The sequence below is a fragment of the Oncorhynchus kisutch genome, unplaced genomic scaffold (assembly GCF_002021735.2).
Source record: "Oncorhynchus kisutch isolate 150728-3 unplaced genomic scaffold, Okis_V2 Okis02a-Okis13b_hom, whole genome shotgun sequence".
Lineage (NCBI taxonomy): Eukaryota > Metazoa > Chordata > Actinopteri > Salmoniformes > Salmonidae > Oncorhynchus > Oncorhynchus kisutch.
The window spans coordinates 198,996-343,174 of record NW_022261979.1 but is presented as its reverse complement, the minus strand read 5'-3'; the positions used below and the strand labels follow the sequence as shown (position 1 = coordinate 343,174).

General features: G+C 44.4%; 5 protein-coding genes, 1 long non-coding RNA gene and 1 other non-coding gene across 11 annotated transcripts; 3 read left to right on the top strand and 4 right to left on the bottom strand.

The window, feature by feature from the left end:
• Positions 1–9,459: 9,459 nt before the first annotated feature.
• LOC109877527 (cytoplasmic dynein 1 light intermediate chain 1-like) lies at positions 9,460–22,280 on the bottom strand. Of its 3 annotated transcripts, XM_031812125.1 has the most exons (14): positions 22,142–22,280; positions 21,893–21,966; positions 16,970–17,086; positions 16,559–16,789; positions 16,176–16,345; positions 15,830–15,923; positions 15,448–15,583; positions 15,212–15,323; positions 14,678–14,737; positions 14,432–14,476; positions 14,142–14,232; positions 12,210–12,317; positions 12,068–12,107; positions 9,460–10,367 (listed from the first exon to the last, which is right to left on the bottom strand). In XM_031812125.1, the coding sequence occupies exons 1-14, from the start codon at positions 22,228–22,230 to the stop codon at positions 10,349–10,351; spliced, it is 1,386 nt and encodes a 461-aa protein (XP_031667985.1). In that variant the 5' UTR covers positions 22,231–22,280; the 3' UTR covers positions 9,460–10,348. The 3 variants fall into 3 exon arrangements, with proteins under 3 accessions (XP_031667985.1, XP_031667983.1, XP_031667984.1); XM_031812123.1 differs by lacking the exon at positions 12,068–12,107 and having other exon boundaries at positions 22,142–22,279; XM_031812124.1 differs by lacking the exons at positions 12,068–12,107; positions 21,893–21,966; positions 22,142–22,280 and adding exons at positions 20,020–20,213; positions 20,364–20,495 and having other exon boundaries at positions 9,658–10,367.
• Positions 22,281–23,555: 1,275 nt separating this feature from the next.
• On the bottom strand, positions 23,556–28,550 carry LOC109877468 (H-2 class II histocompatibility antigen, E-S beta chain-like). 2 transcript variants are annotated; one of them, XM_020469720.2, is made up of 7 exons: positions 28,432–28,550; positions 28,057–28,193; positions 24,842–25,114; positions 24,434–24,715; positions 24,213–24,326; positions 24,026–24,120; positions 23,556–23,923 (listed from the first exon to the last, which is right to left on the bottom strand). In XM_020469720.2, exons 2-6 carry the CDS (start codon positions 28,118–28,120, stop codon positions 24,065–24,067), a joined length of 789 nt encoding a protein of 262 aa, XP_020325309.2. In that variant the 5' UTR covers positions 28,121–28,193; positions 28,432–28,550; the 3' UTR covers positions 23,556–23,923; positions 24,026–24,064. The 2 variants fall into 2 exon arrangements, with proteins under 2 accessions (XP_020325309.2, XP_031667866.1); XM_031812006.1 differs by having other exon boundaries at positions 23,556–24,120.
• An 82-nt stretch (positions 28,551–28,632) lies between these two features.
• Positions 28,633–31,943, bottom strand: LOC116359279 (H-2 class II histocompatibility antigen, A-Q alpha chain). Its single transcript, XM_031812007.1, has 5 exons — positions 31,834–31,943; positions 30,949–31,119; positions 30,472–30,735; positions 30,061–30,342; positions 28,633–29,872 (listed from the first exon to the last, which is right to left on the bottom strand). The coding sequence occupies exons 2-5, from the start codon at positions 31,004–31,006 to the stop codon at positions 29,748–29,750; spliced, it is 729 nt and encodes a 242-aa protein (XP_031667867.1). The 5' UTR covers positions 31,007–31,119; positions 31,834–31,943; the 3' UTR covers positions 28,633–29,747.
• On the top strand, positions 31,277–33,096 carry LOC116359280 (uncharacterized). The gene is made up of 2 exons (XR_004206648.1): positions 31,277–31,765; positions 31,852–33,096. It is a non-coding gene; the product is annotated as an uncharacterized LOC116359280 (long non-coding RNA).
• Positions 33,097–33,568: 472 nt separating this feature from the next.
• Positions 33,569–33,641, top strand: trnat-ugu (transfer RNA threonine (anticodon UGU)). Its single transcript has one exon. It is a non-coding gene; the product is annotated as a tRNA-Thr (tRNA).
• Positions 33,642–33,835: 194 nt separating this feature from the next.
• On the bottom strand, positions 33,836–37,034 carry ino80c (INO80 complex subunit C). The gene is made up of 5 exons (XM_020469651.2): positions 36,650–37,034; positions 35,261–35,377; positions 35,040–35,151; positions 34,759–34,826; positions 33,836–34,625 (listed from the first exon to the last, which is right to left on the bottom strand). Exons 1-5 carry the CDS (start codon positions 36,866–36,868, stop codon positions 34,494–34,496), a joined length of 648 nt encoding a protein of 215 aa, XP_020325240.1. The 5' UTR covers positions 36,869–37,034; the 3' UTR covers positions 33,836–34,493.
• Positions 37,035–55,336: 18,302 nt separating this feature from the next.
• Positions 55,337–126,873, top strand: galnt1 (UDP-N-acetyl-alpha-D-galactosamine:polypeptide N-acetylgalactosaminyltransferase 1). 2 transcript variants are annotated; one of them, XM_031812197.1, is made up of 14 exons: positions 55,338–56,009; positions 81,667–81,778; positions 99,166–99,305; positions 99,407–99,575; positions 105,507–105,673; positions 106,417–106,544; positions 106,696–106,775; positions 112,370–112,540; positions 117,074–117,191; positions 117,933–118,113; positions 122,501–122,640; positions 122,732–122,830; positions 123,815–123,949; positions 126,114–126,873. In XM_031812197.1, exons 3-14 carry the CDS (start codon positions 99,167–99,169, stop codon positions 126,258–126,260), a joined length of 1,674 nt encoding a protein of 557 aa, XP_031668057.1. In that variant the 5' UTR covers positions 55,338–56,009; positions 81,667–81,778; position 99,166; the 3' UTR covers positions 126,261–126,873. The 2 variants fall into 2 exon arrangements, with proteins under 2 accessions (XP_031668058.1, XP_031668057.1); XM_031812198.1 differs by lacking the exon at positions 81,667–81,778 and having other exon boundaries at positions 55,337–56,009; positions 126,114–126,260.
• Positions 126,874–144,179: the final 17,306 nt, after the last annotated feature.

Here is a 144,179-nt window from a genome sequence, read left to right as displayed (position 1 = left end):
TACCATTAATCACAATGGTTAACCTATGCAAATTAATAGCAAAATATTTCAAGCTTATTAATAGGATTACATTTAGCCTAATTGGGCACACATATGGCGTGGGGAAAAGTCAAAGCAAGGAAAACACAACCAGATTCTAATCTAATCAACTATATTTAAATGATAGGAGCGCACCCTTGTGTCACACAGCCTGAACTATCCACAGTTTCCCTGTAACTATAAATCCATAGCACTTGCCGTACAATAAAATATATACAAATTCATACCTCTTTATGAACTCTTGAACAATCCAAACATGACAATTTAATTCACACAGTTACATTAATTTAGTTGATTCACCTTTTCATCTGTCTTCACACCTCTCCTGGCGTCAGTGACCCCAGGACTTCCATGGGAACGCCAGCCAGTCAGGAGTATTATCACCATCTCATCTTTCCACTGCAGTAGTCATTTATGGAAAACAAATCAAAAATGAAAGGGCCTGTCATGCCAAATAGTGTTCCCCTGCAAAAAAAGGTTATTGGGTTTCAAGGACTTCACTGCCAAAACATTGCAGAGAATACTGGCTGAAGATGCTTTACTTTCTCAGGCCCCAGAGCCTGCAGGGATGGGTGTTGGCAGTTGAATCTGACTAAAGGATTATGTTGGGTTTTGTTTTTGTTTACTTTGTTAAGTATTTGGGCTGATATACAGCCAGGGCAGTGGATGGCAGCATGTGCCTGTGACATTTGTTTGCAAACCGCCATAGTATCAAAGAAGAAGACTCCGTATGTAGTTTGACAAATGTTTTCTTTACCATATATAACAAAATATTGTTAAATAGGAGAAAAAAAATGAAGCTGCTTTTGGATTGAAATTGCTAGCTACTGTAACGTTACTTATTTACTTACATCAGCTTCCCTAGTCTGCTAGCCAGAGAGTTTTGTTTAGCTAACGTTAACTAGCTAGCTAACTGTTTTTGTATCTTTCTGTTTGTATGTAGCTTGCACTTTAATGGCATCCCTCAAGGAGATGTTATTTTATCTTTCCAACCAGGTGAAGTACTATGAAGGCACCACTGATCTCGACAAGAGGCGCAACATTCGAAGGGGGCAGAAATTCACTATTCAGGGTAACGTAAAGCGGTTAACTTCTATTACATAACTGGAAGGATTTAGCTATGATCAACCATTTTTCAACAACCATTTTTCAACAACCATTTTCCATCTAGAAGTTGCTAGTTATATATTTAGTTAAATGTCTGTCATATTGAGGTATCTAGCTACAAGTTAACCCTGATCAATCAAATGGATAGGTCTTACCAATTATGGTCATTCCAACTGCCCTTAACTAGGTGTCTTTGCTAGACAGACACACAGACAGAGATGGGGGAGAGGGATAAAGAAAGCATGAAAGTGAGAGTGAAAGAGAGAGGTGGGAAGAGAGTGAAAGACAGAGAGAGATGGGAGAGAGAGAGAAACAAAGAAAGACAGTTGTGCAAAATTACTTGGACTTGAGTATTTCAACAACTCTTGTATTCAAACTTGTTAGGCAATCACATGTACCTATGTGGGAAGGGTGGCCAGCCACACAGGAGGAGGATTTTCACTGAGGAGAAGGAGGCCATGCTGACCGAGATGCATGGTGGCCATTTCAGTTTGAAGCGTATGATTGCCAAAATCAACATCCGCTTCTTTTTTTCTGAATTTTTACCCAATTTCGTGGTATCCAATTGTTTAGTAGGTTACGACAGAGCCTGGGTGTGAACCCAGAGTCTCTGGTGGCACAGCTGGAGCTGCAATACAGCGCCCTTAACCACCCGGGAGGCAACATACGCTTCTTTTGGCATGGGATTGTCAAGGATGTGGCCAGCAGGGCAAGTAAAATAACCTTTTGTTTATCGATCACATTCTATTATATCTGAAATAATTATAATTTCAATGAATGTCATACCAGAGACAACACAATGTTTCAATTTGTCACCTCGTGCTTAAAGGTCTAGCTTGACAGAAGTTTGAGAGGGTGAAGACTAGCGTAAGAGTTGAAGGCCATCAGTTGTTTTACCATGGCACATGATCGGTAAGTGTCACAGTATAAATTTTGCCCTGATAAGTTGTTTTGTAATGGTTGCTTTATTTGACTATAGCAGAGTTCAATATTATAGATGGTGTGTCATACCCTTACAAATATGAAAATCTGCATACTGAACGACAGATATGGGTAAGAATGAAGTAATCTTCTCTCTACGACTTTCTATGTTTAAGGTGGACCTCATTGGACCCTTGATGAAATCCAGGAATGGCAACAGCTGGTGTCTGACGGCGACCGATTATTTTACCAAATGGGGGGAGGCAATACCCATTAAGGTCTGTAAAGGAAGAGAATGTGCTTAACTCTAAATTCCCTTCTGTAACCCATTTAAAAAGGGTGCTTGGAACCAAACATTTAGTTTATTTTGTATGATACCCATCAAGGACAAGACTGGCGAGGCCACCTCCAAGGTGATGATGGACATCTTCAACACCTACGGTTCTCCTGAGGTCATCTTGATTGACCAAGGTCGTGAACTCTGAAACAAGGTACTATTAGTATTTGTTTTTCCATGGTACATAATCAGACATCTCAATATCTTCCATTGTCAGTAGATATCCCTTTCCTAGCCCCTCCTCTAGGTTTTTATGAACAGACCAACCACACCCTCAAGACTGCCATGGGCAAGTCCCTTGACGGGTTCCAGGAATGGTGGGAGGACAACCTGAAAGTCATTCTCTTTGCAATTCGAGCCCTACTTTTAACCATAAGACATCTCCACAGAAACGTATAGCCTAACGATTGCATGGTGACAGTGATTGTGTCTGTTAAACCGGTAAACAGGAAACTCAGGGGGAAAAAACTAGTTCATGTCATGATATCAGGGATTTTCAGGTCAGAGAAAGATGCCAGAGTTTCTGAATTGGAATTCCGAGTTGGATGGCCATTCAAAACAATTTTTCCCAGTCTGAGCTTGCTTTTTTCCGAGTTCCCAGTTGTCTTGAACACACTGAAGATTGCAGAGTTCTGAGTTTTTTTGAATGGCCACTAGAGAACTAGGCTACCTCTTATTTCTGAATAGGGCTACCTCCAACAAAGAAGCACTTGTGTCTGTATTGATGTGAGAAATAGGCATATCTTCACAGTCATGGTGGCTGGCTGCGATATCAACTAGCCTAATCATTTTTGTATTGAGGTGATATTCAATTGACAAATTTCAATTGAAATTGATTAGATTACTCTGGCAATGAAACATATTTAGATGTAAGGCGTTCATGGTGAGATCTTTAATAATAAAGTAAACAGACACTTAAACTAACACGACGCGTAACACATGTAGACTTTTAAGGCGCTCATGGTAAGATCGTTCATAATAAACTTACAAGCAAACTGACACATGACGTATCAGTGCCACATTAATACATCTGTTTACATGACATATACGTGCCATGTGACATGAACGTGAAGTGAACACGTCAGCAGTTTGACTTCTTAGAAAAAAAACTGTCTCCATTGACAGTCCATGTTAATTCATGGTGGTATTTTATGGCGCTAGGAAGACATTAAGTGACTTCGTGAAAGGTATCAGCAGCTTCACAAGGCTTAATTCTGGCACTTATCACCCCCCATAGTAGAGTAGTCGAGCCTAGATGTGACGCAACAATATTGTGAAACAAGTCAAAGGCTTCTTCTTCTTCTATGCTTTAATGGCATTCGCAACAATTAGATGTGCATTCCGCCACCTACTGTGAAGGAGGATAATAAGGATCCCAAAAAGGAAAACATTTGGGTAAAAATAAATAAAATATTATACAAACTATCAAAAAAGAAATTAACTAAACAAATCAACATGCTTTTCTGTAAAAAACTCATTCTAATCAGGTCCCAACACAAAGCCTCCGGTGAGGGCAGGACATTTCCTAGCGACAAAAGTCCTTGTAGTGCTTCTGCTGTGAAGTCTTGGAGCCCCAAAAACTTATCGGCGATCCGCTGGCAGCCCTGATCCTTGACACCTCGACCTCCTTCACCCTAACAGCGCACTCAAGTAAGTCCGGAGTATGATCCCCACCACAGTTGCAACATTTTCCATTCACAGATTCTTCAATATCATACTTCTTCCATCTGCAAAAATGTAACCCGTGTCCATGTGACCGATGTGAAATGGCTAGCTAGTTAGCGGTGGTGCGCACTAATAGCGTTTCGATCGGTGACATCACTCGCTCTGAGACCTTGAAGTAGTGATTCCCCGAGGCTTTTGTGGAGCGATGGGTAACGATGCTTCGTGAGTGACTGTGGTTGATGTGTGCAGTGGGTCCCTGGTTCGAGCCCAGGTTGGTGTGAGGAGAGGGACGGAAGCTATACTGTTACACCCATATCCTTTACAATTTCCACACTGTAATGGTTTGGACACAAATGTTCTCACCACATACCTCACATATCCAAGCTTCACATATTCAGGTAGAGTCTCCTCAAACAACAATAATATCCACAGGCTTTTCTCCTTCCTTCCATTTACCATACGGGTCAGGCGACGTGCACAGGCCACTCCTGGGATTTTCTGACTAAGGTACTCATTATCTACATCCAACGAGACTCCAGCTATAACTCCTTTGGCAGGTGCCCTGCTCCGAAGATCAATACATCTAGGCAGATCCAGTGCAAGATTCTTCTGTTCTTCATCAACACAATTAACCAAAACAAGGCCGATTCTAGTCACCTTTATTGAAACCACCTTTCCCACTGCTTTCTTCACAGTACTCGATATTAACAAATGGATTTCCAAAATTAATCTCCTTGTCCAAAAAAAGGCAGTCTAATAAGAAATGCCTTATTGGACCGGTCCTTGTCTTCTACTACAACTTTTGCTTGTTTTGTTCCATTCTTTGATGTCACTATTTTACATTCATTATTACACACTTTACTTGCCATACTTTTGGATTCAAGCACAGTCGCCATTTCCTCCTCCTGTCCTACACCAGATTCACAGGCTCATTCCCCTTCCGTATCAAGGCTCCCCTTGCATCCCTTGAACAGAAATAAAGCATTCAAGATACAACTCTTCTTCATCTTTTGGATTTTATATGGCGGTTGGCAACCAACGTTAAGGTGCATTACTGCCACCAACTGGACTGGAGTGTGGACCAGAGACAGTGAAGGTCTAAATCCTACCCAATAATCTCTTCTCCCTAAGGAAACGAAATACATCATTAAATAATACATCCCCTGAAGATTTCCCCAGCAGTTCACTTAATACTGGCTCTTCAGCCCCATTACTCCTAAAATCTAATAACAATCACTCCCTTTCTCTCACATATTTCTGGCACTGAAATAGAACATGTTCCACTGTCTCCATCTCTTCTTGACAATGATCATCTCCTACTCTCTCTCAACTCTCGCAGGACCTGTGCCCTAGGACCATGCCTCAGGACTACCTGGCCTGATGACTCCTTGCTGTCCCCAGTTCACCTGGTCATGCTGCTGCTCTGGTTTCGGCTGTTCTGCCTGCGGCTGTGGAGCCATGGACTGTTCACCGGACGTGCTGCCTTGTCCTGGACCTGCTGTTTTAGACTCTCTCTCTACTGCACCTGCTGTCTCTAACTCTGAATGATCGGCTATAAAAAGCCGAGGTGCTGACCTGTTGCACCCTCTACAACTACTGTGATTATTATCTGACCCTGCTGGTCATCTATGAACGTTTGAACATCTTGGCCATGTTCTGTTATAATCTCCACCCGGCACAGCCAGAATAGGACTGGCCACCCCTCATAGCCTGGTTCCTCTCTAGGTTTATTCCTAGGTTCTGGTATTTCTACAGAGTTTTTCCTAACCACTATGCTTCTACATCTGCATTGCTTGCTGTTTGGGGTTTTAGGCTGGATTTCTGTACAGCACTTTGTGGCATCGGCTGATGTAAAAAAGGGCTTTATAAATACATTTGATTGATTAACCCCTTGGCTTTACCGACTGACAATTTTATCTCAACATTAGGATGTTTAAGAGCCTGCTTGTTTATAACATCCACCACCTCATTCCCCTCTATCTCAAGTGAGCTGGTACCCAGAGGAAGATCACAAATACGCCGTCTCTTTCACCCTATACAAGCACTGCAAAAACTCACCCGTGCTGCACAGGAGTCAGAGCAGATTACAACACCTCCACCCACTCTGCAGCCAATAGTATGGCCAACAACTCTATTGTGTAAACAGATAAATGATCCGTTGCTCTTTTCGTCACAGCCACCTTAAACTCAGGAACACTTAAAAGCTGCTCCTGTCCTTCCTGGTTTAGGGTCCTTAGATCCATCTGTGAATATATTCAAGAAAGCATAGTATTGTGTTCTTAAATGTTCCCTTACAACTGAATCTACTCCTTCCTCAACATCTCTTACCTTCTCAAGCAACGCTAGACCTATCACTGGCTGAGGGAGAAACCAAGGTGGGATAGCAGGAAGAACCACAGAGGGGCTAAACTCCCTCCCAAACAACCCCATCTCTCTCGCCATATAATTGCCTATCCACCCAAAGTTGTATTCATATTTCTATTCATGTTCCCAGCACTCTAGGAGCACCATTTTTGTAGGATGTGTAACCGTATGTCCTTGTAGATTTACCCAATATGTCATGGCTAACTGTTGTTTTCTTAACTTTAACAGCATCTCTCCTAAATCTACCTGCATCGCTGCCACCAGGAGGTCCTAAGGGCTCCACAACATATTCTTAGGGCTTGAGCCTGGATAACATCCAGCTTTTTTAAAGATGTCTGAGCTGCTGATCCATATGCTATACTTCCACTGATGAAATTAACAGCGCTATATATATCATTCAACACCATTCTATCTGTTACTCCATTCCTGACAAGCAACGCATCACACTCAATATTCATAGCTTTCTGTCAGGGGGGGGGGGGTCATAGCTTTCTGACAGAATTCCCCACCTTCACTTGTACTGATCGCCCCAAAAAGAAAATCCTTTATCCAGTTAAAAACCCTTCCTCCAACCCCCATGTTATCCAGCCTGATAAGTAGGCCTTCCCTCCACATCATAAACCTTCTCTACATCGAAGAAAACGACTACCACCACATCCTTATTTCCCTGTGCCTTCTATATGACTGACTCTAGGCACAGTGCAGGGTCCATCGTTCCCCTGCCTTTCCTGAACCCACTTTGATCTGGTGACATTAGTCCTCAACAGAACGTATGTCAGCCTTTCTATAGTTTACATACGTGAGATGTCAACACTATCTGCCTATAACTTAAAGGACTAGTAGGGTCTTTCCCTGGTCTCCGTATTGACACCACTACCACCTGCTTCCAACTTCCAGGCAGTTTCCCTTCCTGCCCACCTTATTGTAAAGGCCCAATACTTTCCCCATTGCAGTGTCACTGAGATGAGCCATCATGATGTAACACATCTCATCCTTCCCAGGAGATGTTACCCCAGCTTTAGCTAATGCACTCATCTCAGCCAACGTAAAAGGGCCATTCAATGTATCCCCCACCATCTCTCTCTGATCCAGGACCCCCGGATGTTCTCCTCTGACCCGCTCTCTCCCACCCTACCCCTCTTCTGTCAGATTATTTGAGTTGTGCACCTTCACAAATGCCTGGGCTCGCATCTCCCCCTTTTCAGCACAGGGAGATCCCAATCTCTTCTGACCCCACTCATTCTCTTAATCATCCCCCATACCTCTCCCACAGGAGTGGTCCTGCCTTTGTTTCCACAGAACTGGCGCCAATACGCCCTCTTAGCTGTCCTAATGATCCTCCTTACTACTTCTTGTTTCTACTGTATCAGGTGCTGGTAATTACGGGTCCTTTTCAACATTCTGAAAGCCCTGTTCCTACTCTTCACTGCTGCTCAACACTCCCCCAGGGGACTGTGTTACTCTCCCCCCCCCCCCCCCCCCTGTACCCATAGGAATCACCTCCAGAACTGTTTCTCCCCCTGTACCCATAGGAATCACCTGCAGAACTCTCCCCCCCCCCCCCCTGTACCCATAGGAATCACCTGCGGAACTCTTCCCCCCCTGTACCCATAGGAATCACCTGCGGAACTCTTCCCCCCCTGTACCCATAGGAATCACCTGCGGAACTCTTCCCCCCCTGTACCCATAGGAATCACCTGCGGAACTCTTCCCCCCCTGTACCCATAGGAATCACCTGCAGAACTCTTTCTCCCCCATGTACCCATAGGAATCACCTGCCTTGCGACCCCTACTATTGCACCTCTTACTCTACATCATTGCCGGTTTCCATATCTGAACTGAGATCAACCTGAGAGAGCTCCTGTTCACTCAACTCCTGAAACTGATCCCACTCCGCTTTCCCAAATATCCATCTCCTCAATCCATTTCCTACTGATCCTACAGTCAACAGGATAGTGATCACTACCCCCTGTAGATTCCTCCAAAGCCTCCCAACTACATCTGCCTGCCATTCAACTTGAGAATGAAGTAAGATTCAATCCCAGTTACTGGGTCAATCCTGGTTCCCCGGCCATCATTAAAACTCACAAGGCCTTTCTCATCCAGTAGTTCCTCCAACACTTGTCTGTCTCTTATCAGTCTGTAACCCTCCCCAGAGCGTACTATGAGCATTAAAATCCCCCCATCACATTACCTGTCTCCTATCTTTACCTTCTACATTTCCAAGGGCCAGCAACTCTTACACGTCAACTTTTACAAGCCTATTACCATATTCCCCCCTCCCTCCCAACCACAACATACTCCTGTCCCACACACCTATATGGGATCCCCTGCATTATAAAAGGTATCACCCCCCCCCCTCCCCCACACACATAGTAACTCATACCCAATCCTAACTGTTCCTGGCAATACCAATAGTAGCACCGACAAGCTATCCACCTTGCTCCCATCTCATGTCATCTGGAGGTGCTTTGCCTCAATAAGAGAGCCGACCTTCAAGTGGTCCTTTATTTCTGGCATGTTAACACTTTCTGGTACTCCTGTAATGTAATAACTCCTGTAATAACTCTCCACCCACTGCCATCCAGTTTGATCCAGCAGGCTACTATCAACCACACTTTACATACCTGCTTGAGTTTGAGCACATTCTCATACTGTTTAACATTGAAACACACCAAACTTCCATCACAAAGAACTTTAGCAGACACAACCTCTCCTACTTCCTCACTCAATCCTAACCGCCCGACCTTCCTATCCATCTCTGCTCCAATCACAGCCCAGTGTTGCTCAACCACCTCCACTGGATTTCTCCCCTTTTCGTCAAGATCTTCTCCCTATTTGAAACTGAACGACGATGATTTTCTTAAGCACCCCGTTCCATGACCTCGTCTCCTTTTCGTATTTCAGACTTCCCGGCCAGTACCAGGATACAACTCAATAATAGTGGTGTAAGTTACACAATACCATTGGCTATTGCACCATGCAAGAGGTACCGTAGACCTAAAGAAACATGACGGAGACAAAAGCAGAGTCCTGATTAGTAATACAGCTTTATTGAATAATGGCAGATTTAACAGTTGAATAGTTCATGAGAACTTGACTACTTTAAGATTGTGATAGATGATTCCCCTATGCCAATAAAACACTCCAGAGGTCTGCCTATTCCCTAATCCAAACCAAGCAAATGAACACACAAGTAAAAAAATAATAATAAATAATTTCCCTGGTTTTAGAGCATCATCCTTGACTCTGGATTCTTGAGTTCTAACAGAACCCTTGATTATGACCATTATAAGCACTAGAACACCAACTATTTCCATCATTCTGCCTGATTGTACAGCAGTCTTCATCCATCAGCGTTCCAGTGCATTATGACGTCACATAACAATGGAACTGGTGTCTACCAAAGACCCATCTCCACAAATGGCAAACATCAATCTCCTCCACTTTGAAAACATCCTCGCAGACAGCCACAGTGCTCAGAGTGATATCAAGGATGTGCACTTGTCACAGTGGCTTCAAGACCACCTGCAAGATATCCAGTTCCTCTCATTTTAATGTTGCTGTCAAATAAAGCAACAACGAGTCAGACGTACTCCATTTCCCTCCAATATCCTGTGAGCTTATCTTCTATATAATACATTGATGGTTTTCAGTAAGTCCATGTTGTTTTGCTTTGGTGGTGGTTCAACGGATTGGCATGCAAGGCTCAGTCTCACGGCAACCGCTCCAAGACCGCTCTGTTCTGTTTCCAGTCCAGCTTCTGATCCATCTGACAGTCGAGGGTCTAAAGAGCGAGAGGACCCAGCGAGTGTGTGTGGGTGTGTGGTGGTGGGGAGGGTTAGGGGGGTTCAGGAATCCTCCATGTCGGCTGGGGGTGAGGATGAGGTCGGGGAGGACGCCTCTGGCTCACCGTCAAGTCCCACCTTTGATGCTGGAAGAGTTTGCAAAATAGGTGTAGGTGTTAAAAATACACTTTCACCCAATTACTAGTATCGGGACAAAGATCAGTCTGCAGTTGTACTCTCTGTGGCAGCATTTGAAAATGACAAATAAAACACACATTTGAAACAAACTGATACATTAAATTCTGAAAACAAAGAAATTAGTTGTAACCAACTACTAAGGCCGTGAAGACCCAGAGACATACAAAGACCCAGAGACATACAAAGACCCAGAGACATACAAAGACCCAGAGACATACAAAGACCCAGAGACATACAAAGACCCAGAGACATACAAAGACCCAGAGACATACAAAGACCCAGAGACATACAAAAGACCCAGAGACATACAAAAGACCCAGATACAGGTCTACAACCAGTAGATATGGAGGATATGGAGGACATGTGCTCTGTGCTGTCTGTTAGTGGCAGACCTGCCTGACGTCTGGGGAGCCGATGGAGCACCCAGCCACTCATTTGGGCCAGGCAGGCTCTGTGTGCGCAGACATTCAAATAAGGCAACACAAGGGCAGGGAAACAGGTCGTTCGGTCTAATTGACCAAGTACAACATAAAATAAGGGTTTGTTCAATGGTAATATGGCAACAGAGTGAGCACGCTCCGTGAATATGAACACATGCAGGAGAGTTACATGATACACCGACCTTAGCAGGGCCAGCATCCACTAACACACACACACGGGGCTCTAAAATACAATCCGTATTGACAACTCCGTTATGATCAATTGATCTACCCTCCACATCATTAGACAAGTATAGATTACGTCATGATTATTAAAAGAAGGCTGAAAACCAGCAAAAACAAAAAAAGGTTCATTTAGGACAGAAGTATTAACTACTGTGACCAACAGATGTATATCTGTATCCCAGTTATGTGAAATCCATAGATTAGGGCATAATGCATTTATTTCAATTGACTGATTTCCTTTTGTGAACTGTAACTTTGTAAAACTTTTAAATTGTTGCGTGTTGTATTTATACATTTCTGTTCTGTGTAAGATTGGTACATCCATCCATCTCTGAACCTGTGTTGATATGTAGCCATTTGTAATGGGAATATTTCAGATGAATAAACTTCATATTACCACAATACTTATTTATAAGTTCTCCCTTTATGTAAAACACATGATTTAGAGTGTTTTATTTAGGACACTCATTGTTTATGGGTTGCTGGTCACTAGACTTGATACTGAATGTTATGGATGTGCTCATATCTGTTGATAGTGATTGATGCCAGACTGGAGGTACGAGGACACTGATTGTTATTGTATTCTGTAGCACTAGCAGATGATGCGGTGACTTCCTACAAGCCTCTCGGCAGCAGGTGTTCACAGAACACTGGTGTTGTGAGATTAGAACATAGGGCCTGCTTAGAGAAGGCCAGTTGGAAATGTTCCATTCTGAAGATTGTCTCCCTGTTGCAACTTGTATTAAACAGGATTGATTTGATCAATGACTGCTCACCTTCTGGTTCTCATGGAAATTCTCTATTACACCAACAACTCTTAAAGAATATAACTTGTAAATGCCTTATGAGCTTAGTTACTGAGGTTTAGAACCGCTGGTAAAGACAATGGAAGGAGTGCGAGTCAGTCTAATAAAGGAGAGATCAGGGGGACAGAACACACACGTACACAGTGCACCTAAACAACCACACAGTGACAGACTTACAGTGAGATGACAGAATGGATGTTTTCTATTTCAAGTCTTTCTGTGGAAGTTTGGGGAAGAATACCTGTCACTGTGCTCCCTAGAACTTTACTAGAAGGTGTATGACAAAAGAGTTACACATCTTCCATGTGTGGAGCAGTACCTGACTTCCGGACTGTTCTGGGCGTGTTGGCCCCGCCCCCTTCCCCGGTCTTCTTGCTCAACAGACTGTTGAAGAAGTTAGCCAGCACGCCCTCGCTGGTCTGCCCGCCTAATGGCACAGCGAAAACAAAGAGACAAAACATCAGTTACTCAGCGAACTTGCACACACAAGGTTGGCAGGTATTGTTTAGAAAAAAGAACAGTTAGGCTAGCGGTATTATTCCCTACGTACAAAATATACAGTGCATTCAGATTTCCACGTTTTGTTATGTTACAGCCTTATTCTGAATAGACTTGAATAAAAGAAATCCTCAATCTACACACAACACCCTATAATAAAAAGTGAAAACTGGTTTAACATTTTTAGAAAATGCAATCAACATTAAAGAAACAGACATGCCTTATTTCCATAGGTATTCAGACCCTTTGCTATGAGACTCCAAATTGAGCTCAGGTGCATATTGTTTTCATTGATCATCCTTGAGATGTTTCTACAACTTGATTGGAGTCCACCTGTGGTAAATTTAATTGATGATTGGACATGATTTGGAAAGGCAGACACCCGTCTATATAAAGGTCCCACAGTTGATAATGCACGTCAGAGAAAAAAAACAAGCCATGAGGTCAAAGGAATTGTCCGTAGAGCTCCGAGACAGGATTGTGTCGAGGCACAGATCTGGGGAAGGGTACCAAAACATTTCTGCAGCATTGAAGGTCTCCAGGAACACAGTGGCCTCCTCCATTCTTAAATGGAAGAAGTTTGGAACCACCAAGACTTCCTAGAGCTGGTCGCCAGGCCAAACTGAGCATTCGCGGGAGAAGGGCCTTGTTCAGGGAGGTGACCAAGAACCTGATGGTGACTGACAGAGCTCCAGAGTTCCTCTGTGGAGATAGGAGAACCTTCCAGAAGAACAACCATCTCTGCAGCACTCCACCAAGCAGGCCTTTATGGTCAAGTGGCCAGACAGAAGCCACTCCTCAGTAAAAGGCACATGACGGCCCGCTTGGAGTTTGGCCAAAGGCACCTAAAGGACTCTCAGACTGTGAGGAACAAGATTCTCTGGCCCGATTAAACTAAGATTGAATTCTTTGGCCTGAATACCAAGCATCACATCTGGAGGAATCCTGGTACCATAAAAACAGTGAAGCATGGAGGTGGCAGTATCATGCTGTGGGGTTATTTTTCAGCAGCAGGGACGGAGAGACTAGTCAGGATCGAGGGAAAGATGAACAGAGCAAAGTACAGAGAAATCATTGATGAAAACCTGCTCCAGAGTGCTCAGAACCTCAGACTGGGGCAAAGGTTCACCTTCCAACAGGACAACAACCCTAAGCACACAGCCAAGACAAATGCAGGAGTGGCTTTGGGACAAGTCTCTGGTTCCACTCAAGGACACTCTATATGTCCTTGCGTGCCCCAGCCAGAGCCCGGACATGAACCCTATCGAACATCTCTGAAGATACCTAAAAATAGCTGTGCAGCAACACTCCCCATCCAACCTGACAGAACTTGAGAGGATCTGCAGAGAAGAATGGGAGAAACTCCCCAAATACAGGTGTGCCAAGCTTGTAGTGTCATACCCAAGAAGACTCGAGGCTGTAATCGCTGCCAAATGTACTTCAACAAAGTACTGAGTAAAGGGTCTGAATACTTATGCAAATGTCATCGTTCCATTTTATTTATATACATGGGCAAAAACTTCTACAAACATCTTTTTGTTTGTCATTATGGGGTATTGTGTGTAGATGAATTAGGATTTACATTTTTTTTTAAATCCATTTTAGAATTAGGCTGCAATGTAACAAAATGTGTAAAAAGTCAAGGGTCTGAATACTTTCCAAATGCACAGTAGGTGCAAACTTAATACTGGTGCCAAAGTTAATCTTTGTCATTTTAGTAGAATGAGTTATCGGGGATGTATGGTCTCAGTACCTGGTTGCATGGGCATCACATTGGCCACGTTTGCTGTTGCTGAGCGATTTGACACCCGTGGAGAGCCAGTGGGTGCTCTGTTTGTGGTGTCCTGAGATGAAAAGGAGGAGGAATGAAGGAGGGATGATACAGGAACAGTAGAGAGGAGAAGAAGAGGATGAGAAGGAAGGGGAGAGAAAGAGAAGAGACAGGAAAGGAAGAAGGAGTAGAGGATCATTAATTGCATATATCAGAAGATTTACATGAACTCTTTAGGTCCTTTACAGTAGCATGTTTTCCCAGACACTTACCACTGGTCTACCTGCTGCCGCTGGGGGCTGCTTAGACAACAGGGTCTGTTAATAGACAACACAGAGCATGTAGTGTGAGAGTCCAGATAGTCGTATTAAGGGCTTCAGACTCTAACCTAATTCATATGGCAACTGGCAGAATTAAACTTATCACAGCTGATGTCAGATTAGCATTATGCAATATTACCAAAGTAATGTTTTGGGTCATATCAGCTGTACATATATACACTGTACATTCTCCCTTACCTGAAGCTTGAGGAGAAACACTTGGTCATCCTCCGCACCTAGTTCCTTTTCATGTACAAACTGCACAAAAAACAAACATCATAAACAAATACATACCTATATACCTTTTCTCCACAAAATGACATGCAAGTCATCCTAATGTGTTAGTTTAGTGTACATCCGATTAAGTACATATTTGCCTGGCCTTGGCACTGTAATCTGAGTACAGGCAGGCTCATCCTGGTAATCTGATGTTATTTGAGATTAATGGGCCCCTCACCCCAGGGCCCATTAAAGTCCAGAGGAGAGGACTGAAGAGAGCAAACACCCAGAATCCCCCAGTCCACCCAGGCACAGCACCAACCCTGCATGCCGGTAGTAATCTCTGACCCTGATCAGGGCTAAGGATTTTGGATTCAGGTCACAATTTTAATCAACACCAAGATACTACCCCTAGAGTGTAGGTCAGTTAAAAGGTCTGTTAAATTACACTTGTTTCTAATACTTCATGTCTGTGCCAAAAATAAGAAGGAGAAGATCTGGGAGTGACATTACCTTTCTAACAGGAGGCTGGATGATAACCTCCTCAAACTTGTCTTCCCTTTTCAACGACTGAAAGTTTTCATATAAAATGGCAACCTTTTTTTCATTATCCCATCCTGATGGGCTGGAAGACAATGAACCACAAAAGCATCAAAAATATATATTAAAAAAACAACTAATGTCATTGTTAACAGCACATGAGAAAAAGGCTAAATGTTTCATTAGTGAGAACACTGAGTCACACTTACATGAATACTGAGTCTTTGTCCACCACCTGGGCCAGCATGTCAAAGGGAAACCCGTATAATCTATGGACCAGGTATTTATACAAAAGGTCTAGGTTTTTGTTTTCCTTCATTGACGTGTATAGCAGCGCTGCGCCATCTGAGAGACCACTACTTGTCAAGGATAGTATTATTGCTAGAATGGCCAACAATATCTTAAAGACCCCTCTTCTACCTAGCTCAGAAAAAACATGCTCACTTCACACAAGAAAGAACAACCTGAAACTGGTGCCTGCACATGGTTGGTACATCTAAGAAAATATGAACATCCATTAGTTTGAAAGAATAACGCCAGAGGAATGCCAACTCTTAGGGCAGAAAAGCAGTCGGTGAGGCAGAAGGATACACTGCAAGCAGAAGTGTCGGATGTGAGACTGGAGGAAGTCAAAGTGTTCTTCCCGGTAGTCATGCTCCTTCTCTAGACTGAGAAACGTGTCACACTGCAAAGGAGGGAAGTGAAGAGAGGGAGAGAGAATACTGAGAGAGAGAGAGGGTAAGCCACACAAGACAAGAATGAAAAAGACATTTAAAGTGAAGATGAGAAATAGTGTAAAACAAAATGACAGATTTTCCGTCCTTTATACACATGAATAAAGAAACCATACCACTGCCACGGAAAGTATCCTTTGATAAGTGGAGTTAACAAGGCAAGTTAATTTCTTTCCCGAATGCCAGAGCTTTGCCCACCTTACCTTTGTACACACCACCATAACAGGCACACCCAGGTTGTGTGTGAGTGTGTTCTCTCCCAAGGGGAGCACCACACACTCCTCCTCAGCCTCCCCAGCCACGGGGTTCCTCCTCTTGGGAGAGGCGCTGTGGTCGCCCCCTGGCTCTGTGTACTCCTGGAACTGTCGGACCACTATCGGTAGGGGAGAGGGTGGAAGAGATTCCGTTTTACAGCTATTGCTATTTTACCCTTTTTAATTCAAACTCCGAACAATTCATCTCAATTAACTTAATAGTTTACATCTCACGGCTACTTAAAGTTTTAAAGAAATACTGTTGAAGTAGCTATTTCAAGTCTTTAATGTTATAAAGTAAGAACGTCTCTCTCTCCGATTCATAGACGTACATCTCTGTTCCATGTCCCTCAGTGTCTCTGGGTTGACTCGGAGCTTGTCGATGTGTTCTCGTAGCACACTGGCCCACTTCTGCAGAGAGTCCAGCACCGTCCACGGCCTGGACATGTCCACTACCAGCAGGGCCATAGTGTCGGCCATGTTCTCCCCACACACAGCAAACTTCTGGAGGCCTTTGTGGTACAGGTCACCATCCAGAATCCATGCGTTACACATAGCATGATCTGCATAGACACACACACAGTTTGGGGTCAAATCACACCGAAAGGAGAAATTGTACAAGGCTATCCTATTGATCGCTACTGACCCATCATACACTGACGCCCAAGCTATATTATGAACTAAAACAAATCATCAAACTTGATCACCTTTGTTTTCTCCTTATGTCCAAAAGACACACTTACCATCGATGTCATCGTCGTGAACGTTAAAGTACAGGTACTCCAGTCCTCTGCCTTTCATGTATTCTTCAACTCCCTGCAGTTTGGCTATGAGAGTGGTCTTCCCTGCCCCCGTCTCACCTGTAGCATGCATGAAACACATACGTGCAGGTAAACTGCATGCTAAGCAAAATCATTCAACTCCGTTATAGCCTACTTTAAGCTACATTAGGCCTTTAGGTCAGCTGCCTGCTGTGGCCAGTGCTCTAGGCCTATAAAAGTATATCATTTTGCATCAATGCAGCTATAGCTCACAAAATCAGTTAGGCCTATATGCAGGGCCGATACAATACCTTCAGAAAATACTCACACCCCTTCACCTTTTTCAAAATGTTGTTGTGTTACAAAGTGGGATTCAAATTGATGTAATTGACCTTTTTTGTAAACGATCTGCACAAAATATTCTGTAATGTCAAAGTGGAAGAAAAATTAACATTTGTTAAATAAAATATATATAAATAAATGAAACTGTTGATTAGATGTATTGACTCAGGGGGTTGAAAACATGTTAGAATCACCTTTGGCAGCGATTACAGCAGTGAGCGATTTCAGTTTAAGAATTATTCCCACCTGGATTGCACAACATTTGCACATAACTATATTTTAAGTTCTTCAAGTTCTGTCAAGTTGATTGTTGATCATTGGTAGACAGCCATTTTCAAGTCTCGCTATAGATTTTTTTAAGTCAAAACTTTAACTAGGCCACTCAGGAACATTCAATGTCATCTTGGTAAGCAACTCCAGTGTATATTTGGCCTTGTGTATATTTGGCCTTGTGTTTTAGGTTATTGTCCTGCTGAAAGGTGACCATCTCTCAGTGTCTACTGGAAAGCAGACTGAACCAGGTTTTCCTCCAGGATTTTGCCACTGCTTAGCTCTATTACATTTATCTTTACCATAAAGAAAACTCCCTAGTCCTTGCCAATGACAAGCATACTCATAACATGATGCAGCCACCCCTATGCTTGAAAATTTTAAGAGCGGTACTCAGTGTTGTGTTGGATTTGCCCCAAACAGTGCATTATTGCAAACAGAATGCATGTTTTGGAATATTGTTATTCTGTACAGGCTCCCTTTTTTCACTCTGTCAATTAGGTTAGAATTATGGAGTAACTTCAATGTTGTTGATTGTGGATGCCATTAAACTCAAACTGTTTTAAAGTCAACATTGGCCTCATGGTGAAATCTCTTACCGGTTTCCTTCTAATGATGTGCAGTTTTCAAAAATAACTAATTGTTTGCACAACTCTTTTTACTGACTCGAGAATCATGATTTGTTTTCTGAGTGACTCGTTCATTTAAAAAGGCATAAATTGGCTCCTAGTTGTTCGTTTGACCTTCTGGTGCTGGCCGCAATTATTCAGTCCTACAGCAGGATTAAGAGCCAATTCATGCTTGATCCAAAATGTGGTTGGAGGTGCCCGTATGGAATGGTTTGACGCAATTGCGGACCTTCTGACGGCACGTACCGCATCGCTGTGCGCCTCCCAAATTTTTCCAACAATTGTTTACAGACAGATTATTTCACTGTATCACAATTCCAGTGGGTAAGAAGTTTACATACACTAAGTTGACTGTGCCTTTAAACAGCTTGGAAAATTCCCAAAAATTATGTCATGGCTTTAGAAGCTTCTCATAGGCTAATTGACATTATATGAGTCAATTGGAGGTGTACCTGTGGATGTGTTTTAAGGCCTACCTTCAAAATCTGTGCCTCTTTGCTTGACATCATGGGAAAATCTAAAGAAATCAGCCAAGACCTCAGGAAAAGAATTGTAGACCTCCACAAGTCTGGTTCATCCTTGGGAGCAATTTCCAAATGCCTGAAGGTACCACGTTCATCTGTACAAACAATAGTACTCAAGTATAAACACCATGGGACCACGCAGCCATCATACGTTCTCCTAGAGTTGAGCGTACTTTGGTGCGAAAAGTGCAAATCAATCCCAGAACAACAGCAAAGGACCTTGTGAAGATGGAGAAAACAGGTACAAAAGTATCTATATCCACAGTAAAACGACTCCTATATTGACATAACCTGAAAGGCCGCTCAGCAAGGAAGAAGCCACTGCTCCAAAACCGCCATAAAAAAAAGCCAGACTACGGTTTGCAACTGCACATGGGGACAAAGATTTGACTTTTTGGAGAAATGTCCTCTGGTCTGATGAAACAAAAATAGAACTGTTTGGCCATAATGACCATAGTTATGTTTGGAGGAAAAAGGGGGAGGCTTGCAAGCCAAAGAACACCATCCCAACCGTGAAGCACGAGGGTGGCAGCATCAGGTTGTGGGGGTGCTTTGCTGCAGGAGGGACAGGTGCACTTCACCAAATAGATGACTTCATGAGGAAGGAAAATGATGTTGCTTCAATATATCCACATCTCAAGACATCAGAAGTTAAAGTTGGTCGCAATGGGTCTTCCAAATGGACAATGACCCCAAGCATACTTCCAAAGTTGTGGCAAATTGGCTTAAGGACAACAAAGTCAAAGTATTGGAGTGGCCATCACAAAGCCCTGACCTCAATCCCATAAAAAATATGTGGGCAGAACTGAAAAAATGTGTGCGAGCAAGGAGGCCTAAAAAACCTGACTTAGTTACACCAGCTCTGTCAGGAGGAATGGGCCAAAATTCACCCAACTTATTGTGGGAAGCTTGTGAAAGGCTACCCAAAATGTTTGACCCAAGTTAAACAATTTAATAGGAAATGCTACCAAATACTAAATGAGTATGTAAACTTCTGACCCACTGGGAATGTGATAAAAGCTGAAATAAATAAATCATTCTCTCTACTATTATTCTGACATTTCACATTCTTAAAATAAAGTGGTAATCCTAACTGACCTAAAACAGGGAATTTTTACTTGGATTAAAATGTCAGGAATTGTGAAAAACTGAGTTTAAATGTCTTTGACTAAGGTGTATGTAAACTTCCGACTTCAACTGTAGCTCCGCATTGACATGATTGTTTGACAATAGGCGAGGGTGGGCGGTCCTGTAAACACAAACTCACTTCCTTGACAACTTCCTTCACAACAGGTCTGTGCTGCTCGGCGAAGCTCAAGAAGTATGAATGCCCTGACTTCTGCAGAGGCTGTGTCACCATAAATGCTGCAAGGCCAATGCAGACGTCGGAATGACCAAGCAGCGCCTTTCATACACGCTCCTACGGCTCAGCAGCTCCAGAGACGTGCCTCCAACCCCCAACTGTTTGTCATATTTGCACAGGAAAATAAATCATGAGTATAGAGAAGACAGACATATCTAGAACTGATAATTGGTCGTATGGTGCAAGAATGATTGCATTGAATTGATTTAATGTTAAGATGGACACAGCTTAGTAGAACCAAACCATACACAGCCTCTGCTCAGCAAACTCGAACTTGAGAACGAATCGTTTAGTCGGCTGCAGTTCGTGAACGACTGAACTCTCACGGCAGTCAAGCAATGCATCCCGCCAAGAGTCGTTCACAATCTAGTCCGGTAGCAGCCACAGCTAGATGGACCTTGTTTCAAATGTATCAAGAAATAATGTAATTTGTATGCCTAGCAATTAACAAAATGTACATTGTTTAAAAGCACACATTTACAAGTCTCAGTCACAAATGAAAGCTCCAATAAGCCCCCTACTGTGAATGACAGTCTTCAGTTTGTCGTAGAGCTGTTGTTAAGGATGTGAGTTTGTGTATACACAGGACTTATCGCCCTCACCTACCACCAACCAATCACGTAAATGCAGAGCCATCCACATAATTACAAAATTTGAGCGGAGCACGGCGATGTGGTACAGAGCTCAATTTGGCCTCTGCGTGCCTCCGGAATTTCCATATTTGATTCACACGATCCATTGGGCGCCTCCAACCATATTTGGGATAAAGCATAAATTGGCTCTTACTGACTCAAATGAACAAAAAGATTAATTCTTTTGACTGAACGGGTCAAAGATCTGAGTCAGTGAAAAGAGACGACTTCACCATCACTGAGTTAGGAAGGACGCCTGTATCTTTGTAGTGACTGGGTGTATTGATACATCATCCAGTAATGAATAACTTCACCATGTTTCAATGGGATATTCAATGTCTGCTTTCAGGATTGGAAAACCTTTGTGTTTCTGTATTTGAATCGGTGTTTGAAATTCACTGCTCAACTGAGGGATAATTGTAGGTGTGGGTTACAGAGATTCAAAAATCATGTTAAACACTTTGAGTGACTCCATGCAACTTATTATGTGACTTGTTAAGCAAATTTTTACACCAAAACTTATTGACTCAAGACATTTCAGCTTTCATTTTTGGTACATTTCAAAAAACATACTTCCACTGTTACATTATGGGGTACTGTGTGTAGGCCAGTGACCAACAAATTTAAATTTAATCAATTTTAAATTCAGACTGTAACAACAAAATGTGGAAAAAGTCAAGGGGTGTGAATACTTTCTGAAGGCCTGTTTACCACTAGTCGACCAGATAAGAAATATATGTCATCTCATTTGCTTGTTGAGGGATTTATTTTACAGATAAAACTAGCGGGTGTTGAATATAATCACTCTTTCAATGTGATCGGATCAGATCCGATCTGACCTGCAGAAATTGCCATTTTTAGTCGTCTATGAAACACTGTCCATATTTTGTTGGACAATTATAAGCGGTGCTGTTATAAATGCATTCAACAATAGCCTGCCATAATTCGGTTAATAATCAATTGGTTCTCAAACCTCGCAACAATGGTCCAATACTGTCTGTTATTGACATTGTAATGGAATACAGAACGCGTGGTGAGAGGCACTCCTTGTCTAGCATCCCGCACACTCTGAAGTAGCGGAGGGAGCAGGTGGTCCATCCCGTGCCAATATTACACAACGCAAGCAGAAAATTAAATAGGCTTACCCATAATAAGAACATTTTTCCCAGACGGCAATTTTGACCGTGAACGCGTCGATACCTCACTCAAAATAGAGGACCTGCAAGAGAGACAATGACATCAGACAAATACCAAGCACCCGTATCCCTGCTATTCAGATGCGCTACTCCCTAGAACCAGATTTTTCAAACCCTAAAACCATTCAAAGTGGCTCTGACAGGCGAGCCAGGCCTTTCTTAAGCCATATTATTGTATAGTTCAGGACCAATATTCACCATAAATTCTGGCCATCCTCGTCGCTGGTTTGATTTTCTACAGAATTTAGTGTATTTGCAGTTGACGTAATTCTCACTGTCGAAGCCATCTTCTATCAGCCTTGAATGGATTAAGTGCCCGGATGTTTGAATTGGCATAATAAAGGGCGCGTTCCAGATGCCCTTATTTATAAGTGCTGCGGTCACGGCAAGTTCAAATTTGAAACAAGGAAGCCACGCAGAATCACTGATCTAAAAATAATCAACTTGCAGCAGATCTGTGCAGCACCATGCACAGAGTGAAGGAGACATTTTAAACACGGGTATGTACAAAATGATAAATGATTAAATTATGCAGTTATACAATCTGTGTCTGCTCGGGAATGGAAAAAGTTGAATTGATATATATTTTTGAAATTGATGTTTTACTTTCAAGTTGTCTTCCAACTTGTATGTCATCTTTTTTTGCAGTCATGCTTTGTAGATGAGCGTCACAACGTCTGGGCTGTAGAAAGGCTCAGGAACCACATGAATAAGATACAGCAATCTTATTGAGCAAACTGTGACTGCAAAAAAAGATGACCTGGAACGCAAACCAATCCTCTGGCACGGAGTGTCTGCTGGTGCTATACTTCTGTGTCCTAGCCTCCTTTCCTGTGACCTAGCCTAACCTCTTTTCCTATGTCCTAGCCTAGCCTCCTTTCCTGTGTCTTAGCCTCCTTTCCTTGATTTGCACTGATCTGAAAGCAAAGGATGAGTGAAAACAATATGGAGGATGTTTACTTTCAAATGGCTTTCATTATTTTATTTTATTTTATTAAATTTTTTGCATAAGTGTCCATGAAGGAAGGGAAGGCATGAGAGGAAGTAATTTGACTTATAGCCTTATAGCTTTTCACTAATATAGACATTTATAAACTGGGTAGTTTGGCTTCTGGATGCTGATTGGCTGAAAGATGTGGAATATCAGACGGTATGGTTGCTTTCCACTGCTTAGATGTTGCATGAATCAACCAATGGTTGCATGCCACGTCATCGACTGTCGACTGTGTCCATCGACTTGTCATCGACTGACAGATTGCTATAACATATGTGGTTAGCTGAAAGGTAAAATACCTATCTAGGTGTTGTAAGATCTGGCAGCGTCTAAGCAGTGGGACGTGACCTGAACTATGGGTATGATGCAACATTTCTTGTTTACAGTCATATTTATGTTGGTAACTTGTTTATAATAACAATAAGGCACCTTGGAGGTTTGTAGTATATGGCCAATATGCCACTGCTAAGGGCGGTATCTAGGTACTCAGCGTTGTGTCGTACTAAAGAACAGCCCGTTGGCATGGTATATTGGCCGTATACCACACCTCCTTGGACCTTATTGGTTAAATATAGCCTACCCCTTGCGAATCTATCAACAAATACCCAAACAAATGAAAACTGCAAAATAAAACTATTTTAATTAAAGACAAAGCCAAGTTAACAATAACATCAGTTGCCAATAGAAACAAGAATTAGAATCAAAACCTAAGGATGAACAATTCCATAAACCAATCGTGTTTGTCGCATCTGAAAATTCCTTACAAAATCATATCCTAGATCTTATGTCTCAGACGCACAGGATGTGGACATAGATTTGATCAAGTTGGCCACTCGGTGGTAAACTCTTGATTTGAATGCCGGGATTCTGATCCCCATAGAAGGGCCTTGGGAGTTTCTGGCTGCAACCTCTCCTCTCCTCCAATGCAAAAGGCCTGGGAGACTGAGAAGACAGTGTGCTTGGAATGATTAAGTGGTAGTCTGGGTACCAGTCTTTTTAGCTGACATTCCACTACTTGACCTCCTTGGCATATGTCACGGAAAAGGCAACAAGCTAAAAAGACTGGTACCCAGACTAATTAAGTGGGTTCAGATCACAACCTTCAGAAGGCAGACTGGTGTGAACCACTAGATGGTGCCATAACTTTCTGGCAGCGCCATGGTCGGCACCAACACTCGTCCTTCTGAAAGAGAACAAAAAAGATAAAGTTGCATTTCAAATTTGGACTTGAAATTATTTGGTTGGTTTGACATAGAATAGCCTGTGTCTCCTCACCAGTAGATTTCTTCCTGTAGTAGATCAGTCCAGCTGCTATAAAGACCACCCCCAGCAGCAGCCCACAGGCCCCAATCACCATCTTATTCTTCTCAGGACCAGGCATGGAGGGGTCTGTAATCACACAGACAATTAAGACATACATCTTATAATAAATAGACTGATAAACCCTCCCTCCCAAGCACTCGTATCTCATTCAGACACTCCACACACACACTTACCCCAGTCATACAGTTTGGGCTCAGTGAGGCTGAAGTGCTCCACCATACAGGCAATTCTCTCTCCAGGTGTGGGTGTGTACTCCAGGTGCGAGTGGATCTGGTAGGTCCAATCCCCATTGACCAGCTCCTCTGTGGAAGTCACATTTGAGGTCACTTCCTGTCCGTCCCTCAGCCACGTCACTCTGATGGGTTTGGGGTAGAAGTCGTAGGCGCTGCACACGAGCATGGCCAGGTGTCTGGTACTGAACGGCTCCACTGACCTCAGCCTGATGTAGGGCTCAACTGGAGAGGGAAGAACATACTAGGTTCTTCAGGGCTCGCCTCATGCTCTTTTCATGATGTTCATCTATCTCATCTAGTATGTATTCCTCCTTATCACTACCATTGAGTATGTACTCATTCACTCACCTGCCTTATCTAGTAAGTACCCAAACACCACAGGAACGTTGCTGCTGCAGTATTTCTTCATTTCTTCTCTCCTCGCGGCCAGAAAAGCAGGGCCTTTGCAGGCCGTTTCAGTGAAGTTCTTCATCCATTGTGTGTAGACCGTACATTTCTCTGTTGTGCTGTTGTATTGTCCCAGTAACTTCTTGTTGCCGTAGACCTGCAGCAGAAACTCAATATCACGGGGCTCCTCGGAGCTGAACCGACACCTCATCTCAAAGTGTCCAAAATAGCCATCTGTCAAATAAACAGTCACAAACAAGATGATATCTGGAGGTCTCGTTTCTCTTCTTTCATAATATCATCAGATCAACAAACCAGAGAAAACAAATACATAAAGAGTGAAATCCACAGAATGTATCTTTGTCTATAGAAATATTAGATGGAATAATTCTTTTTCAAAATACAAACATGTTTAGTGCACGATTTCATCCGTGTACGATTACAAGAACGCAGAGGATGACACACTTTGGCCACTATATACTTAAATCAAGGGTGAAATTGTAGTTTGTAATGTTTTTGGACATTTTAAAATGCATTTCCTGCGATTGTACACAGCTTGACATCACTTATTATGCCTCTCTTGAGGGTTATTTTGAGGGGTATTTTGAAAACACAGTATAAGTGGAAAGTTTAAGGCCCCTCCCCCCAAAATAAAAAAATATATATAATTTTTAGGGAAAACAAACTTTGGGGGGGGGGGAACAGCTAAGAGAAAAATTTGCAACTTTATACTGCTATTCTACACATTTTGTCATGAATCAGAGACAATTTTGAAGTTTGTAAGGTGATTTCTTGCAATTCTACACATTTTGGGCAGAGAAAAAAAAATGCTTTTTTATAGCTCATCTCATGCTATTCTTCAGATTTTTCCCCTTCAGTTTTAAAGCAGGTTTCCTGCTACTCTACACATTTTGACATGAGGCTGAGAGAAAATATTGCCATTTTAAAGTAACTGTCCAGTGAAAATCTCCCTTTAAAAGTGAATATTCTGTTAACTCATTCTGTTGTTGGGGTACACCCACACAATTCTGTTGTTGGGGTACACCCACACCATTCTGTTGTTGGGGTACACCCACACCATTCTGTTGTTGGGGTACACCCACACCATTCTGTTGATGGGGTACACCCACACCATTCTGTTGATGGGGTACACCCACACCATTCTGTTGATGGGGTACACCCACACCATTTTGTTGTTGGGGTACACCCACACCATTCTGTTGATGGGGTACACCCACACCATTCTGTTGATGGGGTACACCCACACCATTCTGTTGATGGGGTACACCCACACCATTCTGTTGATGGGGTACACCCACACCATTCTGTTGATGGGGTACACCCACACCATTCTGTTGATGGGGTACACCCACACCATTCTGTTGATGGGGTACACCCACACCATTCTGTTGTTGGGGTACACCCACACCATTATGTTGTTGGGGTACACCCACACCATTCTGTTGTTGGGGTACACCCACACCATTCTGTTGATGGGGTACACCCACACCATTCTGTTGATGGGGTACACCCACACCATTCTGTTGTTGGGGTACACCCACACCATTCTGTTGTTGGGGTACACCCACACCATTCTGTTGATGGGGTACACCCACACCATTCTGTTGATGGGGTACACCCACACCATTCTGTTGATGGGGTACACCCACACCATTCTGTTGATGGGGTACACCCACACCATTCTGTTGATGGGGTACACCCACACCATTCTGTTGATGGGGTACACCCACACCATTCTGTTGATGGGGTACACCCACACCATTATGTTGATGGGGTACACCCACACCATTCTGTTGATGGGGTACACCCACACCATTCTGTTGATGGGGTACACCCACACCATTCTGTTGATGGGGTACACCCACACCATTCTGTTGATGGGGTACACCCACACCATTCTGTTGTTGGGGTACACCCACACCATTCTGTTGTTAGGGTACACCCACACCATTCTGTTGATGGGGTACACCCACACCATTCTGTTGATGGGGTACACCCACACCATTTCAAAACTGTATGGAAAACTATTTCACACTTATTGTAATTAATTATATATCATATTTCATAGAAATCTGGAAACACTGGACAGTTACTTTAAAAGTACAATTTTAAAATACTAAAATGGATGAATAAGATATTTGGCTACATTTGGCCATTTCTTACCAATCTCTACAGCTTCCATCCAAAACCAAATCCTGTGAAATTATATCAATACATACTGGAGTTATTCCTAAAGAAAAGAATGTACTTTTCACTCCGTACATTTTCCCTGACACCCAAAATATTCGTTACATTTTGAATGCTTAGCAGGACAGGAACATGGTCCAATTCACACACTTGTCAAGAGAACACATGGTCATCTACTGCCTCTGATCTGGCAGACTCACCAAACACAAATGCGTCATTTGTAAATGATGTCTAAGTGTTGGAGTGCGCCCCTGGATATCTGTCAATTTTAAAAACAAGAAAATGGTGCCGTCTGCTTTGCATAATATAAGGAATTTGAAATTGATATTGATATTGATATTGATATTTAAGCATATTTTAGAAATTATATTTACTTTGATACTTAAGTATATTTAGAACCAAATACTTTTAGACGTTTACTGAAGTAGTATTTTACTAGGTGACTTCCACTTTTACTTGAGTAACTTTCTATTAAAAAGGTATCTATATTTTTACTCATGTATCACAAGTGGGTGATTATTCCACCACTAGACTTCAATCCCTTCAGTCTCTCTGTACAGAGACCACAAACAACAGCATTAATGTTGACTATCTCACCACTAGACTTCAATCCCTTCAGTCTCTCTGTACAGAGACCACAAACAACAGCATTAATGTTGACTATCTCACCACTAGACTTCAATCCCTTCAGTCTCTCTGTACAGAGACCACAAACAACAGCATTAATGTTGACTATCTCACCACTAGACTTCAATCCCTTCAGTCTCTCTGTACAACGACCACAAACAACAGCATTAATGTTGACTATCTCACCACTACAAGTGTCTATAATGGCAGTCATTTTACAAAGCTCAAGACGATAACTAAGACTTTGGACTGACTTTGTGTATCTTGATCAATTCAAAGTCATTCTGTGGTTCCTGTCAAACCTGATCACATCTATAGGACAGGAGCAGAATTTTACTCACCTACTCCAGACAGAGAGGAGACGAGAAGCAATAGGTGGATGGACGAGAGATTCAGCACAGACATGTTTACTTCTCAGAACGAGAACAGAGTTAGATTCGTCCTTCTGTGTCTCTATGTGGTTAATGTTGGCCTGTGTCTATAACGGAATGGAACAGAATTAGGAATCAGATTGGATGGACCAATGTCAGTCCAGTAGTGAAACAGCTCTAAAGTCTTTCAGGAAGTCATTTGTTATAATATTGCTATGCTCTCTCTCTCACTAAGCATATCACAAAGCACTGCAATTCATGACTGATGTGTAATTACATTACCAGCTAAAATATTGCAATCAGATTACAAATTATTTTGAAAAACTAGATTACTTCTCAAATTACTTTTAAATTCAGAATCGATGTCTGTGAAAAAATACATTGACACTTTGTTTTCTCAATTTCATTCAATTCAGCTTTGAAAAATTGTGCAAGTTGAAGTTTGTCCGTCTGAGCGAGTCTGACCACAAGTCAGAGACCACTATGACACAGCAAATGTGTTGGATGGATCCTTTGTCTTTTTCTAACGCCTCTTTATTAAAGGGAAAGTAATGCAAAAGTAACTGAACGTAATCTGTTAGTTTGGGTAATTCAAAAGTTACGCTACGGATTACAATGACACTTAACTAGTAATGGATTACATTTAGAAAGTAACCTACCCGACCCTGTTTATGATTATTGATTTGACACCAGACAAAGTCCCATACGAATTATTGCATACAATAAAACTCTTATTCCTGTCACTGTGTGTAAATATTAACCAACCTACTACTTTACAGTCTTGTTTGAGTTTCTATGGTATTGGTCCCACAATAGCTCAGACATGCTCTCCCATTCTCACACAGTTTCAGTACATTGTATAAAAATTCATGCTTCCTCCTGTTTACCACACAACTGATAGTTAGTAGTAAATGGTGAAATGACATTAAAGTTTGTGATCATGTAAGTATTGATGACGGAGGGGGGAATTACCCATTTGCAGTGTACAATGTAAAAGACGGGAACAATTAATGAATGTGATCCATTCATGTGTCTATTATTGTTAAACGTCTCAGGATGGGTGCATATTTATGATACCTTTGATTGTTTTCCCAAAAAATATTTAAGATTTTATTGACAGACAAAAAATTAAACCGTTACAGAGTAGTTAATAATATTATTTGCACTGGCGCACCACACACTCCCTGCACCCCCCTCTCTCCAAAAGAAAAGGTGGGTACACCCTGGAGGTCAGCCCCCCCCCCCCCCCCCAGATAACATATGAACATGTCATAAGCCATGGCAAAAATGTTTAAAATGACAGGAAATTAGCTGCTAAACTTCAACCTTTTCTCTCAGCCTCAGAGCAAAATGTATAGAATAGCAGGAAATGTGCTTAGAAAATGCACATTTCTCTCTGTCCCATGGCAATATGTGTAGAATTGCAGGAAATTAGCTTTAAAACAGCAACATTCTCTCTCAGCCTCATGGCAAATTAGCATGAGATTAGTTATAAAACTGCCTATTTTTCTTTGCCCAGTGGCAAAATGTGTAAAATTGTACGACGTTAGCGGTTTCCCCCCTCAACAAAAAATATGAAACTGCGGTACGCCACTAATTCTGTCACATTGTTTACCTACAACTGCAAAAGAGGATTTTTTAGATTTCATATATGTCACAATTCAGTTAAACTGTTGTCCTTTGACGTACAGGAATGTTCCGGTAGCCACTCCCAACAGTCCCAGAGTCAGGCCCACTCCACAGAATACAGCAGGACCAGCACTGGACCCACTCACCTCATGTATCTCTGGGGGACAAGAGGAGAGCAGTGCCATCAAAACATTGAAGAAATACATATTTCAATTATTATATATTACAGTGGCAATAGTTTATGAGGAAACATTAGCCTGAGTTTCAGATTTTCTTATATCTGATAGGCTTCCAAAGACTCAAGATAATTTAATAAATACCCTATTTAGAGAAACAGTTTCTCACCCCAGAACCTGGTTTTGGGGTCCTCCAAGGCTGTGTGCTCTACAGTGCAGGCATAGACATCCCCCTCCTGTGGAGTGAAACTCAGGCTGGAAAACTGGTGGAACGTTCCATCTTTATTAGGATAGTACCGACTGAGAGACGCTCCCTCAGTCACCTCTAGGCCATTCTTGGTCCAGTTGACTTTGACAGGCGGGGGGTAGAAATGATTGGCAAAGCAGATAAGGGTGTTCTCCAACCCCAGCACCTCCTCAGCCCTGGGGTAGATGGTGCTCTCAGGGGCATCTGGGGGGGGGGGGGGGGGGGGGGGGGAAATACAACCACTAGCTTTAAAATCAATCTCTCACTGTAATACAGAAATGTCACTTTTCATCTTCGGTTTAATTATTGTCATAAAGTTGATTTGCTCTTTACCTTTTACCTCAGGTGGAAACTTTTCTTCTAATATCCAAAGAGCCAAGGCATCCTGACACAATCGTCTGCCTTTAACGGCATTCTTGTAGAAGTTATGAACAGTGGAGCTTGGGAATGGCCCCAGGAACTCAGGCAATGTCCAAACTTCCTGTCCACTCTGGAAGTCAGCATATACCACTTCCTCCCCATCCACCTGAAGCTCTGCCTCCGCCTCCACCTTTGTCTTCTCAAGACAGCCCTGCACATAGACGGTCTCATGAGGAACTGGAAACCCAAACAGATAACATACAAGTTCAGTTGAGTGATAAATACACCAAATCATTAACATCAGCTTCAATCTTTACAAAGTGATTGAACCAAATACTGGTTCAAAGTCTATTTTAAACCGTTATCACTCTTCATATACCCAGTACCTTGAATAAATTAATATAATCCTGGCCCTAATTCAATTGGCATTCAAATCAATAGAATACTTACTTTCTGCCGAAGTGCAGACGACCGCAGTAAGAACGACAATAGCCACAGAGAGGTTCATCTCTCAGTTCGTGAGCGTGTGGGAGAACTCTGCCGAGAACAAGGCACTGACAACTCCAGTGCTGGTCCTTCCTCTCGTTTACAGATACTACTGCTGAACATGCATTACCTAGACTAGAACCAATCAGAACATTTATTTCACTCTCACTCTGTATCCAGGAGGAAACAGTTTACAGACCAGATGCCTCATTTATAAAAATGGGCGGGGGATTCACGTCAAAAGGTGGCGTACGGACAAAACACAGAAAGTGCTTACATACAAACATATTCTGATTTTTAACAGTGCGTATGCACGTCCCACGCCGGTTTTCCGTTAGAAATCACAATCAACTCGAAATTTGGCGCAAGTGAGTGAGCGTCTTGTCCCACCCTTTTAACGGCCATAGTTGCCTATAAATAGTCAGTGAAACGCCACTAATTGATATTCCTCCATAATGACTGCATGACTACAAATCCCGACAGAAAGGCAATAAAAAGAAACATTTCACCCAGTGTGAAATGGACGTTCTTGTAGGGGAGGATGAAGAAAGAAAATATATGCTTTGGTGGACATAGTGGGGCTTTACATGTGGCGGACGCTGTGAATGCTGCTGGCTCAGAAATGAAAAGGTGGTCCGACAAAAGGTGCATCGCCTTAGTGTTCTGCCCCCGCGGAGAAAAGGACACCGGAGCTCAACCCCCTTGCCGGTAATATAGGGGAATCCCTCCTGAGTAGTGACGAAGGGGGACATGGACATGCAAGACGCACCGGATGATCCAGGTACGTAAATGGTATTCACACGTTTGAAAAGAATAAAGCAGATGCATTCAAGTTGTTTAAACATTTACACATTCTATTGTTTTTAGTCTGCGTGTTCCAGCGGGTTCGGTGGCGCTGCGGAGCGGGAACTGAGTTCCAGTGGGGTCGGTGGCGGAGCAGGAGCTGAATGCCCCCAGCCCCGGCGTCTCCACTGCACCTCCAGCGGCCGTGTCCTCACAGATGCAGTCCTGTAAACGCAAAGAGACACCATCAACGCTATTAACGAGGTTGCCAAGGAGTTTAAGTGCAGCCACGGCTTTGTTTCTGCTGGTGCTTCTCTGTAAAGATGGGCCCACTACAACACAGATCCAAGAGAACCAGCTCATAAGCCACTCCTTATCATTGGCCAGTAGATCTTGCTGGTCTCTGATAAGTCGCTCTCGCCAAGTCTTCCAACAGTGCCACCGCAGCCATTGTGCGTCATTACGCATTGTAATTGCATGCGTTTTAATACCCATCCATTTGATTGTCAAAGCTACCCAATTGCGTAACACCTTCAGGTGTGGTAATTACCCTGATTGTAACTGACAGTTCTGCGCAACGAACATGTGATAACAATATGAAACTGTGCACTCGTATCTGCCCGACTGAGGCATCGTAAACAGCTTCAGTTTAAACAGAATTTGGACTGTTCACATTAGTATTTATGAGAATACATTTCATAACATGCATATATTGTTTAATAATTACAGATCCGATTAAACTGGACAACATGAGGGGTTCTTTGCAAAAACATATCTCCGTTTGTATTTATCCTAAATTGTGTCTTTCATGTGTGTGAACTCCGGGTAACTCATACCATGAGGTAATATTTCGATTTTATTTCACACATTGGTATTAATTTCAAAGCGTTTCTTGAGTTTCCATCCTTCTGCCATCGGAGTCGTAGTTTCTCATTCCTCGAGTTCGTGTGTGTGTACATGTGGGTCAAAGTGTCCATGGAGGACCGCACATTCTCCCGTCAAGTTTTTTTTATTTTATTTTTTTATAAATTAAAGTGACGAACTATATTTAAGCAATAAGGCACAAAGGGGTGTAGCATATGGCCAATATACCACGGCAAGAGCTGTTCTTATGCGCAGAGATATTGGCCATATCACAACCACCAAGGTGACTTATTGCTATTATAAACTGGTTACCAACATAACTTGAGCAGTAAAAATACATGTTATCATACCAGTGGTATATAGTCTGATATACCACGGCTGTCAGCCAATCAGCATTCAGGACTTGAACCAGTTTATAATCTTGTTTTAAACACTTTATACCACCAGGAGGCACTGTCACATCACCTACTGTATTTCTCTATTTTAGAAGGCAGGATAAATCCAGTCTTCTATTAGCTTTTTGATAAACCCTTTGAAATCTTGTTTGTTTTTCCTGGCCCAGTCAAGAATTTCATAATCAAAGCTGTCTGAATGGTCAAACACAGTTCACGGTTCAAACTAGACTGAACGATAACAAAGACACAAGCAGAGATCCAGCATAATCTTGTGTCTCTCTGGGTAGCTCGGTGTAATCTTTCTGCCCAACTGTCATTGATAAGCCTAAACCTTGTCTTGGGTTTTAGTATATCTCAATGTGGTACTCACTTGATATAATTTACAATGGCGGTTCGGAAGGCTTTGTGGGATCATACCGGCAGCTATTGTTACTTGTATTTATATAAGGAGTCTGACATATTACTGAGGTGTGGCATCTGCATTGTAGCCAGTAGGGGTGTGGTAATTAAATAGCATATTCTCTGCATTGCTATACAAGTAAGGCTCCATAGCTCAGTGGTTAGAGCACTGGTCTTGTAAACCAGGGGTCGCGAGTTCAATTCTCGCTGGGGCCTGACATATTTTGGCCCAGCTGATTTGTGACCCTGAGACAGGTAGCACCTGTTGTCACACAGCAGCAGCCATTGTACTGTTGCTCTCTACAGTTAACCAGCAACTCAAACTAACCCAGCCCTGGAAAACACATTAGGAAGTCTCTTCTCTACTTCATCTCCCAGTTTTGCTCCCAAGCAAAAAGATAACAGCGTCCGAAAGAGAAAGTCATCTTTTAAAGCTGTCAAATCTCATTACAGCAGGTGATTACAGAATGTGGCACAACTAGTTCGTTCAGTAAGGATGATAAGTATTTTGTTTTATAAATACATTAAAAAACAGGTAACAATATGTTGAGTGTTATCTTACAGAGGGCAGATAAAACAAGTAGCAACACTATCATCATACAGCAACATAACAAACACATGATTTCAGACAGATCAAGGAGCAATCAACATAGGAAGGTCAAGTTATTCACTCTATTGTTTTTCCTGTAGACAGCCAACTCAGATGTGTAGACAGTAGCTAACTCAAAAGGTCTGTGTAGACAGTAGCCAACTCAAAAGGTCTGTAGACAGTAGCTAGCTCAAAATATCTATGTAGACAGTAGCTAGCTCAAAATGTCTGTGTAGACATCCCCATCATGACATCAGCCAGATTGGGAGTGATAGTCTCTCGACACTAGAGGCGCTTCCCTTGTTGTCGAAAGGGGGCCAAAGTTATCCATTGGATCCCTCTCTCTGTAACAGTCCCTGTTGGTCCCTCTCCCTGAGAGTCTCAGACACCTCCTAGACATTGTTCCCCATAATGGTCAATGTCCCTCCCAGGCCATGACAGACACACGCTGAACTCCCATCTCCCAGCAGGCCTTGAGGTCAGGGTACAATGCAGGTGGCCTTGCGGAGCGCCAGGTAACCGGTGACAGCGTCAGTGGGGAGCAGGCGCAGGAAGGAGAACTCCTCAGATGACGTGAACCTCAGCTTGGTCTGGGGGTCAGTGTAGTTCGCCTGACACATGGACACATAGCATAATGCAGAGTGAGTGTGTGTGTGTGTAGTTCACCTGACACATACAAAATGACAACAGCTCACAGAGAGTCCATAAACATGTGTGAAGACTGTGTGTGTGTCAGTTACTCACGGGGAGTCCAGAGATGTCTGAGTATTTCTTGGCTGGCTTCAGGGAGGGAGGGGCATCGATGCTGTAGTCTGAACACAGCAGGCTCAAAGGTCAAATTCAGGCAATCAGAGAAGGCTCAGAAAGAATCAGGTCATGTGTAATACTGCACAGAGAAGTAGCTTATAGTTACACAGCCGTCTGTTAAAATCCCCAAAATGGCTCTTCATTTTCACTGTAAACATCTTTCAAAGCAGAAACATTGACCCAAAACATCTTTCATACACAAAGTCAGACACACTCACAATTGGGGTCATTGATCTTCCAGGGTAGAGTCCGTTCCACTGCCAGAATCTGTTTCAGGTTTTTCCAGGTCCGGTTCTTTTTTCCTGCTGCAGCTCCCCCTATCCCTGAATGCTGTAAAAAGAGGGGAGAGAGGAGTGAGGCGAAGACAAGTGAGGGAAAGACAGAAAATGCTCTATCAAGCAGTTATCATTTCACAAGTGTTCCCCCCCAGTCTGCTCACCACAAATATTGGGTCTTTGAAGGGCAGGGGTTTGGCTGCTGGTTCCGTTGTGGCTGGACCTACAGCGTCAGACACGCCCACTGCCTTCCCCTCAGACACCGCCTCCACTGCAGTCACCTACAGGGTCAGTTTAGCAGAATGCAACATTGTGGAATGTTAGGTAGAAATATGCCAGTGTAACGGATGTGAAATGGCTAGCTAGTTAGCGGTGGTGCACGCTAATAGCGTTTCAATCGGTGACGTCACTTGCTCTGAGACCTTGAAGTAGTGTTTCCCCTTGCTCTGCAAGGGCCGCGGCTTTTGTGGAGGGATGGGTAACGATGCTTCGTGGGTGTCAGTTGTTGATGTGTGCAGAGGGTCCCTGGTTTGAACCCGGGTATGGGCGAGGGACTAAAGTTATACTGTTACACTATGTTTTTACAACATGCCTCTCTGACATGTAAAATAAGTGATAATGTAGGCTCTATTCATGGCATTTTTATCTGCAACGTTGTTTGGCAACTGAACTTGGCCCAGGGGACAGCTCAGCTGTTACATAACTAGCTAGATCAACCAGTTTGGACAAAGTGCAGCCAGCATTACAACCATTATGTAATCTCCCTACTTTTCAAGTTTTTGAGTGATCTTTGGTGTTTAGAAAAACAAAAAAGAGATTAGAGTTTTTGACTGCAGAACGTAGATCATAGTTTTCACTGGGACTGATCTGGAGATGATGAATAAGAGGTTAAAAAGTGGTGAAGTGAGGCTTTAACCGGGCACCCTAGTCATGGACTGTTCTCTCTACTACTTCAAGCCTAGGTCCAAAAGGCTTCTTAACAGCTTCTACCCCCCCAATCCATAAGACTCCTGAACAGCTAATCAAAGGGCTACCTAGACCCCTCTTTTACACTGCTGATACTCTGTTTATTACCTATACATAGTCACTTTAACTCTACCTACATGTACATATTACCTCAACTAACCGGTGCCCCCCGCACATTGACTCTGTACCGGTACCCCCCGCACATTGACTCTGTACCGGTACCCCCTGTATATTGTTACTTGATATTTATGTATTATATTGATATTGTTATTTTACTGCTGCGGTTTAATTATTTGTTACTTAGATTTTTTTAAATGTTTTACTTAACTTCTTAAAGCATTGTTGGTTAAGGGCTTGTAAGTAATCATTTCACTGTAAGGTCTACCTACACCTGTTGTATTCGGCGCATGCGACAAATACAATTGGATTTAACTGTATTTTTTGTAATGGGAGGAGGACCCCTTACCACGACCAACAAAATTATTGTTACTGTATCATCGAAATCAGATCAACATTTTAATTGGTCTGTCTATTCCTCTGCGTATGTAGTAACTAGCTAGCTAACTAACTAGCTTCGGGGAAACTACCTGTGCTTGTGTCGGGTTTGCGATGGGCTGAAATTTCTTCTTCTTGCTGTTGTTCCCACTGGCCAGTACAGCAGGAGAGATGGCGGTGTTAGCAGGTCTCTTCTTACCGCGGAGCCCGGCCAGGCTAGAAGCCAACACCAACGTCTGTGTTTTACCAGCTGGCGAAGCCGTTACCCTGACCGCCCCTTCTACACCCGGGCTATGGTTCGGAGAAGCCATTTCTCTGTAAATGATTTACGCAAAAAAAAAACGGTTAAAATGTTCATAAACACATGTTCTATTGTCATTGAAAATATTTCGCGTAATCGTAATCACTTCCGGGTCAAAACTAGTTCTAACGGCCTTCTTCTTTAAGGTTTTATGGCAGACTACAACCTACTAGTGTTTTTTGCCGCCACCTACTGTTTGGCTTTTTGTCAGCTTACTATTCTGCATTATTAATTCATTGCGCTGTGAAGAATTTCCCTACCAACTAACCCAACAACCTCACCACCACCACCACAGGACCCAATTCCCCCCAGCCAGCTTGTCTCTGTCTTATATTATTGTGTGGCCTACGCAGCATTCATTATATCCAACAAAAACAGCTCCATATCTACACTATAGGTAAATAACTTAGCAATATTTCATTAAGTTTTGCCAGCAAGATTGATCTATTAGAATATTCAGGAAGATAGTCAAGCAAGACTGATAGAGGGATAGGTGAACATACATTATGCCAGGGCAGGTAGGCTACAGGTAGAGATGCAGGCAGAGGATGACGATGTAGGTCTACAGCAAGAGGTTTAAAAAGTTCGCCCAACTAGGTAATCAATAATGATCAATCATTTCCATTATCATTCTGTCACTGCATGACAATGCACATTTGTTACAGCCAACAATCATTTGTTATTGTCTTTGAAGCCAAAAACAAGACATGCATTTGTGGGAAATGCTCTAAATAGCAAGTTGTTCAGTTATTTTCATACCAATAGGCTTACGTGTAACCAAAATTGCACTAGCCTACTGGGTGAATATATGAAAATAACAATTAGGCATACAGCTATCACAACAGATATTTTTAAATAGCAACAAAACAGCTTTTGGTTTCGAATGGTCACCATCAACGGGGGCTCCCCACCTCCCAATTAATTTAACCTCTGGCTACCAGATTAGAACAAGGTTTACAAGGCCATGTTCAAATGCCAACGTCAAATCCAAAGCAATTGGCGCACTGCCTAATCAGCTGACAGGCAAAGAAAATGGCACTGTCTTTCTGCTTTCTAAAAGTGACAGAACATGGCACTGTCTCTGCACTCTGCTTTCTAAAAGTGAAAGAAAATGGCACTGTCTCTGCACTCTGCTTTCTAAAAGTGACAGAACATGGCACTGTCTCTGCACTCTGCTTTCTAAAAGTGACAGAACATGGCACTGTCTCTGCACTCTGATTTCTAAAAGTGACAGAAAACATGCACAGGCTGGGAGCTGCTCTATCTTTGTATTTATTAATAGTTATTTCATTGTGATTTTTCAGGGGGTGCTGCAGCACCCTCAGCACCCATACTTCCCGCGGCTATGCTCTGACTACTCTGATCCTGGCAACTTTAACCTGCCTCTCTCACCTGACATTTCCAATCGCCAGCACCATGGGTCCCCCAAAGTTTACACGCACCACTTTTTTCACCGTTTCCACACATTCCTTTGTGTCATGTGAGAAGTGTGCAGGAGGACATCTAGGAATCTCCCACCTACACACTGCTGCAACATGAGCTTAACATCTGAAATAAACTTAGTGGGTTCTGCACAAATGGTCTCACAGGATAACTGACACATCCTAACTTAACTTCATCAGGTAAAGACTCTGCATCAAAACTCAGCAGGACAGACAGTCATCTGTGTTTCACCATGCTCTCCACCGGCTATGAGTCACACCAAGCGGCGGGCGTCATACACCGGGAATCTTCCATTTCAGTTGCTCCTTCTAAACACAATGCTACCCCAGTTATCACTCCTTTCAACGGCTTCAACCTTTGGGATATGGAGGTGTCATAATACCCATAAAACCTAGCGGTCAAACACGGAAATGGTTCCAATTGTTATGTTTCACTATATTGGATCACTCCAATATATTTGTATCCGGTATCACTCTGCGGAGGAGGGATACATCCGAGGGGAGGTTTTACAGATTTACTCCAGTGTACACCTGTGTCATGGCTGGGGTCCGTACCTATATATAGACCCCATTGCCTCGGCACACGTTCTCTACATCATTTTTGAGGCGCACCAGCACCGTAGAGGATTGGAGTGATCCATATAGCTCACATAACCGTGGTTACATACGTAACTTTCGTTATGTTTCACTACATTGGATTACTCCAATACATTGGTATACCCGTACCAGATTAGTCGGTGCTAGAGGGACCTGGCCAGCCAGCAACGAACTCCCAGTGCGGGACCGAGACGCATGGGCCGTCAGTGTGGAAGGGGGGTCCCGACACAGTCCCCGGAAGGGGAGGCGACGCCCAGGACCGTTGAACCAGCCGCAGAGGGAGGTGCCACATTTACCCGATAGTACCTAGAAAAGGTGCAAGAGGAAGCCCAGCTGGCCGCAGCACCGATCTCATCGAGGGGCACTCCTCTCAGTAGAGCCCAGGACGCAGTCACACCTCGTGTTGAATGTGCCATTACAGATCCCAGCACTGGCATGCAAGACAGATTTTAGAAACACTTAAAGTAAGGGCTGTATTTATATTTGGCTCTATTTAGGCTACGATTCAAAAATGCTAATTAGAGTCAAAGTAGACATCATATAAGACTACAAATCCCTGCAAGCTTTTGGGAAATTGGGAACTCTGAAATCTCTGACTTCAGACTTCGTTCAAGACAACTGGGAAGTTGGGGGAAAAAACAATCTCAGACTGGGAAAAATAGTTTGGAATGGTCCAAATTAGAATTCCAAGTCGGAAACTCAGGCATCTTTCTAGCGCTCCGACTTTCCAGCCTGAAGATCACTGACGTCATGATTTGACCTTTGAGTTCCCAGTTATCTTAAAGCACCAACTATCCCCCCAAAAAAGAACCCACCACTCCATCACACTACTTTCACACTAAACGGTCCTACATCAGGCCTGGGAGGATGGAACCCCTTCTTTCAAGACTCCCTGTAGATCTTCTGCACTAAAATCTATCACACCCAAATATTTATCCCTGCTGCAACTACCACATCTATCTTCTGTGATTTCTGCACCATCAGCATAGAGCGGTTGATCACAATGGCTAGAAATGCTAGAAATCCAACCTTACTAAAACTCATCCTCTCTGGATCTCTCTTCAGGCCGACTCACTGGGGGGCTCCCAGTCAAATCACTCACCCTTGGGCTCTTCCCCCCCAACTCAAACTCTGGTAATCTCAACCCTTCGCTCTCTCACAGGGCTCTTTGGATCACCTGCTGCATGGGAACATAGTCCCTTGCAAAAGTATTCATCCCTCTTGGCGTTTTTCCTATTTTGATGAATTACAACCTGTCATTTAAATTTATTTGAATTTGGATTTCATGTAATGGGCATACACAAAATAGTCCAAATGGGTGAAGTGAAATTAAACTAGTTAAAAAAAGAAAAAACAGAAAAGTGGTGCGTGCATATCTATTCACCCCCTTTACTATGAAGTCCCTAAATAAGATCTGGTGCAACCAATTACCCTCAGAAGTCACATAATTAGTTAAATACACGATCTGTCACATTATCGCAGTATATATACACCTGTTCTGAAAGGCCCCAGAGTCTGCAACATCTCTAAGTAAGGGTAACCACCAAGCAAGCAGTACCATGAAGACCAAGGAGCTCTCCAAACAGGTCAGGGACAAAGTTGTGGAGAAGTACAGATCAGGGTTGGGTTATAAAAAAATATCTGAAACTTTGAACATTCCACTGAGCACCATTAAATCCATTATTAAAAAATGGAAAGAATAAGGCACCACAACAAACCTGCCAAGAGCGGGTCGCCCACCAAAACTCATGGACCAGGCAAGGAGGGCATGAATCAGAGAGGCAACAAAGAGACCAAAGATAACCCTGAAGGAGCAGCAAAGCTCCACAGCGGAGATTGGAGTATCTGTTCATAGGACCACTTTAAAGCCATACACCCCTACAGAGCCGGGCTTTACGGAGGAGTGGCCAGAAAATAAGGTATTGCTTAAAGAAGAAAATAAGCAAACACGTTTGGTAATCGCCAAAAGGCATGTGGGAGACTCCCCAAACATATGGAAGAAGGTACTCTGGTCAGATGAGACTAAAATGGATATTTTTGGCCATCAAGGAAAACGCTATGTCTGGCTCAAACCCAACACCTCTCATCACCCCGAGAAGACTATCCCCACAGTGAAGCATGGTGTTGGCAGCATCATGCTGTGGGGATGTTTTTCATTGGCAGGGACTGGGAAACTGGTCAGAATTGAAGGAATGATGGATGGCGCTAAATATAGGGAAATTGTTGAGGGAAACCTGTTTCAGTCTTCCAGAGATTTGAGACTGGGATGGTGGTTCACCTTCCAGCAGGACAATGACCCTAAGCATTCTGCTGAAGCAACACTCGAGTGGTTTAAGGGGAAACATTTAAATGTATTGGAATGGCCTAGTCAAAGCCCAGACGTCAATCCAATTGAGAATCTGTGGTATGGCTTAAAGATTTCTGTACACCAGCGGAACCCATCCAACTTGAAGGAGCTGGAGCAGTTTTGCCTTGAAGAATGGGAAAAATTCCCAGTGGCTATATGTGCCAAGCTTATAGATACATACCCTAAGAGACTTGCAGCTGTAATTGCTGCAATAGGTGGCTCTACAAATTATTGACTTTTGGGGGGGTGAATAGTTATGCACACTCAAGTTTTCTGTTTTGTTTGTCTTATTTCTTATTTGTTTCACAATAAAAATATATTTTGCATCTTCAAAGTGGTTTGCATGTTGTGTAAATCAAATGATACAACCCCCCCCCCCTCAATTTTTATTCCCAGTTGTAAGGCAACAAAATAGGAAAAATGCCAAGGGGGTGAATACTTTCGCATGCCACTGAAGGACCTCACAGAATAACAACTATAACCTAACCTGATCAGGCAGAAACTCTGTCAAAGCTCAACAAGACAGACTGGGTATTCTCAGTCAGTATTCTCTCGCCATTGCCACCGGGTTTACGTTTCACCAAACACCAGGAATATTATTTTTCATTTGATCCAACTTTACACTCAACGCTACCCTACTGATCACTCCTTTGAGCAGCGCCCTGCTCCGACGAGGCCTCGACACGCGCAGCGCCAGCTGCCTGTGGGCGGAGGATGCACAAAAAATCTAAACAATTCCACTTCTCGAAACTTTCACAATGTAACCGCTCCCAATTTGTCCTTTACCCAGCCTGAAACAACGTACGGGTCGGGGAAAAAGCAGGAATCCAGTTTTTAAATTCCTATCGGTCCAAAATCCTCTCTGATAGGTCTCCCATAGCAAACACTGGAGGTGTGTACCACAGCTGTCGCTGCAGGTACTTCACCCCGGTCTGGATCAACTTCAGAGCGCTCACTACTGTCAACAGACTCAAGGTTCTCAAGAGAGCAAGTAGATTTATAGGTCATTTTACTTGGTTTGTATTCAGGAGACAAAAGTAGGCACTCAGGAGAGGAAGGTTTGTACTCCGGAGACATTGGCTGGTATTTTGAGCAGAACATCCCAAATAACACATATACACTTGATTGCTATAACTAATTTCAAACAGCTTATTGAGAAATGATCATGCAGATATACTAATGAGGAAAACAACATATCTCAATGGGCAAAAGTGCTACTATTAAATAACATTGTGTAATAGGACATTTATCAGAATTGAACTATTTAATTTATTTCGGTCTTTCAAAAGTTTCTTCAAGTGCAGTCGCAAAAACCATCAAGCGCTATGATGAAACTGGCTCTTGTGAGGACCGCCACAGGAAAGTAAAACCCAGAGTTACCTCTGCTGCAGAGGATAAGTTCATTAGAGTTACCAGCCTCAGAAATTGTAGGCCAAATAAATGCTTCACAGAGTTCAAGTAACAGACACATCTCAACATCAACTGTTCAGAGGAGACTGCGTGAATAAGGCCTTCAGCCACCGTGAAGCATGGAGGAGGAGGTGTGATGGTGTGGGGGTGCTTTGCTGGTTACACTGTCTGTGATTTATTTAGAATTCTAGGCATACAACAGCATTCTGCAACGATACGCCATCCCATCTGGTTTGGGCTTAGTGGGACTATCATTTGTTTTTCAACAGGACAATGACCCAACACACCTCCAGGCTGGGTAAGGGCTATTTGACCAAGAAGGAGAGTGATGGAGTGCTGCATCAGATGACCTGGCCTCCACAGTCACCCACCCTCAACCCAATTTAGATGGTTTGGGATGAGTTGGACCGCAGAGTGAAGGTAAAGCTGCCAACAAGTGCTCAGCATATGTGGGAACTCCTTCAAGACTGATGGAAAAGCATTCCAGGTGAAGCTGGTTGAAAGAATGCCAAGAGTGTGCAAAGCTGCCGTCAAGGCAAAGGGTGGCTACTTTGAAGAATCTCCAATATAAAATATATTTAGATACGTTTAACACTTTTTTGGTTAATACATGATTCCATATGTGTTATTTCAACAGATGAATCATGAAAAGACCAGTGTTGAATATTGTGTTTTATCAATGTGAGTGGCAGAGGTGGAGTCTGGCAAATTAGGTGACAGGTGGAGAGGCAATCAGCACACTATGCTAGCAGCTGTCTAAGAGTAAACAGCTCTGGTGGGAAATTAGATTCATTATTCCACCTGACAGAGGGAGTGTGTGTCTGAAGGCAAACTATGTTGACGTGTTTGGTTATTTTTAATTACAGTATATAGAGAGGGGGGGAGCTATAACTCCTCAAATGCACTCCTCCAATAAAGCCCTAGTCTCTTTTTCACACACACATATACACTCCTCGGTTGAAGTTTAACACTATATCTGTGTGGTTTTGCATTACAAAGATGAACTGTGTTAGTCCATGTCTAGTCAGGTGTATGCTGTGCTGGTGATGTTCCATAGAACCCTCAGTGTTCTCTGGGAGTGTCCTCCCACATCACCTGCCTCATGCAAAAACCATCAGCTCCTGCAGAGGGGAGTAGGAATCACATTTGGGCTAAGCAGTGGCTACCTGCATCCCATGAGTCAAAAACCTTGGTCCAGTCCACTTTTCAGGGCATATACAGTACAGGTGTAATTTGAAATGTCTGCTAAGAAGTTTTTGATGGATATTCACAGAAAACCACAATGTTATTCTGTTTGTTCCATTCTTGTTCCTTTAACGACAGTTTATTAGAGAAAATGCCATTCCTTTGCCACTTGTCAACCAGTTATTGCTATGCAAAAGACTGCCGGTCTCACAGTAATTGACTGTTAATTCATTTAAACACATTTAGTATCTCCTGATCTCCCCACATACAAGCTGCTGATGCCTGCTTTTGGAACATCTACATTTTAAAAAGTATAATAAATCAATTGAATATACAACGTCACAATAAATCCATTCTTTATTTTAGGCAGGTCTAAAGAAACAGAATGACAGAATATGAGTTGACCTATCTGGCAATGTGTCACGACTTCCACCACTGTTCGGGCGGGCTCGGCGGTCGTCGTCACCGGCCTACTAGCTGCCACCGATTCCCTTTTCCCTTTCTGTTGGATATGTCTCGGTCAGCCTGACCTTGGGTTATCACCCCGAGAGTAATGGGCAGGTGGAGAGAGTGAACCAGGATGTGGGTTGGTTTCTGCGGTTGTATTGCCAGGACGGTCCAGGAGAATGGGCGAGGTACGTCCCATGGGCGGAGGTGGCTCAGAACTTCCCACCACAAAAGGACCAAGCAGCGTGGTAAGGGGGGACTCATGGACTTGGGAGGAAATCCTGGACGATAAAGGACCCTGGAGGCAGGCTGGGGAATATCACCGCCCCAAGGAGGAGCTGGAGGCAGGCTGGAGAATATCACCGCCCCAAGGAGGAGCTGGAGGCAGGCTGGAGAATATCACCGCCCCAAGGAGGAGCTGGAGGCAGGCTGGAGAATATCACCGCCCCAAGGAGGAGCTGGAGGCAGGCTGGGGAATATCACCACCCCGAGGAGGAGCTGGAGGCAGGCTGGGGAATATCACCGTCCCAAGGAGGAGCTGGAGGCAGGCTGGGGAATATCACCGTCCCAAGGAGGAGCTGGAGGCAGGCTGGGGAATATCACCGTCCCAAGGAGGAGCTGGAGGCAGGCTGGGGAATATCACCGTCCCAAGGAGGAGCTGGAGGCAGGCTGGGGAATATCACCGCCCCAAGGAGGAGCTGGAGGCAGGCTGGGGAATATCACCGTCCCAAGGAGGAGCTGGAGGCAGGCTGGGGAATATCACTGTCCCAAGGAGGAGCTGGAGGCAGGCTGGGGAATATCACCATCCCAAGGAGGAGCTGGAGGCAGGCTGGGGAATATCACCGTCCCAAGGAGGAGCTGGAGGCAGCAAAGGCGGAACAGCATCGTTACGAGGGAACACGGATAGCAAGGAAGCCCGAGAGGCAGCCCCAATATTTTTTTTGGGGGGGGGGAGCGTCGTACTGGTCAGGCACGTTGTTATGCGGTGGAGCGCACGGTGTCTCCAGTGCACGTTCACAGCCCGGTGCGCTACATCCCAGCTCCCCGCATCTGCCGGGCTAGGATGAGCATCCAGCCATGACGGATGGTGCCGGCTCAGCGCGCCTGTTTCCAGTGCGTCTCTTCGGCCCAGGATATCCTGCCCCGGCTCTGCGCACTGTGTCTCCGGTACATCTGCACAGCCCAGTGCGTCCTGTGCCAAGATAACCACCACAAAAGGAATACGTACGCGCACCGTGGTCCACTTCCTTTGACGGCCGTGACACTATGCGCCATGCCATAGGCTGTAGGCTTGTTCATTTAGCAGACAAGACATGCTTATAAGTCCCATGCCATTATTTTATATTATATGATTTTAAAGTAAGGACATTATAAATGAACTTAGCTGAATACAATATACATAATTTTTTTCCCATTCAGAGCTAAAGTGCGCCTATGAAGTTGCTATGTTGACTATAAAATGTATCATTTGAAACAGGTACTATATGCTAGTTATTTGGCAACTTTAGTTGTGAATGATACAAACCCTAGAATGTCTTACCAATCAAAAGGTGGTGCTTTGTTCCTTGCATCAGGCAGCACTAGCTTCTCTCCAGCTCTCATCAAGTGATAATTATTTCACCCATCAGACTATTTTTCATTTAATTTTGTCTTGACTAATATGTAAAATGAGTTTAGATTTAGAATGTCCCATTATGAAATGGGCAGAAACAGGGGCAAGAGGGAAATACATATCATCCGTATGCACTCGAATAGCAAATGGAGGCTACAGGTTCATTCCATGTTGGGTCGGCTACACAGGTTATTTTTCCACGCAACAGGTGATATTGCACACAAACTCTGTATGTCATGGGCTCTCCAACCCTGTTCCTGTAGCTACCCAGTGCTTAATTTGTGAAACCAAGTGAAATCTGTTCTGGAACATGTTTTCCCAACTAAACATATTTCATGAAACTGTTGACAGCCCCTCTCTGTGTACTGGAGAAAGGAATGAAGGAGAGAGGGGAGTAGATGGAAATGCGTTGGTTCAGATATTGTGTAGCTAAAGGTAATGTGTCAGCCTATTGATTATATAAAACATGTTTAAATAATGCCCTTTTACTAGGCTATTCAAAATCAAATAGAAATTCACTATAATGTAGTCTAACTCTGAATTTGTTTAATATAGACTAGACAAATGATGTACCATAGATATCTTAAATCCGTTTTTTTCTGCCTTCTGTAATATGTGGCTAGGCTATGTACTGTATAACTGTCACGCCCTGGTCTAAGTATTTTGTGTTTTTCTTCATGTATTGGGTCAGGCCAGGGTGTGGCATGGAGTTTTTGTATTGTGGTGTGTTTTGTCTTGGGGTTTTGGTGTGTATGTATTTGGGATTGTAGCTAGTGGGGTTATCTAGCAAGGTCTATGGCTGTCTGGAGTGGTTCTCAATCAGAGGCAGGTGCTTATCGTTGTCTCCGATTGGGAACCATATTTAGGCAGCCATATTCTTTGAGTTTGTCGTGGGTGATTGTCCTTAGTGTCTTTGTTCCTGTCGCATTGTTAGTTGACACAAGTATAGGCTGTTTCGGTTTTCATTATGTTTATTGTTTTGTAGTGTTTTGTGTTTATTCATGTTACGTTTGTTTGATTAAACATGTATCGAAATCTACACCCTGCAGTTTGGTCCGACTCTCCTTCACCACACCTAGAAAGCCGTAACAATAACAGCACAATAATTTCTTAAATTCAGGTTTTATTTTATATATTCAAATGGGTGTTTTGAATGAATCATCACCTTAGAAAGCACTGTTCATTCCGTTGTGTTTGGCTTTGAAACAACATCCACAACGATCATGTTTTACACTCAGTTTCAACCTGTTGTTGAACTTCTTTCTTCAAATTGAGTTTGAAAAGCACATAGTGTTTTGATGTGATTTTCCATTGCATTTGCATTGATGTCAGAGTGGTTGGAGGGACGGTAGAGCCCTGAGTACCAGGCCATTAGCGACCTGATGATCGTTAGTGAGTTGGGTACTACTAACACATGTCCAGAGTGCATAAGAGGAGATTACACACACACACACACACACACACACACACACACACACACACACACACACACACACACACACACACACACACACACACACACACACACACACACACACACACACACACACACACACACACTAAAAAGCAAATGGTCCTATTAGTAACTCAGGGAGACTAAGGCCTGTCTCCATTCTACCCTGGTATAGAGTTTCTATCCACCTCGGTGTGATGATATATGTCTTAGTGTTCATGACCATCTGAAAACATGCAGTGAGGTTATTATCTAATCTTCTTTGCCACTGCCCTCAGGCAGCAGAGGAGTTCCTCAGGCAATACTAAAGTCAATAATCCCCTTTCCACTGTACCTAACAGGTACCTGGGGTTAATGTGCCAACACGGTAAAGAACTGAGTCAGGGCTGTGGTTACTACTGTGTAATGACGGTGTTACTAAGGACTGTGGTACTGTACATGCTTACGCTCTGGTAGTTCAAACAGACTTATGCCTTTCACAAACATCTGTTACAGAGACATGCCTGCAGGAGAGCCATCAGCTCACAGCAGCTCCCCCAGAGAAACACCTGTCAGCATCCAGACATCAACACAGGATGAATCTAATATAATAATACATAATATATATATAATATATACATGCCATTTATATAGGCCATATGTGCAGTAGGGTTAATGTGTGTGAATATGTGTGCACAACAGTGTTGCCTGTTGTATATCTGTGAAGGAAGGAATCTGTTGAGACAGGGGAAGCCTCTGACATCTCATCCATACTACATCCCCAGCAGGATGCTGCTACATGCTACACATAAATAAGGCATTTCTGGAGACTCTGGTGCAAACAGGCATGAATGTTTTATGAACAAGGTTAAACTGTGAGCTGTAACTGTGGGGCACTGGACCCCCCAACTTCCCTGTCTTTAACGGACACATCAACTGTCAGATAACTGACTTCAAGAGACGTTTACATCAGAGCCATCTTGTTTATATTCAAACATCAGCTGCCCTCCACCTGGAGATCTACAATACATGTTCCTGGGTGCTACAGAGGGCTCTGTACTCCACCTGGAGATCTACAATACATGTTCCTGGGTGCTACAGAAGGCTCTGTACTCCACCTGGAGATCTACAATACATGTTCCTGGGTGCTACAGAGGGCTCTGTAATCGTAGTATTGATTAGATGCTCTTGCTTTCTAGTGGTCTAAATGAGTAAGGAGGCCTTGTTTTCATTAAAAGATATCTGCGTGTCAATCTTCAATATTCATCAATCAATACAGGACTTGCAGGCAATTATGAGATGCAGGTTGGGATTCTATTGTGCCAAATAGAATACCTCACAAAATGTTACTAGGAGCCTTTCTATCCAGCTATTTCTCAATGAACACAATCTCAGTGTCACTCGAGTGTGAGAGAGGAGGGCCATGGCATGCATGCAGCCGCATCATATCATATCATATCATATCGCATCATATCTCCAATCCAAAATTAAATCTACAATCGGCTTCCTATTTCATAACAAAGCATCCTTCACACATGCCGCCAAACTTACCCTCGTAAAACTGACTATTCTGCCAATCCTTGACTTCGGCGATGTCATTTACAAATTAGCCCCCAACACTCTACTCAGCAAACTGGATGTAGTCTTTCACAGTGCCATCGGTTTTATCACCAAAGCCCCATATACTAACCACCACTGCAACCTGTATGCTCTCGTTGGCTGACCCTCACTACATATCCATCGCCAAACCCACTGGCTCCAGGTCATCTATAAGTCTTTGCTAGGTAAAGCCCGGCATATCTCAGCTCACTGGTCACCATAGCAACACCCATTGCTCCAGCAGGTAATTGCACTGGTCATCCCCAAAGCCAACACTTACTTTGGCTGCCTTTCCACCCAGTTCTCTGCTGCCAATGACTGGAACAAATTGCAAATATCTCTCAAGCTGGAGTCTTATATCTCCCTCTCTAACTTTAAGCATCAGCTGTCAGAGCTTACCGATCACTGTACCTGTACTCAGCCAATCTGTAAATAGCACACCCAACTACCTCATCCTCCTATTGTTACTTATCCTCTTGCTCTTTTGCACCCCAGTATCTCTACTTGCACATCATCATCTGCACATCAGTCCAGTATTAATGCTAAATTGTAATTATTTTCCTTACTCTTCTACATTTGCACACACTGTACATGTTTCTATTTTTCTTTTCTTTTGCGTTATTGACTGTACGTTTGTTTATGTGTAACTCTGTGTTGTTGTTTTTGTTGCACTGCTTTTCTTTATCTTGACCAAGTCGCAGTTGTAAATGAGATCTTGTTCTCAACTGGCCTTCCTGGTTAAATAAAGGTGAAATAAAAAAAATTTATAAAAAAAATGATTTTGTTCTTGAAGGTTGTGATTTAAAAGCGGATTCATGTCACAGAGTTGATACAGTCTTCTGCTTCACTGACTCTCTAGATATGAGCCAAAGATCAGACCCAGAGCCTGCAGCACCACCCCATCGATCTGTGTCAGGAGGCCTTCGACTGGCGCCGGATATGAGTGAATGATGTGTACGGTGATATGGCTGGCTCAAATGTGTGTATGTTTGAGCTAATGGGTTGGGGTCAAATCCATTTCAATTCCAGTCAATTCAGAATGTAAACCAGGTTCCAATTCCACATTATGCTCATTAAAAGGCATTGAAGATCAATGGAATTTCAGGGTACTTACTGAATTGACACCGAACCTGGTGTGCTGTCTGCGTGTGTTTAACGGAGGTGTCTCGCAAGGTGTGTGTGTGAGAGAGATATAAAGATTGATCACATCTGATGTGTGTGCTTGTGTGTGTGTTTGCCCCCAGGGAAGAGAGACCAGACCATCAGCTCATATTTCACACTCAGCTTTGGTGTCATTCCATATCAGTGGACACTGAGGGGGAGAGACAGCTGGCCTAGGAGAAGAATGGCTAACAGAATGTGAGGTCTACCCTATTGAACCTTTATGCACCTATAAGTTGCTCTGGATCAGAGTGATGAGAGTGCTAAATGACTGGATTATAAGTGTGTGGCCAATAAGCAATGAGGCCAATAAGCACTATGAGACCAATAAGCACTATGAGACCAATAAGCACTATGAGACCAATAAGCACTATGAGGCCAATAAGCACTATGAGGCCAATAAGCACTATGAGGCCAATAAGCACTATGAGACCAATAAGCACTATGAGACCAATAAGCCTGTGAGGAAAACCAGTTAGAAGACTGTAAATTGCTGTGGATTATAGTGTCTGGATTATAATAAGAAATAAGGTTGTGTGAGGAGACTGTCTGTACTATTATATGCACAACTGTCTGTACTAAACCCTTGAGTTGTCAGTGTTCATAATCAATCCAATCCAACCACACTAGTGGTCTCACTATGAACCTAAAATAGTAGAAGAGCATCATTTTTCAAGTCTCACAAAATTACACCACAATCATTTTATGTTGTATTAGTGAGAGATAGCTCCCCTCCAGGCGTTTATGGTGTGCAGAGGGAGTAAGTTAGAGCTATGTTAAAGGAAGAGAATTTACATTCGTTCTGCCTGGACTCCATTCAGTTACACCAGAGAAGGCCTGTTATGAGAAAGGGGATTTGTGTCTGTGCAAGAGTACTCAGGCTACAACATATACAGTGCCTTAGGAAAGTGTTCAGACCCCTTGACTTTATCCACATTTTGTTACGTTACAGCCTTATTCTAAAATTGATAAAATTGTATTTTTTCCTTATCAATCTACACACAATACCCCACAATGCTAAAGCAAAAATAGGTTTATAGACATTTTTTGCAAATGTATTACAAATATAAAACGGAAATATCACATTTACGTAAGTACTCAGACCCTATACTCAAAACTTGGATGGGGAGTGTTGCTGCACAGCTATGTTAAGGTCTCTCCAGAGATGTTCGATCGGGTTCAAGTCCAGGCTCTGGCTGGGCCACTCAAGGACATTCAGAGATTTGTCCCAAAGCCACTCCTGCGTTGTCTTGGCTGTGTGCTTAGGGTTGTTGTCCTGTTGGAAGGTGAACCATCGGCCCAGTCTGAGGTCCTGAGCGCTCTGGAGCAGGTTTTCATCAAGGATCTCTCTGTACTTTGCTCCGTTCATCTTTGCCTTGATCCTGACTAGTCTCCCAGTCCTTTCTGCTGAAAAACATCCCCATAGCATGATGCTGCCACCACCATGCTTCACCTTATGGATGGTGCCAGGTTTCCTCCAGACGTGACACTTGGCAATCAGGCCAAAGAGTTCCATCTTGGTTTCATCAGACCAGAGATTCATGTTTCTCATGGTTTGAGTCTTTAGGTGCCTTTTTGCAAACTCCAAGCGGGTTTTCATGTGATTTTTAATGAGGAGTGGCTTCCGTCTAGCCACTCTACCATAAATGCCTGGTTGTCCTACTGGAAGTTTCTCCCATCACCACAGAGGAACTCGGGAGCTCTGTCAGAGGGACCATCGGGTTCTTGGTCACCTCCCTGAGCGGCCCCGACATGCACTGTCAACTGTGGGACCTTATATAGGTGAGTGTGTGCCTTTCCAAATCATGTCCAATCAATTGAATATACCACAGGTGGACTACAACCTACAAAGTTGTAGAAACATCTCAAGGACGATCAATGGAAAGCTCAATTTTGAGTCTCATAACAAAGGGTCTGAATACTTATGTAAATAAGGTATTTCTGTTGTAAAAAATTATACATTTGCAAAAATGTCTCATTACCTGTTTTCACTTTATCATTGTGGGGTATTGTGTGTAGATTGATGGGTAAAAATATTAATTTAATCCATTTTAGAATAAGGCTGTAAAGTAATACAATTTGGAAAAAGTCAAGGGTTGAATACTTTCCGATTGCACTGTATATAATGTGATATTTTTCTATACAGCACAGAATACCTACCAATCATTATAGCCCATACTGCCTATTTAAATGGATGAGATTAATTGCCATAGAATATGAGTTTGGGGAGGGGGAAATAGGTCGGCCTATAGCTTGCATGGAATAAGAAACGAGTGGTCGGAAATTGGCTTGGCTTTTACAGCACAGTAACGTCACTGTTATGGACTTTGCATTTCCTCTATACAACATTCTATCAATAAGATGTCAGTGTGGATTGTTTACTACCTGCTTCATCAGTTCATCTGGGATGGTTTAAGTGTGTTCCCAGACAGCACTGTATCTTTCCTCATAATTTACTATGCCAATAAGAGAGGAGGTGCCAGGGAACGCTCAAGCATTACCTCCACCAGACAGTGAGAGAGCGAGAGAGTCAGAGAGAGAGAGAGGGAGAGGGACAGAGAGAGAGTCAGAGAGAGAGAGGGAGAGGGACAGAGAGAGAGTCAGAGAGAGAGAGAGGGAGAGTCAGAGAGAGAGTCAGAGAGGGAGAGGGACAGAGAGAGAGAGAGAGAAGGAGAGAGTCAGAGAGAGAGAGGGAGAGGGACAGAGAGAGAGAGAGAGAGGGATAAAGAGAGACAGACAGCGAGAGAGAGAGAGCGAGCGAGAGACAGAGAGAGAGCGAGAGAGGGAGAGAGAGAGAGAGAGAGAGAGAGAGAGAGGGAGAGAGACAGAGAGAGAGAGGGAGAAAGAGAGACAGACAGACAGACAGAGAGCGAGACAGAGAGAGAGAGACAGAGAGAGAGCGAGAGAGGGAGAGAGAGAGAGAGAGAGAGATCGAGCGAGAGACAGAGAGAGAGAGCGGGAGACAGAGAGAGAGAGCGAGAGACAGAGAGAGAGAGAGGGAGAGAGACAGAGAGAGAGGGAGAAAGAGAGACAGAGAGACAGAGAGAGAGAGCGAGACAGAGAGAGAGCGAGAGAGGGAGAGAGAGAGAGAGAGAGAGAGAGAGAGAGAGAGACAGAGAGAGAGAGCGGGAGACAGAGAGAGAGAGCGAGAGACAGAGAGAGAGAGAGGGAGAGAGACAGAGAGAGAGAGGGAGAAAGAGAGACAGAGAGACAGACAGACAGACAGAGAGAGGGAGAGAGAGAGACAGAGAGAGAGAGAAAGCAATCAGAATCAATGACTTCATTTTCTCCAGTTAATAAGAAGCGCGACCCATTCACAGTCGTGGTGAATGGAACTTGCTGATAGTCAGGCCCAGAGTATAATTTAATGAGGGAAACATCTTTAATATCTGACACTGTTGGCCTACCGTGTCTTCGAAAAGTATTCAGACCCCTTGACATTTTCCGCTTTTTGTTACGTTACAGCCTTATTCTAAAATGGATTAAATAAATACAAATTCTCAGATATCTACACAAAATACCCCATAATGACAAAGCGAAAACAGTTCCTTAAATACCTTATTTACATACTGTAAGTATTCAGACCCTTTGCTGTGAGACTCAAAATTGAGCTCAGGTGCATGCTGTTTCCATTGAACATCCTTGAGATGTTTCTACAACTTAGGTTGTAGTCCACCTGTGGTAAATTCAATTGATTGGACATGATTTCTTAAGGCACACACCCGTCTATATAAGGTCCCACAGTTGACAGTGCATGTCACAGCAAAAACAAAGCTATGAGGTCGAAGTAATTGTCCGTAGAGCTCAGAGACAGGATTGTGTCGAGGCACAGATCTGGAGAAGGGTACCAAAACATTTCTGCAGCATTGAAGTTCCCCTAGAACACAGTGGTCTCCATCATTCTTAAAAGGAAGAAGTTTGGAACCACCAAGACACTTCCTTGACTTGGAGTTTGCAAAAAGGCACCTAAAGACTCAAACCATGAGAAACAATATTCTCTGGTCTGATGAAACCAAGATGGAACTCTTTGGCCTGATTGCCAAGTGTCACGTCTGGAGGAAACCTGGCACCATCCATAAGGTGAAATATGGTGGTGGCAGCATCATGCTGTGGGGATGTTTTTCAACGGCAGGGACTGGGAGACTAGTCAGGATCGAGGGAAAAATTTAAAAAAGCAAAGTACAGAGAGATCCTTGAGAGCGCCCAGGACCTCAGACCGGGGCGAAGGTTCACCTTCCAACAACCCTAAGCACACAGTCAAGACGACGCAGGAGTGGCTTCGGAACAAGTCTCTGAATGTCCTTGAGTGGCCCTGTCAGAGTCCAGAGTTGAACCGGACCAAACATCTCTGGAGACCTGAAAATAGCTGTGAAGCAATGCTCCTAGTCCAATCGGACAGAGCTTGAAAGGATCTGCAGAGAAGAATGGGAGAAACTTCCCAAATACAGGTGTGCCATGCTTGTAGTGTCATACCCAAGAAGACTCGAGGCTGTAATCGCTGCCAAAGGTGCTTCAACAAAGTACTGAGTCAAGGGTTTGAATACTTATGTAAATGTGATATTTAAGTTTTTTATTTTTAACAAAATTTGCAAAAATGTCTAAAAAACCTGTTTTTGCTTTGTCATTATGGGTTATTGTGTGAAGATTGATGAGGAACAAAGCGATAAATAAATACATTTTAGAATAAGGATTACCTTAAGAAAAAGTCAATGGGTCCGAATACTTCCTGAATGAGCTGTACATTGTGTCCAACAGGTGTTATTAAAATGTAATTCACATGCTATTCTTATTTACACCCAATAGGAAAACACCCATAGGAAAACCTATGAAACACAACACAGCATTGAGAATTAAAGCAATTTTCTTAGACTGGATAGAATGGGCCTATAGCCAGTAAATGAACCAACTACAACTAGGCCCCTGCCATGCAGGACTCTAGTGGAAATAGGAGATTGAACAATCTCCATAAATGGGTCGTGTAGATGGCGCTACAGGACTTGAATTAGACTATTCTTGAGAGAGGGGCAGGGCATTATTACATTGAGTTTGATGAATAGCAACAAAATAGGCCAATTTGTTCATCTGACCCAAGTAGGCTATTACAGCTAAAAAGTCGCATATGCTTTTCTTAATAAGTCATCCTTATTAAATGTGTAAACCATTTCAAAGCCACCAGTATATTACGAATGACGTTACTGCAGTGTTGTAATTTTCTTCCGGGTTGGGCTGGAGAGGGAGGATGCTTTCATATCGGGATCACAGTCATTGGGTGCGATGCTGCCTCTGGGTGCTCTGCAACCGACAGCCGCCCGACCGACTGCCGCAGGGGCTTTCTGAACCCGAGCCGAGTGCTGCCTACACACACAAGCTACCAGCTCTCATACTCGGCAAAAATGCTCTGCTATCACGTACTGACCTAACAGTATAATACGATGTTTTCAATGGACGCCGTTTCGCACGACATTTTTTAAGTCGCAGTTTTCGAACATGGAAATGACCTCTTCTTCTCGGATTATTTTTGGGGTACAACTGATCTCTTCATCACACATCGACTGGAGCAGAGTCAGACACTCCATTTGCTAGCGCATGCGAACATCTCGTCTTTGGCAGTTAGCTTGGTAACGTTAGTCGACGTGTCTAGCTTCCTGGATGTTTAGTGTCCATAATACTGGATTTAGTTTTCAGTTGCCCTTGGCATCGAGCTAGTTTTAGATTGGGTATGGTTTTAAACACCATTATCTAGCTAAAGCTGGCTAGCTGCGTGTTATAACAAGCAAGGGAGATTTTGTTCGTCAAAGCACATCTGACTGGTTCGAGATCAGCAGGGGGTTCGTTGGAATACGGAATGCGACTCGCTAAATAATCAAGCCTCGGCTACACAGGAGAAACCACATACATTTCTCCGTTTTCATTCAAAAGGTACGTATTTAAATGTTAGCAAATAATACCCGACATGTATTGCTGGAAAAGTGGTGTTGAATTGTGTTGTTTATGCTAAACCAGTCGGTAATTGAGCTAGCTAATCCATAACCAGCTAGCTGGCAAGCAAGCACTGCCGTTGTCGATGATTGACAGCGTCTGGCCAGGTAACGGTAACTAACGGTCACATGGTCCGCTGGGGGAAGGCTGGAGATGTTGTGTTGGACATCTGTAGACCACGACAGGAAATATATGCCTGTACATGAAAAGCTGCTGTGTAATTTCAATATTCATGCTGTCATCAATTATTCTACTGAAATATGTATTTTACTGTAGCAAGTAAAACATCTAGTCTTTGCTTAAACTGTCCCCAAAATGTTTATTTTCTGTGAGCATTTGGATGGAATGGTCTAACTACTCACAAATGCCCTTGTTATGATGATATATTGCTCTCAATAATAACTTATCACAAAATAGCATTGACCTGAAAGTAAGCCAAGGTTTAGGCCTAGTCACTAGCACTTCATGTAGCCTATTGTTAGTTGCTCCCCGTGTCTGTATTAATGTCAGTAGGCCTACTTAAATAGCCTTGTAATGGAGTGGTTTGGGTAGCTATCACACAAATGCAATAAGTAACAGCCCCTATTCCAACCAACTCTAGTATAATGCAATCATCAAAAGTACTAGTGTAACAAATGAACATCTTTACAATAGTAATTACAGCGTTACAACACATGTATAAGAGCAACTAAATATGACTATGACTTATTACCACCAGCTGTGAACTCTGAGTCAGTTGGAGTCGGTCCAGAACGAGGCCTATAGCCATGCATGCCTCTCCCAGCTCCAGCTCGTGCTCTACAATAGGCCTGAAGTTGATTACATTTCACGTAACCTAATCCGGATGGGACCTTTTATAGAGGCGCGTTAATGTATGTGGATTCCGGGCCAGAGCAGGTCTATGTGTGTGTGTGTTTCTGTGTGTGAAAGAGAGTGTTTGTCTTTGTATGCGAGCAGAGCGAGCCAGTGAGCGTGCACTCACAGTGCTGTAATTATACATCTGATAGATAAGGAAATGGATTCACAATCAATCCTGTAACTCTCTGGCTGCAGATGAAGATGTAGGGGAATGAAATGAGTCTGTCATGTTTCTCCAGGGGCAGGAAGAGATGGGCATCCATTATTTATACTCTGTGCCTGTGGATGAGGCCCAGGCTCTGTGGCTCTGGCTTGCACAATAGGAGAACATGTGCAGAACAGAGCAGCGCTGGAGGGAAACTATCTGGCCTTATCTGTTAGCATGGGCCCCCCGCTACCCAGAGCACAATGTGGCCAGAGGGCATGGATGGCTGTGTACACTGAAACACAACACTGTGTTATTGCTTACAGCAGCAGAGAGCTGAGCTTGGAGTGACGACTGCAGCTGAACCGCACACACACACACACACACACACACACACACACCCTTTCTCAAACCATGTGTGACTTCAGGCATTTGATGTTCAAAGCCCCTCTAAGTCCTCGGTCTGGCGATGTTGTGCCATGTTTTGAATCCCCCCTCAGTGAGACTGAAAGTTATTGTGTCATGTTTACTACCCTTCTACAGTGGAAATGCTGTGGGTTAGCCAATAGCCAAGCCCTGTTTTTAGGCATTACTGTCCAGCATTCACAGGAAATGAATCATGTTCCTCAATTCAAGGCCGTGGCGTCTGCATGATGTGTTTCCTGTCCTGCTGCGTGTTCAGGTCCAGACCACAGCAGATGTGCTCCCCTATTTGGTGTGTGTGTGTGTTTCTGAGTCTGTCTGTGTGTTTCTCTAAGAGAGTGGATTTAGTGAGTGTGTGTAGTTTGGAGTTGCTCTGGTGGAACAATAGCTCTATTCTGCGCTGTCTCTCTGGAGGAAGGCAGCGTTGGTTCACCCTGAGCTGTGCCAGTGAGGCAGGCTCAAACTCAAACTGGGTGACTGGGGTTGGGTAGGATTGGGTTTCCCCAGCCACCTGGAGCTCCCAGCACAAGAATGCCATTGTTCCCTCTGGTCCGTGGCCGGAACACAGAACCCTGCAGACTGGGGATGAGGAGTCACCCTGTATCACCTGATATCTAAACCCTGTATCATTATAACTGACCCACAGAGACCTATATCACTGCAGCCTGTAGATTTGAGTCATTTAGCATACGCTCTTATCCGGAGAGACTTAGAGGAGCAATTAGGGTTAATTGCCTTGCTCAAGGGCATCTCGGCAGATGTTTTACCTAGTCGGCTCGAGGATTCGAACCAGCGACTTTTCAGTTAATGTCCCGATGCTCTTAACCGCTAGGTTACCTACCAGAATCCCATATTAATAACTCAGACTGACCTTCATCACTGGCCCATGTAGCCTAGGCCTAGTTTAACTCCCTGTGTCGAAGGCTGGGACAGGGGAACAACACTAGGAGTGGGATTAAGTTGGATATTGATGCTGATCCAAGGTCGTGTTGTCTTTTCACATAATGGGTAAAGTTAGGATTTGGGGAAGGCAAGCTGATCCTAGATCTGTGCCTAAGAACAACTTCTGTCCAGAACGGGATGAATTGGATGGTTATCTATTTTATAGTTAGAAGGAAGGAAGAAGGATGTACTGTTGTATTTCCTGTTGATCCCCAGTATTGATCGATGCAACTGACACGACAATGAGATTATCTCAGATGATCGCACCACAACGCTACTGATGTTAGCTAATAAGATGATGTCATAATAACAACAACAGCATCACTCAGACACACATAGGGGGCTATACCTCTGATGGCTAAAAGGCAAGCTGCTGCCAGAGAGAATTCTCTCTCTCCCTCTCTCTCTCTCTCTCTCTCTCTCTCTCTTCATTGTTTTTTAAACATGTCGCGAGCTGCAATTTATTTTCTAGCTTTCAAATAGGCATGTAGTTCTCCACTCCTCTGCAACTCTTCCCCAGGTCCTTAGTGCACTACTTTCTCTTGTACACTATGTTTTCTGTCAACCTGGTCATACAATGGTTCATAAACAACCAAAATACATTTTATATTTTCCAAAATTGTTTTCTCAGTTGTATTTTTCCTGGTTTTAGATTGTTGTGGCTTTTGACTCTCAAAATTACCATTGTTCATAGAGAAACAATGAAATGTGATCTTCTGTTAAATCACATCCCAAAACTTTTTTTTAGGTCTGGAAGAAAACGAACACATTTTTATTTTAGAGTGTAATTCCCCTTTAATTGGCATCTATCAAGTGAGGAATGTGCTGAGGAATGTGCTGTCTAATGTGCCAGTCTAGCCATGGTTCTGTAAGCTACTGCTGCTGCTCTTTTCATGGTTTGAAGTTTGAAAATAACAAATAATAGATAGAAATGATATACTTACTCATGATATACTTCTGCCAGGTAAGCCTACTTTGCACGTAACATTATATCGGCCGGGAGTCCGCACCTTTGAGGGGGGGTACTGTCACGCCCTGACCTTAGAGAGATTTTTATTTCTCTATTTGGTGAGGTCAGGGTGTGATGTGAGGTGGGCAGTCTATGTTATGTATTTCTTTGTGTTTGGCAGAGAGTGGTTCCCAATCAGAGGCAGCTGTCTATCGTTGTCTCTGATTGGGAATCATACTTAGGTAGCCTTTTTCCCACCTATGTTGTGGGATGTTGTTTTTGTACAGCTCTTGTAGCCTACGGAACGGTACGTTCATTTTGGTTTCACTTTGTTATTTTGTTGCTGGTTCTCATTTAAATAAATATGATGACCACAAATTACACTGCGCCTTGGTCTCCTTCAAACAACGCACGTTACATGTAGACACACACACACAGCCCTGTTTTACAAGATATTCATATTGAAAGAACAGTTTTGACACAAGGAGGTTTTTTCTTGACTTTGAGGCTAGTCAGGCAAACATCAGCAAATAGCTTAACGATTCTCTATTTGATCAGTCAGTTTTTAGCTAATGTACTTTAAAAACACTCAAATCAAACTGGGTTTTGGATTTCAACATTGACTGACCTTCGGAATAGGAAGATGTCATAAATGAAACATACTCTGATTTTATTTTTCATCTTCAAAAGGTTCTGAATTTTAGAAGGGCCTTATTTATGAAGATTGTGTCTAGCATCTTTCAGAGACGTCTGTAGCATCTAGGCTACCACAGGCTCTCCATAATCCTAGTGCAGTGTTGATCAGATACATTCACTCTACCAGTCTGCTTTATCATGTTCTTCTCTCTGATCTGATGGTCTGATATAAACTGATATACTGCACACTCCTTACCTGGGAGGTTTTTTCCGGATGTTTGTCATAGTTAGATCAGATAGCAGAGGCACTGATTGTAAACTCAGAGTGACCATGAAGAGAGAAGGAGCGAGATACAGAGAGAGGAGTGAGGCAGAGGGGTGGCGTGAGAGAGAGAGGATGTTACGGTTTTTGCCTCTCAGGCTTTGTGTGTGTGTGTGTGTGTGTGTTGTGTGTGTCCTCTGGCTGCTCATAGGGTCATATCAGGGATAGAATTGCAAGCAGAAGTGGGTCAGGTCAGCCTGTGCCACTGGGGAGCCTTGCCAGCTCCACACACACACACTGAGTGTACAAAACATTAGGAACTCTTTCCTTGCTCTTTCCATGACATAGACTGACCAGGTGATTCCAGGTGAAACCTATGATCCCTTATTGATGTCATTTGTAAGTCCACTTCAATCGGTGTAGATGAAGATGTTGAGACAGGTTAAAGAATGATGTTTAAGACTGGAGACATACAGTAGAATGTGTATGTGTGCCTTTCAGAGGGTGAGTGGGCAAGACAAAAGATTTAAGTGCCTTTGAACTAGAACTGCAACGCTGCTGGGTTTTTCACACTCAACAGTTTCCTGTGTGTATCAAGAATGGTCCAGCATCCAAAGAACATCCAGCCAACTTGACACAACTGTGGGAAGCATTGGAGTCAACATGGGCCAGCATCCCTGTGGAACGCTTTCAACACCTTGTAGACCCCACCCCAACGAATTGAGGCTTTTCTGAGGGCGAAGGGGGGTGCAGCTCAATGTTTGGAAGGTGTTCCTTATCCTTTGTACACTCAGTGTAGGTATATATATATATATATATACACAGTGGGGAGAACAAGTATTTGATACACTGCCGATTTTGCAGGTTTTTCTACTTACAAAGCATGTAGAGGTCCGGAATTTTTATTATAGGTACACTTCAACTGTGAGAGACGGAATCTAAAACAAAAATCCAGAAAATCACATTGTATGATTTTTAAGTAATGAATTTGCATTTTATTGCATGGCATAAGTATTTGATACATCAGAAAAGCAGAACTTAATATTTGGTACAGAATCCTTTGTTTGCAATTACAGAGAATATATGTTTCCTGTAGTTCTTGACCAGGTTGCACACACTGCAGCAGGGATTTTGGCCCACTCCTCCATACAGACCCAGATCCTTCAGGTTTTGGGGCTGTCGCTGGGCAATACGGACTTTCAGCTCCCTCCAAAGATTTTCTATTGGGTTCAGGTCTGGATACTGGCTATGCCACTCCAGGACCTTGAGATGCTTCTTACGGAGCCACTCCTTAGTTGCCCTGGCTGTGTGTTTCGGGTCGATGTCATGCTGGAAGACCCAGCTACGACCCATCTTCAATGCTCTTACTGAGGGAAGGAGGTTGTTGGCCAAGATCTCGCGATACATGGCCCCATCCATCCTCCCCTCAATACGGTGCAGTCGTCCTGTCCCCTTTGCAGAAAAGCATCCCCAAAGAATGATGTTTCCACCTCCATGCTTCAAGGTTGGGATGGTGTTCTTGGGGTTGTACTCACCCTTCTTCTTCCTCAACACGGCAAGTTTAGACCAAAAAGCTCTATTTTTGTCTCATCAGACCACATGACCTTCTACCATTCCTCTTCTGGATCATCCAGATGGTCATTGGCAAACTTCAGATGGGCCTGGACATGCGCTGGCTTGAGCAGGGGGACCTTGCGTGCACTGCAGGATTTTAATCCATGACGGCGTGGTGTGTTACTAATGGTTTTCTTTGAGACTGTGGTCCCAGCTCTCTTTAGGTCATTGACCAAGTCCTGCCGTGTAGTTCTGGGCTGATCCCTCACCTTCCTCATGATCATTGATGCCTCACGAGGTGAGATCTTGCATGGAGCCCCAGACCGAAGGTGATTGACCAGCATCCCAGCCTTGTGCAGGTCTACAATTGTATCCCTGATGTCCTTACACAGCTCTCTGGTCTTGGCCTTTGTGGAGAGGTTGGAGTCTGTTTGATTAAGTGTGTGGACAGGTGTCTTATACAGGTAATGAGTTCAAACAGGTGCAGTTAATACAGGTAATGAGTGGAGAACAGGAGGGCTTCTTAAAGAAAAACTAACAGGTCTGTGAGAGCTGGAATTCTTACTGGTTGGTAGGTTATCAAATACTTATGTCATGCAATAAAATGCAAATTAATTACTTAAAAATCATACAATGTGATTTTCTGGATTTTTGTTTTAGATTCCGTCTCTCACAGTTGTAGTGTACCTATGATAAAAATGTACATGCTTTGTAAGTAGGAAAACCTGCAAAATCGGCAGTGTATCAAATACTTGTTCTCCCCACTGTAATATATATATAACCACACATACTCTCTCTCTCCTCTCACACACACACACACACATGCAGGAATCACCTATCGCACACTCTATGGTCAACACATATGTTCTGGCTGGGTAGTGTGTCTCTGCTGTGTGAGGTTGATAATTCGCCAAGGCTAACTAACACCATGTGGGAGGGTGTGATGCCACCAAGGAATCACTGTGAGATGACTGTGTGTGTCTCACCATTTAAGACAGGAGAACCATAAACGTCAGGTTTTACAAACCTTTTTTTACAGCCCTGATTGGTCATCTGTAGCTCAGTAGGTAGAGCATGGCGCTTCCATTGCCAGGATAGTGAATTCCATGTGTGCACACATTACTTTAAATTGCTTCAGATTGAAGCATTTGGTAAATGTAACTTTTTTTATTTTGTGTGTCAGTGTCCGCCACCTGAGCCCCACCCAGGGGCACCAAGATGCTGTATTGAACCAAGAGCTCACCCCGCCTATGCAATAGTTTTCTATAGTCAAGAGTTCACATGATGTTAGTCATGTTTTCCATTCTAGTAAAGCCTCTCAGTTACTTCCTTTCTTATATGCTGTAATAGAACGCAGGAACCAGCTCTAAAGGGAGTGTAGAAGTCAGGAACCACTCAGAGCTCTAAAGGGAGTGTAGAAGTCAGGAACCACTCAGAGCTCTCAAGGGAGTGTAGAAGTCAGGAACCACTCAGAGCTCTAAAGGGAGTGTAGAAGTCAGGAACCACTCAGAGCTCTAAAGGGAGTGTAGAAGTCAGGAACCACTCAGAGCTCTAAAGGGAGTGTAGAAGTCAGGAACCACTCAGAGCTCTAAAGGGAGTGTAGAAGTCAGGAACCACTCAGAGCTCTAAAGGGAGTGTAGAAGTCAGGAACCACTCAGAGCTCTAAAGGGAGTGTAGAAGTCAGGAACCACTCAGAGCTCTCAAGGGAGTGTAGAAGTCAGGAACCACTCAGAGCTCTAAAGGGAGTGTAGAAGTCAGGAACCACTCAGAGCTCTAAAGGGAGTGTAGAAGTCAGGAACCACTCAGAGCTCTAAAGGGAGTGTAGAAGTCAGGAACCACTCAGAGCTCTCAAGGGAGTGTAGAAGTCAGGAACCACTCAGAGCTCTAAAGGGAGTGTAGAAGTCAGGAACCACTCAGAGCTCTAAAGGGAGTGTAGAAGTCAGGAACCACTCAGAGCTCTAAAGGGAGTGTAGAAGTCAGGAACCACTCAGATCTCTCAAGGGAGTGTAGAAGTCAGGAACCACTCAGAGCTCTAAAGGGAGTGTAGAAGTCAGGAACCACTCAGAGCTCTAAAGGGAGTGTAGAAGTCAGGAACCACTCAGAGCTCTCAAGGGAGTGTAGAAGTCAGGAACCACTCAGAGCTCTAAAGGGAGTGTAGAAGTCAGGAACCACTCAGAGCTCTAAAGGGAGTGTAGAAGTCAGGAACCACTCAGAGCTCTAAAGGGAGTGTAGAAGTCAGGAACCACTCAGAGCTCTAAAGGGAGTGTAGAAGTCAGGAACCACTCAGAGCTCTCAAGGGAGTGTAGAAGTCAGGAACCACTCAGAGCTCTAAAGGGAGTGTAGAAGTCAGGAACCACTCAGATCTCTCAAGGGAGTGTAGAAGTCAGGAACCACTCAGATCTCTAAAGGGAGTGTAGAAGTCAGGAACCACTCAGAGCTCTCAAGGGAGTGTAGAAGTCAGGAACCACTCAGAGCTCTCAAGGGAGTGTAGAAGTCAGGAACCACTCAGAGCTCTAAAGGGAGTGTAGAAGTCAGGAACCACTCAGAGCTCTAAAGGGAGTGTAGAAGTCAGGAACCACTCAGAGCTCTAAAGGGAGTGTAGAAGTCAGGAACCACTCAGAGCTCTAAAGGGAGTGTAGAAGTCAGGAACCACTCAGAGCTCTCAAGGGAGTGTAGAAGTCAGGAACCACTCAGAGCTCTAAAGGGAGTGTAGAAGTCAGGAACTACTCAGAGCTCTAAAGGGAGTGTAGAAGTCAGAAACCACTCAGAGCTCTAAAGGGAGTGTAGAAGTCAGAAACCACTCAGAGCTCTAAAGGGAGTGTAGAAGTCAGAAACCACTCAGAGCTCTAAAGGGAGTGTAAAGCCTTGTGATGTTTATGGTGCTCCTCTCTTAAATGGTGGAATAGAATGTTTATGATGGAGAGACTCAGGACATAATGGTAGACTAGTGGTTCATGTTTAGGGTGAGGTCAGACAGAAGATGACAGTGTGTACTATGTACCAGTCAGATGGACAGTGTTTCTAGTCTAATGTTTCTCTGGGTTTCCCAGAGCTTCAAGACAAGCTGTTCCCCCTTATCCAAAATGACTGATTCAGTTCTTCATCCAGTTTTTCTGCAGTTTGTTTTTCAGCTGTTTGTGTTGTTCTGCAGATTAGTATTCAGATGATGTTGTGCCAGATATCCTCCGGTCCTCTCTGCCTCCTAATAGACATAGAGGCAGAGCCTCCAGTGTCCTCAACAGTGAGGACACTGGGCCTAGTTTCACCCCCCTCCCCTCCTGACAATGTGTGCTGTGGTCGTGTGTATGTGTACGTGTGTATGTGTGGTTGTGTACGTGTGAATGTGTGGTTGTGTACGTGTGTATGTGTGGTTGTGTACGTGTGTATGTGTACGTGTGTATGTGTGGTTGTGTACGTGTACGTGTGTATGTGTGGTTGTGTACGTGTGTCAGGGTTTCTGTTAACTGGCTTTTGTCCAGGAAAAGAATAGAAAAGTTTATTAAATAAAGTTGCCGTAGGCAAGAATAATAATATAATTTTTAAAAAACATTGCGAAATAATGCTTTTTAGCCGATTCATTGATGGGAAATAGTGTAATTATTCCATCCTCATGGCAATCAAACAAGCGAACTGCTGGTACAGGGACATGGTGGAGTCGCAATTCAACCGCTCAGACACGAGACGTATGTGGCAGGGTCTACAGGAAATCACGGACTACAAAACAAAAACAGCCACGTCATGGATACCGACGTCATGCTTCCAGACAAACTAAACACCTTCTTTGCCCGCTTTGAGGATAATACAGTGCCACCGTCTCGGCCCGCTAACAAAGTCTGCGCCCTCAAAAACAGATATTTATCTTGTTTCAGTCTTGGGGAGCGAGCTATATCTGTTCCTGTTGATCAGGCAACAGCTGGAGTTTTCACAAGAGGCTGTGTTTACATTGAAGATAGAAGCAGGCCATTGGCTGCCTTCATCACGAGGGGTGTTTATGGGAGTTCTGATTGATTCCAAGTTTAACAGTTGGGCAAATTTGTGTTGAAATATTTTTTATGAGAAAATGTGCAGGAATTGAAGGTGCCAACAAATGTTATAGTCATCATAAAATAGTTTTACAGTCGTATATAAAAAATAATCTCCTCCCTCGACGGGGCTTCGGCCCACCACCCTATGTGTGCGCCTCTCCTTCAGCATCTGTTTTAGCATTAGATACGACCCCCACAGGAAAGGCCTGGTTTCCATGGTGTCCCCCCCTCAGAGGAAATGTAATGTCCAAATTCTGCTGACTCATTGAGTCACTCACACACACACACACACACACACACACACACACACACACACACACACACACACACACACACACACACACACACACACACACACACACACAATCACAAGAGTCTTCAGTCTGTCTGTCTGTCTGTGAATGATTGAGTATGTCTCTGTGTGTCTGTCTGCTTTGTGAGTGAGTGTGTTTCATTGTCATGTGTGCTGTGCGTATGGTGTGTGTGTGTGTTGGCTGGGTGCCCCAGTCAGAGCAGAGCTGGTTAAGTCAGGAAGGCCTGGAGTAGACAGGATTTAGAGGGATAACTGGGAGCAGAGCAGTACTACTCCACTCACCCTACAGACCAACAGAGGATAGCTTTCTATTGGACTGGCCTATTGTGGCCTAGCTTTCCCTTTCACAGTGGCTCACATCTTTTTCACATGTCAGTTATTTCACCCAGCCCACTGTTGTGTGAGGGGATGAGAGATGGGGAGACCGAGAGAGTAGAGAGACCCCTTCCCCTTTCTCTTTCTCTCTTTCCTTCTCTCTCTCTCTCTCCTTCTGATAAGCATATCTACCCTCAGCCGCTGGGCTAGAGAACAACAGGCCCATTGTGTGTGTGTGTGTGATCAGTGGCAACCTGCCTCATGTGGGTCAGCAGCCACAGATCAGAATGACTTTTCTGGATGTCTCAACTCTGCTCCCACTAGTGTTGGGAGGAGTTAGAACATACCTCTAGTGTTGGGAGGAGTTAGAACATACCTCTAGTGTTGGGAGAAGTTAGAACAGACCTCTAGTGTTGGGAGGAGTTAGAACAGACCTCTAGTGTTGGGAGGAGTTAGAACAGACCTCTAGTGTTGGGAGGAGTTAGAACATACCTCTAGTGTTGGGAGAAGTTAGAACAGACCTCTAGTGTTGGGAGGAGTTAGAACAGACCTCTAGTGTTGGGAGAAGTTAGAACAGACCTCTAGTGTTGGGAGGAGTTAGAACAGACCTCTAGTGTTGGGAGGAGTTAGAACATACCACTAGTGTTGGGAGGAGTTAGAACATACCTCTAGTGTTGGGAGGAGTTAGAACATACCACTAGTGTTGGGAGGAGTTAGAACAGACCTCTAGTGTTGGGAGAAGTTAGAACAGACCTTGAGTGTTGGGAGGAGTTAGAACAGACCTCTAGTGTTGGGAGGAGTTAGAACAGACCTCTAGTGTTGGGAGAAGTTAGAACAGACCTTGAGTGTTGGGAGGAGTTAGAACATACCTCTAGTGTTGGGAGGAGTTAGAACAGACCTCTAGTGTTGGGAGAAGTTAGAACAGACCTTGAGTGTTGGGAGGAGTTAGAACATACCTCTAGTGTTGGGAGGAGTTAGAACATACCACTAGTGTTGGGAGGAGTTAGAACATACCTCGAGTGTTGGGAGGAGTTAGAACAGACCTCGAGTGTTGGGAGGAGTTAGAACAGACCTCTAGTGTTGGGAGAAGTTAGAACAGACCTCTAGTGTTGGGAGGAGTTAGAACAGACCTCTAGTGTTGGGAGGAGTTAGAACAGACCTCTAGTGTTGGGAGAAGTTAGAACAGACCTCTAGTGTTGGGAGGAGTTAGAACAGACCTCTAGTGTTGGGAGGAGTTAGAACAGACCTCTAGTGTTGGGAGGAGTTAGAACAGACCTCTAGTGTTGGGAGAAGTTAGAACAGACCTCTAGTGTTGGGAGGAGTTAGAACAGACCTCTAGTGTTGGGAGGAGTTAGAACAGACCTCTAGTGTTGGGAGGAGTTAGAACAGACCTCTAGTGTTGGGAGAAGTTAGAACAGACCTCTAGTGTTGGGAGGAGTTAGAACAGACCTCTAGTGTTGGGAGGAGTTAGAACAGACCTCTAGTGTTGGGAAGAGTTAGAACAGACCTCTAGTGTTGGGAGGAGTTAGAACAGACCTCTAGTGTTGGGAGGAGTTAGAACATACCTCTAGTGTTGGGAGGAGTTAGAACAGACCTCTAGTGTTGGGAGGAGTTAGAACAGACCTCTAGTGTTGGGAGGAGTTAGAACAGACCTCTAGTGTTGGGAGGAGTTAGAACATACCTCTAGTGTTGGGAGGAGTTAGAACATACCTCTAGTGTTGGGAGGAGTTAGAACATACCTCTAGTGTTGGGAGGAGTTAGAACATACCTCTAGTGTTGGGAGGAGTTAGAACATACCTCTAGTGTTGGGAGGAGTTAGAACATACCTCTAGTGTTGGGAGGAGTTAGAACAGACCTCTAGTGTTGGGAGGAGTTAGAACGGACCTCTAGTGTTGGGAGGAGTTAGAACAGACCTCTAGTGTTGGGAGGAGTTAGAACAGAACTCTAGTGTTGGGAGGAGTTAGAACAGACCTCTAGTGTTGGGAGGAGTTAGAACAGAACTCTAGTGTTGGGAGGAGTTAGAACAGACCTCTAGTGTTGGGAGGAGTTAGAACAGACCTCTAGTGTTGGGAGGAGTTAGAACAGACCTCTAGTGTTGGGAGGAGTTAGAACAGACCTCTTGGCCTACACTGTCGAATACCAATATCACACTTCTACAATTACAATACCAATACTGTGTGTGTGTGTGTGTGTGTGTTAAGCTTTGTGCACTGTGTGAAGAAGTGCTAAATGTAATATTGATATAGTTCTCATTTGCATTGCTACTGGTGCTGGCCCAGGTTAGGTTTGTGTGTGTGTGTGTGTGTGTGTGTGTGTGTGTGTGTGTGTGTGTGTGTGTGTGTGTGTGTGTGTGTGTGTGTGTGTGTGTGTGTGTGTGTGTGTGATTGTGTGTGTGATTGTGTGTCTGGGTCTGTGCCTAGTCGATGATAGTTACATTTTACAGCAACCAACAGTCTATTGAGTGGCTCATTTATTACTCCTACTTTATCGGTGTAGCGTCTGTAGTGAGAGAGGATGGAGGGCTGGGGGTTGCAGACAGACAGACAGACAAAGCAGTTGTGCGTTGAGAATAGGAAAGGAGATCAGAGGAGATATGAAGAGAGGGGATGAGAGGAGAAGAGAATAGGAAAGGAGATCAGAGGGGATATGAAGAGAGGGGATGAGAGGAGAAGAGAATAGGAAAGGAGATCAGAGGGGATATGAAGAGAGGGGATGAGAGGAGAAGAGAATAGGAAAGGAGATCAGAGGGGATATGAAGGAGAGGGGATGAGAGGAGAAGAGAATAGGAAAGGAGATCAGAGGGGATATGAAGAGAGGGGATGAGAGGAGAAGAGAATAGGAAAGGAGATCAGAGGGGATATGAAGAGAGGGGATGAGAGGAGAAGAGAATAGGAAAGGAGATCAGAGGGGATATGAAGAGAGGGGATGAGAGGAGAAGAGAATAGGAAAGGAGATCAGAGGAGATATGAAGAGAGGGGATGAGAGGAGAAGAGAATAGGAAAGGAGATCAGAGGAGATATGAAGAGAGGGGATGAGAGGAGAAGAGAATAGGAAAGGAGATCAGAGGAGATATGAAGAGAGGGGATGAGAGGAGAAGAGAATAGGAAAGGAGATCAGAGGGGATATGAAGAGAGGGGATGAGAGGAGAAGAGAATAGGAAAGGAGATCAGAGGGGATATGAAGAGAGGGGATGAGAGGAGAAGAGAATAGGAAAGGAGATCAGAGGGGATATGAAGAGAGGGGATGAGAAGAGAAGAATCCGAGTAGGGGCCGACTAGGGGAAAGACTAGGGGAAAGATCTGCCGATGTGCCCTTGTGCAAGGCACTTAACCCTAATTGCTCCTGGAAGTGGCTCTGGATAAGAGTGTCTGCTAAATGAAAAATGAGAAGAGGGAATGAGAGGAGAGAATAAGATGATAGGAGGAGAGGGGATAAGAGGAAAGGAGATAAGGGGGAGAATGAGTTGGAGGGGAGAGAGCGAGAGGGATTAATACATCTGGACTGTGACTACAGGATATAACCTACTGTAGCTAGAGGACAAGAGATCTGGACTGTGACTACAGGATATAACCTACTGTAGCTAGAGGACAAGATATCTGGACTGTGACTACAGGATATAACCTACTGTAGCTAGAGGACAAGAGATCTGGACTGTGACTACAGGATATAACCTACTGTAGCTAGAGGACAAGAGATCGGGACTGTGACTACAGGATATAACCTACTATAGCTAGAGGACAAGAGATCTGGACTGTGACTACAGGATATAACCTACTGTAGCTAGAGGACAAGAGATCTGGACTGTGACTACAGGATATAACCTACTGTAGCTAGAGGACAAGAGATCTGGATTGTGACTACAGTATATAAACTACTGTAGCTAGAGGATAAGAGATCTGGACTGTGACTACAGGGTATAACCTACTATAGCTAGAGGACAAGAGATCTGGACTGTGACTACAGGATATAACCTACTGTAGCTAGATTACAAGAGATCTGGACTGTCACTACAGGATATAACCAACTGTAGCTAGAGGACAAGAGATCTGGACGGTGTTGGTTTGTGTAGGTGGACTGGTGTACATGTAGGCCCAGGTCTGTCAATGTGGTTTCAGTGTCTATGTTGTTCCTTTTCCTCTGCTCAGCAGTCACCACTCTCTGTAAACAGGAAGCAGCTCAAACAGCTCCTCAACCCTCAAATAGCTCCTCAAACAGCTCCTCAAACAGCTCCTCAATCCTCAAACAGCTCCTCAAACAGCTCCTCAACCCTCAAACATCTCCTCAATCCTCAAACAGCTCCTCAAACAGCTCCTCAAACAGCTCCTCAAACAGCTCCTCAATCCTCAAACAGCTCCTCAAACAGCTCCTCAACCCTCAAACATCTCCTCAATCCTCAAACAGCTCCTCAATCCTCAAACAGCTCCTTCGTTGCTGCTGGAGTGAAACATGCTTTTATAAGCTCAATCATTGCACAACAATTCGAAATGCAATCGCGTGTTAAAAACTTTTTTTTTTTTTTTTAACTTTTTATGGCCACAATTAAAAACAGCTACTATTTTTTTTTTTTTTACTGGTAATTGAAGCGTGCTTCCCATTCGCTAATCAAGTGCATAGACAACGGTAACCAGGCTTCAGCACTGGTTCACACACCACTTTGCAATGAGCTGGAGGCAGTATGCATTTTGAAAACATATAGCCTACTTAATTGTTTGAAACCTGAATGTTTACATCATATTATGAGGCTTGCTTCAAAGTAGCCTAGCCAAAAAAGTATTTCACATGCCCTTGAAACCAGTAGCCTTTTTCTATTTATTGGTTTTCAAATCAACTTTCTTTCATTGTCCAGTAGCCAATCTTCAACCCTATTCATATTAGCAACCCTATTCATATTAGCAACGCTATTCATATTAGCAACCCTATTCATGTTAGCAACCCTATTCATATTAGCAACCCTATTCATATTAGCAACCCTATTCATATTAGCAACCCTATTCATATTAGCAACCCTATTCATATTAGCAACCCTATTCATATTAGCAACCCTATTCATATTAGCAACCCTATTCATATTTGCAACCATATTCATATTAGCAACCATATTCATATTAGCAACCCTATCAACCCTATTCATATTAGCAACCCTATACATATTAGCAACCCTATTCATATTAGCAACCCTATTAATATTAGCAACCCTATTCATATTAGCAACCCTATCAACCCTATTCATATTACCAACCTTATTCATATTAGCAACCCTATTCATATTAGCAACCCTATTCATATTAGCAACCCTATTCATATTAGCAACCATATTCATATTAGCAACCCTATTCATATTAGCAACCCTATTCATATTAGCAACCCTATTCATATTAGCAACCCTATTCATATTAGCAACCCTATTCATATTAGCAACCCTATTCATATTAGCAACCCTATTCATATTCGCAACCCTATTCATATTAGCAACCCTATTCATATTAGCAACCCTATTCATATTAGCAACCCTATTCATATTAGCAACCCATGTAATTGTTGCATCTTTAGAGCTCCTGTCTTTCTACATTTCATGTGACAGATATTTTCATCTCTAACTCCATTATTGAATGAACATTTGCACGTAACCTACTGCCTTGTGCGCATTGATGCGCTTATGATGTGTAGAAATAATAGTTTATAAACATTATACGCTAAACAATCTGATCTGTTGCATCAGCCTCATTGCTTTTTAAAGTTTTGTTTGTGTATCCTAGACCTACTGGTTGTATGGCTTTGGGATCTATCGTCCCACAACTGTCCCAGAGTCTGTTTTGAAAAGGCTATTTATTTTGTTGCACCAATAGAATAGGTCAACTTTTCTACTATGGGTGATTGTAGATTGACAGGCTAGTGATAATCGTTAATGGTCTTGTTGACTGAGGAAAAGTAAATGTGGACAGTTATTCTAACATCTTCAAATTAGTATCAGAATTTGATAGGAAGGACAGACGCTGTGACATCCTAGAGTTGCATGTTCTGTTAAGATGAATTAACATAATGTGATTTCTGTCATCCTGAGCACTGTGTACGCCCTCATCCGGTTAAATTACTTAAATGTCTGGAAAATGTCAATGCTACCATCATACAGGTTGCAAAATAGTTTTTCGATGTGCCGATTCCTTGGCACATGGTTTATGAACTGATATACAAAACAACGCAGGATTCAAAGCTTAGAGCTTTTCAATTGAAATGATTATACCGAATTCTTGTTGTGTGGGGAATGTTATGTGGGGGATACAACCAATAGAATGTTATGTGGGGGATACAACCAATAGAATGTTATGAGGGGATACAACCAATAGAATGTTATGTGGGGGATACAACCAACAGAATGTTATGTGGGGGATACAACCAATAGAATGTTATGTGGGGGATACAACCAATAGAATGTTATGAGGGGATACAACCAATAGAATGTTATGTGGGGGATACAACCAATAGAATGTTATGTGGGGGATACAACCAATAGAATGTTATGTGGGGGATACAACCAATAGAATGTTATGTGGGGGATACAACCAATAGAATGTTATGTGGGGGATACAACCAATAGAATGTTATGTGGGGATACAACCAATAGAATGTTATGTGGGGGATACAACCAATAGAATGTTATGTGGGGGATACAACCAATAGAATGTTATGTGGGGGATACAACCAATAGAATGTTATGTGGGGGATACAACCAATAGAATGTTATGTGGGGGATACAACCAATAGAATGTTATGTGGGGATACAACCAATAGAATGTTATGTGGGGGATACAACCAATAGAATGTTATGTGGGGGATACAACCAATAGAATGTTATGTGGGGGATACAACCAATAGAATGTTATGTGGGGGATACAACCAATAGAATGTTATGTGGGGATACAACCAATAGAATGTTATGTGGGGGATACAACCAATATAATGTTATGTGGGGGATACAACCAATGGAATGTTATGTGGGGGATACAACCAATAGAATGTTATGTGGGGGATACAACCAATAGAATGTTATGTGGGGGATACAACCAATAGAATGTTATGTGGGGGATACAACCAATAGAATGTTATGTGGGGGATACAACCAATAGAATGTTATGTGGGGGATACAACCAATAGAATGTTATGTGGGGGATACAACCAATAGAATGTTATGTGGGGGATACAACCAATAGAATGTTATGTGGGGGATACAACCAATAGAATGTTATGTGGGGGATACAACCAATAGAATGTTATGTGGGGGATACAACCAATAGAATGTTATGTGGGGGATACAACCAATAGAATGTTATGTGGGGGATACAACCAATAGAATGTTATGAGGGGATACAACCAATAGAATGTTATGTGGGGATACAACAATAGAATATTATGTGGGGGATACAACCAATAGAATGTTATGAGGGGATACAACCATCCCAGTTGTCCAGGTTTGGCTGTGAAGAGACAGAATCATTACATCACTTGTTTTGGTACTGTTCATATTAGAGGTCAGCCGATTAATCGGAATGGCCGATTAATTAGGGTCGATTTCAAGTTTTCATAACAATTGGAAATCTGTATTTTTTGGACGCCGATTTTTATTTGTATTTTTATTCTTAACTATATATTTTCACAACTCTATTTAACTAGGCAAGTCAGTTAAGAACACTTTCTTATTTTCAATGATGGCAGGGGCAGAACGACAGATTTGTACCTTGTCAGCTCAGGGATTCAATCTTGCAACCTTACGGTTAACTAGTCCAACGCTCTAACCACCTGCCTCACGAGGAGCCTGCCTGTTACGCAAATGCAGTAAGAAGCCAAAGTAAGTTGCTAGCTAGCATTTAACTTGTCTTATAGAAAACAATCAATCAATCATAATCACTAGTTATAACTACTCATGGTTGATGATATTACTAGTTTATCTAGTGTGTCCTGCGTTGCATATAATCGATGCGGTGCGCATTCGCGAAAAAGGACTGTCATTGCTCCAACGTGTACCTAACCATAAACATCAATGCCTTTCTTAAAATCAATACACAGAAGTATATATTTTTAAACCTGCATATTTAGCTAAAAGAAATCCAGGTTAGCAGGCAATATTAACCAGGTGAAATTGTGTCACTTCTCTTGCGTTCATTGCACGCAGAGTCAGGGTATATGCAACAGTTTGGGCCGCTTGGCTCGTTGCGAACTAATTTGACAGAATTTTATGTAATTATGACATAACATTGAAGGTTGTGCAATGTAACAAGAATATTTAGACTTAGGGATGCCACCCGTTAGATAAAATACAGAACGGTTCCGTATTTCACTGAAAGAATAAACTTTTTGTTTTCGAGATGATAGTTTCTGGATTCGACCATATTAATGACCTAAGGCTCGTATTACTGTGTGTTATTATGTTATAACTAAGTCTATGATTTGATAGAGCAGTCTGACTGAGCGATGGTAGGCACCAGCAGGCTCGTAAGCATTCATTCAAACAGCACTTTTGTGCGTTTTGCCAGCAGCTCTTCGCAATGCTTCAAGCATTGCGCTGTTTATGACTTCAAGCCTATCATCTCCTGAGATTAGGCTGGTGTAACTGATGTGAAATAGCTAGCTAGTTAGTGGGGTGCGCGCTAATAGTGTTTCACATGTCACTCGCTTTGAGACTTGGAGTAGTTGTTCCCCTTGCTCTGCAAGGGCCACAGCTTTTGTGGAGCGATGGGTAACGATGCTTCGAGGGTGGCTGTTGTTGATGTGTTCCTGGTTCGAGCCCAGGTAGCGGCGAGGAGAGATGGAAGCTAAACTGTTACACTGGCAATACTAAAGTGCCTATAAGAACATCCAGTCAAAGGTTAATCAAAGGTTAATCAAATTAATCAAAGGTTAATGAAATACAAATCGCATAGAGAGAAATAGTCCTATAATTCCTAGAATAACTATAACCTAAAACTTCTTACCTGGGAATATTGAAGACTCATGTTAAAAGGAACCACCAGCTTTCATATGTTCTCATGTTCTGAGCAAGGAACTGAAACTTTAGCTTTCTTACATGGCACATATTGCACTTTTACTTTCATCTCCAACACTTTGTTTTTGCATTATTTAAACCAAATTGAACATGTTTCATTATTTATTTGAGGCTAAATTGCTTTTATTGATGTATTATATTAAGTTAAAATAAGTGTTCATTCAGTATTGTTGTAATTGTCCTCCAATAATCGGTATCGGCGTTGAAAAATCATAATCAGTCGACCTCTAGTTCATATATGTCTAGCTTGGTGTTTGGTCGCAGGTTCAGGAACGGCTGAGAAATCACAACATTAACCTGGAGCTAAGTCTGCAGATAGCACTACTGGGTGATCTGAAAGCCATAGCCATCCAATCAATCGTATAATAATACTCTTAGTAAAAATATTCATCTTTAATTTACTATCTGTAGAATCAATGAGAATAGAAAGGATCAGAACTTTTGTGAAACATCACAGTGCCGTTGAAAAATATTTTTCAACGGCACTGTGATAAAAAAATCACCTTTATTTAACCAGATAGGCCAGTTGAGAACAAGTTCTCATTTACAACTGCGACCTGGCCAAGATAAAGCAAAGCAGTGGTACACAAACAACAACACAGAGTTACACATGGAATAAACAAACAGAGTCAATGACACAATAGAAAAAGTCTATATGCAGTGTTTGTAAATTGCGTGGGGAGGTAAGGCAATACATAGGCCATAGTAGCGAAGTAATTACAATTTAGCAAATGAACACTGAAGTGATAAATGTGCAGATGATGATGATGTGCAAGTAGAAATACTGGTGTGCAAAGGGGGCAGAAAAGTAAATAAAAACAATATGGGGATGAGGTAGGGAGATTGGGTGGGCTACTTACAGATGGACTATGTACAGCTGCAGCGATCGGTTAGCTGATCAGATAGCTGATGCTTAAAGTTAGTGAGGGAAATATAAGTCTCCAACTTCAGCGATTTTTGCAATTCGTTCCAGTCATTGGCAGCAGAGAACTGGAAGGAAAGGCGACCAAAGGAGGTGTTGGCTTTGGGGATGACCAGTGAGATATACCTGCTGGAGAGCGTGCTACGGGTGGGTGCTGTTGATGGGAAGGGTTGAGGGTAGCTGAAGGGTGGGACTAAAATAAATAGATAACTAGTGTGAAATGTGCCATGTGTTTAATGTAGATAGTATGTATCAACTGGAAGCCTAAGTATTGATGTCCATTAATTTACTCCAATTAGGGGAGGGGTGGTAGGGTTAAGGGAAAATAATACAATGGAATGTTTGTTTAAAAAAAATGGGAAATGATACAGACAATTACATTGAAAGAACCCACACTCTATCTGCAGTATTACAGCTGATCTTCCCCTGAAAATAAATAATCATTATTTGCTGCCGCTCAAATGTCCGGAGCCACATTTTCCTAACGGAAACCCTGGTGTGTGTGTTGGCATTGTCATTGTTGTTGAGAGCAGAGGATGTCGTCCTTGGAGACCTCTCTGTTTCGGCATACGCTAGCCTCTGACACACACTTACACAGGCGCGCGCACACACACACACACTTGTGGACTGTGAACAGACAGCTGGGCTGGCACACAAGCTCATACTTGAACACACACATGCCTCCACAACACACACACAACAGACATACTGCCATGGCCTAACTGCTTGCTGATGGCCATACAGCTGTTGCTACAACAGTTACACAGCCAACTCCTTTCAGATCTCCTCTTCTACCACCCTTTCTCTCTCTTCTCTCTCTCTTTGTCTCTCTCTCTCTCTTTCTCTCTATCTCTCTCTTTCTTTCTCTCTCTCTCTCTCTCATTCTCTCTCTCTCTCTTTCTTCCAGCTATTAGTGTGGTTGCCATGGTGGTTCTGTGAAGAGTGGTTGCTGGGCTGTGGACAGAGAAAGAGAGATAGAAGGATGAAGGGTGGTTCTACAGCCATTCTGAGCTGACTTTACATGCTCAGAATGGCCTGACTGTGCTGAAATGGAACTCCTCCACCATGTTTAGTTCCAGAACAGTGGAGCTGTTTATTATCTGTGTTATGGTACCATACGAGTGTGTGGAGAGAGGACTGTCCTCTACACTCCTACGCTCCTGGTATCCTAACACTTCAAATACTCCTACACCCCGAGTGTGCCCCTCTGTCTCTCTCCTTCCTCAGGATGGTATTTATACAGACAGAATGGAAACAGGGCAGCGTGGGAGAGGAGGAGAGAATGCAGAGGAGAAAGGAAAGGAGGGTGTTGGCTGAGACTGGATTCTGTAGTGCTGTTGGGGCTAGACGGAGGAGAGAAGAGGAGATGAGAGGAGAGAAGGGAGAGAGGAGAGGAGAGAATAAGGTAGGAGAGGAGAGAAGGGAGAGAGGAGAGGAGAGAATAATGGAAGAGAGGAGAGAAGAAGAGACGAAGGGAGGAGAGAATAAGGGAGGAGAGGAGAGAAGGAGGGAGGAGAGGAGAGAAGAAGGGAGGAGAGGAGAGAAGAAGGGAGGACAGGGGTTCTAGAGAGTGATGTCATAGCAGGCGTCAGGGTTTGTGGTTTTGACAGGCATAGCTGGAGCGGCCTGTTAATCACCATGATAATCATGAAGTACAGTCAGTCTCAGCTGGCGGTGGTACCCTCCACACAGTAGACGGACAGACAGACAGAAAAACAACAACGACGCCACATTCATCCTGGTTATTTACAGGCTCACCCGACACGGCCCCCAACCTCTGTCTCTCAGTCCCCGTTGAGCTAACGTCTAGTTCTACCTTCCATTGACACAGTCACACCTGGACGGCTGCCTCACTGATCTGGGGCTACACATGACATGTATGTAGTCTGAAGAACGCCTCAGTGCCTTTAGGAAACATCACGCGTGGGTCTGTGTTTATGCAGATGTGAGAGAGAACATAGTATGTCACAAAGCTAAGTCAGTCTGTGTGGCACGTGCAAGCGCTTGTCCATGTGTGTGTGAGAGCAGAGAATGTGTAATATGTTGTATGTAATATGTCAGACAGACATTATATAATGTTTTGAGGCTCTCTGTTAGTACCCTCTATTCTTTGTTAGAGCTCTCTACTCTCTGTTAGAGCTCTCCACTCTCTGTTAGAGCTCTCTACTCTCTGTTACAGCTCTCTACTCTCCTTTAGTGCTCTCTACTCTCTGTTAGGGCTCTCTACTCTCTGTTAGAGCTCTCTACTCTCTGTTTGTGCTCTCTACTCTCTGTTTGTGCTCTCTACTCTCTGTTAGAGCCCTCTAGTCTCTGTTAGAGCTCTCTACTCTCTGTTAGTGCTCTCTACTCTCTGTTAGAGCCCTCTATTCTCTGTTTGTGCTCTCTACTCTCTGTTAGAGCTCTCTACTCTGTTAGAGCTCTCTACTCTCTGTTAGGGCTCTCTACTCTCTGTTAGAGCTCTCTACTCTCTGTTAGTGTTCTCTACTCTCTGTTGGTGCTCTCTACTCTCTGTTAGAGCTCTCTACTCTGTTAGAGCCCTCTACTCTCTGTTAGAGCCCTCTATTCTCTGTTAGAGCCCTCTATTCTCTGTTAGAGCCCTCTACTCTCTGTTAGAGCTCTCTACTCTCTGTTAGAGCCCTCTATTCTCTGTTAGAGCTCTCTACTCTCTGTTAGAGCCCTCTACTCTCTGTTAGAGCCCTCTACTCTCTGTTAGAGCCCTCTATTCTCTGTTAGAGCTCTCTACTCTCTGTTAGAGCCCTCTACTCTCTGTTAGAGCTCTCTACTCTCTGTGGAATGTGTTGTTGGTAGACCTGGCTGTCTGCTTTGGAGAGGAGCCTAGTGACTGCTATCTGCGGCACTGTTATTAACACCTCACACACCTGACCTCACACACACACAAACCACACAAGCACACTTACACAGACAGACACACACATATATACACACACTCACTGGGCTAGAGAACGCAAACTTGCAGGAGATTCAGTGAGCCACTGGCTTGAGAAGATGGGGAGGGAGGGAGGGAGGGAGAATTAGAGAGATGCATGGACATCCTCCTATCATTGGAACTAGATAGGGTGATGTTTTGTGCTGCCTGCCTGGGTCTGGAGGGATGGATGCAGGTTAGTGATGATTCCCAGGCAGTGTAGCAGTGTATTTATAGATGCTCTCCTTGCTTGTTCTTCTCTAATCTTCACATTACACTACAACTGAAACACTCATTTTCTAGCTCTGCATCACAGAGCATGTGTGTGTGTCGAGGGGGTTACACACACACACACACACACACACACACACACACACACACACACACACACACACACAACCCACTGGGCACACACACACTCACACACACAACCCACTGGGCACACACACACACACACACACACTGGTTGAATTAACGTTGTTTCCATATAATTTCAATGAAATGACTTTGAACCAACGTGGAATAGACGTTGACTTGACATCTGTTCCCAGTGGGAGATCTCTTTGCCATCAGACGCTGAAGGACGACATTATCTGCTACAGTGGAAACCCAATGCCTCGCATTCACACATTCTGTCAGGATAAAGCCCCACTAGACCAGACTGATGTCTTGGTTGTATGTAGGCCAAGGACCAGACTGTGGTTCTGGAGGACGACATTCTCTCTCTCTCTCTCTTTCTCTGTCTCTCTCTCTTTCTCTCTCTCTCTGTGTCTCTCTCTGTGTCTCTCTGTCTCTCTTTCTCTCTCTGTCTCTCTGTCTCTGTCTCTCTCTCGCTCTCTCTCTCTGTCTCTCTCAGTCTCTGTCTCTCTTCTCTGTCGCTCTCTCGCTCTCTCTGTCTCTCTCTCGCTCTCTCTGTCTCTCTCAGTCTCTGTCTCTCTTCTCTGTCGCTCTCTCGCTCTCTCGCTCTCTCTCTCTCTCTGTCTCTCTGTCTCTCTGTCTCTCTTTCTCTCTCTTTCTGGGGGGGGGGGGTATTTCTGTTTGTCAGAAATAGAAGATTAATCCCCTGAAATGAGCAGCTCTGAGAATCTTCAGCCCTCCCTCAATCCATTCCTCATGCGTCACTCCGGCCTCTCATCCTGCTGCTGGTTCTTGAGCCTCCAGTGTAGCATGTGTGTGTGTGTGTGTGTGTGTGTGTGTGTGTGTGTGTGTGTGTGTGTGTGTGTGTGTGTGTGTGTGTGTGTGTCTTGTACCATCACAGGTTCATCTTTGGCTGGATGTTATTTGTCTTCTTTGATTGAAATATATTTGAGCCCATTAGTCCATTGAAACCATAGAGGATTGGTCTTGGGAGGTGAGACATACTGAGGCTGCTGTGAAGCTGTGAGCAGTGAATAATGCTGATGACAGAGATGATCTGGATCCTGCTCTATGTTCTGAGTGATAGACAGCCAGGTGATATGATGTGATGGTGATGATGCGTTTCCTGCCACAGAGGGAAGTGGTGAAGGAAGTGTGTGTTAGCCTGTTGAGTGACACGCCGTTCGTTCTCTCTCTCTGGATGTGTGTGTCCCTGAGGTGTGATGGGAACACTGTGGCGGGTCCAGAGCGATGGGTCAGGTCGGGTCCAGAGCGATGGGTCAGGTCGGGTCCAGAGCGATGGGTCAGGTCGGGTCCAGAGCGATGGGTCAGGTCGGGTCCAGAGCGATGGGTCAGGTCGGGTCCAGAGCGATGGGTCAGGTCGGGTCCAGAGTGATGGGTCAGGATGGGAAAACATTGAGTAGGAACATGTCGTGTCCACACAGAGGAGAGGAGTGAGAGACAGATCACTGAACAGTGGCTTCCTGAGCCCTTCTGAACTCTCACACTGTAGAAGGCTGTAAACCACACGTCAGTGGACACTGTCCCTGATGCAGTGAACAAATAGAATTAACATTGAACAATGAAGTGAGCTTTATGCAACATGTTTGACCCATCACACCATGTTTGACCCATCACGTCACACCATGACCCATCACACCATGTTTGACCCATCACTTCACACCATGACCCATCACACCATGTTTGACCCATCACTTCACACCATGACCCATCACAGCTCTTTGTTGGTCTGAAGTCTGACGTAGCCACAAGTTTGGGGCTGAGTTAGAGTCTTGTTTCTTCACGTTAAACCACACTAGTCTTCTCATGGTCTTGCCAGTGGGGCGACACTTGGGCTCAGGTCTGTACTGTCTGTGTCTGTATGTGTGAGGGAGTTGCTTGAAGACTGACCAATGTGTTTCTGTGTCTCCAGGGAGCATGTTTGAGTGACAAGCGAAGGAGGAAGTGGGATCTCTGAAGCTCCTCCCCCTGCTGGTGGAGCCCCTGTACATCTGGACCAGAGACCCCTTTACTCAGCAGGACAGGTACAGCTTTGTGTGTGAGAGAGGACCAGTTATGTTAGTTTTACTACTACAGCTTTCACATGGCTAAACTGTAGTCATCCGACATTGACTCGACCAGGTCAATATGACACAGAGGGACTGATAGAAGTCTGCTGGGTCAAACTGCTCACAGAGATGCTTGTGTGTGTGTGTGTGTGTGTGTGTGTGTGTGTGTGTGTGTGTGTGTGTGTGTGTGTGTGTGTGTGTGTGTGTGTGTGTGTGTGTGTGTGTGTGTGTGTGTGTGTGTGTGTGCAAAGCCTCAGAGATGTAGTCACCACGCCCCAATTACAAGTTGTGTTAAAAGAGCAATTACACAGGATCCATAGAGGCCAGGGGGAGGAGGGGAGCTGTGGTTTATAAGACTGGTTGGGTGTGTTGGTGCTAGGAAACACCCTCACAGTGACAGTAATGTGTATTGATTCCAGTCCTAAAATGCCTGAGTGATTTGAGATTGAAGTGTTCATTCCACTTGCATTGGTGCCAAGCTTTGCATCAGTAATCAATTTGACAGTGCTTTTATTTTGCCTTTGTGGGCAGTTTCTCTTTACCCCTCCCTCTACCTCCCTCTCACTCCCTCTACCTCCCTCCCCCTATCACTCCCTCTACCTCCCTCTCACTCCCTCTCACTCCCTCTACCTCCCTCCCTCTCACTCCCTCTACCTCCCTCCCCCTATCACTCCCTCTACCTCCCTCTCACTCCCTCTACCTCCCTCTCACTCCCTCTACCTCCCTCTCACTCCCTCTACCTCCCTCCCCCTATCACTCCCTCTACCTCCCTCTACCTCCCTCTCACTCCCTCTACCTCCCTCTCACTCCCTCTACCTCCCTCCCCCTATCACTCCCTCTACCTCCCTCTCACTCCCTCCCCCTCCCTCTATCTCCCTCCCTCTATCACTCCCTCTACCTCCCTCCCCCTCTCACTCTCTCTACTTCGCTCTAACGCCCTCTCACTCTCTCTACCTCCCCCTCCCTCTCCCTCCCTTTACCGCCTTCCCCCTCCTTCTACCTCACTCTACCCCCCTCCCTCTCCCTCCCCCTCCCTCTACCGCCTTCCCCCTCCTTCTACCTCCCTCCCTCTCTAACTCCCCCTACCTCTCTCTAACTCCCCCTACCTCCCTCTACCTCCCTCCCTCTCTAACTCCCTCTACCTCCCCCTCCCTCTACCTCCCTCTACCGCCTTCCCCCTCCTTCTACCTCCCTCCCTTTCTACCTGCCTCTACCTCCCCTTCCCTCTACCGCCTTCCCCCTCCTTCTACCTCCCTCCCTCTCTAACTCCCCCTACCTCTCTCTAACTCCCCCTACCTCCCTCTACCTCCCTCTACCTCCCTCCCTCTCTAACTCCCTCTACCTCCCCCTCCCCCTCCCTCTACCTCCCTCTACCTCCCTCCCCCTCCCTCTACCTCCCTCTACCGCCTTCCCCCTCCTTCTACCTCCCTCCCCCTCTACCTCCCTCTACCTCTACCTCCCTCCCCCTCCCTCTACCTCCCCCTCCCTCTACCTCCCCCTCCCTCCCCCTCCTTCTACCCCCCTCTACCTCGCTCCCCCTCTACCTCCCTCCCGCTCCCCCTCCCCCCTCTCTCTCTCTGTGTGTCTAGAGTAAGTCTGAGCTGTTGACCCCCAGGAGGATGTGACCTGGAACTGAACCGTAGCCGTGTCCTAGAGAGAGACTGATTCAGAAGCGTGTGTGTGTGTTAGGGCTGTGACGCTCCTGGAATTTCAGAGGACAGTAATTGGTCAGTCAAACAACTGTGTCTCCGTAATAACTGTCCGAATAGCAAAAAAAATTATTGGGGGACACATTTTCTCCTCTCCTCTGCATGTGCTGCCATAGAAATAGAAGAATAGGAGCAAATAGGAGCAAAACAGGAAGTAAAAACAGGAAGTAAAAGCAGGAAATATACTCTGTGATTTGCTGATTCAACTCAAATGACTAGGGATGTGCATCTCTCCTTACAAGCACGATTTGACACACATCTAGATACATGGGCTCCGATATGATACAGGAACGATCCGTTTCAAACCTAAAGTATCGGTGCGATTGGGTTTGAATAGGGGAAGGAATTGATTGTGTTCCATACCATTCGATCCATTAACATTTGTTGCATCAACACAGTCATTCTATAGCATAGCTTTGGATTTGAAAAGCCAATGGTTTTGACCGTTTGCAAAGTTCCGGAGGAGAGCTGGTGTTCTCCTGCTCAGACTCAGACCACAGGCCTACAGTGCAGCTGTCCTAGTTAGGAAATTACAACTTGATCATGTTCATGTAAAAATGAAAGCAAAACTACCAAAACAATGTGTCATGGTGAATCTGGCCATCTAAAAGCCCCAATCAGCAGTAAGATATGCAGTCTGTAAGATGTGAGTTGTGTCCACTCTGGTAGTCTGTCAGTAAAACACCCTTTTCTACTGTGCATTTGGTAACAATGACCCAGCAAATGACATTGTCACCCAACTAATAAAGCCTATGATTTGACATTGTCACCCAACTAATAAAGCCTATGATTTGACATTGTCACCCAACTAATAAAGCCTATGATTTGACATTGCGAAAGCCATTTTCCATGTGTTTGAATGCTGAAGGTGCCGTGCAGATATAGGAGTATTTGATCGGGGAGGTTCTGGTTGGCGTGAGCAGCTGTGCTCTGTATGCACAGGTGGAATCTGACTTGGAGATCAATACGGCCATTTCCCTGCTTAGTTCAATAGGAGAAGACGCATCTATTAAGTCACAAAAGATTCCAGATATTTTCAGAGGGGAAATAAAATGATGTGAGTAAACAACGTCAGTGAACTGGCGGTTCGTAACGTTTGAATGGTTTTTCTGACTGATTCATGCTACATTTGGAACGGTTTGGGCTCCACGGGCCGATGCACTCGTATCTTCAACATTTGAACCGTGGAACCATGCATATTTCAGTCAGCTGTTCATTCCCAAATCAGACCTGTTTTAGAATGGTTTTTATTACAAATAATTCATGGTTATGACGGTTCATTTATTTTCATGACGTCTTCATCCGTCATTTACATGGTAATTGTGCAAGCCCTAGTGTGTGTGTGTGTCTGTGTGTCTGTGTGTGTGTGTCTGGGCTGCTCACACAAACACACTATGATCATTTATGACAGTTTGTGTGTGCTTGATAATGCACTGGGTTCTAAATTCTGGTGTCATGACAACGCACGACACACGCACACAGGACACACAGAGAATCCCATTGAGCACATTCCTCATAGCAACTCCATAAATCCTTGAGTAGTGAACATCTCCAAGCCTCAGAGGATCATTATTCTCTGGCTGTAACCTAGTAGTTGTGCAATCTCCCTCGAACGGAAGATTAAACCAGCGGAGGAAGCAGAGAGGAAGAGAGGAGGGGATCTCCTCTGTGAAGGCAAGTAGTGATGGCAACCACTCTGGAAAGGAGAAAACATAATGGAGAGAGGGGAGGGGAGATGAGAGATGGGAGGGGGGAGGGGAGATGAGAGAGGGGAGAGAGGAGAGGGGGGAGGGGAGATGGGAGGGAGAGGGGTGATGGGAGGGGGAGGGGAGGGAGGAGAGGGAGGAGGGGAGATGGGAGGGGGAGGGGGAAGAGAGGAGGGGATCTCCTCTGTGAAGGTAAGTAGTGATGGCAACCACTCTGGAAAGGAGAAAACGTAATGGAGAGAGGGGAGGGGAGATGAGAGATGGGAGGGGGAGGGGAGATGGGAGGGGGGAGAGAGGAGAGGGAGGAGGGGAGATGGGAGGGGGAGGGGGGGGAGAGGAAGAGAGGAGGGGATCTCCTCTGTGAAGGCAAGTAGTGATGGCAACCACTCTGGAAAGGAGAAAACGTAATGGAGAGAGGGGAGGGGAGATGAGAGATGGGAGGGGGAGGGGAGATGGGAGGGGGGAGAGAGGAGAGGGAGGAGGGGGAGATGGGAGGGGGAGGGGGGAGAGAGGAAGAGAGGAGGGGATCTCCTCTGTGAAGGCAAGTAGTGATGGCAACCACTCTGGAAAGGAGAAAACGTAATGGAGAGAGGGGAGGGGAGATGGGAGGGGGAGGGGAGATGGGAGGGGGGAGAGAGGAGAGGGAGGAGGGGATCTCCTCTGTGAAGGCAAGTAGTGATGGCAACCACTCTGAAAAGGAGAAAATGTAATGGAGAGAGGGGAGGGGAGGGGAGGGGAGAGAGGAGAGGGGAAGGGAGATGAGAGATGGGGGAGGGGAGGGGAGAGAGGAGAGGGGGGAGGGGAGATGAGAGATGGGAGGGGAGGGAGATGAGAGAGGGGGAGGGGAGGGGAGATGAGAGAGGGGAGGGGAGGGGAGATGAGAGAGGGGAGGGGAGATGAGAGAGGGATGTTAATCAAAGGGAGGGGGAAATGGAGTAAAGATATGGAGATGAAGAAGGTAGAGAGAAAAGAAAGAGGGAGGGATTTGAGACACAGAGAGAGAGAGAGAGACAGAGAGAGAGGGGGGGATTGTCTGTGTTGTGTCAGAGAGGCAGTCTATTTTTGTCAGAGACTGCAAATACTAACAAACCTGATATGTAATATAGACACTCTGACTCACTCACTCACTCACTCACTCACTCACTCACACACACACACACACACACACACACACACACACACACACACACACACACACACACACACACACACACACACACACACAGAGTGAGCCAGGAGCCAGCGTGAGCAGGGAAGAGATGGGGTGTCCTCTGCCATCCCTGATTAGAAATACAGTCTGCAGAGAAGACAAGCTGAGGGACAGTGTGTGTGTGTGTGTGTGTGCATATATTTCTCTCCTCCTTGGAGCGTCGCTGTCTCTTCCTCTTACATTCTCTGAACACGCGTCACCAGGGAACCCTGACAATCTCATCACAATCATATAACACATAAAACAGAGAAACCATGACAACCTCATCACAATCATATAACACAGAGAAACCATGACAATCTCATAACAAACATATAACATAAACCATGACAACCTCATCACAATCATATAACACAGAGAAACCATGACAACCTTATACCAACCATATAACATAAACCATGACAACCATATAACACATAACACAGAGAAACCATGACAACCTTATAACAACCATATAACTCAACACAGAGAAACCATGACAACCTTATAACAACCATATAACAGAGAAACCATGACAACCTCATCAAAATCCTATAACACATAACCCAGAGAAACCATGACAACCTCATCACAATCATATAACACAGAGAAACCATGACAACCTTATAACAACCATATAACTCAACACAGAGAAACCATGACAACCTTATAACAACCATATAACAGAGAAACCATGACAACCTCATCAAAATCCTATAACACATAACCCAGAGAAACCATGACAACCTCATCACAATCATATAACACAGAGAAACCATGAGAACCTCATCACAACCATATAACACAGAGAAACCATGGCAACCTCATCACAACCATATAACACAGAGAAACCATGACAACCTCATCACAACCATATAACACAGAGAAACCATGACAACCTCATCAAAATCCTATAACACATAACCCAGAGAAACCATGAGAACCTCATCACAATCATATAACACAGAGAAACCATGAGAACCTCATCACAACCATATAACACAGAGAAACCATGGCAACCTCCCAACAACCATATAACACAGGGAAACCATGACAACCATATAACACAGAGAAACCATGACAACCTCATAGCAACCATATAATACAGAGAAACCATGACAACTTTATAACAACCATATAACACAGAAAAACCTGACAGCCTCATCACAACCATATAACAGAGAAACCTGACAACCTCATCACAACCATATAACACTGGGAAACCATGACAACCTCATAACAACCTTATAACACGGAGAAACCATGACAACCTCATAACAACCATAACACGGAGAAACCATGACAACCTCATAACAACCATAACACAGAGAAACCATGACAACCTCATAACAACCATATAACACAGAGAAACCATGACAACCTCATAACAACCATATACCACGGAGAAACCATGACAACCTCATCACAACCATATAACACGGAGAAACCATGACAACCTCATAACAACCATATAACACGGAGAAACCATGACAACCTCATATCAACCATATAAGACAGAGGAAACCTGACAACCTCATCACAACCATATAACACGGAGAAACCATGACAACATAACAACCATATAACACAATTGTCTGCTTGTGTGTGTGCTTGTGTGTTTGAGAGAGGTTGTGTGTGTGTGTGTGCGCGCTAGAGGTTGACCGATTAATCGGAATGGCCGATTAATTAGGGCTGATTTCAAGTTTTCATAGCGATCAGAAATCTGTATTTTTGAGCGCCGATTTTGCGCCGATTTTGCAGATTGTTTTTTTTACAACTCTATTTAACTAGGCAAGTCAGTTAAGAACACTTTCTTATTTTCACTGATGGCCTAGGAACGGTGGGTTAACTGCCTTGTTCAGGGGCAGAACGACAGATTTTTACCTTGTCAGCTCGGGGATTCGATCTTGCAACCTTACAGTTAACTAGTCCAACGCTCTAACCACCTGATTACCACCTGAGGCTGCCTGTTACGTGAATGCAGTAAGCCAAGGTAAGTTGCTAGCTAGTATTAAACTTATCTTATAATAAACAATCAATCAACGACTGTCGTTGCTCCAATGTGTACTTAACCATAAACATCAATGCCTTTCTTAAAATCAATACACAGAATTATATATTTTTAAACCTGCATATTTAGCTAAAAGAAATCCAGGTTAGCAGGCAATATTAACCAGGTGAAATTGTGTCACTTCTCTTGCGTTCATTACACGCAGAGTCAGGGTATATGCAACAGTTTGGGCCGCCTGGCTCTTTGTGAACTAATTTGCCAGAATTGTATGTAATAATGACATAACATTGAAGGTTGTGCAATGTAACAGGAATATTTAGACTCATGGATGCCACCCGTTAGATAAAATACGGAACGGAATAAACATTTTGTTTTCGAGGTGATAGTTTCCGGATTTGACCAAAGGCTCGTATTTCTGTGTGTTTATTATAGTTACGTCTATGATTTGATATTTGATAGCGCAGTCTGATTGAGGGGTGGTAGGCAGCAGCAGGCTCGTAATAGTCAAAGGTATATGGTTTAGAGAGAAATAGCCGACGCGTTATAATTCCTGTAATAACTTGCGGCAGAACTTGAAAGGGGTTCCTTCATTATTTTACCGTTCATGTCTTCCATACAGAATGTCTTGATCTACTTCAGATAAGGTCTGTGTTTCGTGCAGGCTTAAACCGCCTCTGTTCATGTCTTCCATAGAGAATGTCTTGATCTACTTCCAATAAGGTCTGTGTTTCGTGCTTAAACCGCCTCTGTTCATGTCTTCCATAGAGAATGTCTTGATCTACTTCCAATAAGGTCTGTGTTTCGTGCTTAAACCGCCTCTGTTCATGTCTTCCATAGAGAATGTCTTGATCTACTTCAGATAAGGTCTGTGTTTCGTGCTTAAACCGCCTCTGTTCATGTCTTCCATAGAGAATGTCTTGATCTACTTCAGATAAGGTCTGTGTTTCGTGCTTAAACCGCCTCTGTTCATGTCTTCCATAGAGAATGTCTTGATCTACTTCCAATAAGGTCTGTGTTTCGTGCTTAAACCACCTCTGTTCATGTCTTCCATAGAGAATGTCTTGATCTACTTCAGATAAGGTCTGTGTTTCGTGCTTAAACCACCTCTGTTCATGTCTTCCATAGAGAATGTCTTGATCTACTTCCCATAAGGTCTGTGTTTCGTGCTTAAACCACCTCTGCGTTTTGATACCCGTGTAAATCTCACTAGGATAAGGTAACGATTGTCAACATATATTCATAGATCCACTCTACAAAAAAATGATCTTCGCTTATATTTTGCCAATATTGATCAGAGTTACCTTGTCCTATGGATATCTACACAGTTATAAAATTGGCAAGGTGGTAGGCTTACACGAAACACAGACCTTATTTTAAGTGAGTCTAAAAATATCCTATGGAATAAATGAATAAAGGAACAGATTTTCAGATTTTGCTAGAAGGTGTCATGGGAAATATGACTCGCACTCTGGTAGTCAATTCTTACCATGTCCATTATTAAAATAGGATTTCCTGCATATAGAAATGACAGTTTTTGTTTTCAACATTCATCACAGGTAACTTCAACTCTATTTTTATTCAAACAGTTGAGAGTATTTGTCTCCTAAGCAGACTCTTCAGTATCATTGTCACTTCAGAGCTGTGTGTGTTTTACAGATGGCAGAGAAAAGCAGAGCACCAGTGTGGGACTATTACATGGAATTGGCACCAGGGAAAGCAAGGTGTCTTATTAGTGATAAAGATGTAAGCATGGGGTCAGCAACGGCTAAATCAAAACATACCACCAACCTGTGGAATCACCTTAAGAACACCCATCCAAAAGCCCATAATATGGATTATATTAAGTTCAAATAAAAGTGTTAATTGTTCATTCAGTATTGTTGCAATTGTCATTATTACAAAAATGTGTGTGCTTGTGTGTGTGTGTGTGTGTGTGTGTGTGTGTGTGTGTGTGTGTGTGTGTGTGTGTGTGTGTGTGTGTGTGTGTGTGTGTGTGTGTGTGTGTGTGTGTGTGTGTGTGTGTGTATATATATAATTTTATATATAAATACATTTTTTTTTAAGTCGGCAGATTAAATCGGTATCAGTTTTTTTGTCCTCCAATAATCGGTATCGGTATCGGCATTGAAAATCATAATCGGCCGACCTCTAGTGTGCGCGTGTGCGTGTCTCAGTGTGTGTGTATGTCGTATTAGGTCAGTGAAGTTCACATGAGGTCAGTGTGAGCTGGTATTGGCCCAGCTCCCACATTAGAGACAGAGTGACAGAGAGAGTGTGACAGAGAGAGAGTGACAGAGAGAGAGTGACAGAGAGAGAGTGAGGGAGAGTGAGAAGCAAGAAAGAGAGGAGCGAGAGAGAAAGCGAGAGAGAGAAAGAGAGGAGAGAGAGAAAGAGGAGAGAGAGAAAGAGAGGAGAGAGAGAAAGAGAGGAGAGAGAGAAAGAGAGAAGGAGAGAGAGGAGAGAGAGAGAAAGAGAAAGAGAGGAGAGAGAGAGAAAGAGAGGAGCGAGAGAGAGAAAGAGAGGAGAGAGAGCGAGAACGAGAGAAGAGAGAGAGAGAGCGAGAGAGAGAAAGAGAGGAGAGAGAGGTAATAAGATGAACACCAGGAAGTTAACCTCAAACCTCCTCATCATGTTACATAGAGAAAAGGCTAGTAGGAGAACGAGAGAGAAAATGATAAAGAACAGAGTTTGTTTGGAAAAGACTAAAGATGAGAGAGTGAGCCAGAAATAAGAAGCAGAGATGTATTTTTAGTGAGGAGGAGACCTAGTCAGGGGTCGCTCTCTGCCCATGCTTTGTCACTCAGCTGTGAGGAGTAACAACGTTGTGTGCGAACACGCTGCGCCAGATAACACACATCCATGAACAACACTCACTCTCTCTCTTTCACGAACACACATCCTCTTAAACACACACACACACTTCTCTCCACCAGGCCACCGTACTCTGCCCAGTGGAGGGGCCAGTGAGGATAGAGTAAGACAGGGAGAGGTAGAAGAGGAGACAAAAGCGTATCAAGCTGTACTATACCGTTGATGAAATGAAACATTTAAAGGTCAAGCTCCTGAGCTCTTAGGAGGAAATATCGTCTCTGGTAACTGTAGACTCTGGCCCTGAGGAAGCCTGGCCTGTTCATTCACTGTGAACTCTATAGAGGGGAGGAGATGTTGGCAGGCTGACTGCAGAATTGCTTTCCTCCTCTTGAAACCTGAGAGGCACGAGACAGAGAGAGAGAGAGAGAGAGGAGAGCACTGCACAGTTAAGGAGAGAGAGAGAGAGAGGAGAGCAACTGGCCACAGTTAGAGAGAGAGAGAGAGAGAGATAGAGAGAGCACTGCAGCAGTTAAAGGGAGAGAGAGAGAGAGAGGAGAAGGCACTGCACAGTTAAAGGAGAGAGAGAGAGAGGAGGAAGCACTGGCACAGTTAGAGAGAGAGAGAGAGAGGAGAGCACTGCGAAGAACAGTTAGAGAGAGGAGAGAGAGAGAGAGAGAGAGAGAGAGAGAGGAGAGCAGCTGAGCAACAGTAAAGGGAGAGAGAGAGGAGAGAGAGAGTCACTGCACAGTTAGAGAGAGAGAGAGGAGAGGAGAGCACTGCACAGTTATGAGAGAGGAGAGAGAGAGAGAGGAGAGCACTGCACAGTTAAAGGAGAGAGAGAGGAAGCACTGCACAGTTAAAGGGAGAGAGAGAGAGAGAGAGGCACTGCACAGTTAGAGAGAGAGAGAGAGAGAGAGAGAGCACTGCACAGTTAAAGGAGAGAGAGAGAGAGAGGAGAGCACTGCACATTAGAGAGAGAGAGAGAGAGAGGAGAGCACTGCAACATTTAGAGAGAGAGAGAGGAGAGCACTGCACAGTTAAGGAGAGAGAGAGGAGAGGAAGCACTGCACACAGTTAGGAGAGAGAGAGAGAGAGGAGAGAGCACTGCACAGTTAAAGGAGAGAGAGAGGAGAGCACTGCACAGTTAGAGAGAGAGAGAGAGAGAGGAGAGCACTGCACAGTTAGAGAGAGAGAGAGAGAGGAGACCACTGCACAGTTAAGAGAAGACAGAGAGAGAGAGGAGAGCACTGCACAGTTAGAGAGGAGAGAGAGAGAGAGAGGAGACTGCACAGTTAGAGAGAGAGAGAGAGGAGACACTGCCACTGCACAGTTAGAGAGAGAGAGAGAGAGAGAGGAGACCACTGCACAGTTTCTAGAGAGACAGAGAGATGGTGAGTGAACAGAAAACTGAATATAAAGAAAGGCACATAGAAAGAGGGACAGGGAGCTGAGTCACACGAACACCGAACACACACACAGGACATTGACAGAGAGAGAGAGACTATACTGTGCTTGTTTTGGGCTGTTTCTTAAAATGAAGAGGTGACCTCTAAGAGAGAACTGATAACCACACAGCGATAAGAGGTGGGAGAGGACAGGTGGTTAGGACAAGGGTGTGTTAACCNACGGAGAAACCATGACAACCTCATCACAACCATTATAACACGGACGAAACCATGACAACCTCCATAACAAACCAATATAACACGGAGAAACCATGAAAACCTCATATCAACCATATAAACAGATGGAAACCTGACAAACCTCATCACAAACCATATAACACGGAGAAACCATGACAACATAACAACCATATAACACAATTGTCTGCTTGTGTGTGTGCTTGTGTGTTTGAGAGAGGTTGTGTGTGTGTGTGTGCGCGCTAGAGGTTGACCGATTAATCGGAATGGCCGATTAATTAGGGCTGATTTCAAGTTTTCATAGCGATCAGAAATCTGTATTTTTGAGCGCCGATTTTGCAGATTCTAATTGTTTTTAATTATATTTTTTTACAACTCTATTTAACTAGGCAAGTCAGTTAAGAACACTTTCTTATTTTCACTGATGGCCTAGGAACGGTGGGTTAACTGCCTTGTTCAGGGGCAGAACAACAGATTTTTACCTTGTCAGCTCGGGGATTCGATCTTGCAACCTTACAGTTAACTAGTCCAACGCTCTAACCACCTGATTACCACCTGAGGCTGCCTGTTACGTGAATGCAGTAAGCCAAGGTAAGTTGCTAGCTAGTATTAAACTTATCTTATAATAAACAATCAATCAACGACTGTCGTTGCTCCAATGTGTACCTAACCATAAACATCAATGCCTTTCTTAAAATCAATACACAGAATTATATATTTTTAAACCTGCATATTTAGCTAAAAGAAATCCAGGTTAGCAGGCAATATTAACCAGGTGAAATTGTGTCACTTCTCTTGCGTTCATTACACGCAGAGTCAGGGTATATGCAACAGTTTGGGCCGCCTGGCTCTTTGTGAACTAATTTGCCAGAATTGTATGTAATAATGACATAACATTGAAGGTTGTGCAATGTAACAGGAATATTTAGACTCATGGATGCCACCCGTTAGATAAAATACGGAACGGAATAAACATTTTGTTTTCGAGGTGATAGTTTCCGGATTTGACCAAAGGCTCGTATTTCTGTGTGTTTATTATAGTTAAGTCTATGATTTGATATTTGATAGCGCAGTCTGATTGAGGGGTGGTAGGCAGCAGCAGGCTCGTAATAGTCAAAGGTATATGGTTTAGAGAGAAATAGCCGACGCGTTATAATTCTTGTAATAACTTGCGGCAGAACTTGAAAGGGGTTCCTTCATTATTTTACCGTTCATGTCTTCCATACAGAATGTCTTGATCTACTTCAGATAAGGTCTGTGTTTCGTGCAGGCTTAAACCGCCTCTGTTCATGTCTTCCATAGAGAATGTCTTGATCTACTTCCAATAAGGTCTGTGTTTCGTGCTTAAACCGCCCTCTGTTCATGTCTTCCATAGAGAATGTCTTGATCTACTTCCAATAAGGTCTGTGTTTCGTGCTTAAACCGCCTCTGTTCATGTCTTCCATAGAGAATGTCTTGATCTACTTCAGATAAGGTCTGTGTTTCGTGCTTAAACCGCCTCTGTTCATGTCTTCCATAGAGAATGTCTTGATCTACTTCAGATAAGGTCTGTGTTTCGTGCTTAAACCGCCTCTGTTCATGTCTTCCATAGAGAATGTCTTGATCTACTTCCAATAAGGTCTGTGTTTCGTGCTTAAACCACCTCTGTTCATGTCTTCCATAGAGAATGTCTTGATCTACTTCAGATAAGGTCTGTGTTTCGTGCTTAAACCACCTCTGTTCATGTCTTCCATAGAGAATGTCTTGATCTACTTCCAATAAGGTCTGTGTTTCGTGCTTAAACCACCTCTGCGTTTTGATACCCGTGTAAATCTCACTAGGATAAGGTAACGATTGTCAACATATATTCATAGATCCACTCTACAAAAAAATGATCTTCGCTTATATTTTGCCAATATTGATCAGAGTTACCTTGTCCTATGGATATCTACACAGTTATAAAATTGGCAAGGTGGTAAGCTTAAACGAAACACAGACCTTATTTTAAGTGAGTCTAAAAATATCCTATGGAATAAATGAATAAAGGAACGGATTTTCAGATTTTGCTAGAAGGTGTCATGGGAAATATGACTCGCACTCTGGTAGTCAATTCTTACCATGTCCATTATTAAAATAGGATTTCCTGCATATAGAAATGACAGTTTTTGTTTTCAACATTCATCACAGGTAACTTCAACTCTATTTTTATTCAAACAGTTGAGAGTATTTGTCTCCTAAGCAGACTCTTCAGTATCATTGTCACTTCAGAGCTGTGTGTGTTTTACAGATGGCAGAGAAAAGCAGAGCACCAGTGTGGGACTATTACATGGAATTGGCACCAGGGAAAGCAAGGTGTCTTATTAGTGATAAAGATGTAAGCATGGGGTCAGCAACGGCTAAATCAAAACATACCACCAACCTGTGGAATCACCTTAAGAACACCCATCCAAAAGCCCATAATATGGATTATATTAAGTTCAAATAAAAGTGTTAATTGTTCATTCAGTATTGTTGCAATTGTCATTATTACAAAAATGTGTGTGCTTGTGTGTGTGTGTGTGTGTGTGTGTGTGTGTGTGTGTGTGTGTGTGTGTGTGTGTGTGTGTGTGTGTGTGTGTGTGTGTGTGTGTGTGTGTGTGTGTGTGTGTGTGTGTGTGTGTGTGTGTGTGTGTGTATATATAATTTTATATATAAATACATTTTTTTTTAAGTCGGCAGATTAAATCGGTATCAGTTTTTTTGTCCTCCAATAATCGGTATCGGTATCGGCATTGAAAATCATAATCGGCCGACCTCTAGTGTGCGCGTGTGCGTGTCTCAGTGTGTGTGTATGTCGTATTAGGTCAGTGAAGTTCACATGAGGTCAGTGTGAGCTGGTATTGGCCCAGCTCCCACATTAGAGACAGAGTGACAGAGAGAGTGTGACAGAGAGAGAGTGACAGAGAGAGAGTGACAGAGAGAGAGTGAGGGAGAGTGAGAAGCAAGAAAGAGAGGAGCGAGAGAGAAAGCGAGAGAGAGAAAGAGAGGAGAGAGAGAAAGAGGAGAGAGAGAAAGAGAGGAGAGAGAGAAAGAGAGGAGAGAGAGAAAGAGAGAAGGAGAGAGGAGAGAGGAGAGAGAGAGAAAGAGAAAGAGAGGAGAGAGAGAGAAAGAGAGGAGCGAGAGAGAGAAAGAGAGGAGAGAGAGCGAGAACGAGAGAAGAGAGAGAGAGAGCGAGAGAGAGAAAAGTTACATAGAGAAAAGGCTAGTAGGAGAACGAGAGAGAAAATGATAAAGAACAGAGTTTGTTTGGAAAAGACTAAAGATGAGAGAGTGAGCCAGAAATAAGAAGCAGAGATGTATTTTTAGTGAGGAGGAGACCTAGTCAGGGGTCGCTCTCTGCCCATGCTTTGTCACTCAGCTGTGAGGAGTAACAACGTTGTGTGCGAACACGCTGCGCCAGATAACACACATCCATCCATGAACAACACTCACTCTCTCTCTTTCACGAACACACATCCTCTTAAACACACACACACACTTCTCTCCACCAGGCCACCGTACTCTGCCCAGTGGAGGGGCCAGTGAGGATAGAGTAAGACAGGGAGAGGTAGAAGAGGAGACAAAAGCGTATCAAGCTGTACTATACCGTTGATGAAATGAAACATTTAAAGGTCAAGCTCCTGAGCTCTTAGGAGGAAATATCGTCTCTGGTAACTGTAGACTCTGGCCCTGAGGAAGCCTGGCCTGTTCATTCACTGTGAACTCTATAGAGGGGAGGAGATGTTGGCAGGCTGACTGCAGAATGGCTTTCCTCCTCTTGAAACCTGAGAGGCACGTGACAGAGAGAGAGAGAGAGAGGAGAGCACTGCACAGTTAAAGGAGAGAGAGAGAGAGAGGAGAGCACTGCACAGTTAGAGAGAGAGAGAGAGGAGAGCACTGCACAGTTAAAAGGAGAGAGAGAGAGAGAGAGGAGAGCACTGCACAGTTAGAGAGAGAGAGAGAGAGAGAGAGGAGAGCACTGCACAGTTAAAGGAGAGAGAGAGAGAGAGGAGAGCACTGCACAGTTAGAGAAGAGAGAGAGAGGAGAGCACTGCACAGTTAGAGAGAGAGAGAGAGAGAGAGAGAGAGAGAGCACTGCACAGTTAAAGGAGAGAGAGAGAGAGGAGAGCACTGCACAGTTAGAGAGAGAGAGAGAGAGGAGAGCACTGCACAGTTAGAGAGAGAGAGAGAGAGAGGAGAGCACTGCACAGTTAAAGGAGAGAGAGAGAGAGAGGAGAGCACTGCACAGTTAGAGAGAGAGAGAGGAGAGAGCACTGCACAGTTAAAGGAGAGAGAGAGGAGAGCACTGCACAGTTAAAGGAGAGAGAGAGAGAGAGGAGAGCACTGCACAGTTAGAGAGAGAGAGAGAGGAGAGCACTGCACAGTTAAAGGAGAGAGAGAGAGAGAGGAGAGCACTGCACAGTTAGAGAGAGAGAGAGAGAGAGGAGAGCACTGCACAGTTAGAGAGAGAGAGAGAGAGAGAGGAGAGCACTGCACAGTTAAAGGAGAGAGAGAGAGAGGAGAGCACTGCACAGTTAGAGAGAGAGAGAGAGAGAGAGGAGAGCACTGCACAGTTAGAGAGAGAGAGGAGAGCACTGCACAGTTAAAGGAGAGAGAGAGAGAGAGGAGAGCACTGCACAGTTAGAGAGAGAGAGAGAGAGAGGAGAGAGCACTGCACAGTTAAAGGAGAGAGAGAGGAGAGCACTGCACAGTTAGAGAGAGAGAGAGAGAGAGGAGAGCACTGCACAGTTAGAGAGAGAGAGAGAGGAGACCACTGCACAGTTAGAGAGAGACAGAGAGAGAGAGGAGAGCACTGCACAGTTAGAGAGAGAGAGAGAGGAGAGCACTGCACAGTTAGAGAGAGAGAGAGAGGAGACCACTGCACAGTTAGAGAGAGAGAGAGAGAGAGAGGAGACCACTGCACAGTTAGAGAGAGACAGAGAGATGGTGAGTGAACAGAAACTGAAATAGAAAGAAAGGCACATAGAAAGAGGGGACAAGGGAGCTGAGTCACACGAACACACGAACACACACACAGGAAGTGACAGAGAGAGAGAGACTATACTGTGCTTGTTTTGGGCTGTTTCTTAAAATGAAGAGGTGACCTCTAGAGAGAGAACTGATAACCACACAGCAGATAAGAGGTGGGAGAGGACAGGTGGTTAGGACAGGGTGTGTTAACCACACGGCAGATAAGAGATGGGAGAGGACAGGTGGTTAGGACAGGGTGTGTTGACCACACGGCGGATAAGAGATGGGAGAAGACAGGTGGATAGGACAGGGTGTGTTAACCACACGGCAGATAAGAGATGGGAGAGGACAGGAGGTTAGGACAGGGTGTGTTAACCACACGACAGATAAGAGATGGGAGAGGACAGGTGGTTAGGACAGGGTGTGTTAACCACACGACAGATAAGAGATGGGAGAGGACAGGTGGTTAGGACAGGGTGTGTTAACCACACAGCAGATAAGAGATGGGAGAGGACAGGAGGTTAGGACAGGGTGTGTTGACCACACGGCAGATAAGAGATGGGAGAGGACAGGTAGTTAGGACAGGGTGTGTTAACCACACGACAGATAAGAGATGGGAGAGGACAGTTGGTTAGGACAGGGTGTGTTAACCACTCGGCAGATAAGAGATGGGAGAGGACAGGTAGTTAGGACAGGGTGTGCTAACCACACGACAGATAAGAGATGGGAGAGGACAGGTAGTTAGGACGGGGTGTGTTAACCACACGGCAGATAAGAGATGGGAGAGGGAGAGGACAGGTGGTTAGGACAGGGTGTGTTTTGGTCAGCAGAGAAAAGAGAGAGACACGGAGAGATACGAGACAGGGAGAGAGAGAAAGAAAGCTTCAATTGATCCACTCTTAGAAAAAAGGGTTCCAAAATGGTGGTTCAGCTGTCCCCATGTAGAACCCTCTGTGGAAAAGGTTCTTCATGGAACCCAGAAGGGTTCACCTGGAAACCAAAAGGGTTTTACTAGGAACCAAAAATGTTTCTTCAAAGGGTTCTCCTATGGGGACAGCCGAAGAACCATTTTAGGTTCTAGATAGCACCTTTTTTTCTAAGAGTGCAAGGTGTGTGATTGTGCTGTTTGTGACTAGCCCTTTCTCTCTGTAACATAATGAGGAGGTCTGAGGTTAACTTCCTGGTGTTCATCTTATTACCTCTCTCGCTCGCTCTCTCTCCTCTCTCTCTCTCTCTCTCTCTCTCTCTCTCTCTCTCTCTCTCTCTCTCTCCTCTCTCTCTCTCTGTCTCTCTCCTCTCTCTCTCTCTCCTGTCTCTCTGTCTCTCTAGGATGCGGAGGTTTGCCTACTGTAAGGTGGTTCTGGCCACCTCCCTGGTGTGGGTGATGTTGGACATGTTCATCCTGCTCTACTTCAGCGAGTGTAACAAGTGTGATGACAAGAGGGAGAGGGGCCTGCCAGGCAGGGACGGTGAGCACACACACACATACACACAAACACATTGCACACTCATACTCACACACACACACTCACACCTCTCTCTCTCTCTCTCTCTCTCTGTGGTGTTGTAGATACAGTATTGCGTCCCAGGGAGGGTCCAGGAGAAGGAGGTAAACCTGTGGTGATTTCTAAAGAGAACCAGGAGAAGATGAAGGAGATGTTTAAGATCAACCAGTTTAACCTGATGGCCTCGGAGATGATCGCATTCAACAGAACCCTGCCTGATGTCCGCCTGGAGGGGTGAGTCTATAGCTGGTAATCCATCTTTATTGTCCATGTTACAACAAACAACAGATCCTCTCTAGTCTAGAGATAATCACCTACAACAGATCCTCTCTAGTCTAGAGATAATCACCTACAACAGATCCTCTCTAGTCTAGAGATAATCACCTACAACAGACTAATACCATATCTTTATTAAAGCTGTGCTATATTGTCCATGTTACAGCGAACAACAGATCCTCTATAGTTTAGAGATAATCACCTACAACAGATCCTGTCTAGTCTAGAGATAATGACCTACAACAGATCATCTCTAGTCTAGAGATAATCACCTACAACAGATCCTCTCTAGTCTAGAGATAATCACCTACAACAGAACCTCTATAGTCTAGAGATAATCACCTACAACAGATCCTCTCTAGTCTAGAGATAATCACCTACAACAGATCCTCTATAGTCTAGAGATAATCACCTACAACAGATCCTCTGTAGTCTAGAGATAATCACCTACAACAGATCCTCTCTAGTCTAGAGATAATCACCCACAACAGATCCTCTCTAGTCTAGAGATAATCACCCACAACAGATCCTCTATAGTCTAGAGATAATCACCTACAACAGATCCTCTGTAGTCTAGAGATAATCACCTACAACAGATCCTCTATAGTCTAGAGATAATCACCTACAACAGATCCTCTATAGTCTAGAGATAATCACCTACAACAGATCCTCTATAGTCTAGAGATAATCACCTACAACATATCCTCTGTAGTCTAGAGATAATCACCTACAACAGATCCTCTATAGTCTAGAGATAATCACCTACAACAGATCCTCTGTAGTCTAGAGATAATCACCTACAACAGATCCTCTATAGTCTAGAGATAATCACCTACAACAGACTAATACCATATCTTTATTAAAGCTGTGCTATATTGTCCATGTTACAGCGAACAACAGATCCTCTATAGTCTAGAGATAATGACCTACAACAGATCCTGTCTAGTCTAGAGATAATCACCTACAACAGATCCTGTCTAGTCTAGAGATAATGACCTACAACAGAACCTCTCTAGTCTAGAGATACTCACCTACAACAGATACTATCTAGTCTAGAGATAATCACCTACAACACACTAATACCATATCTTTTTTAAACTGTGCTTTATTGTCTATGTTACAGTGAACAACAGATCCTCTATAGTCTAGAGATAATCACCTACAACAGATCCTCTATAGTCTAGAGATAATCACCTACAACAGATCCTCTATAGTCTAGAGATAATCACCTACAACAGATCCTCTCTAGTCTAGAGATAATCACCTACAACAGATCCTGTCTAGTCTAGAGATAATCACCTACAACAGAACCTCTCTAGTCTAGAGATAATCACCTACAACATATCCTCTCTAGTCTAGAGATAATCATCTACAACAGATCCTCTGTAGTCTAGAGATAATCACCTACAACAGATCCTCTATAGTCTAGAGATAATCACCTACAACATATCCTCTATAGTCTAGAGATAATGACCTACAACAGATCCTGTCTAGTCTAGAGATAATCACCTACAACAGATCCTGTCTAGTCTAGAGATAATGACCTACAACAGAACCTCTCTAGTCTAGAGATACTCACCTACAACAGATACTATCTAGTCTAGAGATAATCACCTACAACAGACTAATAACATATCTTTATTAAAGCTGTGCTATATTGGCCTTATGCCACAAACCCCGAGGTGCCTTATTGATATTACAAACTGGTTACTAAGGTAATTAGAACATTAAAAATAATGTTTTTGTTACACCCATGGTATACAGTCTGATATACCACCACAGCTTTCAGCCAATCAGCAATCAGGCCTCAAACCAACCCATTTATATTTTAGCAATAAGTCCCAAGGGGGTGTGATATATGGCCAATATACCACGGCTAAGGGCTCTTCTTATTCCTGGATACAGCCCTTAGCCGTGATATATTGCCCATATATCACAAACCCTCGAGGTGCCTTATTGCTATTATAAACTGGTTACCAATATAATTAGAGCAGTGAAAATAAATGTTTTGTCATACCCATGGTATACGGTCTGATATACCACGGCTGTCAGCCAATCAGCATTCGGGGCCTGAACCAGACAGTTTTTAATATAATATAGATAATTGCAGTGATTTGGTATTAGGTTATTATTGATGATTATTAGTTATTGTTATGGTTTGTTAGTTAGTTACAGATGATTAGTTATAGGTCATTAGATATAGATGTTAGACAAATATCTGTTATTATCTAGTTTGTTATTGACGATTAGTTAAAGATGATTCGTTATAGATGAATCATTCTAGATTATGTTAATGACTCGACCTTCCAGGCGTATGAAAGATCTGTTTGTGTTCTTCATTTCAGCTGTCACATTATTTTACATTATGAAGCGTAGTTCCCCAGAACACATGAGTCTCTCTTCTGCAGCGCACATGAGATGAATTTACACTACAATTCACTATTAAACGTTTGCCACCCGATATCTTATAATGGCTTTCTGCCAGAAATCAAAGATCTCTGGATGAGTTTTCTGTACTGCTGCTAAATCTCTCCCTGTGCTTCCTTTAGCGTTTATATCTTCTACCTTTCTTCTCCCCTCTGATCCTCTAGCTATGCTTGTGTAACTTTATGAGCAGGATTTGCATTTGCGATTAGTTTATGTTCGTTTTCGCTCATTAGCGTTTAGCTAACAGCATCTATGTGATATAGCTATTAGTTTGTGCGAATTTTGTTAGCATCCTGGTATTAGAGGCCCAATGGGCTTGTCTTGTGTTTCTAGCGCCCCCTTGTGTGCTGTGCCGGTTATACCGTAAATCCCGGGATGAGAGAAGGTTGGGATGACAAACATCTGGATACCGCCCAAGCCTAACACACACACACACACACATCCTTGCCTGGAGTCAGACAGTGCACATTGATGTGTGAAATGTGTTTCTCTTTCTGAGCTTTAGTTGATTACTGAGAGTGTTTTGTCCCAGGCTCGTCTCCCTCCACCTGCTTTTCCAATTAACAGATAAGACTCAGTCAATAGCAGCAGTGACTGGGCTGGAGTTGGGCAGGGTGGGGGTGAAGCTGGGCTGGATAGGGATGGGGCTGGGTTGGGTGGGGGTGGAGCTGGGCTGGATAGGGGCTGGTCTGGTTGGGGGTGGAGCTAGACTGGGTAGGGTAGGGGTGGAACTGGGCTGGATAGGGGTGGGGCTGGGTAGGGCTGGCCTGGAGTAGGGCTGGGCAGGGCTGGCCTGGAACTGGTCCGGGTGGGGCTGGGTGGGGTTGGAGCTGGTCTGGGGCTGGGTGGGCCTGGAGCTGGTCTGGGGCTGGGTGGGTTTGGAGCTGGTCTGGAAGTGGGTGGGCCTGGAGCTGGTCTGGGAATGGGTGGAGCTGGTCTGGGGCTGGGTGGGCCTGGAGCTGGTCTGGGAATGGGTGGGCCTGGAGCTGGTCTGGGAATGGGTGGGGCTGAAGCTGGTCTGGGTCTGGGTGGGCCTGGAGCTGGTCTGGGAATGGGTGGGGCTGGAGCTGGTCTGGGTCTGGGTGGGCCTGGAGCTGGTCTGGGTCTGGGTGGGCCTGGAGCTGGGTGGGGCTGGAGCTGGTCTGGGTGGGGCTGGAGCTGGTTTGGGAATGGGTGGGGCTGGAGCTGGTCTGGGTGGGCCTGGAGCTGGTCTGGGAATGGGTGGGCCTGGAGCTGGTCTGGGAATAGGTGGGGCTGAATCTGGTCTGGGTCTGGGTGGGCCTGGAGCTGGTCTGGGAATGGGTGGGGCTGGAGGTGGTCTGGGTCTGGGTGGGCCTGGAGCTGGTCTGGGTCTGGGTGGGGCTGGAGCTGGTCTGGGTGGGGCTGGAGCTGGTTTGGGAATGGGTGGGGCTGGAGCTGGTCTGGGTGGGGCTGGAGCTGGTCTGGGATTGGGTGGGGCTGGAGCTGGAGCTGGTCTGGGATTGGGTGGGGCTGGGTGGGGCTGGAGCTGCTCTTTGGCTGGTTTGGGTGGGGTGGGAGTGGTGAGAAATCAGAGACAACACATTAAATCACATACTAGACCAGCATGAGCCAAGATCCCTTCTGATGCTTTATAATTCAACTGTTAGTATGGAGGTTGGCTGGGGAGGTCAGTAGGATACTGCCGTATTGTGTGTGTGTGTGTGTGTGTGTGCTCCAGAGTTCCCCGTGTTTAATCAGAACCAGTGTGCAGCCTGTACTGACCTCCCCCACAATGTACTGACCTCCCCCACAATGTACTGACCACCCCCACAATGTACTGACCTCCCCCACAATATACTGACCTCCCCCACAATATACTGACCTCCCCCACAATGTACTGACCTCCCCCACAATGTACTGACCTCCCCCACAATGTACTGACCTCCCCCACAATATACTGACCTCCCCCGCAATGTACTGACCTCCCCCACAATATACTGACCTCCCCCACAATGTACTGATCTCCTCCACAATGTACTGACCTCCCCCATAATGTACTGACCTCCCCCACAATGTACTGACCACCCCCACAATGTACTGACCTCCCCCACAATGTACTGCCTCATCCTCAGCCTGCAGCTACTCTCTCTTTCTCCATGTATCTCACACACACACAGACACACACTCTTGATGATGAGTTATAGACGTCATGTTTTCTGTCTGTCTCGGAGCATAGATCATGTCTGGAAAGTCATGCTACGAGCTCAACTGACGCAACTGTTTTACCCCCTCCCTAAGAGCAGAAACACACACACACACCACGATTGTGTGTGTGTGAGGTAATAGGTTCCAGAGACAGAGCAGCTGGAGGAGGGAAGGAATCCTCACCTCTTCTCTCACCTCTCCTCCCCTGCTACATTCCATCACTCTGAGGGAGGGGTGGGGAGAGAGGGAACATTCTGCAGGGGAGGGAGGTCAAGAGGAAGCAGGAGTGAGGGAGGGAGGGAGGGAGGGAGCAGGAGGGAGGGAGGGAGCAGGAGTGAGGGAGGGAGGGAGGGAGGGAGGGAGCAGGAGTGAGGGAGGGAGGGAGGGAGGGAGGGAGGGAGGGAGGGAGCAGGAGGGAGGGAGGGAGCAGGAGGGAGGGAGGGAGCAGGGGTGAGGGAGGGAGGGAGCAGGAGTGAGGGAGGGAGGGAGGCAGGGCTGGAGGGAGCAGGAGTGGGGGAGGGAGTGAGTGAGAGAGGGAGTGAGTGAGTGAGTGAGGGAGGGAGGGAGGGAGGGAGGGAGGGAGGGAGGGAGGGAGGGAGGGAGGGAGGGAGGGAGGGAGGGAGGGAGGGAGGGAGGGAGCAGGAGTGAGAGAGGGAGGGAGGGCGGGAGCAGGAGTGAGTGAGGGAGGTAGGGAGGGAGGAGGTTCATCATCATGAAAGACCCTTCTGTGTGTGTTCTGTATGTGTTCTCTGTGTGTGTGTGTGTGTTCTGTATGTGTTCTCTGTGTGTGTGTGTGTGTGTGTGTTTGTGTGTGTGTGTGTGTGTTCTGTATGTGTTCTCTGTGTGAGTGTGTGTATGTGTTCTCTGTGTGAGTGTGTGTATGTGTTCTCTGTGTGTGTTCTGTATGTGTTCTCTGTGTCAGTGTGTGTATGTGTTCTCTGTGTGTGTTCTGTGTGTGTGTGTGTGTTCTGTATGTGTTCTCTGTGTGAGTGTGTGTATGTGTTCTCTGTGTGTGTTCTGTATGTGTTCTCTGTGTGTGTTCTGTATGTGTTCTCTGTGTGTGTTCTGTATGTGTTCTCTGTGTGTGTTCTGTATGTGTTCTCTGTGTGTGTTCTGTATGTGTTCTCTGTGTGAGTGTGTGTATGTGTTCTCTGTGTGTGTTCTGTATGTGTTCTCTGTGTGTGTGGTGTGAGTGTGTTCTCTGTGTGAGTGTGTGTATGTGTTCTCTGTGTGTGTGTGTTGTCTTGTATATGTAGTCTCTAACTGCTAGTTTCTCTCTCTGTGTCTCCTCCGTAGCTGTAAGAATAAGCTGTATCCAGACGATCTGCCTCGTACCAGTGTAGTGATCGTGTTCCACAATGAGGCCTGGTCCACTCTGCTGCGGACCGTCCGCTCTGTCATCGACCGCTCCCCCAAGTCTCTGCTGGAGGAGGTGGTACTGGTCGACGATGCTAGTGAGAGAGGTACACGCTGAGATGCACTGTCTGTCTCTTTATCTGGGCTTATCTGGGCTTGTTCCTAAATGCTGTGTAAGGCTGTGTGCACAATATGTGTGTGTGACTGTGTGTCTCTGTGTGACTGCATGTATGCGTCTGTGTGTGTTTGCAATTGTGTCTGTGTGTGTGTGTGAGAGTGCTGTGTCTTGTCTCTCAGCCCAGTGCTGTTAATCCCTGTTTGGGGCAGATTATTAGGTCCCTAATACCCCGGGAGCAGGGATTACCCCCAGCCTCCCTCCAACCCCCCTCTGTGCCCCTATTGACCCCCTGGGATAGAGGGATGAAAGGGAGGAGGGGGAAGGGATAGTGGGTCGGTGGTATCCTTTAGCTCTGAGAGCATGCTGTCTGGGAGGGAGAGATCACTTACCAGTCAGACCACACCAGAGATCACACTCTCTCTTTAACTCACCATACTCAGGTATGCTGACGTGTATACACACACACATATACACACACACACACATATACATACACACATATACATACATATACACACACACACACACACATATACATACACACACACATATACACACATATACAAACACATATATATACAGATTATGGATTTATTCCATCTATGGGTCTGGTAGTACACTAAGTATATGTTTTTGGGCTTGCATTTGTGTGTGATGGGTGTGTGTGTCTCTGATGTGTGTGTGTGTCTCTGATGTGTGTGTGTGTCTCTGATGTGTGTGTGTATGTTGTAGACTTCCTGAAGCGGCCGTTAGAGCAGTATGTCAGGAGGATGGAGATTCCAGTCAGAGTGGTGAGGATGGAACAGAGATCTGGACTGATCAGAGCTCGACTGAAAGGAGCCTCACTCTCCACCGGACAGGTGTGTGTGTGTGTGTGTGTGTGTGTGTGTGTGTGTGTGTGTGTGTGTGTGTAGTCCAATCCTGTGTGTGTGTATAAATGGTAAAATGCTGCTCAGATGCAGCTGCTGTCAGTAGCCTCTCTGTAACAGTAAAGTGTTTGTTGTCATGTAGGTGATCACGTTTCTAGATGCTCACTGTGAGTGCACCATTGGCTGGCTGGAACCTCTACTGGCCCGCATCAAACTAGACAGGTATGTTACACACCCACAGGCACATGACACACACACACCACACACACACACACACACACACACACACACACACACACACACACACACACACACACACACACACACACATACACACACACACACACACACACCACACACACTCCACACACACACACACACACACACACACACACACACACACACACACACACACACACACACACACACACACACTCCACACACACACACACACACACACACACTCCACACACACACACACACACACACACACACTCCACACACACACACACACACACACAAACACACCCCACACACACACCATACACATACACCACACACACACATACACCACACACCACACACACACCACACACACACACCACACACACACACCACACACACATACACCACACACACACCACATACACCACACACACACACACCACACACACACACCACACACACACACCATACACATACACCACACACACACCACGCACACACACCACACACACACACCATACACATACACCACACACACCCACACACCCACACACACACACCACACACACACACCATACACATACACCACACACACACCACACACACACACCATACACATACACCACACACACACCACACACACACACACCACACACACACACACACCACACCACACACATACACCACGCACACACACACACACACACCATACCACATACACCACACACACACCACGCACACACACCACACACACACACCATACACATACACCACACACACACACACACACCACACACACACACCATACACATACACACACACACACACACCATACACATACACCACACACACACACCACACACACACACCACACACACACACACCATACACATACACCACACACACACCAATAACATACACCACACACACACACCACACCACACACATACACCACGCACACACACACACACACACCATACCACATACACCACACACACACCACGCACACACACCACACACACACACCATACACATACACCACACACACACACACACACCACACACACACACCATACACATACACACACACACACACACACACACACCATACACATACACCACACACACACACCACACACACACACCACACACACACACACCATACACATACACCACACACACACCAATAACATACACCACACACACACCACACACACACACCATACACATACACCACACACACACACCACACACACACACACACATTCAACACACACACACACAACACACACACACACACACACACACACACACCATACACATACACCACACACACACCACGCATACACACCACACACACACACCATACACATACACCACACACACACACACACACACACCCACACACACACCACACACACATACACACACACACACCACACACACACCACACACCACACACACACACCATACACAAACACCACACACACACCACACACACACACACCATACACATACACCACACACACACCACACACACACACCATACACACACACACACACACCATACACATACACCACACACACACCATACACATACACCACACATACACCACACACACACACACACACACACACACACACACACACACACACACACACACACACACACACACACCACACACACCACACACACACAGACCATACACATACACACACACACACCATACACACAACACACACACACACCACACACACACATCATACACACACACCACACACACACACCATACACATACACATACACCATACACATACACCACACACACACCACACACATACACCACACACACACCACACACACATACACCACACACACACCACACACATACACCACACACACACACACCACACACACACACACCACCCACACACACACCCACACACGCTGGGTGTAATAAATAAATGAGTAACAATTTGTTGAGCCTGCTTGTCCTTGTGTTTTTTTTTATGCTTAATTACAAAGCCTCTGTTTACTTATGTCCTCAGGCTGGTACACAATCACACACACACACACACACACACACACACACACACACACACACACACACACACACACACACACACACACACACACACACACACACACAGCAGAGGGAGAGAGATAGAGGTCAGATTGTATTCCGTGCTACAGCTGTAAATGTGCTGAGCTGACAGCAGGACTTGGTGGAGAAAAGCAACGTTTTAGTTCACCTAATTTTAACATTCTTCTGTCATAAAGAGTGAATGTTCAAATGAATAAAACACCTGTTTTCCATCTCAAGAGGTGAAATAAAATAATACTGTAGTAAGTGGCAAATAAAGTAACGGTTGAGTGTAAAGGGTTGATGACATCATCTTAAATTAGCCATAAATTCCCTTCTGACGGAGGAATGGAAGCAGGTTGTGTAAAGGGTTGACGACATCATCTTAAATTAGCCATAAATTCCCTTGTGACGGAGGAATGGTAGCAGGTTGTGTAAAGGGTTGACGACATCATCTTAAATTAGCCATAAATTCCCTTCTGACGGAGGAATGGTAGCATGTTGTGTAAAGGGTTGATGACATCATCTTAAATTAGCCATAAATTCCCTTCTGACGGATGAATGGAAGCATGTTGTGTAAAGGGTTGATGACATCATCTTAAATTAGCCATAAATTCCCTTCTGACGGAGGAATGGAAGCATGTTGTGTAAAGGGTTGACGACATCATCTGAAATTAGCCATAAATTCCCTTCTGACGGAGGAATGGAAGCATGTTGTGTAAAGGGTTGACGACATCATCTTAAATTAGCCATAAATTCCCTTCTGACGGAGGAATGGAAGCATGTTGTGTAAAGGGTTTCGACATCATCTTAAATTAGCCATAAATTCCCTTGTGACGGAGGAATGGAAGCATGTTGTGTAAAGGGTTGACGACATCATCTTAAATTAGCCATAAATTCCCTTCTGACGGAGGAATGGAAGCATGTTGTGTAAAGGGTTGACGACATCACCTTAAATTAGCCATAAATTCCCTTCTGACGGAGGAATGGAAGCATGTTGTGTAAAGGGTTGACGACATCATCTTAAATTAGCCATAAATTCCCTTCTGACGGAGGAATGGAAGCATGTTGTGTAAAGGGTTGACGACATCATCTTAAATTAGCCATAAATTCCCTTCTGACGGATGAATGGAAGCATGTTGTGTAAAGGGTTGATGACATCATCTTAAATTAGCCATAAATTCCCTTCTGACGGAGGAATGGAAGCATGTTGTGTAAAGGGTTGACGACATCATCTTAAATTAGCCATAAATTCCCTTCTGACGGAGGAATGGAAGCATGTTGTGTAAAGGGTTTCGACATCATCTTAAATTAGCCATAAATTCCCTTGTGACGGAGGAATGGAAGCATGTTGTGTAAAGGGTTGACGACATCACCTTAAATTAGCCATAAATTCCCTTCTGACGGAGGAATGGAAGCATGTTGTGTAAAGGGTTGACGACATCATCTGAAATTAGCCATAAATTCCCTTCTGACGGAGGAATGGAAGCATGTTGTGTAAAGGGTTGACGACATCATCTTAAATTAGCCATAAATTCCCTTCTGACGGAGGAATGGAAGCATGTTGTGTAAAGGGTTGACGACATCATCTTAAATTAGCCATAAATTCCCTTCTGACGGAGGAATGGAAGCATGTTGTGTAAAGGGTTGACGACATCATCTTAAATTAGCCATAAATTCCCTTCTGACGGAGGAATGGAAGCATGTTGTGTAAAGGGTTGACAACATCATCTTAAATTAGCCATAAATTCCCTTCTGACGGAGGAATGGAAGCATGTTGTGTAAAGGGTTGACGACATCATCTTAAATTAGCCATAAATTCCCTTCTGACGGAGGAATGGAAGCATGTTGTGTGCAATGAGAGGGGCAATTGAATGCAAGCTTCACTAAAACATGAACCTTGTGTAAACATGTCTAGCCTGTGTATCTCAGGGTAACAGGGCTGTGCTCCAACTGCTCAGTCTTCCACCACAAAACACCAGAAAATGACCGAAGGAGTAGAACCAGCTCACCTGCTTTTACGTCAGGATTTTACTAGTAGATGTTCAATGTTTCTTTAGAATTGTATTTTTGAAAGGACTAGTTTCACCATGTTAAAACTAGAGTTTAGTTCACCTAACTGGGTTGACCTTACAATGAAGGACCATTAAAAAAATGAATCACTATTCACATTAAATAAATAATCATCTTCACAAATGACTTTTTTAATGCAACAAAGCAACTATGGCTTTACAATGATGATGAAAACGTGGATAAATGTTGGGGTTGATAAGTGCAGAAGCTGTCATACATCTCTCATTCACATATGTTGGCTGTGCCCCAAACTAGAGGGATTCTGGAAGTCAGTTTTCTCTCTCATTCACACATGTTGGCTGTGCCCCAAACTAGAGGGATTCTGGAAGTCAGTTTTCTCTCTCATTCACATATGTTGGCTGTGCCCCAAACTAGAGGGATTCTGGAAGTCAGTTTTCTCTCTCATTCACACGTGTTGGCTGTGCCCCAAACTAGAGGGATTCTGGAAGTCAGTTTTCTCTCTCATTCACACGTGTTGGCTGTGCCCCAAACTAGAGGGATTCTGGAAGTCAGTTTTCTCTCTCATTCACACATGTTGGCTGTGCCCCAAACTAGAGGGATTCTGGAAGTCAGTTTTCTCTCTCATTCACAAATGTTGGCTGTGCCCCAAACTAGAGGGATTCTGGAAGTCAGTTTTCTCTCTCATTCACATATGTTGGCTGTGCCCCAAACTAGAGGGATTCTGGAAGTCAGTTTTCTAGACGTTCTCAGAAGTGCTGAATCAGCCTATCGAACTCAACCCGTTGATTGCTCTTTTAGGCGTCGCCCCAAAGAGTTGCGTTTCCAGAAACGACAGCCTTTGCCTCCTTGCTGACGCTGGAACCCAACCCTGTATTATGGTCCAAGTCTAGAGCCCCTTCATCATCTATTCACTCTTCATTTGTCTACTTGTCTAATTGCCTCTTAATTACTATTATTTAGTTCTGTTCTGAACCCATTTTTCTCCCAGCGTACTCCAGCTTCTATCTTTCTACCCCTCTGTATGTCTTCTTATGGAGGAAGGGTTGCTCAGCCCATGGTCTGTAAACTGTACCATTGTGTGTTTCTCATGACTGGTGTCAATAAAACATTTCAACTTGGATACATGTTGGGGTTAAGTGGGTTAAATCATCCTAGAAGTCACTTAGCATGTCTTAATTCATATTTTAAAAAACAAGTGACTGGCAGGCTGTGTGTGTGTGTGTGTGTGTGTGTGTGTGTGTGTGTGTAGTGTGTAGTGTGTGGTGTGTGTGTGTACACAGCATGATAGTAGTGGCAGGTGCAACACCAGACACTAGTAACTGCTGTTGTCAACACAGTAGAGGTCTGCAGATATTCTGGATATTAGAAGTGATTGAAATGATTACGACTCACAAGTCCAAGCATCTACTCAACACTTTGTCATTGTGGGTCTAAAGGTCTTCTGATGTGGCGGTGTGGAAATATGTGTTGCAGGAAAACGGTGGTGTGTCCCATCATCGATGTGATCAGTGATGACACGTTTGAGTACATGGCTGGTTCTGACATGACCTACGGAGGCTTCAACTGGAAGCTGAACTTCCGCTGGTACCCTGTACCCCAGAGAGAGATGGACCGCCGAAAGGGAGACCGCACTCTGCCCGTCCGGTAGGTAGGACACACTACCCATCTACAGCGCTGGCATAAAGACTGGGACGTAGACTCTCCTCAGCTCCAGTCAGTGAGGATATCATCCCTGCTCCTAACACACTACTGAATCTGAATGTAATAGACTAGTAATAGTGGCATATTTGGGACTTAGTTAGAAGTTCTGTTTTCAGTCAAATACATGAGCTCAGTGTGGTGTAGCCGTGTTGCTGTGTTCCTGTGTAGTTGAGGATGGGGAAACTCTGGGAACATTCAGGAATTAAAACCCAGGGTTTGTTTTCGCTTGTCCCTCATCACCTCTTCCTGTTCATGTTCCCCACCAGTCCAACTGGGACTATCAGAGGCACATTCAGAGGTCCCGTTTCCATCACAACACAGGGAAAGAGACAGGTCTATTCGTGAGGTGACCTGGGTAAAGTAGTTTCAGTAAAACAACATGTTATTGAGTTTAGCCAGCTAATATCAGCCAAGGTGTTTTTCTGTTTTCCCTGCCTGCTCTGCTGAGGTGTTTTTCTGTTTATCTGCCTGCTCTACAGAGGTGTTTTTCTGTTTTCCCTGCCTGCTCTGCTGAGGTGTTTTTATGTTTCCCTGCCTGCTCTACAGAGGTGTTTTTCTGTTCCCCTGCCTGCTCTGCTGAGGTGTTTTTCTGTTTCCCTGCCTGCTCTACAGAGGTGTTTTTCTGTTTCCCTGCCTGCTCTACAGAGGTGTTTTTCTGTTTCTCTGCCTGCTCTACTGAGGTGTTTTTCTGTTTCTCTGCCTGCTCTACAGAGGTGTTTTTCTGTTTCTCTGCCTGCTCTACTGAGGTGTTTTTCTGTTTCTCTGCCTGCTCTACAGAGGTGTTTTTCTGTTTCTCTGCCTGCTCTACAGAGGTGTTTTTCTGTTTCTCTGCCTGCTCTACTGAGGTGTTTTTCTGTTTCTCTGCCTGCTCTACAGAGGTGTTTTTCTGTTTCCCTGCCTGCTCTACAGAGGTGTTTTTCTGTTTCTCTGCCTGCTCTACAGAGGTGTTTTTCTGTTTCTCTGCCTGCTCTACAGAGGTGTTTTTCTGTTTCCCTGCCTGCTCTACAGAGGTGTTTTTCTGTTTCTCTGCCTGCTCTACAGAGGTGTTTTTCTGTTTCCCTGCCTGCTCTACAGAGGTGTTTTTCTGTTTCTCTGCCTGCTCTACAGAGGTGTTTTTCTGTTTCTCTGCCTGCTCTACAGAGGTGTTTTTCTGTTTCTCTGCCTGCTCTACAGAGGTGTTTTTCTGTTTCCCTGCCTGCTCTGCTGAGGTGTTTTTCTGTTTCTCTGCCTGCTCTACAGAGGTGTTTTTCTGTTTGTCTGCCTGCTCTACAGAGGTGTTTTTCTGTTTCCCTGCCTGCTCTGCCAAGGTGTTTTTCTGTTTCTCTGCCTGCTCTACAGAGGTGTTTTTCTGTTTCCCTGCCTGCTCTGCTGAGGTGTTTTTCTGTTTCTCTGCCTGCTCTACAGAGGTGTTTTTCTGTTTGTCTGCCTGCTCTACAGAGGTGTTTTTCTGTTTCCCTGCCTGCTCTGCCAAGGTGTTTTTCTGTTTCTCTGCCTGCTCTACAGAGGTGTTTTTCTGTTTCCCTGCCTGCTCTGCTGAGGTGTTTTTCTGTTTCTCTGCCTGCTCTGCAGAGGTGTTTTTCTGTTTCCCTGCCTGCTCTACAGAGGTGTTTTTCTGTTTCCCTGCCTGCTCTACAGAGGTGTTTTTCTGTTTCCCTGCCTGCTCTACAGAGGTGTTTTTCTGTTTCCCTGCCTGCTCTGCTGAGGTGTTTTTCTGTTTCTCTGCCTGCTCTGCTGAGGTGTTTTTCTGTTTCTCTGCCTGCTCTGCTGAGGTGTTTTTCTGTTTCTCTGCCTGCTCTGCTGAGGTGTTTTTCTGTTTCCCTGCCTGCTCTGCTGAGGTGTTTTTCTGTTTCCCTGCCTGCTCTACAGAGGTGTTTTTCTGTTTCCCTGCCTGCTCTACAGAGGTGTTTTTCTGTTTCCCTGCCTGCTCTGCCGAGGTGTTTTGCTACTTTTCTGTTCCCAGCTGGCCAACAACAGAACATGTGTGACTCCCCACACAGTGCACAGCTCAGATCGTGTTCCCACAATATGTTTCCCCAGGGGGACGTGTGCTGTTCTATGTGGCACTGGCACCATGTTCCCTGTTGTCTTCCTGATCAACATCTTGAAAACAAGTCTTTAGCTCAATGACATATGGTGGCAACAAAGTATGTGAACCCTTTGGAATTAGATGGATTTCTGCTTAAATTGGTCATACAATTTGATCTGATCTTCATCTAGGTCACAACAATAGACAAACACAGTCTTAAACTAATAACACACAAACAATTCTACGTTTTCATGTCTATTGAACACACTGTTTAAACATTCACGGTGTAGGGTGGGGAAAGTATGTGAACCCTTAGATGTGATAACTGGTTCACCCTCCTTTGGAAGCAATAACTTCAACCAAACATGTTCTGTAGTGACGGATCAGACCTGCACAGCGGTCAGGAGGAATTTTGGACCATTCCTCTTTACAAAGCTGTTTCAGTTCAGAAATATTCTTGTGATGTGTGATGTGAACCACTCTATTGAGGTCATGCCACAGCATCTAAATCGGGTTGAGGTCAGGACTCTGACTGGGCCACTTCAGAAGGTGTATTTTCTTCTGTTGAAGCCATTCTGTTGTTGATTTATTTCTGTGTTTTGTGTCGTTGTCCTGTTGCATCACCCAACTTCTGTTGAGCTTCAATTGGCGGACAGATAGCCTTACATTCTCCTGCAAAATGTCTTGATAAACTTGGGAATTCATTTTTCCGTCGATGATAGCAAGCTGTCCAGGCCCTGAGGCAGCAAAGCAGCCCCCAAACCGTGACGCTCCCTCCACCATACTTAACAGTTGAGGTTTTGATGTTGGCGTGCTGTGCCTTTTTTTCTCCACACATAGTGTTGTGTGTTTCTTCCTTCCAAACAACTCAACTTTAGTTTCATCTGTCCACAGAATATTTTGCCAGTAGCGCTGTGGAACATCCAAGTGCTCTTTTGCGAACTTCAGACATGCAGAAATGTTTATTTTGGACTGTAGTGGCATCTTTCATGGTGTTCTCCCATGAACACCATTCTTGTTTAGTGTTTTATGTATCGTAGACTCGTCAACAGAGATGTTAGCATGTTCCAGAGATTTCTGTAAGTCTTTAGCTGACACTCTAGGATTCTTCTTAACCTAGTTGAGCATTCTGCACTGTGCTGTTGCAGTCATCTTTGCAGGACGTCCTAGGGAGAGTAGCAAGAGTGTTGAACTTTCTTCATTTATAGACAATTTGTCTTACCGTGGGACTGATGAACATCAAGACTTTTAGAGATACTTTTGTAACTCCTTCAAGCTTTATGCAGTCAACAATTCTTAGATCTGAGATCTCTTTTGTTCGAGGCATGGTTCACATCAGGCAATGTTTCTTGTGAATAGCAAACTCAAATTTTGTGCGTGTTTTGTATAGGGCAACTCTAACCAACATCTCTAATCTCATATCATTGATTGGACTCCAGGTTAGCTTTTGGAGAAGTCATTAGCCTAGGGGTTCACATACTTTTCACAACCTACACTGTGAATATTTTATTATGTATTCAATATAGACAAGAAAAATACAATCATTTATGTGTTTAAGCACACTGTTTGTGTCTATTGTAGTGACTTGTAGTGATTTGATCTCAGATGAAGGTCAGATCAAATTTGATGATCAATTTATGCAGAAATCCAGGTAATTCCAAAGGGTTCACATACTTGTTCCTGCCACTGTATATCCCTCCTTCTGAGAGACTGGCAGGGAGAGAGAGATTTCTTGCTTAGGCAATGTTAACTAATGTTTCCCATGCCAATAAAGCCCTTACATTGAATTGAATTGTATTGAGATGGAAAAACAGGAAAAAACAACTCTGGAGGTCGACTTGATGTTTTTGTGCCTCTGAAGATACCATCTCTACAGACAAACTTGTGATCTCTTTCGCAAACATGAAACCAGAATGTAGTTGAGTGACTGTTTTCTTCTCTCTCCCCCTCTCCCCACCCTATCCCCCCCTTTGCTCCCACCCACCTCCATCCCCTCTCTCTCTCCACTCCCCTCGCTCCCTCTCTCTCTCTCTCTCTCCCTCCACTCTCTCCCTCCACTACTCTCCCCTCTCTCTCCCCCCCCCTCTCTCTCTCTCTCCCCTCCACTCTCTCTCTCCCTCCACTCTCTCTCCCTCCCCACTCTCTCCCTGTCTCTCCCTCCACTACTCTCCCTCTCTCTCTCCCTCCACTACTCTCTCTCTCTCTCTCCCTCCACTCTCTCTCCCTCTCTCTCTCTCTCCCTCTCTCTCCCTCCTCTCTCTCTCCCTCCTCTACTCTCCCCTCTCTCTCTCTCTCTCTCTTTCTCTCTCTCTCTCCACTCCCCTCCCCTCTCTCTCCCACTCTCTCCCTCCACTACTCTCCCCTCTCTCTCTTTCTCTCTCTCTCTCTCTCTCTCTCCACTCCCCTCCCCTCTCTCTCTCTCCCTCCACTCCTCTCCCCTCTCTCTCCAGGACTCCTACCATGGCCGGTGGGTTGTTTTCTATAGACAGAGATTATTTCCAAGAGATAGGGACGTATGACGCAGGTATGGACATTTGGGGAGGAGAGAACCTGGAGATCTCCTTTAGGGTGAGTACACACATACACAGGGCACACATACACAGGGCACACACACACATACACAGGGCACACACACACATACACAGGGCACACACACACACACACACACACATACACAGGGCATGCAAGCACACACACACCAGGTATGCAAACTAGTTCACTTTTGGTGAAATTCACTGTTTTGAATCCAAAATAGGCGACCTACGTGAATCGTGTAGATCAGATGAGAAAAGTTTGTGAGGGGGAGCTTTGGATCACTACTGGCTGTAAGCGAACGAGCGATGCAAGTTTGTAAGCAAACGAGTGATGCACGTTTGGAGCAACTCTGTCTGTGTCCAAGGCTCAGCCAATCATTCACATAACAACAGAATGCAGCCTGCGACTGAAAAGAGAAGAGACAACCAATGTGCTAGTTACAGAATCAGGGCGCTCTGAAAGACAGCAGTAGGGTGCAGAGGCAGTTTGCCAGTTACAGCAGCGCGTCCCCTGGACGATAACAAAAAGATAGGTGAGAAGCCGGGTGATGAAGCATATTTCATGAGCTGTAACCGAAAAACAACTGGCATTTGGAAAGTTTGAGGTGAGGGAGAAAGTGTGGTGGTACAAGTACTGTTAGCGTTGCTAAGTATCTTGCTATAGTAGCTGGATGGAATTCTCTGTTAGCTAGCCAGAGACATGTGCACCTACACACACACACACACACACACAGGGCTATGTAGTTGTAACATGAGTGTTTCTGGTGTGTTGTAGATCTGGCAGTGCGGGGGGACGTTGGAGATCGTGACGTGTTCTCACGTGGGTCACGTGTTCCGGAAGGCCACGCCCTACACGTTTCCAGGGGGAACGGGTCAGATCATCAATAAGAACAACAGACGCCTGGCCGAGGTCTGGATGGACCAGTTCAAAAACTTCTTCTACATCATCTCCCCTGGTGAGTCTGAGGGAGGGGCGAGTTGATGTGTGTCGGGGGCTGTTTCAAAACAGAAGCCAGATATGTATTCTCCAATCAATCAATCAAATGTATTTATCAAGCCCTTTTTACATCAGCTGATATCTCAAAGTGCTGTACAGAAACCCAACCTAAAACCCCAAACAGCAAGCAGTGCAGATGTAGAAGCACGGTGGCTAGGAAAAACTCCCTAGAAAGGCCAGAACCTAGGAATAAACCTAGAGAGGAACCTGGCTCTGAGGGGTGGCCAGTCCTCTTCTGGCTGTGCCGGGTGGAGATTATAACAGAACATGGCCAAGATGTTAAAATGTTAATAAATGACCAGCATGGTCAAATAATAATAATCACAGTGGTTGTAGAGGGTGCAACAGGTCAGCACCTCAGGAGTAAATGTCAGTTGGCTTTTCATAGCCGATCATTCAGAGTTAGAGACAGCAGGTGTGGTAGAGAGAGAGAGTCAAAAACAGCAGGTCTGGGACAGGTAGCATGTCCGGTGAACAGGTCAGGGTTCCATTTCCGCTGGCAGAACAGTTGAAACTGGAGCAACAGCATGACCAGGTGGACTGGGGACAGCAAGGAGTCATCAGACCAGGTAATCCTGAGGCATGGTCCTAGGGCTCAGGTCCTCTGAGAGAAGAGAGAGAGAGAGAAATGGGGAGAGAGAGAATTAGAGGGAGCATACTTAAGTTCACACAAGATGCCGGATAAGACAGGAAAAATTCTCCAGATATAACAGACTGACCCTAGCCCCCCGATAAACTATTGCAGCATAATTACTGGAGGCTGAGATAGGAGGGGGCGGGAGACACTGTGGCCCTGTCCAACTATACCCCCGGCCAAGGCCAACCAGGCCCTCATTAGCAATGTGATGTTGCTGTGGTGACCTGACAGAGCGAGGCGACGGGGGGGGGGCACAGAATAATTTCACGCTACACAGTCTCTATTAACCTTGCCATCTCACCACTGACAGACACACAGACACACACACCCCTGCACAGATCAGGTAGAGGACAGGCGAGAACAAGGACAAAGGTTCACCTCTCTTCCACTAACAGGAAGTGTAGTGTTCACTGCTTCCCCTTACTGTAATAACAATCCCTAATCCAGAGAATATCAAACACACTATAAGAAACATGTTTGTAAGATTCTTCCAGTCCTTTAGGTAGTTGGTGATTGTGACCATGGTGACATGTGTTGGGTGTTTTCCACCACTGCATAGAGTAGCCAGTCAAATAGAAAAGTAGCCAGCCAGGCCGAAGCAGCTCTATTTTGGTGGTCTCTGGTACATTGTAACAACTTGATTCCATCTGAAATACACAGCGGAAATATTGAATACTTTATCGAGTTTATGTCCCTGATTGGAAAAAATGTGTTGCAGTATTATGTAGAAAGACATGACTCTGCAATTGAAATGACAACAAAAGGATGAATTCAGTGTATTGTTCCTTGTTTTGGTATTGTTAGTTGTCTAGGTCTATGCCTGTATGACCAGGACTATTTACTAAGTAGGAGAATATTAAACCTTTTTTAGCATTTAACCAGTGTTCTCTTGATTTAAAGTGGTATTTACACTTTTACCACAACATATGGATTGCCACAATTATATTTGTTCTTCAAATTATGTATTTGATTAAAACAGAAAAATGAAGTAAATAGCCCGCCTTATCTTGAATAATATATTTAAGGTTTTGTTTTTCCAGGTTTCCATTTTCCCTGTTTTCACTCTGAAAATCACATTGGATGTTCTAAATACATAACAATGCTTAAACCACATCAGGAGACCACTTTTGAGGTCTGGGATAAATCTGATACTTGTCTTTTCAGGGTGTATTTACCCTTTAATTCAAGAGGCTGTTGTTGAGCAGGTTTCTGTAGACACATATGATGGTAGATAAAACAAACACCCACTGGGTTGATGAAATAACCCTGATATCATTCTGCCAGGGAAGCTTAGGCTACTTTGTAGTTAACTTTTCATTGAGAAGTTTTTTGGGAGCCTTTCCATCTACCAGAAGACATGAGCTTCATCACTAACGGTTACACAAAGTGGTAGACTCAGGCACTGCAGAAACAGACAGGGGCATTCTCGTTGCCTCTTGACTTAGATAGTTGCAGGAAATACGAATCAGTGATGCATTCTGTTCCTGTCTTATGATAATTTGGGGGAAGTTTAAGGTCAATACATTTGTGAATATTGTTGAATTCCGTTTTAATGCCTGGGTTTCTTGAGGGCCTAATTATCATATTTTGACCAGAATGAGGCTCTCCACTGTCTATTGTTCCTTCAGTGATGATTCATCATCTTCATTGAATGTTTTCATAATTTATCTGCAGATAATTGCCAGACATTAGGGAGCCAAACTATGCAAATTAGGGAGCCAAATGAACGTCTCTCCGATGCCATTCGGTAGGCTACAGACTGACGAGATGAGTCACTCACTTTATCGTCACGGTCTGGCAAGCCCCCGACATCCTAGGAAAGGAAACCTAGGAAATCCTTAGGTTGACTTGTCACGATGCGACAACATGGACATATAACCATGTTGAATGGCAAGGGATGTAGGAGATAGAATTTATTCAGTCAGTTCGACACTTTTTATAAACTAGTCAACACTTGCTGTTCAGTGGTCAATCAGCACACAGTAAATAGCCTAAGCCGCTCCCTGTGGCTGGCTGTCACATTCGTTTGTAGAGACGGATCAAGGCGCAGCGAATGTTGAGTTCCACAGAATTATTTAATAGTGAAACTAACACTGAAACATGACTACGTGGTGCACAAACACACAACAATAAACTAACACCGAAACATGACTACGTGGTGCACAAACACACAACAATAAACTAACACAGAAACATGACTACGTGGTGCACAAACACACAACAATAAACTAACACCGAAACATGACTACGTGGTGCACAAACACACAACAATAAACTAACACAGAAACATGACTACGTGGTGCACAAACACACAACAATAAACTAACACCGAAACATGACTACGTGGTGCACATGCACAAACACACAACAATAAACTAACACTGAAACATGACTACGTGGTGCACATGCACAAACACACAACAATAAACTAACACCGAAACATGACTACGTGGTGCACAAACACACAACAATAAACTAACACCGAAACATGACTACATGGTGCACATGCACAAACACACAACAATAAACTAACACTGAAACATGACTACGTGGTGCACAAACACACAACAATAAACTAACACCGAAACATGACTACATGGTGCACATGCACAAACACACAACAATAAACTAACACAGAAACATGACTACGTGGTGCACAAACACACAACAATAAACTAACACCGAAACATGACTACGTGGTGCACAAACACACAACAATAAACTAACACTGAAACATGACTACGTGGTGCACAAACACACAACAATAAACTAACACTGAAACATGACTACGTGGTGCACAAACACACAACAATAAACTAACACAGAAACATGACTACGTGGTGCACAAACACACAACAATAAACTAACACCGAAACATGACTACGTGGTGCACATGCACAAACACACAACAATAAACTAACACAGAAACATGACTACGTGGTGAACATGCACAAACACACAACAATATCCCATAAAACACAGGTGGGAAAAGGCTACCAAAATATGATCCCCAATTAGAGACAACGATTACCAGCTGCCTCTAATTGGGAATCATACCAATCACCAACATAGAAATAATAACCCAGAACCCCACATAGAAATAACTAACTAGAACAACCCCCAGTCACTCCCTGACCTACTACACCATAGAGAAATAATGGCTCTCTATGGTCAGGGCGTGACACTGGTTATGTGTCAGTAAACAATAATTAGGCTAAGTCATGGATTTACACACATCTTTACCAGTTACAGTACATGGGATATGCAAATTCACCAGAATTATGCTCTCTCCCACAGGTGTAAAGAAATTTGACTGCAACCAGAAATCTGTAGGCTATATAATGACGAGATGCTCATGGCTCCTCCCTACCAATGGGAGTCGTTGTCCCAAAGGAAGGCAGGTGACAAGCTTAGGTCCAAAATAAGACCATAGAAAAGCTTGGGACAGATTTTGGCGAGCGAGAAACCTCTCACTTTGCCTCTTCCTCTCTGCTGCATTTCCCTGTTATCACTCACTTTGTGACTGACCGGCGCCTGTCCTATAAATAGATCGCTAGCAGATACATATCGTTCATCCTAGCGGGGGAGGGCTCGATGGACTAGCGAACTGAAACTTTTAAATGAAAAGTAGCCTAGTTATTATGAAGTGGAAAATGTAGCTGGCTAAAAATGAATCTGTAACCAGCTGATGGAAAACACTGTGTTTCAGGTGTGACGAAGGTGGACTATGGTGACATCACGTCTCGCTCGTCTCTGAGACAGAAGCTGCAGTGTAAACCTTTCAGCTGGTACCTGGAGAACGTCTATCCTGACTCCCAGATACCACGACACTACTACTCACTGGGAGAGGTGCACCCACGCTAAACATACAACACACACACACACTAAACACACACACATTCAATCAGTGATTATTGTTGGTTGTGTGATGTTCTGTCAGATCCGTAACGTGGAGACTAACCAGTGTCTGGACAACATGGCCCGGAAGGAGAACGAGAAAGTTGGCATCTTCAACTGCCATGGCATGGGAGGAAACCAGGTAATTAGAACGGCCATGGCATGGGAGGATACCAGGTAATTAGAACGGCCATGGCATGGGAGGAAACCAGGTAATTAGAACGGCCATGGCATGGGAGGATACCAGGTAATTAGAACGGCCATGGCATGGGAGGATACCAGGTAATTAGAACGGCCATGGCATGGGAGGAAACCAGGTAATTAGAACTGCCATAGCATGGGAGGAAAACCAGGTAACTAGAACTGCCATAGCATGGGAGGAAACCAGGTAACTAGAACTGCCATGGCATGGGAGGAAACCAGGTATCTAGAACTGCCATAGCATGGGAGGAAACCAGGTATCTAGAACTGCCATGGCATGGGAGGAAACCAGGTAACTAGAACTGCCATGGCATGGGAGGAAACCAGGTATCTAGAACTGCCATGGCATGGGAGGAAACCAGGTATCTAGAACTGCCATGGCATGGGAGGAAACCAGGTAACTAGAACTGCCATGGCATGGGAGGAAACCAGGTATCTAGAACTGCCATGGCATGGGAGGAAACCAGGTATCTAGAACTGCCATGGCATGGGAGGAAACCAGGTATCTAGAACTGCCATGGCATGGGAGGAAACCAGGTAACTAGAACTGCCATGGCATGGGAGGAAACCAGGTATCTAGAACTGCCATGGCATGGGAGGAAACCAGGTATCTAGAACTGCCATGGCATGGGAGGAAACCAGGTATCTAGAACTGCCATGGCATGGGAGGAAACCAGGTAACTAGAACTGCAATGGCATGGGAGGAAACCAGGTAACTAGAACTGCCATGGCATGGGAGGAAACCAGGTAACTGATCAACTGAGGACAGGACAACAGTAATGAGATTACCTTTGGTGTTTATCATAGTGACATTAACCTGAGCAACTTCTCTGACCTCAGAGGAGAGAGATACAATGTGAATTACATAAGAGAGAGAGAGAGAGGTCTCTTGTCTTCCCGTCTGACCGTGTGTCGTCCCCTGCAGGTGTTCAGCTACACGGCCAATAAAGAGATAAGGACAGATGACCTGTGTCTAGACGTGTCCAAACTCAACGGTCCTGTCATGATGCTCAAGTGTCATCACCTCAAAGGAAACCAGCTCTGGGATTATGACCCCATGGTATGTCTGTCTGTCAACAGTAAACAACCTCTCCTTGTCTTTTCTTACTACCACTGACCCTGCTGAGTGTGCTAGTTGTTGTTTTACCTAGCTACCTTAAAGTAACTGTCAAGTGTTTCCACATTTCTATTAAATATGTCATATAATTACTTACAATATGAGTGAAATATATAGTTTTCCTTCCAATGTTTTATTTCTGAAGTATGATATAAAGCTGATTTTCTGTATTGGAATGGTGTGGCCCTACCCCAACAACTGAATGGTGTGGGCGTATACAAGTCATTCAAATTATTCACGCGAGTAGATCGCTGATTGGCCAGTGCATCCTCAGGAGGATAACATCATCATCAATGAGGAAATAGCAAGCATTTTTTTAACTGTCTTTTTGACATACCAGATTGAAGTGTTTTTTCTTTAATTTTATGCTTTGGCCACATATGAATATAGGATGAGTCCACAACATATGGGTATGAGTTATCAGAATATTTTAAACTGTAAGTTGCTCTGGGTAAGAGCGTCGCTAAATGACTCAAATATATTTTAAAAACAAAATGTTTCTCTGTCTGTTGTGTCTGTAGAAGTTGACCCAGGTCTGTTTCTCTGTCTGTTGTGTCTGTAGAAGTTAACCCAGGTCTGTTTCTCTGTCTGTTGTGTCTGTAGAGGTTGACCCAGGTCTGTTTCTCTGTCTGTTGTCTCTGTAGAAGTTGACCCAGGTCTGTTTCTCTGTCTGTTGTGTCTGTAGAAGTTGACCCAGGTCTGTTTCTCTGTCTGTTGTGTCTGTAGAAGTTGACCCAGGTCTGTTTCTCTGTCTGTTGTGTCTGTAGAAGTTGACCCAGGTCTGTTTCTCTGTTGTGTCTGTAGAAGTTGACTCAGGTCTGTTTCTCTGTCTGTTGTCTCTGTAGAAGTTGACCCAGGTCTGTTTCTCTGTCTGTTGTGTCTGTAGAAGCTAACCCAAGTCTGTTTCTCTGTCTGTTGTCTCTGTAGAAGTTGACCCAGGTCTGTTTCTCTGTCTGTAGAAGTTGACCCAGGTCTGTTTCTCTGTCTGTTGTGTCTGTAGAAGTTGATCCAGGTCTGTTTCTCTGTCTGTTGTCTGTGTAGAAGTTGACCCAGGTCTGTTTCTCTGTCTGTTGTCTGTGTAGAAGTTGACCCAGGTCTGTTTCTCTGTCTGGTGTCTCTGTAGAAGTTGACCCAGGTCTGTTTCTCTGTCTGTTGTGTCTGTAGAAGTTGACCCAGGTCTGTTTCTCTGTCTGTTGTGTCTGTAGAAGTTGACCCAGGTCTGTTTCACTGTCTGTTGTGTCTGTAGAAGTTGACCCAGGTCTGTTTCTCTGTTGTGTCTGTAGAAGTTGACTCAGGTCTGTTTCTCTGTCTGTTGTGTCTGTAGAAGTTGACCCAGGTCTGTTTCTCTGTCTGTTGTGTCTGTAGAAGTTGACCCAGGTCTGTTTCTCTGTCTGTTGTCTCCGTAGAAGTTGATCCAGGTCGGTTTCTCTTGTCTGTTGTCTCTGTCTGTTGTGTCTGTAGAAGTTGACCCAGGTCTGTTTCTCTGTCTGTTGTGTCTGTAGAAGTTGACCCAGGTCTGTTTCACTGTCTGTTGTGTCTGTAGAAGTTGACCCAGGTCTGTTTCTCTGTTGTGTCTGTAGAAGTTGACTCAGGTCTGTTTCTCTGTCTGTTGTGTCTGTAGAAGTTGACCCAGGTCTGTTTCTCTGTCTGTTGTGTCTGTAGAAGTTGACCCAGGTCTGTTTCTCTGTCTGTTGTCTCCGTAGAGGTTGATCCAGGTCGGTTTCTCTTGTCTGTTGTCTCTGTCTGTTGTGTCTGTAGAAGTTGATCCAGGTCTGTTTCTCTGTCTGTTGTCTCTGTAGAAGTTGACCCAGGTCTGTTTCTCTGTCTGTTGTGTCTGTGGAAGTTGACCCAGGTCTGTTGTCTCTATAGAAGTTGACCCAGGTCTGTTTCTCTGTTGTGTCTGTAGAAGTTGACCCAGGTCTGTTTCTCAGTCTGTTGTGTCTGTAGAAGTTGACCCAGGTCTGTTTCTCTGTTGTGTCTGTAGAAGTTGACCCAGGTCTGTTTCTCTGTCTGTTGTCTCTGTAGAAGTTGACCCAAGTCTGTTTCTCTGTCTGTTGTGTCTGTAGAAGTTGACCCAGGTCTGTTTCTCTGTCTGTTGTCTCTGTAGAAGTTGACCCTGATCCACGTCAATAGTAACCAGTGTCTGGACAAGGCCAGTGAGGAGGACAGCCAGGTGCCCAGCGTCAGAGACTGTACACACACTCGCTCTCAACAGTGGCTGCTGCGCAATGTCACGCTGCCTGAGATCTTCTGACCGCCGCCTACCCACACACGCACACACACACACACACACACACACACACACACACACTGACGGAGAGAGAGAGAGTGAGAGGAGGGAAGAGGAGGAGGGCAGAAGGGACAGTCCACGCTGAATGGGATGAAGCAGGGCCCTTCTATGGTGTCTGGGAGAGGGAACATGTTTGGACTCAATGGAGGAGAGACTCATACTTTTATGAAGAGAGACTGGTGATGTTTTAAAGAGAGAGACCTGCTCCTGGAGAGACATATTGTTAAAGAGAGAGAGAGAGACCTGCTCCTGGAGAGACATGTTGTTAAAGAAAGACTCACAGAGAGAACTTCCATGGACAAGGCGGTCTCCCCAAAGCTGCAAATTCATCACTTATGTTTACCTGTGTGTGTGTGTGTGTATGTATGTGTGTGTGTGCGTGTGTGTGTGTGTGTGTGTGTGTGTGTGTGTGTGTGTGTGTGTGTGTGTGTGTGTGTGTGTGTGTGTGGGTATGTGTGGGTATGTGTGGGTATGTGTGGGTATGTGTGTGTGTGCGCAAATGCGTTCTCAAGTAAAGGTGGCTCCTTAGTGAAAACATTTTTTTCATTGAGTTTTGAAATGAACTCTGTTGAACTCATATGAAGGAAGGGTGTGTGTGTTTGTGTGTTTGAGCGAGCATGTGTGTACGTACATGTGTTGGGATATGCCCTCCTGTTGCAGTATTGTATGACTGTGCATGTATGAGGACAGCCGCACCTAGCAGTGTCTGTCTCCCTCTAGTGTTCCTCCCCTGAGTTGCAGCCTAAAGAGGGACTCAGAGAGAGGAGATGGAGACAGAGAGGGGGGGGGGGACTCAGAGAGAGGAGATGGAGACAGAGAGGGAGGGGGGACTCAGAGAGAGGAGATGGAAACAGAGAGGGAGGGGGGACACAGAGAGAGGAGATGGAGACAGAGAGGGAAGGGGGACTCAGAGAGAGGAGATGGAGACAGAGAGGGAAGGGGGAGAACTCAGAACTCTCCAGAGAAGCACCGAGGAACAATGCGCTGAACCACAAACTGAACTGAATCCCTAATTGACAGACCTGCACTCCTACAGACAGATATAGAGACAGAAATAATATGTTTGTGATATACTGAGATTTCTATGTAGACTTTTTTACATGTCTTTGTTTATTACTGTGAGAGTTCCACAGAGCAGCGACTGTAGTTTCTGTCTGTTTATGTCTTTAAGGTAAAGTGTTTAACATAGAGCTAATACGGCTGCTGGTTGACGTTGCCCATAGTCACAGATCAAGAATCAGCTTACCCTCCCCGAATCCTAATGTTAACCATTATGGGTAGGAAACAAGAACTGATCTTAGATCAGTGTCAGGAGGCAACCTGATCCTCCTCCGCTAATACACACGTGTACACACACGGCCCTGGGCCTCTGCATATCTAATGTGATGGATCTAATGATCACAGTAACACACAGACACACACATAAATAATCCCACATACAAACACAGGTTACACACGTACACACATACAGAAATAAACACACATACAAACACAGGTTACACACGTACACACACACACATACAGAAATAAACACACATACATACACAGGTTACACACGTACACACATACACATAAATAATCCCACATACAAACACAGGTTACACACGTACACACATACACACACATAAATAACCACACATACATACACAGGTTACACAGTAACACACATACAGAAATAAACACACATACAAACACAGGTTACACACGTACACACACACACACACATAAATAACCACACATACATACACAGGTTACACAGTAACACACATACACACACATAAATAATCCCACATACAAACACAGGTTACACACATACACAAACAGAAATAACCACACATACATATACACACACATAAATAACCACACATACAGAAATAAACACACATACAAACACAGGTTACATACGTACACACATACAGAAATAACCACACATACAAACACAGGTTACACACATACACAAACAGAAATAACCACACATACATACACAGGTTACACAGTAACACACATACAGAAATAAACACACATACATACACAGGTTACACACGTACACACACACACACACACATAAATAACCACACATACATACACAGGTTACACACGTACACACATACACACACATAAATAACCACACATACATACACAGGTTACACACGTACACACATACACAAACAGAAATAACCACACAAGCTGAACTAGACTGTCACTTTAATCTTCTCTATCATATCTTCTTCCTGAAGACGTCCTGATAAAACACTCCAATGGCTCCATCCTCCATGGTGTGTGTGTGTGTGTGTGTGTGTGGCGCTAACTCCATGCTAAACCCAGCCCGTCAACTCCACTCTTCTCAGCACATCAGTTTAATGCGGTTTCTATATCACTGATCAGCCCAGTGGAGCTGCATAGACTGACCAGAGGTCAGTTAAGGGCAGTATCTCTGTTTCATACATTGACTTCTATGCTTTGTATGGTTAGAATAATATGGAGGTGGTTCAGGAATGCAGTAAGTGTTTGATCATGAATGTGGGAGAGGGATGTAAGGTGTCCTACAGTATCACACTCCATAACCACTTATATCTTTCTGGTCAACACAGACCTCTACTCATATCACTCCTTTACTTAACATTTCAACACCTTTCTGCTCATATCACTCCTTTACTTAACATTTCAACACCTTTCTGCTCATATCACTCCTTTACTTAACATTTCAACACCTTTCTGCTCATATCACTCCTTTACTTAACATTTCAACACAGACCTCTACTCATATCACTTCTTTACTTAACATTTCAACACCTTTCTGCTCATATCACTCCTTTACTTAACATTTCAACACAGACCTCTACTCATATCACTCCTTTACTTAACATTTCAACACCTTTCTGCTCATATCACTCCTTTACTTAACATTTCAACACAGACCTCTACTCATATCACTTCTTTACTTAACATTTCAACACCTTTCTGCTCATATCACTCCTTTACTTAACATTTCCACACAGACCTCTACTCATATCACTCCTTTACTTAACATTTCAACACAGACCTCTACTCATATCACTCCTTTACTTAACATTTCAACACCTTTCTGCTCATATCACTCCTTTACTTAACATTTCAACACAGACCTCTACTCATATCAGTCCTTTATTTAACATTTCAACACAGACCTCTACTCATATCACTCCTTTACTTAACATTTCAACACCTTTCTGCTCATATCACTCCTTTACTTAACATTTCAACACAGACCTCTACTCATATCACTCCTTTACTTAACATTTCAACACCTTTCTGCTCATATCACTCCTTTACTTAACATGTCAACACAGACCTCTCTACTCATATCACTCCTTTACTTAACATTTCAACACCTTTCTGCTCATATCACTCCTTTACTTAACATTTCAACACCTTTCTGCTCATATCACTCCTTTACTTAACATTTCAACACCTTTCTGCTCATATCACTCCTTTACTTAACATTTCAACACAGACCTCTACTCATATCACTCCTTTACTTAACATTTCAACACCTTTCTGCTCATATCACTCCTTTACTTAACATTTCAACACCTTTCTGCTCATATCACTCCTTTACTTAACATTTCAACACCTTTCTGCTCATATCACTCCTTTACTTAACATTTCAACACAGACCTTTCTACTCATATCACTCCTTTACTTAACATTTCAACACAGACCTTTCTGCTCATATCACTCCTTTTCTTAACATTTCAACACAGACCTTTCTGCTCATATCACTCCTTTTCTTAACATTTCAACACAGACCTTTCTGCTCATATCACTCCTTTTCTTAACATTTCAACACAGACCTTTCTGCTCATATCACTCCTTTTCTTAACATTTCAACACAGACCTCTCTACTCATATCACTCCTTTACTTAACATTTCAACACCTTTCTGCTCATATCACTCCTTTACTTAACATTTCAACACAGACCTCTCTACTCATATCACTCCTTTACTTAACATTTCAACACCTTTCTGCTCATATCACTCCTTTACTTAACATTTCAACACAGACCTCTCTACTCATATCACTCCTTTACTTAACATTTCAACACAGACCTCTGCTCATATCACTCATTTACTTAACGTTTCACTTATCATTTTGGTTTACCTCTTTTTAGTTTTTTTTGTATCACACGCTTTTATCAGTTTGCCAGTCTGAGAGATGACATCTATCATTAACTATTTCAACCTCCTCTGTTGGGGGAGGGGTTTACACACGGTTCTGACATTTCATTGGCTCATCTTTGCTGTGGAGGTGGGGGGGGGGGGGGGGGGCTTTACTTGACGGATTCATGTTTGATTGAATGACTGTATGATAAAGATGTGTGATTTCTGATTGGTGGATTTTGACTGTGAGACGGGCGAGGACTGTTTGTATGTAAAGGATCGACTCTTGTCGGGGAGGGGTGGGGTTTGTTTGATTGATAGCTATATGAGTTATATCCAGGCTTCCACACTGAGCTGTTTCAAACGTTGTAGAAATAAAAGTCAGAACGTTTACAGAACACCACAACGACAACATGGACTCCTGTCTCTCTCTTTACTCACATATTCATGAGACCACAGATTATCTTGAACTCAGTCCACCGGTGATCAGTCCACCGGTGATCAGTCCACCGGTGATTAGTCCGCCGGTGATCAGCCCGCCAGTGATCAGTCCGCCGGCGATCAGTCCGCCAGTGATCAGTCCACCGGCGATCAGTCCACCAGTCCGCCAGTGATCAGTCCACCGGCGATCAGTCCACCAGTCCATCAGTGATCAGTCCACCAGTGCTGGTCTGACCTAAAGAGATGTGTTCTATTTCTATGGTTGATTCTGGGTTTCTTGACTGTTTTAAACCTACAGGACTGCATCTCTACAGGAACAGGGTTGGAGTTATAACCTACAGGACTGCATCTCTACAGGAACAGGGTTGGAGTGAAAACCTACAGGAGGGTAGCTCTAGGAACAGGGTTGGAGTTATAACCTACAGGACTGTATCTCTACAGGAACAGGGTTGGAGTTATAACCTACAGGACTGCATCTCTACAGGAACAGGGTTGGAGTGAAAACCTACAGGAGGGTAGCTCTAGGAACAGGGTTGGAGTTATAACCTACAGGACTGTATCTCTACAGGAACAGGGTTGGAGTTATAACCTACAGGACTGCATCTCTACAGGAACAGGGTTGGAGTGAAAACCTACAGGAGGGTAGCTCTAGGAACAGGGTTGGAGTTATAACCTACAGGACTGTATCTCTACAGGAACAGGGTTGGAGTGAAAACCTACAGGAGGGTAGCTCTAGGAACAGGGTTGGAGTTATAACCTACTGGACTGTATCTCTACAGGAACAGGGTTGGAGTGAAAACCTACAGGAGGGTAGCTCTAGGAACAGGGTTGGAGTTATAACCTACAGGACTGTAGCTCTCCAGGAACATGGTTGGAGTTAAAACCTACAGGGCTGTAGCTCTCCAGGAACATGGTTGGAGTTAAAACCTATAGGGCTGTAGCTCTCCAGGAACAGGGTTGGAGTTAAAACCTACAGGGCTGTAGCTCTCCAGGAACAGGGTTGGAGTTAAAACCTACAGGGTTGTAGCTCTCCAGGAACAGGGTTGGAGTTAAAACCTACAGGGCTGTAGCTCTCCAGGAACAGGGTTGGAGTTAAAACCTACAGGGCTGTAGCTCTCCAGGAACAGGGTTGGAGTTAAAACCTACAGGGCTGTAGCTCTCCAGGAACAGGGTTGGAGTTAAAACCTACAGGACTGTAGCTTTCCAGGAACAGGGTTGGAGAACCCTGGTTTATACCCAAGTGTTCTTGCTGCTTAGATCTATATAGTAGCAGATCAGATTTACTATATAGCGATGTTTTGCTGAGTCTGAGATAACTACTAGGCCAATGAAACAGCCACCTTGTGTACCTATACAGTAAAACAATGGCATAGGCCAGATTGTGGATATGGTGCCATCTCTGACACTTAACCATGAAATGCTGATGGTTATAGCATTGATAGCGAAGCACTGTTCCAGTCCAGAGATGCTGAATCCAGATATTACCACAGATCTTTCTGATGTCAAGAGTATTTTCATTAAAGCACTTCTCTATTTCTTTCATAGTTATAGAAGACACAACAGCCTCTATAATGAGTCTCTGTGGAGGGAGAGGAGTGGCGTACTGCCTCTAAAAGTCTCTGGGGAGAGAGAAGAGGGGGTACTGCCTCTAAAAGTCTCTGGGGAGAGAGAAGAGGGGGTACTGCCTCTAAAAGTCTCTGGGGAGAGAGAAGAGGGGGTACTGCCTCTAAAAGTCTCTGGGGAGAGAGAAGAGGGGGTACTGCCTCTAAAAGTCTCTGGGGAGAGAGAAGAGGGGGTACTGCCTCTAAAAGTCTCTGGGGAGAGAGAAGAGGGGGTACTGCCTCTAAAAGTCTCTGGGGAGAGAGAAGGGGGCGTACTGCCTCTAAAAGTCTCTGGGGAGAGAGAAGGGGGCGTACTGCCTCTAAAAGTCTCTGGGGAGAGAGAAGAGGGGGTACTGCCTCTAAAAGTCTCTGGGGAACATGACACTAACGATGAAGTTAATAGGTAAAAGGAATGTGAGTGAGTGTGTTTGTGTGTTTTGGGGGATGGAGGGCAAAGTAAATTCTTCACATGTGTGCATAGCGAGAACATATTGGGCATTAAAGGTAATCCAGCAATGCTATTATGTCATCATTGGACAGAGTAGATGTTGTGTTGAAGTTCTATCCTGCAGGAGAGACCAAGGTCACCTATACCCAGCTGTGGCAAGCTGTGTGTCCATGAAGAGTGACAAGTCTATGGGTCATCCAACAGGAGAGACCAGTCTCACCTATACCCAGCTGTGTGTCCATGAAGAGTGACAAGTCTATGGGTCATCCAACAGGAGAGACCAAGGTCACCTATACCCAGCTGTGGCAAGCTGTGTGTCCATGAAGAGTGACAAGTCTATGGGTCATCCAACAGGAGAGACCAGTCTCACCTGCACCCAGCTGTGTGTCCATGAAGAGTGACAAGTCTATGGGTCATCCAACAGGAGAGACCAGCCTCACCTGTACCCAGCTGTGTGTCCATGAAGAGTGACAAGTCTATGGGTCATCCAACAGGAGAGACCAGTCTCACCTGCACCCAGCTGTGTGTCCATGAAGAGTGACAAGTCTATGGGTCATCCAACAGGAGAGACCAGCCTCACCTGTACCCAGCTGTGTGTCCATGAAGAGTGACAAGTCTATGGGTCATCCAACAGGAGAGACCAGTCTCACCTGTACCCAGCTGTGTGTCCATGAAGAGTGACAAGTCTATGGGTCATCCAACAGGAGAGACCAAGGTCACCTATACCCAGCTGTGGCAAGCTGTGTGTCCATGAAGAGTGACAAGTCTATGGGTCATCCAACAGGAGAGACCAAGGTCACCTATACCCAGCTGTGGCAAGCTGTGTGTCCATGAAGAGTGACAAGTCTATGGGTCATCCAACAGGAGAGACCAGTCTCACCTGTACCCAGCTGTGTGTCCATGAAGAGTGACAAGTCTATGGGTCATCCAACAGGAGAGACCAAGGTCACCTATACCCAGCTGTGGCAAGCTGTGTGTCCATGAAGAGTGACAAGTCTATGGGTCATCCAACAGGAGAGACCAAGGTCACCTATACCCAGCTGTGGCAAGCTGTGTGTCCATGAAGAGTGACAAGTCTATGGGTCATCCAACAGGAGAGACCAAGGTCACCTATACCCAGCTGTGGCAAGCTGTGTGTCCATGAAGAGTGAGCTGTCAATCGGTCAGCCTCTACAATTCAGAGAGGAGGACATTCCTACTGATCAAAGGTAAGAGGAAGGATACGACACCATTCTTCCATCATTTGGTGTGTTGTTGATGGTGGTGGAGATCTGGTGACTGAGACACAGACAGACTGTCTGACAGACAGACAGACCCTTTAAAGCCACTATGCTTCTTTGAGACTCCTCTTTCAAAGTCACAGAGATCTCTTCATCATGGTATTGGTACCATGGTATTCAAAATAATTGGCAACTGGTCATTTTCATACATGGCCCTAAGCATGATGGGATGTTAATTGCTTAATTAACTCAGTAACCACAACTGTGTGGAAGCACCTGTTTTCAATATACTTTGTATCCCTCATTTCCTCAAGTGTTTCCTTTATTTTGGCAGTTACCTGTAGATTGTTAAGACTCTAACTTGAAATGACAAGTGAGTGACAAGTCTATGGGTCATCCAACAGGAGAGACCAGCCTCACCTGTACCCAGCTGTCTGTCCATGAAGAGTGACAAGTCTATGGGTCATCCAACAGGAGAGACCAGCCTCACCTGTACCCAGCTGTCTGTCCATGAAGAGTGACAAGTCTATGGGTCATCCAACAGGAGAGACCAGCCTCACCTGTACCCAGCTGTCTGTCCATGAAGAGTGACAGGTCTATGGGTCATCCAACAGGAGAGACCAGCCTCACCTGTACCCAGCTGTCTGTCCATGAAGAGTGACAGGTCTATGGGTCAATCAATAGAGTTCAGAAAAGGAACCATTTCCACTGAACAAATGTACAAATCAGGGACGTAATGGATGTGAATGTAGTTGACATTCACCTTTCTATTTTGTAAATAGCGGAATGCACCAATAGACCCACTAATTTTGTGTTTACGTTTCTTGTCTCTGGCTTCAGCGTTTACCCACCATATTACATCACCATACAGATGCCTCATGCTTTCCCCCTATTGGGTCATTCCAAAAGAATTCATCACTTTCTGCCTGCACCCCTTTAGATTTGAAGGAACCTTCTCAACGTGTTGCCCGTAGAAGTGGTCAGAAAGTGACTTTTTGAACCTGAATGCCAAAACATTGGCCATCCTACCATGAGACTTCCATGTCTTCATCAATAACAAAATATAAATGTTGACTTTGATATCATTTGAAAGCGTAAAAACAGGGTTATGAAACTATTTTATAATTTTTTTTTTTTTTTAATTGCGTTAACGGAAATGATCTGAAAACGCATGAAGTGATTTTTCTCCTGTTGTAGCTTAGACCCTATTTTACATTGTCTGAGGTGTTTATGTTGTGCCCAGCATCAGTTGAGACACAGCATTCTCTTGAATACAAGGGTGGGTGTCATTTCAATCATAGAAACAGAAATCATAGAATGGGCCTATACCTTCAGAAAGATGGCCGCCAGTCCACCCACGTCGAATGTCAACTTGAATGGGAATGTCTATTCTATATATTTATATTAGTTCAATAGGCTTCCTATGATTGACAGTTCATTTGATACTCAAGTCAACATGCTCTGATGTGTGGACCTCCAACCATCTTTGTAGTATGGTTTGAAAGTAGAAATGTTTGTTCATTTATCAGCCAAAATATGACACCCATTCTGTATTTAAGAAGAGCATGCTGTGTCTCAACTGGTGGTGGGTACAACACAACCACCTCTGATAATGTACAATAGGGTCTAAACTACAACATACACTCAGTGACCAGTTTACGCCCCGTTCACTCTCCTACAGACAGTGAGTCATGTGGCTGTGGCTTGCTGTATAAAGCAGGCGGACAGGCATCAAGGCATTCAGTTACTGTTTGATTGAACATTAGAATGGGCAAAACGAGTGACCTAAGTGACTTTGAGCGTGGAATGATCGTAGGTGCCAGGCGCGCCGGCCTCGTGGGCTTTTCAAGCACAACAGTGTCTAGGGTTTACCGAGAATGTAGCGACACACAAAACATCCAGTCAGCGTCAGTCCTGCGGGCGAAAACAGCTCATTGATGAGAGGTTGAAGGAGCATAGCAAGAATCGTGCAAGCTAGCAGGCAGGCCACAAACAGGTAAATAACGGTGCAGTACAACAGTGGTGTGCAGAACGGCATCTCGGAATGCACAACTCGTCAGTCCTTGTCACGGATGGGCTATTGCAGCAGACCACCACACCGGGTTCCACTCCTATCAGCTAAAAACAGGAAGAAGCGGCTCCAGTGGGCACTCGATCACCAACACTGAACAATTGAGGAGTGAAAAAACATTGCCTGGTCCAACGAATTCCGGTTCCTTTTGCATCATGCTGATGGCAGAGTCAGAGTCCATGGCCCCATCCTGCCTGGTGTCAATGGTACAGGCAGGTGGCGGTGGTGTAATAGTGTAGGGAATTTTTTCCTGGCACACGTTAGGTCCCTTGATACCAATTGAGCTATGTCTCCATGCCCCAAAGAATTCAGGCTGTTCTGGAGGCAAAGGGGGGTCCGACGTGGTACTAAATTGGTGTATCTAATAAACTGGCCACTGAGTGTATATGAACATGAAAATAATCTAAGTTGATGTGTTTTTAGATCATTGATGTGCAAGGCCCAGGTTGGAATAATACTGTGAAAATTATGATAATACGATTTTTAGTGGAAGAGCTGTTTGAAAAGCGCCTGAAATTTCTGCCTGTTTGGTCGGAGGGAATTTTGGCCTTCCATGGTGACATGGGGTAAATTAGTTCATTGCCCATTAAGAAAGACGGTTCCAAACCTCTCTGCCAATCTCCCTCTCTCTCTCTCGGTTGTGGTTAGAGGGGATTGTTCAGAGTGACGTTATAGGATGGATGTTTCGGCGGGTTGTCGTTCTTCGCGTTCAATGATACCGAATTCCTAGCTGCAGACTAGTAATTAATATCAAAGACTTGTTCTTATTTTGTCGGTATTGATAGTCTAAGAGTTTAACCACGTGGTATGGTTAAAAGATCCAGCAATGGTCTACCACCTTTGTCCTCCTAATGGAGAAAAACATGGTCTGTAACGTTTAGCCATCTCGTAATTGAGGTAAGCTCTGTCTGCTGATCGAAAACCCGAGTGGGGGTTTTATTCGGAAGGGCCGAAGAGGGCTCTCCCAGGTTGTCTGACCCTAACTGGGCTCAGGGGCGGTCCTCTGATTTAGTTCAAATCAAAAGGGAATTGTATTTTTCTTCATTAAAAAGTCCAAAATAATATTACACAATTATACAAACAATATCATACTCACTCATTCATCTTATACAACAATTAGATGTAAACCTCATATCTGAGGCTATTATATAAACAGCGTTATGGTAATGTAGCCACACCGTCTCCCATGAGTTTGTGACAAACGGACCAGTTCGTAGATGGATTCTTCACCGATCTTTTATATTTTCTCCGGAACATGAAATTTGTTCATACCTCAAGTTCTGTGAGGTGGAAGGATTTCCTTTGTTCTCCATGAAAATCTACTCTCTCTATACTGTGTGTCCATGAGGAGATTCTCAGGAATTTACGACGTCTCTCTGACCACAGCAACCTAGTTGAAGGAGGAAAGGGGTAGGCAGGGAGAGGGGGATGGGCTTGCTATACCCAAAGAGGCCAACATCATGACATAAGCTTTCAAATTATATCAAACTCAACATTTTATCTTTTTCAGGGTGGGGTATGCAAAATGGGTCAACTTTGAGAACCTCTATCTCCTGAATGTTTTGGCATTCAGGTCCAGAAATGAACTTTCTGACCACTTCTACAAGGGGCAAACTTGTATGGAAGGTTTCATTCAAATCAAAAGGGGTGCATTCAGAAAGGGATTGAAATAATTTGGAATGACCCTATTACCACCAGTACTGCTATGCTGCAAGTCTTGTCCTTATGTGCTTCTGATAGTGTCCAGCAGGAGAGACCAGTCTCCCCGGGACCCAGATGTGTGTCCCTAGAGAGGGACAAGTCTACGGGTCATCCAATAGAGTTCAGTAAGGATAAGCAAAGGTGAGAGTTGATGGATAGTTGTGTTGAGGGATAGTTGTGTGGGTTAAGTGGATGTGTGTTATTATACATGCCTACAATGCACTTGGAGTGAAATATTGGGTAGCTCCTCATAGATGATCCATTCTGAACCTGGGAAATAACAACTGCATTTTAATCAATTACATTAAACATATTTTACTGACTTATCATCAGCCGTTGCAAAGGTTAGAAAAAGTCAAAACACATGATCAAGTCATTGATTAATAACATATATTTTTTTAATATCTCAGTTTCCTTTTTGCTTTTCTCTTTGTCTATTTCAGATTCAGGAATAATCCGTGTCTGACTATCCGTTTTGGGGAAGTTATAGTTATAGTTATAGAAAATATAGTTTACCAAACTACCAATGACTTCACACTGGAGGAAGTTAAGCAACACTTAAGATACCTCCTTTAAGAAAACTGTGCTTCAGTTAAAAGTAGTTCACTATATCCAAACTTCTTCGTGAATAATTATCATATGTAAATCTGAAATGTCACAGACGACAAATTGCAAGAATAGATCACTTTGGGATCATATGTTAACAGAATGTGTAATTTAGCCTATTAAACACACAAACTATGTTTCAAGTGAGAATTGGGCAGGTCTGATGCCAAAAAATAAAGGAAATTATTGCCTACTTTTTAGTTTTTTTGCAAAATTCAAAAGGCACTCGCACATCTGAGCAATTGTTGTTTTGCAAACAAATAATAGTGCAGTTCCACTAGCTAGCCTCAAGGTGAAAATCGTAATGAACTACTGAAAACACGATTTGAATTGAGTTCAACTACCACCAAGCTGCTGCAAAATGTAGTTCAATTAACTTTTTTATTTTTATTAAATTTTTTAAATTTTACCCTCTTTTCTCCCCAATTTCGTGGTGTCCAATTGTTAGTAATTACTATCTTGTCTCATCGCTACAACTCCCGTACGGGCTCGGGAGAGACGAAGTCGAAAGCCATGCGTCCCCCGAAACACAACCCAACCAAGCCGCACTGCTTTTTAACACAGCGCGCATCCAACCCAGAAGCCAGCCGCAGGAAACACCATGCACCTGGCGACCTTGGTTAGCATGCAATGCATCAGGCCTTCCACAGGACTCGCTGGTGCACGCTGAGACAAGGATATCCCTACCGGCCAAACCCTCCCTAACCCGGACGACGCTAGGCCAATTGTGCGTCGCTCCACAGACCTCCCGGTCACGACAGAGCCTGGGCACGAACCCAGAGTCTCTGGTGGCACAGCTAGTGCTGCGATGTAGTGCCCAAAGACCACTGCACCACCCGGGAGGCCCTATTTAAATTAAAGGTAAGGTAAGCTGACTCTTGCCACATTTTATCCAATCAAAAACTACATGTGAAAAATATTGCTGGGAGCAGCAATGAACGGGGTTTAAAGGATGACAGAAAGGACACAAGATCAGTTGGATAACCCGAGTAGCCAACTAGTAGACAGTTGTTGCCCATGATGAAATCATCGAACCTGCTGGGTCCTGAAGCACCCATGAGCTCCCAAGTCTAGAAGTAGTCTAGCTAATGCGTTATCTAGCTAGCATCGCAAACTAACATTTCACTAGCTAACTACAATAGAATGGAAGATATAACTCAAACATGGTCCTGTTTTATTAATTGCTGATCAATGGACTGTTAGCAAGCTCTCCTCTGCAACATTGTTATTGGGGCACGGGAATGTTAGATTTGCCTTAAAATGTTACGTTAATTGTCACTGAAGTTGGTGGTTACTACTGGTTTCAGATCCAAGGCCAGAGAAACTGTCCGCCATATTGTGTTTTGGTAAGGGCTCGGAGTGATGCCACGCACCTGTAGTACCCTTTTTCCTAACCAGGGTGAATTATGGTTGTCAGGGGTCTAAAGGGGAGGTCTGGGCCATCTAACTAAAATGAAATAACCCCAGGTGTGTTCTCATTCCCTATTCAACTACTCTTAGTATAGCCTGACCCGTTATCTGACCACTACAAAAAAACGTACACCAAGCAATGTCCCAGCTGAGAATTTGTATTAATAATATGTATGAATAAGAAAAACGTATCTTATACCGTCTGGCCTTCACAGGAGGATCCAAAGTTTAATGACCAATAAAATGAACAAGATATGGTCACTTGCAATAAAATGATTCACTCAACCAATAACCAAAACTGTTGATTCTCCGGAGGACCTTGAACAGCCCCACAAACCAGGGGCTCAGCTTCTTACAGGGCAGGTGGAGTGGGAGGTTCCTGGTGGAGAGCCAGAAACGATCACCAGGATGGAACACGGGAGCCTCAATGTGGTGGTGATCCACCTGTTCCTTCTGGAGGCAGACGGCTCGCTGGAGCCTCACTTGGGCATCATTCCAAACCTCATCTGCGTGCCTGAACCACTTGTCTACCGCAGGAGCTTCGATCTGGCTCGGAGTCCATGGAGCCAGGCCTGGCTGATAACCCAGAACACACTGGAAAGGATTCTGCCCGGTGGAGGAGTGACACAATGAATTCTGGGCGTACTCCGCCCAGGGAAGGAATAGGGCCCATTCCCCTGCCGCTCATGGCAGTGACTTCTCAAGAACCTCCCCAGTTCCTGATTCATCCTCTCCCCCTGCCCGTTAGACTCAGGCTTGTACCCGGAAGTGAGGTTGACTTTGATCCCCAGCTTCTCCACGAAGGCTTTCCATACCCGTGATGTGAATTGGGGGCCATGGTCAGAGAAGATGTCATTGCGAAGGCCATAGTTCTGGAAGACCTGCTGGAACAGTGCCTCATCGACCTGGAGAGCGGTAAGGAGACCAGAGAGGAATAAAATGGCAGATTTAGAGAATCTGTCCACACCAACCATAATAGTGGTGAAACCATCAGATGGAGGGAGATCAGTAACGAAATCTAAGGACAGATGGGACCAAGGCTGCTGAGGCACAGGAAGGGGGAGGAGTTTCCCTGCTGGAGCGTGTCAAGGGATTTTGTTTGGGCACATACGGAGCATGAATTGACATAGCGGGCAACGTCCTGTGCCAAGGTGGGCCACCAGTACTTCACAGAGATGAAATAGTGCGGGTAATACCTGGGTGTCCAGCGGCAAGCAAGGGATGTGTGTGCCCAGGTCAACAGCCGATCCCTCAGCTCCGTGGGGACGTAGGTGTGCTCAGGAGGACAGGTAGCAGGCGCGGGTTCCCTCTCAGAAGGCTGGCGGATGTCCAAATCTACGTCCCAAAACACGGGGCCAATGATATGGGAGGATGTAATGGTGGGCTGGAGAGCACTCACAGGACTCAACTGACGTAGAACCACAAGGTAAGAGAAAGAAGGTTTACAGACTTCCGAGTGCCCATGCAGTGATTTTCATCCTCGACCAGGAGATGGTGGGGTCATGACGTTGGAGCCAGTGGAGGCCGAGGTTGCCTTTGTGTACGGAAACCCTGGTGATGAGGAAGGTGAGAGTGGGTGTGATGTGCGGTTCCAAGGCTTGAACAGGGAAAGGAGAGGAGAACGGGTACGTGGTGATGTTCAAGGAGGAGACAAAGGTCTGGTCAATACAATTCCCCGTGGCTCCGGAGTCCACTAGAGCTGTAGAGACAACACCTGAGGGACAGCCAACCAATGACACCGCTGGAGCCTGTGCCCCTCCTGACCGCAATAGGGACACAGCTGTCTCCGGCGACGTTGCTCTGCCATGGCGAGGTGTGTGACCCCTATCGCCATAGGTTCAGGATCTGCCCCAGAATGGCCAAAAGAGTGGGGTGAGGGGCAATGGAAACACCGGCGTTCCACAAGGTTATTCAGGTTGATGGCCATTGCAATGAACCCGTCCTGTGAAAGGTTGTCGTCCCGGCACGCCAACTCCTTCTGGACCTCCTTGCTCAGTCCTCTTCCCATCCCCTGGAGGCTGCCACAGTCTGGAAGGTGAGGACATATTCTGCAGTGGTCTAGGCACCCTGCCGAAGTTTGAGTAGGCGCTCACCTCCCTCTCAGCCCTCCGGTGGATGGTCGAAGACCGCCCTGAACAGAGCCATATACCCCTCGTAGGAACCCAGGTCCTCCTCTCCTGTCCTCTCTCCCAGACGGCCGTAGCCCACTCCAACGCCCACCCAGTTAGCAGGGAAATTACCATGGCAAGCCTGGGTTTTCAAGAGTGTGCAAAGCTGTCATCAAGGCAAAGGGTGGCTACTTTGAATAATCTAAAATATGAAATATATTTTGTTTTGATTTAACACTTTTTTGGTTACCACATGATTCCATATGTGCTATTTCATAGTTTTAATGTCTTCACTATTATTTCTCAATGTAGAAAATAGTAAAAATAAAGAAAAACCCTGGAATGGGTAGGTGTGTCCAAACTTATCATTTATTTTGTTTATTTTTTTTGTTTGAATTTTACCCCTTTTTCTCCCCAATTTCGTGGTATCAAATTGTTAGTAGCTACTATCTTGTCTCATCGCTACAACTCCCGTACGGGCTCGGGAGAGACGAAGGTTGAAAGTCATGCGTCCTCCGATACACAACCCAACCAAGCCGCACTGCTTCTTAACACAGCGCGCATCCAACCCGGAAGCCAGCCGCACCAATGTGTCAGAGGAAACACGGTGCACCTGGCAACCTTAGTTAGCGCGCACTGCACCCGGCCCGCCACAGGGGTCGCTGGTGCACGATGAAACAAGGATACCCCTACCGGCCAAGCCCTCCCTAACCCGGACGATGCTATGCCAATTGTGCGTCGCCCCACGGACCTCCCGGTCGCGGCCGGTTACGACAGAGCCTGGGCGCGAACCCAGAGTTTCTGGTGGCACAGCTGGCGCTGCAGTACAGCGCCCTTAACCACATGTCCAAACTTTTGTCTGGTACTGTAAGTTAAGATATGTACCATGGGCCTGCATCACTTATAGGCCAATCAGTGCCATTCTTTTTGACTGAGTTCCTCATGGCGTCTACTTTCTGTGTGCCATATCAAACTATGCTTGAGTTGTTTGACCAAAAATATTCTAAGACTAACAATAGGTTTCATCCCTAATAAAACTAGCAGCACTGAGGTCCTTGAAGCCTGGGGTTGAATACTCCCTGGCAAATCAAAACTTATAAAAACATCTTGGATAGGCCCACATCATGTCACATACCTTTTTTAAATGATTGTTTCAACAGTTGGTCGAAGCCAACATCATCACTTTTATGAAGAGTGAGTTGAAGAGGTCCGAGAGACTTCTGAGTCCATGCTCTGAGAGTCAGGGAGAAGATGAGGAAGTGGTGGACGTTGAAGATGAGAAGAAGCAGAGGAGTGCCAGAGAGGCAGCTCTAAAGATCACGCTGCACGTCCTGATGAACATGGATCAGAAGGAGCTCGCTGACACACTGGAGAAACGTAAGAGCTCTATGCTTTAGTCTTCAATGCCTCATGGCTCATTCTTGAATTGCAGGGGCATTTGTGTCCCTTGTCTTTTCAACCATGAAAAACACTTTAAAATGACAAATAGGTACACATCATCATCTGTTTATCCATTGTAAAACTTAATGCAAGTCCTTTATACTGCATTGGTTAAAGTACCTGGGGCAAGCAAATTGGCTTTCCCCAATATTGATGAGTAGAGTTGTAGTGACATGTCTTGGGGATTTAGAGATGTCTATCTATTATTTTGAATGCTAGAAAGTAAACAAAAGTATTTAACATATTGTATAGATGAATTAAATTAATATCACTCATTACAAAGATATACAAGGACCTTGAGCATTCCAGTGGCAAACCGTTATCCGGGGAGGAGTCTATATTAAAGAAAATTCTTAGCTAATCACACCCTTTTAGTAGGTCATCAATTTGAGGATTCCGTAGATAATTTGTTGTCTAAATACACAGTGTCATTGGTGTTACTCAATTTAAATGAAGGGAAATTACATTGTGAGCTAAATAAGTAATCCTGTGACTTTAGTAAATCATTTCTTTAAGGGTACATTACCTTATATTTTAGCATCTGTGGCCTCCATTTGAGAAAATTCTCAATTACCAGAAATGTGTCATTTGTGTTAGTACTCCTACTGGTGGCACAATGTTATCATAATAGAACAATTATTCAAAGTCATTAAGCTGCCATATTAGTTGATTTAGAATGGGAAGATGTTTTAAATCT

Coding starts and splice junctions, on each gene's coding strand:
- LOC109877527 (XM_031812123.1), bottom strand. CDS start 22,230: ATGGCTTCGACAGTGAGAATTACGTCAACTGCAAATACACTAAATTCT. Junction 21,967..22,141: donor GAGGATGGCCAGAATTTATG/GTGAATATTGGT, acceptor TCTCTCTTGCAG/GTCCTCTATTTTGAGTGAGG. Junction 15,584..15,829: donor CCGACACTTCTGCTTGCAGT/GTATCCTTCTGC, acceptor GTGGTCTCTCAG/ATGGCGCAGCGCTGCTATAC.
- LOC109877468 (XM_031812006.1), bottom strand. CDS start 28,120: ATGTCTGTGCTGAATCTCTCGTCCATCCACCTATTGCTTCTCGTCTCC. Junction 25,115..28,056: donor CTCCTCTCTGTCTGGAGTAG/GTGAGTAAAATT, acceptor TTTATTTGACAG/ATGGCTATTTTGGACACTTT. Junction 24,121..24,212: donor CTACAGGAAGAAATCTACTG/GTGAGGAGACAC, acceptor GTTCTCTTTCAG/AAGGACGAGTGTTGGTGCCG.
- LOC116359279 (XM_031812007.1), bottom strand. CDS start 31,006: ATGAACCTCTCTGTGGCTATTGTCGTTCTTACTGCGGTCGTCTGCACT. Junction 30,343..30,471: donor GTTTCCACCTGAGGTAAAAG/GTAAAGAGCAAA, acceptor CCCCCCCCCCAG/ATGCCCCTGAGAGCACCATC. Junction 29,873..30,060: donor CCCCAAAACCAGGTTCTGGG/GTGAGAAACTGT, acceptor CTTGTCCCCCAG/AGATACATGAGGTGAGTGGG.
- ino80c (XM_020469651.2), bottom strand. CDS start 36,868: ATGGCTTCTCCGAACCATAGCCCGGGTGTAGAAGGGGCGGTCAGGGTA. Junction 35,378..36,649: donor CAAACCCGACACAAGCACAG/GTAGTTTCCCCG, acceptor CTGACCCTGTAG/GTGACTGCAGTGGAGGCGGT. Junction 35,152..35,260: donor TCAAAGACCCAATATTTGTG/GTGAGCAGACTG, acceptor CTCTTTTTACAG/CATTCAGGGATAGGGGGAGC.
- galnt1 (XM_031812197.1), top strand. CDS start 99,167: ATGCGGAGGTTTGCCTACTGTAAGGTGGTTCTGGCCACCTCCCTGGTG. Junction 106,545..106,695: donor CCTCACTCTCCACCGGACAG/GTGTGTGTGTGT, acceptor GTTGTCATGTAG/GTGATCACGTTTCTAGATGC. Junction 117,192..117,932: donor ACCTGGAGATCTCCTTTAGG/GTGAGTACACAC, acceptor GGTGTGTTGTAG/ATCTGGCAGTGCGGGGGGAC.